The sequence below is a fragment of the Odocoileus virginianus genome, chromosome 20 (assembly GCF_023699985.2).
Source record: "Odocoileus virginianus isolate 20LAN1187 ecotype Illinois chromosome 20, Ovbor_1.2, whole genome shotgun sequence".
NCBI lineage: Eukaryota > Metazoa > Chordata > Mammalia > Artiodactyla > Cervidae > Odocoileus > Odocoileus virginianus.
The window spans coordinates 33,891,474-34,016,556 of record NC_069693.1 but is presented as its reverse complement, the minus strand read 5'-3'; the positions used below and the strand labels follow the sequence as shown (position 1 = coordinate 34,016,556).

Below are 125,083 nucleotides of genomic sequence, written 5' to 3'. Positions count from 1 at the left end.
GGGTTGCCATTAAGTCTACCAGCTCTCTAATCCTCGTCCTGAAAACAGTGTCCCAAACTAGTCCTGGCACCCTGCCCGCCTGTATTTATCCCCTTACTTTTAGTTCTGGGTCCCTTGGCCAAACCACACACTTCTGCTTCCTTTTAGGAAGAGCTTAGGGAGGTTTTGTATCTTTGCCAGTCCCGGTGCCCCGTGGGCCCTGGCTGTTTGGCTTCATTGTCCTCCTCTGTTTCCCTTCTTGCCTTCACACCCACAGACAGGGACTCTGGACTTTTAAACTCAGGATAGCAAGGGGTCATCTGTACCTCCTTGAGCGGTGGCTGGCCTGAGAGTTGTTCATATTAATAGTTATAACCCTAGGGCCTGGATTCTACAACTGAGGATCTGAGGCATTGGTGTCACTCAAACAAATATTTGTTGAATGAAGCAATCAGTGTCCAGAGCCCTGGCTTCTGTTTCTGGCTGTGTGCCACTTGGAAGTTGTCACATAACCTTTGGCATTCCAATGATCTCGTCTATATTACCTCCTCTCCATGCACCAAAGGTCCTTGCTGGTGAGCTTCTGTGTACTGCTTACCTGGTTTCCCTCAATTGTGACATTTTGCACAATTACAGTACTGTATCACAACCAGGATACTGACAGTGACTTGATCCACTGATCATGTTCCATTTACTCAGTCACATTTATAGTCATTTTTGGTGTATATTTAGTTCAATACAACTTAATCATGTGTGGGGTTTACAAATATACATACACCACATTCAAGATTCTGAATATTTCCATCACCACAGGGATCCCTCCTGTTGCCCTTATATTAACATAACCACACTCACCTCCCTCCAGCAAGGCCACCCCCTTCTGTAACTCCTCTCAATCACTCATCCATGGCAGTCAACTCCATTTCTAAAAGGTTCTCATTTCAAAAAATGTTTTATAAATAGGATCATAAAGTCTGTAAATTTTTAGGATTGACTATTTTTATCCAGCATAATTGCAGGAAGACTCATGCAAGGAGTATATGTTTTGTTACTGAGTAACAATATTCCATGGTCTGTGCACAGTCTGTGCAACTAATCACTTTTGAAGGACATCTGAGCTGTTTCAGGTTTTTTAAAACATAAATGATTTTGCTGATTTATGAATTTTACCACAGAATTCATACTTTCAGTGCCCAGTACAGTGGTTTTTAGTATATTCAAAGTTTTGCTTGTTCACTACCTAATATCAGAACATTGTTATCACTCACCCCCAAAACCCTGCAACCATTAGCAGTCATTCTCCATTCCTCCCTCTCCCAAGCCCCTGGCAACCACTAATCTACTTTGTGCCCTGCATGAACGGTCTTCAAGATTCATTCATATTGAAGCAGATTTTAGTACTTTATTCCTTTTGATTGCTGAGTATTATTATATGTATGTATGTGTATGGCTATATCAAATTTTGCTTATTCATTCGTCTGTTGATTGAACGTTTATGGTTTCCATTTTTTGGCTCTTATGAATAATGCCACAGTGAACATTCAGGTACATGTTTTTGTATACACGTTTTATTTATTTTAGGTAAACACGTAGAAGTAGAATTGCTGGGTCAAATGGTAACAACGTCTAAGCTTTTGAGGAATTGCCAGACTGTTTTCCAAAGCAATTGTCCTATTTTACATTCTGACCAGCAGATGTATAAATGTTCTGTAAGTATAACTGCACGTGTGCTCCGTCGTGTCCAACTCTCGGCAACTCCGTGAACTACAGTCAGCCAGGCTCCTCTGCCCATGGGATTTTGCAGGCAAGAATAATGGAGTGGGCTGCTATTTCCTACTCCAGGGGATCCTCCGAAACCAGGGATCGAACCACCGTCTCTTGTGTCTCCTGCATTGGCAGTGGATGCTTTACCACTGTGCTGCCCGGGAAGTCTCTAAGGGTTCTAGTTTCTCTATATCCACGAAAACTCTTGCTATTGTCTGATTATAACCATCCTAGTGGGTGTCAAGTGATTCTCATTGTGGTTTTGAATTGCATTTCCCTGATGACTCATGTTAGCATCTTTTCATGTGGTTATTAGCTATTAGAATGTCATCTCTGAAGAAGTGTCTAGTCAGACCCCTGTTCCAGTTATTGTTTTTTTATTGAGTTGTAAGATTCCTTTATATATTCTGGATACAAATCCCTTGTCAATTATGTGACTTGCAACACCATTCCCAACATGTTTATAAGGCTTTTAAAAAAAGAAAAAGTTGGTCTTTCAGTTATTAGATAGAAATAAACCATTAATTTCTATTAAAATTTTTCCAATCAACATACTCCAATAAAAATTAATAAAAAAAATTTCCACAGCATAGGAGTAAGGAAAAAATTCTCAAAAACAAAATTCTCAAGTTGGTTGAATGAGCTGGACTTTGGTTGTTTAGAGGTAAGCATGAGGCAGTTTGGCCTAATAGCACCCAATGGCTGGCCCATGGGTCGGCTGTATCTCTGCATCACCTAGAAAGTTTATTTTTATTATTTAAAAAAAAAATTCCAAGCCTTACCTCAGACATACTGAGCCAGAATGCCTGGAGGTAAGACCAGGGAATCAATATTTTAAAAATCCAGATTTGAGAACTATTCTGCCTTAAATTATAGTGAAACAAAGGCATGACTTCTCTTTCTGGGCAGGCAAACCACCTCCTTTATCAAGTAGAAGAATATTAACATCTTAGACTCCAGTAGCAAACAAGGAAAAGGTTTGTGGCAAACAGACTGAACTATCAGAAAAACATCAGGTTCACACCCTGCATGACTTTTCGGTGAGGAATAGGACTTAGTCCAGGGTGAGCTGGAAATGGATGTGTTTAAAAATAACAAGGTCGGCCACGTGGTCAGGTTCTTTTTCCAGCTGAGGTCTTGATGGCCAACTTTCAACCACTTTGGCTCCAGACAGGGCGACTTTAAGCAGTTTCTTCTATGATAGGCAGTCAGCTCCTTTACAGAGCCGCTGACTAATCTGTTGCCTGTTTCCCCACTTAAGATACCTTCCCAAAGCCATCCAGTGACTCAGTCCATTCACTTGACCTTTCATCACCTTGGGATATCCATTATCAACAGGAACACGCAGAGCCAAGAGGCGGGAATGAGCCCATCATGCACTGTGTCTCTCTCAGAGAGTGAGGAGATGCAAGGGGGAAGGACCAAGGTGAGCCTGTTTTCCCCTCCTCACTATAATCAAAACACTGTGGATGGGCTCTGGGCCTGACCCCTGCTCCATGGCCTGTCTGCCCAGAGCTGTCCTGTCATGAATGGCTCCTGGCATGAAGTATAAGGTGACAGGAAACCTTGGGATGTTTGCTGACGGAGCATGTGACTAGAGGCTGCACACTGGTGATCTAGTTTGCATCTTGCTTAGAAGTCATTAAAAAAAAAGAATTAGTTGCCAGCTTTTAAGCATCAATAGACCTCCTAAAAAAAAAAATCAGGATTTCCATTTGAAAAATTGAAGACCTGCAGCCCTGGGTTTTTGTTTTCACAGTACCTGTCAATTACTTCTCTACTATGTCTCACTCTGAGGATGTTGGCTGGTCACCAATAAGCATCTCATGTCAAGTTCACATCACTTTTTTACTCTACATGCACTATTTATTTATATTACCTACTTGAATCATGTAGATATCTGAAGTTGCCACCTCCCCATCATTTCCTCATCACTGTCTATAGCCACAGGATTTTGAGGTACTCCACTTACTTGTTCCCCCAAGGTCCAAAGGATTATACCCACATTTTCAACATTATGGGACTGGATATAAGGAATGACACCTAAGATGTGGCTTTAGTTTACATTCGCAACAGCTAAAACATCTCTTGGCTTATGGTCACCTGGACACAATTTCAGATTCTGGGGATATATACCCACTCATACCTTTTCATCCCATTAAAGAAAAAAGATAACATGGTAGACAAGTTGGATCTACAGTAACTTTATTGTAACAGAGAAACCAGGCTGCAAGAAGTCTACATGATCAGAGCAAATGGTGGTTTTCTTTCCAGAGGGTGAAGCCTGAGCCCAGCTGGCAGCACACAAAGGTTAAAACTGAAGCCCAGAATATCCTCTTTCCTGGTTCTACCCTGTACTGCCTGACTCCTGATGAGATGACTGACTGCACGACCACACTGCACAGAGGTACGAGGGCCAGCTGGGCAGAGGCGACATCCCCACATTGCAGAGGATGCCAAATAAACCATCATTGAAGAGGATGCCAAAATAAAGTGCAGTTACGAGAAAAGCGAGGGTATTGGGATGAGCAGTAAATAATGTTCTTCATTCTTCAAATAAGTAAATCCTATGGGATGGGATTGATGGTCACTCAGGGAGTAGGACAGGATGAAAATCTGGGCTAGTTACAGATCTCTGTGCCCGAGGAAAGGAACAGCAGTGATTAGGGAGAAAAGAGGAACATTAAAATCCTGCAGGTACTAGAAAGGAGAGCCTTCTTTCTCTTTTTCTTAAATAAGTTGGGAAAGAGCATCTTTTATTTTCTCCTACTACAGTGGTAGCAGACTCGCTGTAAAACATGATTTCCAAAAAAAAAAGAAAACATGATTTCCATAATACAGTTTGTTGACAAGTTGCTCAGTCACGGGAGGACAAACATGAGGCTGACTGCTAATGTTAGAACTTCATATTTTCACAAAGCCTCTAACAGGTGTGGTTTTCAGGCTGGTTCTACAGAGAAACCCGTGACACCAAAAGGTGTTTCACTTAAAGCTTCTGAAATATTGCAATGGTGTGATTGACAGGTTTTGTTTTTTTTTTTGGACTTTCTCGTACATGTAAACTCTGGTGGAAAAACTGGAAATAAAGGATGATGGTGAGTTTGGTTTACAGCCACAAAGTTCCTGACACCAGTCACAGGTGCCTCCGCCCTATTTCACTGCACGTTCTTTTCTGAGAAACACATTCAATCGCTGAGTTTTAAAGTACTGTGGTTGGAAAAAAATGATCCGCTCACCACCATCCACCCTCCCTCTTCCTCCATGTGAATCTCATAACAGCAGAGGCTGAAGACAGGAAGGTTGTCTCTGTTCCCACTGACCAGGGGAATTACTTGGTGACCTGGTGAATGGCGTGAGCAAGGTAGCCCACGTTGCCTGAGGTGACCCCTGCCACAGAGATGCGGCCATCCTTTGTCATGTAGATGGAGAACTCCTTGGTCAGCCGCTCCACCTGCAGAGAGAAGAGTGTGTGGGTACTTCCTGCTTGAGGGGGGTGGTCTCCCCAGCCCTGGCACAGCACAACTAGCCAATGGTTAGAACAGAAAAAAAAATAGTAGAAGCTGTTTTCTCACTTAAACCCATTCCTAGAGTTTGGTGTGTTAGCTCAGAACGAAAGAAGAATAAAGAATAAGATAGCTATCTTAAAGTAGGATGTTGAATTCTGAGATGGGGACAGGTGAAAAAAAATCTTAAGATTCAGCATTTCTAGAAAAACTGATCCAGAATCTAGCTACGGAATAGCTACTTCTCCTATCAATATTCAGGCTCTTGCTTGTTCTGGAATCTTTTTGAGAAACAGTGCTGGTCATAAAAGTGACCAAGACAAGCTCTGTTCTTCAGAAGTTTGTAACCTCACAGAGTAAACAGATAGGTAAAGTACTAACAAAAGGTAAACGACTAACAAAGAATAAAACGAAATGAATGCTTCATACTTCTTTTACCTAAAAAGGCTTCAAAATGATTCTTCTTAGAGTAATCCTAAATACACAGGTGACCTGAGGAATTCTGGTTTGCAAGGACTGATCAATTTCTCAGTGGGAGAGAAATGGGAGTCTACTCACCTGTTCAGGCTTTAGGCCTGTGTAACAAAACATGCCAATCTGGTCAATGATGTGCTGCCAGTTGTGGGAGGAGCCCTCCTTCTTGAGGTTGGACACCAGCTGAGTCCGCATGCTGATGATGCGGTCGGCCATGCCCTTTACTTCTTGCAACCTGTAAAAAAAAAAAAAAAAAAAAAAATTCCCCAAGATGTAGCTCCGTTCTGGCCAAGTACTGACAGATAAGCCAGCTCTCAGCACTTTTATTAATAACCTCCCTTGAGTACTCTCCCAGGGTGCCTCAATTCTCTATTCTTGACCAAGTCCTGGTCTGGGAAGAAAGCTATTTGATAGCCTTCTGCTTTATATCAGAACACTATGATCAGGCAACTAAAATAGTTGACATAATTGAGTTATTAAGGAAAATGAACAGAGTGCCTTTCTACTTAGCAGATGGATACTGCCCAGTTTATGAATTATTTAATAAAGCCAATTAGAATTTCAAGTTACAAAAAAAGAAAAATGAATAAATCATTCTAAAACTTAGGAGGGCTAAGGCTTTCCATCTTTTATGCAGGGGGCAAAACCTTCAAATTAAACAGTAAAATATTACCTTATTCTTTAACATGGATGGAGGAAACATTCCCACCTTCACAGTTAAGACAGTGTGCTGTGAAATGACTATATGCCCAGCCATATCTAAGTGCTGAGGAGAAAGACCTAGCTGAGGATAAAGACCTAGCCCTTGCCTTTAAAAGCTCACCACCCGTGGCTGGGGGCATACCTGTAAACAACCAACTATGGAACAAAGCAGGACAAGCTATGAACCAATAGATTCGTGCCGTGCTAAGAAAGCCCTGAGAAGAGAGGGTTAATTCCACCTGGGGGAGCAAAGAAAGCAGTCTTCTGGATTCAAGACACAGTCTCCCCCTTCCTCAGAGGAACTACGCTTTCATTCCATTCCTGTGGGCTCTTACCGGCTAGATGACTGTGAAGAATTTACCTCCTTGTTCTTATGTGTTCACTTTTCCAAACCATCTCTCTATGATGGTGTCATGCAGAGTTAGAACAGAGGTTACATGTTGCCAACTAAAGGTCAAGTAAGAGTCTTAGTCGGGTCTTATTTGACCCTGTTAAACATTCCTAAATTTGGTACTTGCACATAAAGATGTAGATTTGCAGCCTCTCTTAAAAAACAAGAAGCTGGCAACATTGCATCAGCAGTGAGATTACTGGCTGGAGCTGGAGCCCCTGGCCCCACTGAGGATGGCATTTGATTTTAAATTTCCTGTAGTCCTATTCATCCAGCTCCATTCACTTTGAGCCTGGGCCCTAAAGGCACTGAGCACATGAAATGGCTAGATGCAGGGCCACCTCAGCAACCAGTGCCCCCAGGGATCACATCCACGATCCCTGTTGGCCACAGAATGAAGATCTGGCTTCCTGCAATATCAAAGTACATGATCTGCTCCCAGCTTCCCAGCTTTGCTGCCCTCTGCATCCTCCTTACACTAAGTGTTTCTGCCACAAAACTCTCGATGTTCAAAGCACACCCTGCACAATGCACATCATGCGCCTGTGCTGATCCTCATGCACATCTCTCCCTCCAAGTTTCCTTTCGCCTCCCTTTCTTTGGAAAAGAGCTCCTCCTCTCTTCAAGGCACAGTCAAATGACGCTGTCTGCATCACATCCTCCCTCACTTCCCACTAATCAATAGCTCTTCCTTTACTCAGCATTTGTCCTGTCTGTCTGTCTTGTATCAATGCTATACATGTTATCTCTCTCACTAGATTACAAACTCCCCAAAGGGACCTACATCTTAGTCACCCAGCACAGTATCTCTGTCATCTCTGTACACTACAGACTTCAAATAAATATTGAAATGCACACATTAAAAAAAGAATAAACATCTTGATAACCATTAAGGACCATGGAAATTTTTTTTTTTCCCATGGAAATCTTTTTTAAAAACTACTTAAAAATTAAGGAAAAAAGGTTATTATAATTCTTTGTGACAAAAACAAACCAACCCTACACATATATATCTAATATAAGACACATATAATACATAGACATATTATTCATGTTACAATAATAACAGCAAAGGGAAAAAAAAAAGTCTGGGTTATAGTGACTTGCCCAAATTTTCTGAAATGTAATCACACAATAATTTTGTAAAAGAAAAAAATAAAAATTCTCATTTAAAAAGTAGTTGATTTTTTAGTAAGCCTAGCATATATCTGAAATATCCTGAACCAGACTCTATTTACCCTCAATGTTCATAGGATTAATTTAAGGTAGAAAAAATAGTTGTCACATGATGTCCAGGTGAGCTGAGGATGAAGTTTCCTACAGACTTAGCTTTTCTATCCCATTAGCCGCTTAGGGATCTACCCCTCAGCTAATCAGCTATACAGGATAAACTCTTACATAACAAATACATCTTCCAAGTCTCTGAATTATATTGAGCAACGGTTGGTAAGCTTTCTCTAGAGGGCTAGATCATAAATATATTAGGTTTTGTGGGCTGTATAACCCTCTGTTACAACTATTGAACTCTGCTGTTGTGACATGAGAGCATCCATACAAATTCATCAAGAAGAGAGTAGGGCTGTGGGTCAATAAAATGTTATTTACTAGAACTGGGGCAGCCTAGATTTGACCTGCAGAACAGTTTGCCAAACCCTGATCTAGAGCAATGTTTTCTAAACTGTGGCCATGACCCATTAGTAGGTCATAAACTCAGAATAGTTGGGGCAATTGGCATTTTAAAAAAAATTGGAGTATAGCTCAGGAAGACCAAATATTGAGTTTTGAAAGCTGTGTGTGTATATACACACACACACACATATATAGTATATATATATGTATATAGTTTCAGTTATATATTCATATATACATAGGTGATGATGTAAGACATAAGCTTTATGTGGATTGTGATTAAAAGAATCTTTTTTTCTGAGTAACATTAATTTAGAGCACAGGTGCCAACAGATTCAGATAGTATAGATAATATAAAATATGCAGAAATACCAATTCAGTGCTTGCTATTATTAGGATAAAAACAAAAAATATAACATTCATTAAAAAGTTTTCCTACATAAGACACTTCAGTTTAAGAGAAGGCAGGTTTTACTTAACATGGAGATGATGGACTACAGGGAACTGCTGTTTCTGAATTAGGCCTGTCTCTTACAGGGGAAAACCAATTTATTTGTTTGAAAGTGCTGACAAAATGCACACTCCTCTCTCCTTCTTCCCCTTCCATCTATGGAAGCTGAGTGAGAACTGCATGCCCCTATAAGCCAAGTGTAAGGGAGCTCTGAAGGATCAGTGGTGGGAAAGGCAGATGGCTGGGGAGGTGCAAATCGCCTTTACCATTGTTTCCGCAAATCCGGGCTGGTCAGAATAGTGGAGGCAATGCGGGCCCCATTGATCGGGGGGTTGGAATACATGGGACGGATCAGGATCTTCAACTGGGACTCAACTCTTTTGGCTTCCTCGGCATCTTTGCAGACCACAGTGAAGGCTCCCACACGCTCACCTGAAAAGACAAAATGGATCTTGTCTTCTGGTTCTCTGATTGAAAATGATAAAGGCAATCATGATTAAATTTGCTATGTCTTATATGTTTCCATTAGAAGCACTGCAAAAATAACTCTTTGTTATAAACACATCCTCATGTGCAATCCCTCCCGCCTTGACTCTACACTTTTGTGGCCCCCTCTCCCAGCACTTCTTCAATCTCAACAGAACACACATCACCCTCAGTCCTTTAGCTTACCGTATAAGCCCATGTTCTTGGCATAGGACTGGCAGAGACAAACATTAATGCCCTGTTCGATGAAGTGGCGCACAGCCCAGGCATCCTTGTTACCATCGCCACTGGCAAAGCCTTGGTAGGCCATGTCAAAGAATGCAAAGAGATTGTTTTTCTGGGAAGGAAAGAAAATATGACCAAAGCTTTAGGCAGTCCTTCTCAAGATGCCCCAGATGATTACCTGTGCTTATCGGACCATGCCTGCTTTGCTCAGAGTCAACAGTTTTGTCCCCAGGTGTCAGTTTGGAGATGTTTAACTTTCCTAGAGTTAAGAAATTAACATATGTATATATTTTATGTTGGTGGATATAAGCCTTCAAGAAGACATTAAGAAAAGATAATCCAATCTGGAAAGAATGCTGTGTGGTCAAACAGGAAAACTGTTTCCTTGTTTTTTGGCCCAGCTGTGCAGCATGGAGGATCTATCTTAGTTCCCCGACCAGAAATTGAACCTGTGCCCCCTGCGTTGGGAGCAGAGTCTTAACCACTGGACTGCCAGGGAAGTCCAAACAGGAAGCTCTTCTAAGGCCCACAGTGGTCTGGGTAATCCTTTTGTCCAGTCAACATAGGACTAGCCTCAGTCTTTCCTGGGGCTAATGCGACTCTGGCAGGCCATCTTATTCCAGGCCTCATTATAACCATCTCATCTGGAAAGTGCTCTCTGAATGCTTTTCTCTGACTCGTTCTGTTCGCAGCTTAGGTTTGACAGAATCTAAAGAAAGGGGAAACTGAAAGGAATGAGAATGGGGACGTGAGGCAACAGGAGTATCTCCCTCCTTGGGAACTTTGACGAGTCCCTTCTCTCATAGAAGAATGAGAATCACTGTGAATAATTAATGGCAGTGCTGAGGAGAGTGGCAAAGACAAGAGGGGATGTAAAACAGTAGATGAAAGGAAGACCAGGTAACCACTGACCAGGGCAAGGGGAGGCACCACCAGCAGATATCACGGGGCTGAGGATGCCAGCTGTGCAGACTAGCCAGGGACAAGTTTTATCAGAATCCCATACATCTTGGCTGAGGAACAAAAGGTGATTTTCAAACTCCTGGTGTATCATGAATTACAGAACTGCTAATTATGCAAATGAGGAATTCTTTCCTGGTGACTACACAATGTGTGGAAATTTAATGCAGCCTTGAGGTTAATTCTCACTGCTAAGACTCTGCCACCTGAAGCGTCCAAGGTCAGTTCTTAGATGCAGAACAGTCACTGGTCAGTTCACCCCCCTCACCTTCACCACTGTCGCCATCTCCTTCCACTGCTCAGGACGAGGGTCCACTCCCGTGGGGTTGTGGGCACAGGCATGCAGGAGAATGACACTCTGCGCTGGTATTTTCTAAAGAGAACAAGGACCAAGAGATTACTCTGCAGCTTTACAGGAGATCATTTACCTGAAATGCCACAGGGTCGCCATTATTTGATAAGTAACGAAGATAACATGAGGTCTGGGAATTAGCTCATCTTGTTTTTTTTTTTTTTTTGGCCACTCCACGTGTGGCATGTAGGATCTTAGTTCCCTGACCATTTGTTATGGATCAAATCCATAACACCTGGCAGTGGATGGAGAGACTTAACCACTGGACCCCCAGGAAGTCCCTCATCCCAGTAAGTTGGATATTGAGACCCAAGCGGGAGACATCAAACCTCCACAAGCAGGTTTATTCCTTTTTCCCGCCCCCTCCTGCCCTGGAGCCACACTTACTGAAATGTCCTCAATAGCGCCTGTGAAGTCAAAGCCGCATGTCTTGGGGTCATAGTACCGGTAACTCTGGAGTTGCATGCCAGCATCCCTGAAGATGGGTGTATGATTCCCCCAGGTTGGTTTGGGCAGGAAGACATCCCGGCTGAACTTAAAAAATCTTTGCTAAAAGATCAAATGAAAGTGAATGGAAAAATGAAGAAAGGAGAGGCAAAAAAAAAAAGAAGTTAGTATATTTTACTGAGAGGACGTTTTTCTCTACTGAAAGTCAGCTTCTCTGGTGACTCAGCAGTGAGACTTCCTGGGCTGGTTCAGGTTCCGACCATTATACTGGGCTCTGTAGCCAGGATCTGTCTGGGCTCCCTTTCTTCCTCTGTAAAATGGCATTAACTATGTCTCCCTCAGAAAGATTACACATGTTAAAATATAAAAGCTCCTAGTTACCCTGTGTGCTCAGTAAGTTATACTTTGTAATAATCTCTTCCTTATTGTTTCTTCTAAGTACTTCCTTGCCTCCTCAAACTTTATCAGAAAACAGGAAATCTTCCAGCTTTGTGGAAAGAGGAAATCTACTTCCAGGTCAGAAGTCAAACACATATACAGTTGGGGACCCCATCACCCCTAACTTACAGACCGTCTTACAGCTCTTTCCTGAAGGAGTTTCCAGACTCACCAGAAAACTGGCTCCGATCCTTAAGGCCCCGGTTCCGGAAATGGTCTGCACGGTGACATACTGGAGCAGAGAGGTGAGTGGTCAGTGAGGCGCGCCACTCTCCCTACGGGCCCACGACTTACCCCACGGGGCCCAAGCCCACAGAAAGGCACTGTACAGTCAGCACCCCTCCTGCTTCAGAAGCCGAGGGCATCCTTCCAAAAGAAGGTTTGGAAACAAGAGGACAGCACTGTTGTTTTCATTCCATTTTCTAAGAGACAGATGGACTCTCCCTACAGGTTCTCAGAAAAGCTGGCTCTTCACCTTCCAGCACCTTTGCTGATGTGGAAGCTAATTCCTTATGGCCTGGCCTGAAAATTGTCAGTGTCATACTGTGCTGTAGTATAAATTTTCAGGACACAACTCCCGCCTCAACCAGATATGAAAAAGGAGTGATTTATATAGAGGAAAAAAGACATGACCAACAGCCACTACATTAAAATATTATTCTAGACTTAGATGAAATTGAATGACTCTCTGAACATGAAAAAGCAAGTCATCTTAAAAAGTCAACAAGTATGTTAGAATAACATTATTACATGAATCATATCCTAAGTGTTTTCATAATCTGAAGTATCTTTAGGGTAACAGGGAAATGGCCTCAGTAAATCTTCAAATTGGTCAACTTTAGGGGATGAGGAAGAAATTACAGTAGGGTTTTTTTGTTTGTTTGCTTGAAGGCACCACAAAGTACTATGCTCTACAAAACATAAGTCTACCTTCTGGACTGGGAGGCGGTGTATTAAATGGTGGGAACCCCTACTAATGTACTCTTTTGTAAACAAAGTTTGCCTGTGCAAACTTCGGCATGATAGAAATAAAAACCTAACTGTAGATCTGATAATAAGACTGACAAAGGCAAGGCAATTTATGAAAGAGAAACTGATGTTATTTTATTTAAACTGTTATTTTAAGATAGGCCAGTCTTAGCTGTAATTTGCTCGAGGAACACAGACTAAGCAACAATTACAGAAAAATATAGACATTTTAATGAGGGGTAAACAGGTGGTTGGATCTTCCCCGGTGGCTCAGATGGTAAAGCGTCTGCCTGCAATGTGGGAGACCTGGGTTCAATTTCTGGGTCGAGAAGATCCCTTGAAGAAGGAAGTGGCAACCCACTCCAGTACTCTTGTCTGGAATATCCCATGGATGGAGGAGCCTGGTAGGCTACAGTCTATGAGGCCACAAAGAGTCAGACACGACTGAGCGACTTCACTTCACTTCAACAGTTGGTTGGTTGACAGACAGCCATCAGACCATATTTTGTCCATGACTTACAATCAATAAATACTACATGACCCTAGGGTTGAGGGTGTATGCTTCTCTTGGAGTTAATGAACTCATGGACTACTTAGATCAGTCTTGTGAATAAATCATTTTTTCTGGCCTGGGGAATGGGGAAGGGAGATGTGTTAGTTTAGCTTTGCTACTTTGTGTGTTTTTCCCCAGACTTACCCCGAAAAGTAAATATTTAAACACACAAATATATCTATTTAAAAAATATATTTGCTTCAAAGGCAAGTAAACTGTAATGCACATGAGCCCACATATCAGGCTGGCTGGCTGTATCCAGGTGCATGAAGTGGCTTCTGCTTTCTCTGTGGGTGCATACAAGAATCTGTTTGTAAAAAGCTTATGTTCAGTGACCTTTAGGGACCTCTTTCTTTCATAGAAAGAGGGCCCCCCAGGGAACTGAAGGGAGGAGACATCGAGGAGCCCCCTGTGCATCCATCCTCTCATGGCTATAGTGATGCTCTCTGCCCTGAGAAGAGGGAGACACTCAGAAGTGAATGTGGGCTGCTCTCTTTCCATGTGCAAGCTGGCTGTGAAGAGGAGGCAGAGGACTGCCAGGCTCATCCTGGCCCCAGCAGTCCCCCTGTGGCTTGTTTTCTGCCTGTTTCCTGTAACTAAGCTGGAAGCGTGGGGACATGAGGGTGAGAGGGCTAACTTCAGGCCTTAAAACTCGGCACAGTTTGGCACTCTTAAAAGCCACTAAGTGTAAAATGAACATAAGCTCACACAGACTAGTAGTAAAAGCAGTGGAAAATCTTCGGTCAGATCACAACAGTTTCATATTCCTACTCCATTTTGGGAATTAGTATTATAGGAAATCTTTTATTGAAAGAGCGCCAATTTACTATCTAGAGGAAGTCATTGTGTGGCCACTTCCAATCATCACACACAAAGTGATACATCTTTCCTTGTTTAAATTATTTCAAATTTCTTTAATCTGTTAAACTTATTTATTAATTTTTTAAATCTGTTAAATTTAAAAACAGACTGTATGATGTCAGAGTCTGTGCTACTTACCCGGCCACTTTTCAACACTTCATTGTTTTCACCCAGGGCTAGTTCTGCAGATGCCTTACAAAATTCAGCCAGACCTGCAATGGGCAGGTATTCTTTATCCAAATTTTTTGCAGCAATCTGGGCCTCCGCCTAGATAAGGAAAAAATGTTTTCTAAGTCAAATTTTGGAAGTAAAGCCTCTTTTAAAAAATTTGGAGATACTGTCCAAGAGGAAGGGTAATTAGAATGTATTTTATGAATAGCACAGAAATTTTATATTTTTAAATCATATTTTATTATTTCTTAAAGTTACATTTTATGTGAATGGGTAGGTATATGATATCTCTTGGTTTAACAAAAAATGGCACTCTCAGAATGCACAAGAGCAACACTTAAAATAGATGATAAAGTCAAACTGAATACATAAAGGAGTATTTCAAGGTATATGCTAATCTAAGAGGGCTTCCCTGGTGGCTCAGATGGTAAAGAATCTGCCTGCAATGTGGGAGACCTGGGTTCGCCCCATGGGTTGGGAAGATCCCCTGGAAGAGGGGAGGGCAACCCACTCCAGTATTCTTGCCTGGAGAATCCCTGTGGACAGAGGAGCCTGGTGGGCTACGTCCATGGGCTCGCAAGGTTGACAATTACAGTCATGTACCTTCATGCTTTGAGCCGGAGGCCTGGCTGACCCTTACTCGCGGTGTGACTCTGGTGATTTAACCTCCTTGAATCTCAGTTTGCTCAACAACTGTTTCTACACCTCACATGACTCAGGTAAAGAGTTAGGAAATAATGTACAAAAGTGCGTGGTAGTGTTTCAGCTTCTGCCAATAGCTAACACATGCTAAATACTTAATTTTTTAAATTAAATTTTATTTTTTAAAAACTTGTTCAGGAAGATAATCTTCTTTTCTTCTTCTTTTTAATCCAGGTCTTTTAGAAAAATTGATTAATTGACTTTTTATGTCGCTGGGTCTTCACTGCTGTGCATGGGCTTTTTCCAGTTGTGGTACACAGGCTTCTCCCTGCAGTGGCTTCTCTTGTTTTGGAGCATGGGCTCTAGGGCATGGGATCAGCAGTGGTGGCACAGGAGCTTGGTTGCGCCAAGGTACGTGGGATCTTCTTGACCAGGGATTGAACCCACGACCCCTGCACTGGCAGGCAGATTCTCATCCACTGGACCACCAGGGAAGCCTCACGCCAGATACTTTAAAATGACTTACTGAGAACAAAAGTAACTCCTGCATGACCTGAGACCCAAGAGCTGGCAGTTTTTGTGAGTCTTCTCATTACGGCTATTTCTTAAGTCCTTTTTTTTCTACTTAGAGAGACGACACCTCATCTGTACTCCTACACACTCAGAAATTTCTTCTTTCGGTGGTTCATTCAGCCCCTGTTCCGTTACTGCAGCGCCTCACAAGGGCCTGAGCCAGCCTGCTAAAGCTCAAAAGTGGTTCTTTACTGTCACCCAAAATTATGCTTCAGTAACTTCCACTCAGGATGCCTAGCTCTGCTGTTTGTAGGAACAACACGGCATCACCCCATGTTTGGAAGCGACACAGCAGCACACTGCTATTTCATCAGAGGAGGTGCAGATGGAAAGGAAACATTTTCTTTTTTTCAGGACAAGATGGGCCTGATAAGCTATGTGAGCCTACTTCTGCTGACTCCAGAAATCCTGAGACTGCCGTTTGATCCTCAAGACAATGCCTTCCTGTCCTGGGCTCACTCCTATGCTGCATTCCACAATTGGTCTAACTGCTGGGTCTGTGGACCACTCCCTTCTTCATCCGTGAAAGGCGTCCCATGGTGGACATCTCCACTTCAAGGAAAGGACTTTCTTCAAGTCTGCAAATACCTTCAACAATCGCATGTGATGCCTCTTCTTAAACTGATGACATCTAACAACCTTAAGATGGACTGATGTAACTATGGACATAATGTGACTTTTCATTTCGATTTTAACTTGGTTTTATGACTATTTTGCCTTACATCTGTAACTGTATAATGGGGTTTTCTAACCGTCTAAAAGCTTTTAGTTTACAAATAGTTGTCTGAGCTCCTATGAGCGCCACTGCCTCCTCCAACTATTACTTGGAGCCCCTGGATCAGACATCCTCACTATGAGGATTAGGAGAATATGCTGCCTCACCAATTTAGGGACAACGCCCCTTGTCAGCTTGGAAGCAGTTACGGAATGAGAACGACACCCCTTTTCCCTAGGCAACATAATTCTCCTAAAACAAAAGGGGGGAATGAGAGAGTCATTTCCTAGGCAGGTTGATAAGAAGTCTAGGGGTCCCCAAGGAGAGAGAGGTCTGGGATATTCAAGGAGGAAGAAAGGACAAACTTTTTTACTTTTTTTCCTCTACATTCCTTAGGATTATATAACAATAACGTATCCTGCCTGAGGACAGTCTTTGGATTAAACCCTCTGGCTAATTCTGTTATCTTAAAACATAAATTATGGGAGTAGGTCTGGTCTTTACAAGGATGTATCCTGCCTGAGGACAAGCTTTGGATTAAACCTTCCGGCCAACTCTGTTATCTTAAAATGTAAATTATGGGAGTGAGGTCTTTGCAGCCTCCAGACATTCTTTGGATTCACTGGAGAGTATATAACTCCATTGCTAATACTAGCAAAGGGGTACTCTTTTGCCCCCTTCTGATGCCTATGTCAGAAGCTTTCCCTATCTCCTTTATACTTTAATAAAACTTTATTACACACACACACAAATAAAAATTAGTTACAATATTTAGAGTTGTGATAACCAGTAAAAAGACTACTAATAAAAATATAACAAAATTATTTAATAGTTCAATAGGATGAAAGGACAGAGCATGCTTAGGTAGTTGCGTCTTATTAAGGCAATCAAAATGGGAGAAATGGGACATAACAATGGTAACCCTCATCCACAACGGGTTATTCCTATCACCAAGAGACAATGTTTACATTCTTGGACCTTTTGTGCATCCTTAGGATTAATCATTATAGTCAGTTCAGTTCAGTCATTCAGTCATGACTGACTCTTTGTGACCCCATGGACTACAGCACGCCAGTCTTCCCTGTCCATTACCAACTCCTGGAACTTGCTTAAATTCGTGTCAACCAAGTTGGTGATACCACTGAACCATCTCAACCATCATTACACTCTGCCTGTTTTACAGATAATCATAGAAGTTCAATCTTGGAAAAGATCATATAGTTCCAACCTCTCACTTTTACAGCTAAGGAGACTACCCCAGATAACACATGTGATTCAGGTAGTGAGTATCAGAACTAGAACCCAGGTCTCCTGACTCCCAATCCAGGAGTCTGTCTTCAGGAGGGCCCTTTAGTTATTTATCCCCATCAAACAGATGTCTAGCAAGCTTACCTTCCGGACACTTGGAAGCACGTAAGGCTTTCCATTATCATCCCGGTAGGCACCAACTCCAAGGTTCATCTTTTTGCTGTTGGTGTCTCTCTTAAAGGCTTCTGTTACTCCCAGGATGGGATCTGGGGGCCCCATCTCCACATGAGCCCACCAGGAGCTGAAATGGGAAAAAGAAGACATCAGTCACAGTACCTAGATTTCCATGGCCAGAGACAACTTGGATCTGCCAAAAATCCATTTCAAGAAATGTCTGCATGTCTACTATGCATACAGTATAGCAACAGACACTAATATAACACAATAATACCTAAGACTTCACAGCAGTTGCTGAAGAGTGGAGAAGGCCAACAGTATCAACACAAATGCTGTGAGAAGCAAAAGGCAGGGACACCCTACTCATCCTGGGAAGGACAGGGTGGATGTACATGCTTTCAACGCAGTCCAAACCTGACCTGGAATTCCCAGGCAAAGGATATCACAAGTAAGTTGGCAGTAAGAAGCTGAGTGGTAAATGATGAGACAAGAGAGGGAAGCAAGGCCAGTGTAAAGTGCTTATGTAATACACCCAACCAGGGGGGCTGCATTTTAGCCTGTTTCCCAACTTGACAAGGGCATCATTTGGAAAGCCTGCTAAAATACAGATTCCTGGGCTCTGCTCTGGATGTAGTGAAAATATACAGAATCATTTAAGTTTTTTTTTTGGAGGGCAGATGGCGATCAGGTAAGAACAGTGATGTGAACAGATTTTTATAGCTCGTCTGGTCACAAGATGGGGTGCTGAATGCAGAGAGGGGGAGAGGAAATACAGCAGGATCACTGAAAAATCTGGTTCCTTACCTAGCAAGAGAAAGAGATGAAGGCTTGAACCAGGTTGGGGCAGTAGTGGTGGAAAAGATGACAAAGAATTGCCAGGTAACCGGTTGTAATACAGCACTGATTTCCTTATTACTTATTGAGTTAAAATGTTTAACAATGTCCAGTATTTTATATTTGTATGAGTCATGATTTTACCTTAAAAAATATCCTTTAAATGAAATCTTGCCACTTGCGGCAATATGGATTGACTTGGGAGGGCATTATGCTAAGTGAAATTAAGTCAGACAGAGAAAGACAAATACTGTCTATTACTTACATGTGGAATCTAAAAAATACAACAAAGTTAGTGAACCTATCAAAAAAGAAGCAGACCCACAAATACAGAAAACAAACTAATGTCACCAGTGGGGAGTGTGCAGGGGGAGGGGGGGTACAAGCTATTGGGTATTAAGATAGGCTCAAGCAAGTATTGTACAACTCAGGGAATATAGTCAATATTTTGTTATAACTGCAAATGAAAAGTAACCTTTGAAAAGTTGTATAAAAATAAGAATTAAAAGAAAAACCTTATCCTTTCAGTGTTTGGGGTCATCCACCACTTCCCAGTGAATTTATCTGGTGAGGTCAGGTGAACTGCCTCGCTGGGGGAGTGCACTCCCAGGGTGAATCCCAAGAGGGAAATGCACCTAAATAGCTGTTTCTCTAGCTTGTTCCCCAGTCCCTACTAATTTGGGGGTTCTGGTTCCTTTATGGTCAGTAAGCTAGTCCCTGTTGGCAACACAGACTGTGAATGTGGCATCATGCTTTGCCCATTAGTGATTTCTGGAAATGGATAGTAGAGTTCTATTCTCCATTGGGAGAGATGACAGATACTCTGTTGTTGTTTTGCATCTTTATTTATTTACTTATTTGGCTGCGCCAGGTTGTAGCTGTGGCACATGGGATCTTCGATCTTTGTTGTGGCATGTAGGATCTTTAGTTGTGGCATGCGGGATCTAGTTCCCAGACCCGGGATTGAACCCGGCCCCGCTGCACTGGGAGTGTGGAGTCCTAGCCACTAACCACCAGGCGAGTCCCTGCATGTTTTTTTTGGTTGTGCTGAGTCTTCATTGCTGTGTGTTGGCTTTCTCTGGTTGCAGAGCACAGGCTCTAGGCTTTCGGGCTTTAACAGTTGCAGCTCCTGGACTCAGCAGTTGCAGAGTGTGGAGCGCAGGCTTGAACTCAGGCTCAGCAGTTGTGCCGCATGGGCCCAGCTGCTTTGTGGCATGCAGGATCCTCTCAGACCAGGGATCAAGCCCGTGTCCCCTGCACTGGCACGTGGATTCTTAGCCACTGGGCCACCAGGGAAGTTCCCGGCACCTTTTCTTTAAGTAAGACTTGAGACTGTGTGTTTTTACTCCTCACCTGTAACTGAAGTTTATAGTTTTTTCTTTTTGGCATGCAGGCTCTTAGTTCCCAGAGCAAGGATCGTACCCGTGCCCCCACCAGTCCACCAGGGAAGTCTGAAGTTACAGATCTTAAAAGATATAAGGTCTCCATGTATAATTCAGAAAGTCTTTTTTGTTTGTTACATCTCTGAGTGTCTGATTGTTAAATGTTTTCCATCTCGAGAGATGGAAAACACTGATTAATCTATCTCCGATAAAACAGATTACAAAAACCTCAAAGTAAAGGTGCTCTGTTCTAATTGCTACAGAAACTGAATTTTTAGTGCTTAAAATGTGCTAGACTCAATTTTTCTTTTCTTAAAGCAGCTCAGAAACATTTTAGAAACTCAAGTTCATATAAATTAAATCCTTGATAAGACTAAATTTGATTAAAAAAACTCAGCTATATATTTTATTCATGTTAATATACTATGAGCATACATTTTATTCTATGTGGGTTTGCTTTTTCTAAATTTACACTAGTTCATTTGATCAAAGAAGCTAACAGCACTCCTACGTGTGCATGCTCCGTCGTGTCCAACCCTTTGTGACCCCATGGACTGTAGCCCACCAGGCTCCTCTGTCAATGGGATTCTACAGGCAAGAATACTGGAGTGGGTTGCCATTTCCTTCTCCAGGGGATCTTCCTGCCCCAGGGGTCAGAGCCGCATCTCCCTCTCCAGCCCACCCTTCAGCCTGTCGCAGAGCCCCTGTTTGAGTACCCTGAGTATACAGCAAATTCCAACTGGCTATCTGTTTTACACATGGTACTGTAAATTTCTATGTTACTCTCTCCACACATCTCCCCTTCTCCCTCCTCTCCTTCCACTTTGTCCATAGGTCTGTTCTCTATGTCCGTTTCTCCATTGCTGCCCTGAAAGCAAATGGCTGATTCCCGTTGATGTATGACAGAAAACAACAAAATTCTGTAAAGCAAATATTTTTCAATTAAAAAAAAAAAAAAAGCCACATCTCTTACATCTCCTGCAATGGCAGGTGAATTCTTTACCAGAGTCACCTAGGAAGCCCAACACCACTCCTAAATGTTCAAAATTATGGAAAATGTAAATTTGTGTTCAACCCATTTTTATTTTGACAAATTTTAAAAGTAATAATATATTTTTTAATATTTATTTTTTATTTTACTTATTTGGCTGCACTGGGATCCTGCTGTGGCATGTGGGATCTTTGATCTTTATTGTGGCATGGGGGCTCTTAGTTGTAGCATGTGGGCTCTAGTTCCCTGACCAGGGATCGAACCCAGCACTCTGCTTTGGGAGCAGGGAGTCTTCACCACTGGACCCACCAGGGAAGTTCCATAATATACTTTTACTTTTTATTAACAGACTTTATTTTTTAGAACAGTTTATATTTAGAGAAAATTGAATAGATAGTACAGAACTCCTGTACACCCAATCTACAGGCTTCCTCTTAACATTTTATATTAGTAAGGTACACTTGTTATAATGAAAGAACCAATGGTTGCTACATTAAGTCTACAATTTATTCAGACTTCTTAGTTTTTACCCAGTGTTCTATATCTGTTCCAGGACACCACATTACATCTAGTTGTCATGTCTCCCTAGGCTCCTCTTGCTTGCGACAGTATCAGACATACCTTGTTTTGATGACATTGACTGGGGGTACTGGTTAGGGATACTCTGTAGGATGCCCCTCTTTTGGAATTTGTCTGATGTTCTTCTCATGATTAGACTAGGGTTATGGGTATTGGAGAGAATTTTTGGGAGAACTGTAAATTTTGGAGTACTCAACTTGATAATCTCTCAGATCTTTGAATAACTTAAAATCTTGGATTCATATTATAATGAGTTAACAGAGTAATTAATCATTGATACAGAGATAATTTCTAAGTATGACAAAATACTAAAATGCTGATTATGAAGCCTAATTAAATGCTTGTGTAGGATTGACATCAACTCCCTCCCCTGTTTTATCTGTGAAATATAAGTTACTTTGGTTAAGATTATAATTTTTTTTTCATTTAATTTTATTAGTTGGAGGCTAATTACTTCACAACATTTCAGTAGGTTTTGTCATACACTGACATGAATCAGCCATGGAGTTACATGTATTCCGATCCCGATCCCCCGCCCCCCCCCCCCCCCCCCAATTCCTCTGGGTCTTCCCAGTGCATCAGGCCCGAGCACTTGTCTCATGCATCCCACCTGGGCTGGTGATGTTTCACTATAGATAATATACATGCTGTGCTTTCGAAACATCCCACCCTCGCCTTCTCCCACAGAGTCCAAAAGTCTGTTCTGTACATCTGAGTCTCTTTTTCTGTTTTGCATATAGGATTGTCATTACCATCTTTCTAAATTCCATATACATGTGTTAGTATGTTGTAATGTTCTTTATCTTTCTGGCTTACTTCACTCTGTATAATGGGCTCCAGTTTCATCCATCTCATTAGAACTGATTCAAATGAATTCTTTTTAACGGCTGAGTAATATTCCATGGTGAAGATTATAATTATTGAGTGGTTGAGACTATACTGTGATCAACAGTGATATAGAAATAAATGTGTAGGTTTTTGTTTTTCAAGGGAAAAAAAGTGTTGTCCTAAAGCAGCTGCTCTCAAACATTTTGGTCTTTGTATCCCTTTATTCTCCTAAAACTTACTGAGGATCCAAGAGCCTTTGAGCTTTTATTTATATGGCATATGCCTACCAAGATTTACTGTATCAGAAATGAAACTGAGAGACTATCCTAAAGTGTCACTTTGTGAAAGAACGTGTAAGACACACCTTAGGGGAGTTGAGTTCTATGGTAGCCTCACGGGTAGGATTCATTGCAGTGGCCTGGTTCAATCCCTTGTTAGTGAATGGAGATGACCAAGTGGTGCTACATGACAAACCTTAGAAAGTGAACTTTGTTTTGATTTATAATAACTGAGTCTGAAAAGAAGCTATGAAATGTGTTGCCATTTTAACAAGGTTTTGCTCCATCAATCATTCTTGGTGACTTTACCAACAATATGAAAGGTTACTTCTTACCTTTCGTGTAACCTGTCTAGATGTTAGAGATTCTGTGTTTTAGGAAGCAGAATACTTCTCTATGCTTTATGTTGACTCTCATGTCTTTGATTATTTAAGCATAAATTAGTAGAACAAATTTAGTAGATTAATCTTAGTTTTGGCTAGCAATTCAGTGAACAAAAGAATTTAAGGTACAATGAGTTTTTTTTCCTTCTATTTTCCAACTCAAAGTTGTTTTTTTTTTTTAAATTTGATGTTCTGCACATTTGAAAGAGCCAGTTCTTTACAATCATGTTATATGTTTATATTATTTTGTTGTTGTTTTGATCAAATAGGTAAGCAATGATTATTTCTCTGGCACTCACAATCCTTCGTTAATCTTAATCAGGGGACCAAATATTAATAACATCTAACAACACTTTCATTTGACCTTCCCAAAATTGAATCCTAGCTACAGAAAACATAAAAATTTCAGGCTATCTTTCACCAAAAACTATCTTTGTGATTTGACCCTTGAAAAGCACTATCTTTCCCCCTCCCCCCCCAATAAACCTCCTGGCAGCCTGGATGCATTAGTGGATAAAACTGAGGTTTTTACCTCATGGTAAATTACTGTCCTGAGAAAAAGCTTATTCGACCTTTTCCTTCGGGGAAAATGAACAGAAAGGTGTTTTTATAGTTTCAAATTATAGAAAACAAAGTCTTTTTGACCTCTAAATCAGTTGTTGAGAACCTGTTGTGTGCTAAGAGTTGGGTATATAAAAAAAGAATAAAACACAATCCCTCACCACCAGATTAGCCCAGTGGAGTGACCAGTACGGAGTTATAAACAATGTAGGCTGGGGGTTGGAGGTGAGGGGGATAATGTACAGTGACGAAGACAGGCTCAGGGCATAGATTATTATTCATGGGGGCCCTGAAGAAAGGGCCTGATAGCGGGGAAGGGGAGTGAAGTACATGCTTAGGAAGGCTTCCAGGAGGAGGTGACCTGAGAGCTAAATGCTACAGATTAAAGGAGGAAAAAGACATTCTAAGCAGAGGCTAAGGGTAAGAAAGAGCCTAGGGTGTTGTAATAGAAACTGGAAGCTAGGGAAGCAAGGTTCCCAATGACTTAGGTGAAACAGCCCACCTTTTTCTAGTAGTCATCTATCCAATCCTAACCAATCAAATGCTTCAGCACAGCACAGCACACTATCCACACTGAAACCCTGATGAATTATTACTTCATTAGAATTTCTTCCCCAAAGATCGTTCTCTTGTTGAACTTGTGGCCAGTCTGCACTAATATACCTCTCTCCTCCACAAAGCACACGGGATGGCTGCTCAGACATGGCTGCAGAAGTAAATTTAAGCTCTCCTGACAAGTTGAAAACTGTCTCAGTCTCTGGAGCTGTAATTGGTGTGTACAGCTAATTCTCTCTTGTCAAAGGGCGGATTATTCCATTTTCAGATTTTCAAGGCGTTTACTTCTTTTACCAGCTTGCCCTGGGCAACGTCAGGACTGGCAAATCAATTAACTTCTCTAAGCCTCAACTTTCCTTACTTGTAAAGTGGGGGCACAACAGTACCTATCTCAGAGGGTTGTCATAAGGATGAAAGGAGTTATTAAATGTAAAACACTCAAAAACAGGGCCTAGTACACAGTGAGTGCTTGATGTTAGCTAGTATCACTAAGTAATTACTATTACTTTTTTTTTTTTTAATTAACCATCTTGCCACTAGTACAGAGACTCGTGAGGCAAGTATGTAAAAAATTCAAGGAGCGTAAGTTACAACTTTATGACCAAATGCAGGCCTTTCTTGCTTTTCAATGATTACTACTCAGTTTTTTTCTGGAGTCTTGGGAGATATCATCAATCTTCCTCCTGACTAGCGTTCCTGCCCGGACTCAAATTCCTTCTCATTCTTTTTCACTGTTCTAGGCTGCTAGGCTGTTTCAGTACCTAAGCAATAGTAACAAACAGGTATCCCGAAGCAATTTCTGAACTGTGCCTGGCAAAAGCTTTCATTATATCCTACTCATGACTCAGACCCTGAAAACGTAGCCATCTGCCCATCTATATCACTATCATTAAACTGAGTGCAAGGAATGCCCTGAATGTCTAAGGACATAGAACTTTTAGTAAACAATTTTCACTTTTAAAAACACAGTTCTATTTCCAAGGCCTTCCATCAACAATGACAGAGCCACTGCTCCTAAACCACAAGGAGAAGGGGCCCTTCTTAGTAAAGGGTATGAAAAGCACTTATTTGTCAAGTTCTTTAAGAACTTTATCTAGTAGAGAAATTTCTTCAGAAATCACAGCCTTGAGTCTTCTGGCAGAGAACTGACTGAGTGGTATCTTTTAAGAATTCTAAAAGAATTTCAAAATATTAAATCTTAATCTAAATAAAGGAGCAGGGATATTCCATTTGATTTAGTTTTACATCAGTGAGGAGGTTTGAGTCCTTTATGCTCTTTATTATTCTATTGCTTAAAAGGGTAAAGATTATACCTACACTGCAAGAACTCTGTTTTTAAGAGAGTACTAGTGGGAACCAAGAGTGCTCCAGGGACAAAATTGACGCTGATAACTGGTGGCCTACAAAGCACTCTTATCTATGCACTTTGGACAAAAGTGCAAAGCTTCAGCCATTGAGCAATGTTTGCCAGCCAACGCAAAGATGTTAGGTACAAAGTATGCAAATAAGCATCTCCAACTCAAAAACCCTGCAATTTTCTTCAGGCCTACCTAGTGCTTCATAGTTTTTAAAATGCTTTCCCTCACATTCTTAATTTAAAATGAGAAGTTAATTGACTTGCTTATGATCATAGAACTAAAACAGCAAAGATGATACAACTATGAGCTTCTAGGTTACTGTACCACTACTGTACACTGCCTTTTTAAAGGGTCTCCTGACACTCAGTTATTTCACTACAAATTAAATAATCAGAATTAAATGAGAACAGATATCTATAAAATACATTAGCATATTTTCCTTTCTTCACTGTCCTGTGACTTTGATTTCATGTTACTATGTTTTTACAGCACAATAAGGAAAGGTTAAATGTTTAGTGCTTTCTGTATAAAAAATGCAGCTATATGAAACACTTGAACTTAGTTAATTTAAATGACTCAAGTATGAAAATTAAGTATTTCATAGGATAAATACCCAGTTCTTCAGAATACCAATTGCCAAGGTTTCACTGTATTAGAATGAGCTGTTAAAAAAAAAAAAGAAAAAGAAACTTCAACCAGTTGAGTTTATTTTTTAGAAATGTTTTCCAACTTTACCATTTGGCTTTAGGTAAAGATCACATCCACAGTGGCAGGAAAGGAGGTTATTACTTTCTTGTTGTCTGAACAGTCATAGCCAGGCCTGGCACCTGTTTCTGTCACTCAATCATGCATCATAGTTAAACCTGAACACCTCAACTGCAGGTGCTCACATATTTTAAGACTTTTTTGGTACACATTTTGCACCACTCTGGTTCCCTTATGTTTAGGCTTTGAACTAAGATACAATGCTAAAATGTTGTATTTGTCTCTGTTGCATTAATTTAAAAATCAAAGTTTAAAGTTAAAATAATTCATTTGAAAGGCATGCCAGCCAACATTGTAAGTGCTGAGATAGAACAGCAGTAGGTATAGTCTCTGCTCTCATGGAATTTACATTCTAATGGGGAAAAGACACAAAAGAATCAGGCTGTCAAAGTGAAAGAATGACTAAAAGGACAGAACCACAGGGATTTTCATCAAGCACTTTGTAAGTAGAGCTGAGGGCACTCAGTCAAATCCAGAGAACAAGAGATTTACAATGGTGAAACAGACTGTCACTTGGTTATAATTTTAGGCACTGCTTTCTGTTCTCCAAATATGCTGCATAAATGATAGTGAAGTCGCTCAGTCGTGTCTGACCCTTCGCGATCCCATGGCCTGTGGCCTACCAGGCTCCTCCGTCCATGGGATAAGCCCTCCCTAACTCTGGCCCACTAGATAGGCTGTCTTAAAGAGCACAGCTTGACAGTGGGCCAAGAAGGAACCAAATCAGGGAGAGAAGAAAGTGAAAGCCTGGGCAAACTTGTACACGGTTTGGAAAGGACAAAGTGTCCCGCCAGCTTAGAGGCTCCCTGCCTGCATTCAAACAAAAAGGCCAAAACACGTGCAAGGGGTCAAGGCTTCGCTCTTTGGAATTAATATCTGATGGCGGTGGTTTCGGAGACTCGGTTCCCGATTAGGGAGTAATTAAGGGCACTGTCCCAAATCGGCTTCTTGAGTGAATTAAACAGCCTGGCTTAGGTCGCTCCACTAGGAAGGGTTTACTGACTCGTTTCATGCTCTGCAACCTTTTCTCTGCAACACATCACACAGTTTGAGATAACATATTTGGAATTTTTGAGTGGCACCGACCCCTCCCTCGGGCTTGTTTGTTCACTGCAGTATCTATCTAGCACAGGTCTAGTGCCTGGCTCTGTGAAACTGGGATGAAGAAATATTCACTAGATCAGAAAGCAGAGCGAGTGGGAGGGGAAGAAAGGCAACTTTCCCACAGCCAGACCTCCTGAGGGGTAAACGGCGGGAGCGGGGAGTCACTACACCCGGACTCTAACATCCAAGGGCCAAACGGCTGGGGGAGGGGTCACTGGTGACTCAGGAGGCGACTGGCGGGAGGATGCCGCGAGCCAAGGTCACAGGATGCAGAGAAGAAAGCCGGGCCCGAAAACCACAGCCCGAGAATCTTCCTTCGTTGAGCGTCCTTGCCCCGACACACAAACAGCAGTCAGCCGCAGTCCGCCTAAGTCTGCAGCGGCCCCGGGAGACCACTACCTGGGAGCCCCGCCGCCCCCCTAGAGCGGCCGGGTCAAGGGCACACGCGCCCCTGGCGCCGCAGCCAATAGGCGCGAGGCAGTGCCGGCGCCGCAGCCAATCCGCGCGAGGCCTGCTCCGCGCCGCAGCCCCGGGGCTCACCCCTCGCTCCCACCCCCCACCCAGCCGAAACTGCGAGTCTGGATCCCACCCCCGCCCCCAACCTCGAATGGAGTCCGGCTGCCGTAGAGGGACATACTTCCTAACCCAGGGGAATGCGTTGGCACGCTCTCCGACAGTCCTATGGACATGCGAGCAGTGGGATGTAGGACCCAAAGGGTCATTGTGAGATGTGGACGCTCAGTCATCAGCCCCCTGCGAATCCGAGAGGGGAGCGGAGAAAGTTGGCGTGTGAGGGTGCCCGCGTGTGCCTTCAAGGCGGGTTTAGAGGTCCTGGGGCGCCGGCAGCTCGGCTGGGCAGGCCTGTGGCCCCGGTTCCTTTTCCTCCTGCTTACCTGGCTCTGGCAGAAGCCGCGGCAGCGAGGCCTGGGTGGAAAGCCGCGGCGACTCCGAACAGGACGCGGCCAGAGTGCAGCAGGGCCATGGTGGGCGGCAGGCAGGCAGTGGGTAGCTGGAGGACTGAGCGGAGATGCCAGCGGGCGCAGACCCAGAGGCGCGAGGTCCTGCTGAAGGTAAGGGCAGCGACTTCCCCGGGAGAGGCTAGAGCGGCCTCCCGCCGGGCCCCGAGCCGCGTCACAGCGCACCCTGGCGGTCGGAGCGGAACGGCTCGATTTCTGTGCAGTCTTGGGTGGCGGGTCCCGGGTTGGCGCCACGTGGTCCCGGAAAACAGTGACAGCACAGTTTATCGCAGTTTACAGCTCTCGACACACTTCTTTCATTTAACGACGACGGACCCGACCGAAGGGGTAGCTGCTTATTATGCCACTTTAAAAGATGGGAAAAGGTAGGCTGACGTAGGTGAAGTAATTTGCCTAAGACTATAGAGCCAGTTACCTAAGTGGCCGTTCCTAAATCTTCAGCCGGATGTTTCCGTAAATGCAGATCACCTCATCTTGTTCCTGAGCGGTTTCTAATCTCTGTTATGGAGAAGATAACATGCGTTATCTCCTGGGACTCTTCTGAGGATTAGGCGAGATTAGCCGATTAGGTCTAAAAACAGGGTCTGATTTAGTAAACTAGAAACAACTGGTGGTTATTAATGATAACCTTGTTTGTCAAATCCTTGCACTTGTGTGTGGAAGGGAATTAATCATTCTTAAAGGAAAAAGCATATAAATTTGAGACTCCAGACGTGGAAAGATTCAAACAAGTCCATTCTAAACAGTGGCTGTTTCTCTTTTTTTGGGCCATGCTGCTCAGTTTATGGGATCTTGGTGGTTCCCAGTCATTGGTTCAATCCCATTAGGGATTGAACCCTGGCCCTTGGCAGTGAAATCACAGAGTCCTAACCACTGGACCGCCAGGTAATTCCCAATGGCTGTTTCTGTGACCCCCTTCTCTAAAACCCAAGTAGAACTGTGTCTCTTGCCGACTTAGTTAATCTTCTCTGGCATGACTGTGTAAATGAGTAAGTCTAGATGCCTACCTAGGGTCACATTCTAGACTCTTCCTAGGGCAGCCCCAGCTTACTGTCTCAGACTCATCTGCTCACTCTTTGACCTCAGCCCCAACAAATTACTACAAACTGGATGGTTTAAAGCAACAGAAGCGTTTTCTTTCACAGTTTTAAGTGGCTAGAATTCCAAAATCAAGACAAGGCTCATTCCTTCTGGAGTCCCTGAGATGGAATCTGTTCCATGCCTTTCTCCTAGCTTCTGGCAGTTGCCAGCATTCCTTGCTAGTTCCTTGGCTTACTGACAGATTGCTCTAACCCCTGTCTCCATCTTCATGTGGTGTTCTCTCCTTGTGTGTCTCTTCAGTTCTTACACAGATGCCAGTCATATGGGGTTAGGGACCACTGTAAGGGCTTCACATTAATGGCTTGATTACATCTGCAAAGACCTCCTTTGCATGGATTAAAGATCTAAATGTAAGACCAGAAACTATAAAACTCCTAGAGGAGAACATAGGCAAAACATTCTCCGACATAAATCACAGCAGGATCCTCTATGACCCACATCCCAGAATTTTAGAAATAAAAGCAAAAATAAACAAATGGGACCTAATGAAACTTAAAAGCTTTTGCACAACAAAGGAAACTATAAGCAAGGTGAAAAGACAGCCCTCAGATTGGGAGAAAATAATAGCAAACGAAGCAACAGACAAAGGATTAATCTCAAAAATATACAAGCAACTCCTCCAGCTCAACTCCAGAAAAATAAATGACCCAATCAAAAAATGGGCCAAAGAACTCAACAGACATTTCTCCAAGGAAGACATACAGATGGCTAACAAACACATGAAAAGATGCTCAACATCACTCATTATCAGAGAAATGCAAATCAAAACCACAATGAGGTACCATTATACGCCAGTCAGGATGGCTGCTATCCAAAAGTCTACAAGCAATAAATGCTGGAGAGGGTGTGGAGAAAAGGGAACCCTCTTACACTGTTGGTGGGAATGCAAATTAGTACAGCCACTATGGAAAACAGCGTGGAGATTTCTTAAAAAGCTGGAAATAGAACTGCCATATGACCCAGCAATCCCACTTCTGGGCATACACACCAAGGAAACCAGATCTGAAAGAGAGACGTGCACCCCAGTGTTCATCGCAGCACTGTTTATAATAGCCAGGACATGGAAGCAACCTAGATGCCCATCAGCAGACAAATGGATGAGGAAGCTGTGGTACATATACACCATGGAATATTACTCAGCCATTAAAAAGAATTCATTTGAATCAGTTCTAATGAGATGGATGAAACTGGAGCCCATGATACAGAGCGAAGTAAGCCAGAAAGATAAAGACCATTACAGTATACTAACACATATATATGGAATTTAGAAAGATGGTAACGATAACCCTATATGCAAAACAGAAAAAGAGACTCAGATGTATAGAACAGATTTGTGGACTCTGGGAGAAGGCGAGGGTGGGATGTTTCAAGAGAACAGCATTGAAACATGTATATTATCTAGGGTGAAACAGATCACCAGCCCAGGTTGGGTGCATGAGACAAGTGCTCGGGCCTGGTGCACTGGGAAGACCCAGAGGGATCAGGTGGAGAGGGAGGTGGGAGGGGGGACCAGGATGGGGAATACATGTAAATCCATGGCTAATTCATTTCAATGTATGACAAAAACTACTGTAATGATGTAAAGTAATTAGCCTCCAACTAATAAAAATAAATGGAAAAAAAAAAAAAAAAAGACCTCCTTTGCTAGTAAATCACATTCCCAGGTATGCGGGTTGGAATTTCAAGCCACCTGTTTGCAGGATACGTTTCAATGCATAACAATCATTGTCCCCGGAGCCTAGCAATTATACTTCCCGGGATAGATCCTAGAGACCTTGTGTATGTTTAAGGATGTCAATGAAATGTTATTGGCAACAACCTAGTTGCCTATCAATAGAAAATTAAACGCATGTGCTGTTATAGTCATGCAGTGAAGAATTACAGACTGCTGACCTGAATGAGCTCAGTTTATAGGTATCCACACATATGACCTCAAGAACATAAAAAAGCAAGTTACAGAACTATAAGTGTAATATGGAGCTGTTTAGATAAAATTTTATTTTATTTATTATATTTAAAGAAATGATCGTATTTACTTATTTTTTTATTGCTTTGGCTGTGCCCTGCAGCATGCAGGATCTTAGTTCCCCAACCAGGAGTCCAATCCATAGCTCCTGTGTTGGAAGACTGAGTCTTAACCCCTGACTCAGTCTTCTTAACCACTGGACTGCCAGGGAAGTCCCTAGGTAAAATTTGAAAATACACAAAACCATAGCATACATTTACTCATAAACATATGTAAATGTTTGAAAGAATGCACCACAGATACAGTTGAGTTCAGGATCAGGAGGGCACAAGAGGGTGTTTGCCCTTGTGGAGAGAATAAGACAACTTTGTCATATTTGCTGCATAAAAAATTACAGGAAATATTACCAATTATCACCATTCTGGGTGTGGAACTCTGTAATAAATACATTTTACTTTCTCATAAGAAAGCAAATTTGAGCTACTGGTATGAAAGGTGAATTGGAAAGGACAGTTGGTAGGGGTGGGGTTGTTATTTAGTCCCCGAGTCATGTCCAGCTCTTTGTGATCGCATGGACTGTAGCCCACCAGACTCCTCTGTCCATGGGATGCTCCAGGCAAGAATACTGGAGTGGGTTGCCGTTTCTTTCTCCAGGGGATCTTCCAGAGCTATGAACCTGTCTCTTCTCCACTGGCAGGTGGATTCTTTACCACTGAGCCACCAGGAAAGTCCAAGGAATAGGGAGGCAAGGTCAAAAGAAGGCTGACAATAAACCAGGCAAGAAATTGTTGATTGTCTGAGTTCAGTTAGAAGTAGCAATGATGGAGAAAAGGTTACAGATCTGGACATATCAAGGAGGAAGAATCAAAAGTGTTTGGTGATTAAAATGCAGGTAGAAGTAGAAAAGGAATCTGAAATAATTTCCAGTGTATCAGTTAAAATTAGGCTTCTCTTCATGTAATCGAGACACAAAATAATAGGCTTAATCAAGATAAAATGTATTTCTCTAACTTAAAAATCTGGAGATAGGCAGTCCAGGGCCAGTATGGCATTTCTGCCCCACACAGCCCTCAGCAACCCAGCTTGTGCCTCCACCCTCTGTAAGGTGTGGCCCTTACCCAGGGGTCCAAGGAGGCAGTCACAGCTTTAGCCACCACGTTTCCATTCCAAGCAGGAGTCTAAAGGAAGAGACACACACACACAAATCAAGTACAAAGGATACACAGTATTATCTTTTTTTTTTTTTTTTGGCAGGTGGTTTTCATGATCTTAGTTCCCTGACCCCAGCTCTTGGCAGTGAAAGCATGGAGTCCTAACCACTGGAATGCCAGGGAATTCTCAACCAGTTGCCTTTTAAGGAAGCTATAATAGGACGAGGCAGAATGTGGCAAAGATGAGTTGGAGGAGAGAGAGCCGGGGAGGGCCCGGGAGGGAGGACTCAGTGCCAGCTGTGGAAATCAGGGAAGCCTTCATGGAGGAGATGGCATTTGTTCTGAACTTTGTAGGATGTATGATGGTTCGCATGTTGGGGAGGAAGGAAGGAGAAAACATGGCCAGTGCCCCACCTCACTGTCTAACTTATCCCTGCTGCCCCCACTGGTTCCTGTCTTTCTTCTCAACATCATCAGGATGGCTCTCCTCCTTCTGCCTCTTATCTTCAGAAGACAGTGGCTAGTTGGCTTCCCTCTTTTGACTGATCACCTCTTCCGGCCATTTCCTGGTTTGTTGTTTTTTTTTTCACCCTCTTACCTCCCACTCCAAACCCTACTATTAATGACCTGGACTCCCGAATCCTGCATTTCAGATTTTGGTCCTCATCTGCTAATTAGCTGGGAAAGATCGAAGGCAGGAGGAGAAGGGGATGACAGAGGATGAGTTGGTTGAATGGCATACTAACTCAATGGACATGAGTTTGAACAAGCTCTGGGAGTTGGTGATGACAGGGAAGCCTGGTGTGCTGCAGTTCATGGGGGTTGCAAGGATTTGGACACGACTGACTGAGTGACTGAACTGAACTGACTGAATTCTTTTATCCATCTATCTGCCATTGCAATCAGAGAGCCTCTGGCAGCTTCCTCTGCCTTCAAGTCAACCATGTATCTGTACTTTATTTATATTCTCTTTATTTTACATATAAACTTCCAAGTAAGCACTTATATATATATATATATATATATATATATATATATATATATGTCAAGTTAATCAGTTTTTTTTTTTTTTTTTTTGGCTATGCTGTGTGGCTTTGGGATCTTAGTTCCCTGACCAGGGATTGAACCTGGGCCCTTGGCAGTAAAAACATGGAGTCCTAACCATTGGACTGCCAGGGAGTTACCATTCCCTTTAAATCAGTTTTAACAAACCACATGTAAGCCCTTGGTCCAGGCAGTCTGGGTGATGTTTGGATTCAGGCATTCACAGGCTCTGGATTCCAGCAGTTGGAAATGACTATTGATAATATCATGCCCTGTTACATGACGTCTGGAGCCTTTCTCCCATTTTCTGGTCACCCTCAGGCAGGCTCAGAGGAAGTGTTTCCATGAACTTTTCTGAGCTCAGAAAAGTCAGCCCCTTGGGCTTTAGGTAGATCCAAATGTTTATTGGATTCTCCTGGGTGAAAGGGGGCAGGAATGTCTAATAGTGAGGAGATCCTGAGTCAAAGAAATTCTTCACCATACTCAACCCTCATCATTGTTTGTATTATTATTTAAAAAATTACTCTTATCACACAGCCAGGAATTCTGTTGGAGTTCCAGCTGCCTGGAACTGAGCTGTCTATAGTCATGAGAGAGCAACAAAGACAAAACTTTGCTGGCAAATCAATAACTCCTCTCAACCCAAAGGCCCACACTCTCCATCCCAATGCAGGTGAAGTTGTAGATCATAGATATCTAGAAACTGAAAGGGCTTTCAGAGCTTCTTCAGGACAGTGCTTCTCATTCTGTGATGTGCATTGGAACCACCCAGGGATCTTGTGACAATGCAGGTTCTGATTCAGCAGGTCTTAGTGGGGCCTGTAATTCTGCTTTTCTTATAAGCTCCCTGGCTAGGCCAGTGCTGCTGGCCAGTGGACCGCGTGTGGAGCAGCATAAATCTAGACCATGCCATGCAGCCCTTTATAGATGTCAATGGAAGCCTGTGTCCTAAACTCCAGACTTCCCACTGTATATATGGAGAATCTGAGGTCACAGGAACGAAGTTTTGCCTAAGGTCACCTGGCCAACTGGGGCTTGGGACTGGGAACAAAAGCCCAGATGAAGGATAGATTCCTTTTACCAATTTCAGCACCAGCTGCAGATGACTGTGAGGATCCCCTGATCTCTTCCTGACCTGGAGTCAACTCCTTGGTGGCCTGTCCAGGGACCATCTCCAGGCTTCTGCTCCAGGCCTAGGCTGTGGATTGGTGCTGCGGGTCAGCCTCAGGCTGCAGGAAGAAAGGGTATAGTCTCCTCCAGGCCAGAGGACTGAAGATCCTTAAGGAAAGAGAGACCTTTGCACAGACTTGTACTTTAAGGGGAGTGCTTTCACCATCACCACCTGGGGGAATGATGGAAGCAGGACTGTTCAGCAAGAACAAAGGCTCTGAAGCTATAATGGCCCTGAAGAGTGATCCTGAACTGGGGTGAGGGGTCTGCCCTTTATACCTGTGCGTGGTCTCCCCCCATCCCTTGTCCTGCTGCATGACCTTGCCTGGCAAGTGAGTCCTGCTTCAGTGGAAAGGGAGCAGGGGATCTGAGCAGCCGCTCCCAGTGGCTGCCACGTGGATGTTTATATAAATTGTGTAAGGAGAGAGTACTTATGGGGGGCCCACTTGTATGTGGGGGATGTGTGTGTGTGCGCATGCGCACATGTGTATATGGTGGCTGTATAGGAATGTGTCCTCTTTGGAATCTTCGGAGAGTGTTCATGTGCACTGAGGATGACTGCATTTGAGTGTGACCTGTCATTAATTTGTGTGTACGCGTGGAAGTCAGCGAGCAGTGTGTGGTTCTGTGCCGACGTCTGGGTGTGCCCCATTTGTGTGTGGGTGTGGGAGTGGTGACAGGTGGACATGTACTGGCTTCCAGACCTATTCGACGAGAAGCCCTGTGGCCTCCTGTTCCGAGGAGAACAGAGGAGGCCCCTGAGCCAGGGCAGGGGGTGCTGGGCTGTCTTTGTGGCCGTGGGTGGGGAGGGGATGGTACTGCTGAAGGCTACCTCATCTGAAGAAGCAGCCCTTTCTCTGGATGGACCGGGGCCTTCTGTATCCCCTCCACCCTTGTCCTCCACACCAGCCTGCTCCAGGAAAAGGTGCAGCCCTGGAAGAAGAGCTTGGGGGGAGGCCTGGCTGCAGGCACTCTTGCCAGAAGGAGGCTGGAGGAGGAGTTTTGGTGACTCTGCCCCTCCTCAGGGTTGGGGGGCACCTCCAGAGCCCCCACAGAATGTACTGGGGCATTTGGCTGGTGGACCATCTGGAAACCTCTCCCCCTGGCTCACAAAATGTCTCCAAATACTTTTCTGTGCATGTGAAGTCACTCTGGAGAAGCACACGTCCCGTTTTTACCTGATAACTATAAGGATTTCAATAAATGATTTGTGAAAACCCTTCATTAAAGGTGTCCAACTGTGGCTTCCTGTGTGCGGCCTTGGGTGGGTCTTGGTTTCCCTTTGCTCTGCTTTACACTCAAGATGCTTCACCTAAAGGACCCCAGCTCCCCTGTCAGCTGGAATCGTGACTAGCTCTGGGTTCTGGACCAGCCCTGGGCTCATGCTGGTCACTTATGACCAGAGGGAGCAGCACATGTGGTGTTGCGTGTCCTGTGTGTGCCCGTCTGTGCTGGGGCTGTGGGGTGGCTGTACCTGCCTGTCATGTGGTGGTTCTAGGAGCCCAGAGTCGGGGGGCTGCTTCTGAATGGGGAACCAGGAGGGGTGACATGGAGAAGGTGACTCACCCAGGGCCACACAGAGCACCTTTAATAGGGCCTAGCCTGTCACATAGCTGGCCTGTTGTTTTTCCCAAACAGTTCTGTCCCTCTGACTGCCTCTGCTGGATCCACCCTGCCCTGCCCCTGGGGGTGAGGACCAGGATTCAGGTTGAGACGTGAAGGCCTGAATCTATTCCATCCACAGATCCCAAATACACCCTCCCATCAAGACCTGACATGCTCAATGTGGAGTCATTTCTGATTTCACCCATTTCCAGAAATCCAAGTCATCCTTGATCCAGCTCTCTATCACCTCCCACACTCCCCAGTTGACCCCCAGAATATACTAATGAACAGCTACTAAAATGTTTATTCCCTCATTTATTCCTCACAATAAGTTGGGAGGAAGTTGGAGCCCAAAGCTTATAGCAAGGGAGGGGCTGAGTTGGGAATCAGGCCCAGCTCTCATTATCGCAGGAAGTAGAAGGCACCTCCCTCTCATCCACGTGGTCACATCATAGCCCTCTCTTGGGTCACCCCAGAAGTCCCTCACTAGACTGTTGGACTCCGGTCTTGCCCGTTAGAGCATTCTCCTTATGACAGCCAGCAGTATCTTTCTAAAACATATCATCACCCTAGGGGGACAATGCAAAAAAGGGAAATTATAAAGGAAGATGCAGCATCTGCCATAAGACTGAGCATTTTGAAGGGTAGAATTGATTTGGGGTTCCCTACATGTGGTGATAAATGTAAATACAGATCCTGCTGCCAGAGAGGTGCAGAACAGAGACATCCAACCTGTGATGTCAAGTAAAACCACCTGGATTTTCCAAGAAGATATACAGATGGCCAATAGGCACATGAGAAAGGACCTAACATCACTAGTCATCAGTTCAGTTCAGTCCCTCAATCATGTCCAACTCTTTGTGACCCCATGGACTGCAGCACACCAGGCCTCCCTGTCCATCACCAACTCCCAGAGATTGCTCAAACTCATGTCCATCAAGCTGGTGATGCCACCCAACCATCTCATCCTCTGTTGTCCCCTTCTCCTCCTGCCCTCAATCTTTCCCAGCATCAGGGTCTTTTCTAATGAGTCAGTTCTTTGCATCAAGTGGCCAGTGTATTGGAGCTTCAAATCATCAGAGAAATGCAAACCAAAACCACGATGAGATATCACCTCACACCTGTCAGGATGACTATTATTAAAAAATCTACAAATAACAAGTGTTGGTGAAGATGTGGAGAAAAGGAAACCCTAGAACACTATTGGTGGGGTTGCAAATTGGTGCAGCCATTATGGAAAGCAGAATAGAGGTTCCTCAAAAAACTAAAACTTTAATATATGATCCACCAATTCCACTGTTGGTATATATCTGAAGAAAACAAAAGCACTAATCTGAAAAGAGATGCACCCCAATGTTCATAGCAACATTATTGACAGTAGCTCAGATATGGAAGGATCCTAAGTGCCCATCAACTGATGAATGAATAAAGAAGATATAATGAATATATATATATATATATATAGAGAGAGAGAGAGAGAGAGAGAGACTTGGACATGACTGAGCACACACACACACATATGTATATAATAGAATATTACTTAGTCATAAAAAGATGACATTCTGCCATTTGCAGCAATGTGGATGGACCTAGAGGGTATTATGCTTAAATAAATCAGAGAAAGACAAATACTCTATGTTATCACTTATATGTAGAATCTAAAACAAGCAAATGTGTATAACAAAACAGACACAGACTCACAGATATAGAGAACAAACTAGTGTTTACCAGTGAGGAGAGTGAAGGGAGAGGGGAATAGAGGCGAAAGGTAGATTAAGAGATACAAACTATCATGTATAAAATAAATAACAAGGCTATATTGTACAGCATGGGGAATAAAGCTATTGTTTTGTACTAACTTTAAGTGGAGTATAACATATAAAAATACTGAATCACTATGCTGTACGCCTGAGTGAGTGAGTAATAGTTGTTCAGTCATGTCCAACTCTTTGCGACCCCATGGACTGTAGCCTGCCAGGTTTGTCAATGGACTTCTCCAGGCAAGAACACTGGAGTGGTTTGCATTTCCTTATCCATGTACACCTGAAACTAATATTAATGTTGTAAATACTTCAATAAAAAATATGGGGAAAAAACATCTGGAGGAGGAAACACTGGCTTGAATCTGAAGAATGAGTACAAGTTTCCTAAGCAGAAAACGAAGGATGTTACCAGGATGAAAGAACAGCACTTGTCAAGGCTGGAAGACATCAGAGAACAAGATGCAGACAGTCAAAGTCAAGGTGCTCTGAGATCGAGCGCGTGTCTCCTGCTTGCCAGGTGGATTCTCTACCACTGAGCCACCTGAGAAGCCACTATTAAGACACAGTGACTGATACATAATAGCTAGTGTTTGCGTGCATTATTTCATATGGTCTTGATGAAAATCCTAGAGGGTTCACTATTATTATTCATTTTATAAAATCTTAAGTCAGAAATTGAGAAAAGTCTGAGATTTTTACCTTATTTGTAAGCTTATGAGTTAGCCTGTTAGAGTTTTTATATACCTAGAGCAGACATGAGACCTCTGGCTCAGAGACAAGGAGGGTTTAGTACTCACCTGCCAGGGCACTTTTCCGCATGCTTCACGCTCCGTGGGGAAAGGTGATGAGGGCTAGAGGTTACCTGTTCATGCAGAGGGGTGCCCCATACAACAGGAACCCTCAGACTAGGAAACTGGTGATCCTTTCCAATGGTGAGAGAGATCAGTTATTCCCCTGGAATGTAAGCAGGATTCCACTAGGGAGAGAGGAGGAAAAGGCTTATCTTTACTACCTTGCCATATCTCCAGAGGGATAATCTCCAAACATCTCATGAAATATGTGTCTCTAGCTTCCAAGGCTGTTTTCCATTCAAACATACCTTACATAGAAGACCCAGATCTTGCATCTAGTGAGAAATCTGGTCAGACTTGTCTCCTAACAAGGATAAGGAAATTGAAGCTTAATATATTGCAAATTATTTGAACTTGGGTTAGTGAAAGCACTAGGAAAATGAATGAATGAATGAATGAGCTAGGCGAAGGTCAAGATGCAAATGGCCACCTTTATATGCTCTCCTGAAAAGAGGTATTGGGCCTTCCTTGGTAGCTCAGTTGGTAAAGAATCCGCCTGCAATGCAGGAGACCCTGGTTCGATTCCTGGGTCGGGAAGATTCCCTGGAGAAGGGATAGGCTACCCACCCCAGTATTCTTGCCTTGAGAATTCCCATGGACAGAGGGGCCTGGTGGGTTTCACGGTGTCGCAGAGTCAGACACGACTGAGTAGCTAAGCATAGCGCAGCGTGGTATGCGAGTGCCTTGTGATCACAGCAGAAAACTCTTTCTCTAAATTAAGTTGAACAGGGACGTCCTTGTGGGTCCAGTGTTTAAGACTCTGTGCTTCCACTGTAGGGGGCATGGGTTTGATCCCTGTTCAGGAAAGTCTATTCATTTTTGACTGTTGGATCCTTGCTGCTTTGAGGGCTGTCTCCAGTTGTCACAAGCAGGGGCTATTCTCTAGTTGCACTGGCTGCTCTTGTAGCTGTCGTGTCTAGGCACAAGGGCTCAGGAGTCGTGGCTCACAGGCTTAGTTGCCCCATGGCATGTGGGATCGTCCTAGACCAGGGATAGAACCCATGTCCCCTGAATCACCACTGCCATTAGTGAAGTCCACTACTGTCCCCAACTTTATAAGAAAATGTGGCTCAGAGAAGCCAAGCTTCCTACATGATTGGGCTTTGGCAGATGGCAGGCCTGGCATTTGAACCCAAGTAGTCAGACTCCAGAGGCCAGTTTAATAACCATTTGCTAAACTCATTTGAAGTACCAGGCATTCTATCTGTGTGTATGTCTCTCTCTCTCTGTGTGTGTGTATGTGTATGTGTGCGCGCATGTTTGTGTGGATAAATTCTCCTCTAGTTCTCACAAGCCTATGAGAGAGGCATTATTATCATCCCTAATAAAGATAAGCGACTAAAATTCAGGTGTAAAAACTTGCCAAAAATCTTTGGGTTAATAAGTTGTATTTAAGAAATTTGAACAAAGCCCTGTATGTCTACTAAAGCTAAGCCCTGATGTTTGATGATGATGATTCTGATGTTTCTGAACCTCAGTTTCCTATATGCAAATAAATGTAAATAAAATTATACCTGAAAGTGAGGACATGGAAGCAACCTAAATATCTATCAACAGAGGATGAATAAAGAGGATATGGTGCATATATACAATGGAATATTACTCAGCCATAGAAAGGAATGAAATTGGGTCATTCATAGAGATGTGGATGGACCTAGGGACTGTCAAACAGAATGAAGTCAGTCAGAAAGAGAAAAACACCCCTCATATAGAGGGGTGGGGTGGGGAGGGAGATGGGAGGGAGGTTCAAGAGTGACGGGATATATGTATACCTATGGCTGATTCATGTTGAGGTTTGACAGAAAACAAAATTCTGTAAAGCAATTATCCTTCCATTAAAAAAGAAATAAAAAAAACCCAAAAAACCCATATATTAGCACATATGTATGGTATCTAGAAAAATGGTATAGATGATCTTATTTCCAAATGAGAAATAGAGACACAGACCCAGAGAACAAGCATATGGACACCAATGGGGGAAAAGCGTTTGGTGGGATGAATTGGGAGTTTGGGGTCAACATGTACGCACTATTGATATTATACATAAAACAGATAACTAATGAGAACCAACTGTATAACTTAAGGAACTTACTCAGTCCTCTGTGGTGACCTCAAAAGGAAGGAAATCCAAAAAAGAGGGGATATATGTGTAGGTACAACAAGCTTCCCAGCTGGTGTTAGTGGTAAAGAACCCACCTACCAATGCAGAAGACTTAAGAGATGCAAGTTCGGTCCCTGGGTCTGGAAGATGCCCTGGAAGAGGGCATGGAAACCCACCCCAGTATTCTTGCCTGGAGAATCCAGTGGACAGAGGAGCCTGGAAGACTACAGTCCATGGGGTTGCAAAGAGTCAGACATGACTGAAGCGACTTAGCACGCATGCATGCTCACACAACCGATTCACTTTGCTCTTCAGTAGAAACACAACATTGTAAAGCAACTAGACACCAGATGTATAGAACAGACTTGTGGACTCTGGGAGAAGGCGAGGGTGGGATGTTTCAAGAGAACAGCATTGAAACATGTATATTATCTAGGGTGAAACAGATCACCAGCCCAGGTTGGGTGCATGAGACAAGTGCTCGGGCCTGGTGCACTGGGAAGACCCAGAGGGATCAGGTGGAGAGGGAGGTGGGAGGGGGGACTGGGATGGGGAATACATGTAAATCCATGGCTAATTCATTTCAATGTATGACAAAAACTACTGTAATGATGTAAAGTAATTAGCCTCCAACTAATAAAAATAAATGGAAAAAAAATCATATATAGGACAAAGAAAAAAAAAAACTTAAGGAAAATAACTACATTAAACTTACTTGTCAGTGAAAAAAAAAAGCTATTCCAGGCAATGATTGAGGAGAGTATCACTAAGACCGTTGTGTGTGGGAGCCCTTTGCTCCCTTTGGATTAAAACCCAAAGGGAACAATTAGAAAGCAGAAGACATTTTTATTATACTTGTTTTTGCTTTGAGAATATGTCTCCCCTTGATTTCAAAAAGACTTTCTGAGCACAAAGGTTAGATTGGAGGCTGGTTGCCAGCCAGCATCCAAATGACAGGATTTGCATGTAAAGAGAGTTTATACTTTAACTTAGTTTTATTTGGAACAGCTTTATTGATATGTCATTCATGTGCCATATATTTACCTATTTAAAGTGTACAATTCAGTGAATTTTTTTTGGTTTGGTCAATGTGTTCTCTCTTTTATTTTTTTCCCATTTATTTTGATCAATTCAGTGATTTTTAATGTATTCAGTTTTATAACCATCACCACAACTGTTATTGAACCAAACTCAATCTGCTCACCTACTTGCAGAAAAGTCTATTTAATGAAGCAGATTGTGGTGAAGAAAAGTGCAATGTTTATAGCAGGAACAAGCAAGGGGTTTAGGCAGCTAATTCTCAAAAGGCCCAAACTCCCCATGGCTTTCAGGCAAAGGTTTATAAAGATAGCGAGAGGGAGAGGGAAGGGGTTGTACCGTGTGTGTGATCAGCTCGAGGACCTTCTCCTGATTGGCCGGTGGTGAGGTGGATCGGGAGTCAGCATCGTCAACCTTCTGGTTCCAGCTGGTCTGGGGGCTCCCTGCATGTGGGCAGCACGCAGTTAACTTCTCCCACCTGGTGGGGGGTGTCAGTCGCTGCAAAACAGCCCAAAGGATTTGGCTCAGAATATTATCTGCAGCCCTTGAGGAGGAACTGAAGGTCTTTGACTTTGTGTATTGGGCAAACTATCATTACCTGTGCTCAACTGCTTTCCTCTGACCCTGTATTTTCTCACCTCTTTGATTAAATATATTCTTGGGAAGCTGGGGAAGGCCTTAGGAGGCTAGGTTTTCTACAAACAAGAGGCAGGCAGAGCACATGGGGAAGGAGTTTGTCCTGGGAAGGGCCTCTGCTCAGTTACACAGTCAAATTCTGAACATTTTATCATCCCCCAAAGAAAGTGTGGCTCAGTGGTGACGAATCTGCCTGTAATGCGGGAGATGCAAGTTCGATCCCTGGATCGGGAAGATCCCTTGGAGAAAGAAATGGCAACCCACTCCAGTATTCTTGCCTGGGAAATCCCCCGGACAGAGGAGCCTTCTGGGCTATAGCCCATGGGGTTGCAAAAGAATCGGACACGGCTTAGAGACTAAACAACTAAGAAACGCTGTGTCCTTTAGCAACCACCCTCTGTTTTTCCTCATGGTGCTAGGCAACCACTGATTTACTTCCTGTCTTTATAGACTTGCCTCTTCGGGACCTTTCATGTAAATGGAACCATACAATAACAATGCGTGGTCTTTTATGACTGCACTTTCATCGTGAGTCATGTTGGTTCCTGCTCATAGAGCAACCACAGATGTGGGAAATGTTTATGCTCTGTTCTTAGTGGCTTAAATCATTTGGTCCATGTGCTCCTGGGCAATCTACCACCATAGTGGCAAATAACCACTATCTTGGTTTTGCCAAAGTTGATTAGTTCCAGAATTTCACTCTCAGTTCTTTCTAGAAAATAAAACATCTTTCCACCGATTGAGGGCAAAGAGAAGAAAAAAATCTTGTGTAAATACAACTGGAAGGAGATAATGTGTGTTGGCTTAGATGTTAGCTGCCATATGTTTTCATATCTGCTTTCATAATGGTCCTCTGGCTTCAGTGTCCATTTTTATGTCAGATGGAAATGTAACTTGCTGAGGACATTATTTCTCTACTCTGAGTGAATTGATGTGATCAGAGCAAGGAGCCAGAAATCACACAGATATTCATGTCAGCCTCCACAGCAAGTACAGATAATTAAAGGTTGTGACCAGATCCACAGAAACAAAATAGTTTGGATGCTATAATACTTTATGCAGTGTCTATGAATTGACATTCAGACACATTAGGAAAAGTCTCATTGCCTGACTTGACTAAACATTTTCTCTTGGCAAACTCCTACATTTACCGTATAACCTTCATCATTTTGGCCTTGATTGGACACAGTCAGTATTTATTTTACATTATTTTATTTATTTTTTAATTAAAAACTGGCTGCAGTGGGTCTTTGTTTTGGTGCCTGGTCTTAGATGCCTTGCAGTATGTGGGATCTTAGGTTCCCCCACCAGGGTTTGAACTCACATCCCCACCATTGGAAGGTGAATTCTTAACTGATGTACCACCAGGGAAGTGAGTCAGCATTTATTAATCATATCATGAACAGCCAGCTGCCTGTGTGACAGGACTAGGTGCATTGATGTTATTCTCCCAATAGGTCTTTCCCCACAATTCTGCCCCTGAGCTGGATGCCAATCCCTGTATTCTTCCTCAAACAGGTCACCTATCCTCTCTGACAGCTCCGTGTCATTACGGTGCTATGTTCTTCTAAAAAAAATCTGACCCATCCTTTAAGATTGAACTCAAGCGCCATCTCTTCCCTGGAGTCTCCCCTAATTCCTTCTACTTTGGGTTTTCTTAGAATACGTATGGTAGAAAGAAAAAGAGAGCTACAGTATTTTGAAGCTCCTCCTATCAAAAGGAAGAGTCTGTTTCCCCTTTGCTTGAATCCAAACTGGTCTTATGAGCTGCTCTGACCAATAGAAAGTGGCAGAAATGATGCTATATGAATTCCAGAACCTGGGTCTCCAGGTGCCTTAAGATGTCTCACTTTGTCCTCTTGGAATGCAGCCCTGAGGCCACCAAGCAAGGGAACTCTCCAGCCTGCCAGAGGGTGAGAGGCTGTGGGGGAGAACCAAGGTGCCCTGGCTGAGGTCATCTGATCAGCCCCTTCCAGTGGAGCCATTGGATGATTCTAGCCACAGGAATGAGCCCAGATGAGCCAGATGTTCCTGTGTGTAAGCCTGGCCAAGAGCAGAATCATAAGCATATGAATGGCTGCGTTTTTAAAAAATATTACTTTTTTTTTTTTTTCCACATGACATATGGGATCTTAGTTCCCCAACCAGGGATCAAACCTGTGCCCTGTGCAGTGGAAGCTTGGAGTCTTAACCACTGGACCACCAGGGAAGTTCCCTAAATGGTTATGGTTTTAAGTCACAAGATATTGAGGTGGCTTGTTATGTGGCAATAGATAACTGATAACAATGGGCTATTTTTCTTGATGTTTTTAAAGGTCACATATGTAAAGGAGGTTAGACAACTGTGTTTGGGAAGGAGCTTTCTTCTCAGGGGAAAATCTTCTCTTTCTCCTATTTTCTTTATTCAAAGAATTCTCCTTCACTATTTAAGTGTCATATTGGGTATCCATTCTTGGAATCCTTCTCTGCACTCAGAGACAGGGTCAGGAGCCCCTTGGATGGGCTGTTTTGCACTCTTGTTCTTACCATAGTGCATTTTATACTTTATAGTTAAAGCTATATTTTTCTCTGGTCTGCGTTCTCTGTGAAGGTCCCGGGAGGGCAAAGACAAAGCTTACCTCACCTGCGCATCTAGAATTTGGCACAGCAGAGGCCATACATGGAAGGGTTTTCTGCTTATGGATCTCACTGGTTCATCAAATACTGATGCTCTCCCCAGGTCACCTGTTCCATTGGGGGACGCCACTCAGCCTGACAATGCTTTCCCCTATCACAATATAATCCCTATCTGTGTACCTTCTATTCAAAGATCTGCATCTGGCCACTAGAGCCAGAAAATTAATGCCCTGCATATTTGAGTGCAGGTGCTGTGCCCTCCTCATTAAATCATTTCTTGGGATGTCCCTGGTGGTCCAGTGGCTAAGACTTTGTGCTCCCAATGTAGGGGGGCTGGGCTCAATCCCTGGCCAGGGAACTAGATCCACCATGCTGCAACTAAAAGATCCCAAGTGCTGAGACTGAGACCTGTTGCAACCAAATAAATAACATAAGAGACCATTTCTTCTTCCGTTCACGGCAGGAGAAGCAGCTGAGGATCCTGGGGACGTCTGGCATAGAGCTCCTGACCATCCTGAGCTCTCTTCTCTTTATTAACAAAATTCACCCTAACTTTTGGCATCAAAACCCATTCTTTAGGTTAACAAACCCATCATAAAATGTCATAACAAGAACTTGGCACTATTGGGAGAGATCTGATCCAGTCAGAGAAGAGTGTGATAATCACTTTTAATTCAATTCAGTCAGTCATGTCTGACTCTTTGCGACCCCAGGGACTGCAGCATGCCAGGCTTCCCTGTCCATCACCAACTCCTGGAGCTTGCTCAAACTCATGTCCATCCAGTTGGTGATGCCATCCAACCATCTCATCCTCTGTTATCCCCTTCTCCTCCTGTCTTCAATCCTTCCCAGCATCAGGGTCTTTTCTAATGAGTCAGCTCTTCGCATCAGGTGGCCAAAGTGTTGGAGTTTCAGCTTCAGCATCAGTACTTCCAATGAATACTCAGGATTGATTTTCTTTAGGGTTGACTGGTTTGATCTCCTTGCAGTCCAAGGGACTCTCAAGAGTCTTCTCCAACACCACAGTTCAAAAGCATCAATTCTTCAGCGCTCAGCTTTCTTTATAGTCCAACTCTCACATGACTACTGGAAAAACCATAGTTTTGACTTTTGTTGGCAAAGTAATGTCTCTGCTTTTTAATATGCTCTCTAGGTTGGTATTAGCTTTTCTTCTAAGGAGCAAGCGTCTTTTAATTTTATGGCTGCAGTCATCATCTGCAGTGATTTTGGAGTCCAAGAAAATAAAGCCTGTCACTGTTTCCATTGTTTCACCTTCTATTTGCCATGAAGTGATGCGAGAAATATCAATAACCTCAGATATGCAGATGACACCAACCTTACGGCAGAAAGTGAAGAAGAACTAAAGAGCCCCTTGATGAAAGTGAAAGAGGAGAGTGAAAAAGTTGGTTTAAAGCTCAACATTCAGAAAACTAAGATCATGGCATTCAGTCCCATCACTTCATGGCAGATAGATGGGGAAATGGTGGAAACAGTGGCTGACTTTATTTTTCTGGGTGGGCAGATGGTGATTGCAACCATGAAATTAAAAGACACTTAATCCTTGGAAGGAAAGTTATGACCAATCTAGATAGCATATTAAAAAGCAGAGACATTACTTTGCCAACAAATGTCCATCTAGTCAAGGCTATGGTTTTTCCAGTGGTCATGTATGGATGTGAGAGTTGGACTGTAAAGAAAGCTGAGTGCTGAAGAATTGATGCCTTTGAACTGTGGTGTTGGAGAAGACTCTTGAGAGTCCCTTGGACTGCAAGGAGATCAAACCAGTTTATCCTAAAGGAAATCAGTCCTGAATATTCATTGGAAGGACTGGTCCTGAAGCTGAAACTCCAATACTTGGGCCACCTGATGCGAAGAACTGACTCATTGGAAAAGACCATGATGCTGGGAAAGATTGAAGGCAGGAGGAGAAGGGGACGACAGAGGATGAGATGGTTGGATGGCATCATCGACTTGATGGACATGGGTTTGGGTGAACTCCGGGGGTTGGTGATGGACAAGGAGGCCTGGCGTGCTGCGATTCATGGGGTTGCAAGGAGTCGGACATGACTGAGCAACTGAACTGAACTGAACTGATGGACTGGATGGCATGATCATAGTGTTTTGAATGTTGAGTTTTAACCCAGCTTTTTCACTCTCCTCTTTCACCTTCATCAAAAGGCTCCTCAGTTCCTCTCCACTTTCTGCCATAAGGGTGGTGTCATCTGCACATTGGAGGTTATTGATATTTTTCCTGGCAATATTGATTGCAGTTTGTGCTTCATCCAGCCCAGCGTTTTGCATGATGGACTCTGCATAGAAGTTAAATAAGCAGGGTAACAATATATAGCCTTGATGTACTCTTTTCCCAATTTGGAACCAGTCCATTATTCCATGTTCGGTTCTATTGCTTCTTGACCTGCAAACAGGTTTCTCAGGAGGCAGGTAAAGTGGTCTGGTATTCCCATCTCTAAGAATTTCCCACAGTTTGTTGTGATCCACACCATTTGTATGTGATCCACATAGACTAAGCTAAAAGGCTTTAGTGTAGTCAATGAAGCAGAAGTAGGTGTTTTTATGGAATTCTCTTGCATTTTCTAAGATCCAACGAATGTTGGCAATTTGATCTCAGGTTCCTCTGCCTTTTCTAAATCCAGCTAGAACATCTGGAAGTTCTCGGTTTAAACCACTAACTTGGTGGCATTTTGTTACCTAGGAACAGATGATCAATACATCATCAGCCTGTGCTGCGCCGTGCCTAGTTGCTCAGTTGGGTCTGACTCTTTGCGACCCCTGGACTGTAGCCCACAGGCTCCTCTGTCCATGGGATTCTCCAGGCAAGGATGCTTGAGTGGGTTTCCATTCCCGTCCCCAGGGGATCTTCCCAACCTAGGAATCGAACTCAGGTCTCCTGCATAGCAGGCAGATTCTTTACCATCTGAGCCCCCAGGGAAGCCTGATAATCACTTCATTCTTTTATTAGTGCAGCCTAAGGCCATATTGATTTCCTGGTTACAATGGCCCTGTGGCTAACAGTAGCATAGCAAAAACTCTTCTGAGTCAGAGTTACCTAACATCTAACCTCAAACGAAGAATGCATAGTTTATTTTACTAACGTTTTTGGGCAAGTGTGTCAATCTTCATAGAACTTAAATTTTATATGGTGATGAGGCATTTCAGGTGCTAATTTCTTTTTCTGTTATACCTGTGAGAATTCTTGTTGACCAGAATTTCATATCCATTTCATTTAACTATGCTAGGTCTTTAATAGGAAAGCTTCTGTTTAGCATTTGGCAAAATTCTTTGTTTAATTCCATTGGATTCTATTTGTAAAAAGAAAAAAAAATACCCAAGGGACACTAAATCTTTTCAGAGAACTGGATATTCTTGTCCCCCAGCCTCCAGTATTGCAGGAAAAATTCCAATAAAGTAGATAAACACTGCAATAAAGTGATAGTAGAAAGAAGGGAGTTTGTAATCAGACAATTTGAGTTTGAATCTCTCTTCAACCCCTAGGTGGTCTATGAAAATAGAGATGTGACTAAATCACACTGACGATCAGTTATTGGAGTGAAAAAAGGGAATGAATTACTTCATGGTACCAGGGTGTGGTCATCCGATGTCTGGGATTCCTTAGTTTGTGGTTTCCTGTAGGTCCTGGCTGTGCAGAGTACCACCCCCACTGAGGTGACCTGGCTGACGCTGGGGCTGGTAAATCCTGATACTGAAGCTGTATTGCTGTGTATCATTTGTAAATAATACAAAGCATGTATTATTTAACATGCTTCATCTCTAGTGACTTCTGTATTTAAAATAGGGATGAACGAATGGATGCAATAGCCCTCTGAACTTTATGATTTGGTGTCTCAGGGGCTTTTTCTGGGCTTGGACAACTTGGGTGGGGTGTGTGTGTATGTGTGTTTAAAAGAGCCACAGCTGCATGTAAATCCATGGCTAATTCATTTCAATGTATGACAAAACCCACTGCAATGATGTAAAGTAATTAGCCTCCAACTAATAAAAAAAAAGTTACTAATAGAAAAAATAAATAAATAAATAAAATGGAAAAACAAAACAAAAAAAAATAAAATAAAAGAGCCACAGCTGTATAAAAAGTGACAGGACCTTCTCAGTGGGTGAGGGGAGGGCTATGTGTGTACCTGTGGAGGCGAGGAGAAGGTGGCCTCTCACAGGGTTAAAACACAGGGTTACCATGTTTTCTGAACCCGCACTGAATCGGCATCTCCGCCTCCCACTAAAGAGATGAGGAGGACTCAGGTTTCCTCCCATCCCCTTGCTGCAGACACGGGCTAGGCTGATTGTAGCGTCTGTGGGTGGATGCTGCCACCTCGGGGTAGCTTCTCAGAATGCGCCACGCAGGACCCTGCAAAGGCTGAGCTGTCCCCATTCTGCTTTTGGAAGAGGATTAAGCGATTTTGCCAGAAAGTAATTAAAAAAAATTATAAACTGAGCCAAGATAGATGTATTGTGGAGTAGAATGTATGTCATATTTACTTTATTTAATACTGTTTCAGAGTAGTTTTAGATTCACAGCGACACTGAGTAGAAGGTCCATTTTCCCTTATCGCCCCTGTATCCCTTCTTAGACACCTAACTTCCCTCATTATCAACATCTCCCACATGAGTGTTACATTTGTTACAACCTATGAACCTACATGCTAATCATCCAAGGTCCACAGTTTACATGAGGGCTCATTCTTAGGGCTGTACCTTCTACAGACTTGGACAAAGTTATAATGACGTGTATCCATCATTATGTATGGTCCAGAATATCTTCTCTGCCCTAAAAAATCATCTGTGCTCTGCCTGTTCACCCAAAACTTTACAGAATGCCAAGCAATGTAAGGACATCTACCCAAACCCTTACTAACCCTTTCACTCGACTTTGGACATGTAAGGAAAAAAAAATAATACAGGCATAACTCAGAGAGATCGCACATTGTGTTCCAGACCATTGCAGTAAAGTGAATGTCAGGAGGACCAGAAGTGTTGATGTCTGAGGAGAGGAGAAGATAAGTTCAAGCAAAAAAGCAAATTTGCCCTTCCTTTACCTTTTTGTTCAATTCAGGCTCTTTTAAAAAAATTATTTATTTGGGTGTACCAGGTGTTAGTTGCGACACGAGGGAGCTTTCAGTTGTGGCAGACAAACTCTTAGTTGTGGCATGTGAGATCTAGTTCTCTGACTAGGGATCGAGCCTGGGCACCCTGCACTGAATGCAGAGTCTTAGCCATTGGACCACCAGGGAAGTCCCAATTCAGGCTCTTAATGGATAGGATGCTGCCCACCCACACTGGGGAGGGCAATCTTCTTTACTCAACTGCTGATTCATATGCCAATCTTTCCTGGAAACACTGTTGCAGACACACCCAGAAATAATGTCTTACCAGCTGTTTGGTCTCATCCCTTCAGTTCAGTTCAGTTCAATTGCTCAGTCGTGTCTGACTCTTTGCGACCCCATGAATCGCAGCACGCCAGACCTCCCTGTCCATCACCAACTCCCGGAGTTTACTCAAACTCATGTCCATCGAGTTGGTGATGCCATCCAGCCATCTCATCCTCTGTCGTCCCCTTCTCCTCCTGCCCCCAATCCCTCCCAGCATCAGGGTCTTTTCCAATGAGTTAACTCTTCGCATGAGGTGGCCAAAGTACTGGAGTTTCAGCTTCAGGACCAGTCCTTCCAATGAACACCCAGGACTGATCTCCTTTAGGATGGACTGGTTGGATCTCCTTGCACTCCAAGGGACCCTCAAGAGTCTTCTCCAGCACCACAGTTCAAAAGCATCACTTCTTCGGCACTCAGCTTTCTTTACAGTCCAACTCTCACATCCATACATGACTACTGGAAAAACCATAGCCTTGACTAGACGGACCTTTGTTGGCAAAGTAATGTCTCTGCTTTTTAATATGCTATCTAGGTTTATCATAACTTTCCTTCCAAGGATTAAGCGTCTTTTAATTTCATGGTTGCAATCACCATCTGCAGTGATTTTGGAGCCCCCCAAAATAAAGTCTGACACTGTTTCCACTATTTCCCCATCTATTTCCCATGAAGTGATGGGACCAGATGCCATGATCTTAGTTTTCTGAACGTTGAGTTTTAAGCCAACTTTTTCACTTTCCTCTTTCACTTTCATCAGGAGGCTTTTTAGTTCCTCTTCACTTTCTGCCGTAAGGGTGGTGTCATCTGCATATCTCAGGTTATTGATATTTCTCCCGGCAATCTTGATTCCAGCTTGTGCTTCTTCCAGCCCAGCATTTCTCATGATGTACTCTGCATATAAGTTAAATAAGCAAGGTGACAACATACAGCCTGACACACTCCTTTTCCTATTTGGAACCAGTCTGTTGTTCCATGTCCAGTTCTAACTGTTGCTTCCTGACCTGCATATAGGTTTCTCAAGAGTCAGGTCAGGCGGTCTGGTATGCCCATCTCTTTCAGATTTTCCACAGTTTATTGTGATCCACACAGTTGAAGGCTTTGGTGTAGTCAATAAAGCAGAAATAGATTTTTTTTCTGGAACTCTCTTGCTTTTTCGATGATCCAGCGGACGTTGGTAATTTGATCTCTGGTTCCTCTGCCTTTTCTAAAACCAGCTTGAACATCTGGCAGTTCACAGTTCATGTATTGCTGAAGCCTGGCTTGGAGAATTTTGAGCATTACTTTACTAGCGTGTTAGATGAGTACAATTGTGTGGTAGTTTGAACATTCTTTGGGATTGCCTTTCTTTGGGATTGGAATGAAAACGGACCTTTTCCAGTCCTGTGGCCACTGCTGAGTTTTCCAAATTTGCTGGCATATTGAGTGCAGCACTTTCACAGCATCATCTTTCAGGATTTGAAATAGCTCAACTGGAATCCCATCACCTCCACTAGCTTTGTTCATAGTGATGCTTTCTAAGGCCCACTTGACTTCACATTCCAGGATGTCTGGCTCTAGGTGAGTGATCACACCGTCGTGATTATCTGGGTCATGAAGATCTTTTTTGTACAGTTCTTCTGTGTATTCTTGCCACCTCTTCTTAATAGCTTCTGCTTTTGTTAGGTCCATACCATTTCTGTCCTTTATCGGACCCATCTTTGCCTGAAATGTTCCCTTGGTATCTCTAATTTTCTTGAAGAGATCTCTAGTCTTTCCCATTCTGTTGTTTTCCTCTATTTCTTTGCATTGATCGCTGAGGAAGGCTTTCTTATCTCTCCTTGCTATTCTTTGGAACTCTGTGTTCAAATAGGAATATCTCTCCTTTTCTCCTTTGCTTTTCGCTTCTCTTTGTTTCACAGCTATTTGTAAGGCCTCCTCAGACAACGATTTTGCCTTTTTGCATTTCTTTTCCATGGGGATGATCTTGATCCCTGTCTCCTGTACAATGTCACGAACCTCCATCCATAGTTCATCAGGCATTCTGTCTATCAGATCCAGTCCCTTAAATTTCTCACTTCCACTGTAGAGTCATAAGGGGTTTGATTTAGGTCATACCTGAATGGTCTAGTGGGTTTCCCTACTTTCTTCAATTTAAGTCTGAATTTGGCAATAAGGAGTTCATGATCTGAGCCACAATCAGCTCCTAGTCTTGCTTTTTCTGACTGTATAGAGCTTCTCCATCGTTGGCTGCAAAGAATATAATCAATATGATTTCGGTGTTGACCATCTGGTGATGTCCATGTGTTGTTGGAAGAGGGTGTTTGCTATGACCAGTGCATTCTCCTGGCAAAACTCTATTAGCCTTTGCCCTGCTTCATTTCATACTCCAAGGCCAAATTTGCCTGTTACTCCAGGTGTTTCTTGACTTCCTACTTTTGCATTCCAGTCCCCTATAATAAAAAGGACACCTTTTTTGGGTGTTAGTTCTAAAAGGTGTTGTAGGTCTTCATAGAACCGTGCAACCTCAGCTTCTTCAGTGTTACTGGTTGAGGCATAGGCTTGGATCACTGTGATACTGAATGGTTTGCCTTGGAAACGGACATTCTGTCATTTTTGAGATTGCATCCAAGTACTGCATTTCGGACTCTTTTGTTGACCACGATGGCTACTCCATTTCTTCTAAGGGATTCCTGCCCACAGCAGAAGATAAAATGGTCATCTAAGTTAAATTCACCCATTCCTGTCCCATTTTAGTTCGCTGATTCCTAGAATGTCAACATTCACTCTTGCCATCTCCTGTTTGACCACTTCCAATTTGCCTTGATTCATGGACCTAACATTCCAGGTTCCTATGCAATATTGCTCTTTACAGCATCGGATGTCAAATTGACACATAAAATTACCCATTACAAGCCCTAAGGTGTCCATACCTCTTAATCCTCTTCTTCCTGAGGGTTAACATTCAGATAAAAATTCTGTCTGATTTAAACTTAGCCTTGTTTTTCTCCTGAGGCAATGGTAACATGACCAATTATTTGTTCATCTCCTAGGACATGGAATTGGGAAACATACAATAGAGATTAAATATTTCAACATATTACCTTGCTATGTTTCTCCTTCTGGTAAATATTTGTGACAGTGATGGTGACCTGAATGTCTCCCTTGACTTCTGATCAAAATTTCAAAAAACTAATACCATTACTTTTCTGAGTAGAGTAGCTGACGGGTCAGAAAAGCAGGTGAACATTGGAAGGGGTGTGTGTGTGTCCAGTAGGGAAGAGCGGTTGGGTTCTGTCACCGATAGATGGAGAGTTCGGGCACATGATTTGGTTCCTCTTGGATTTATGAGACTGGGGACCAGTGGCAGAGAGCCCTGGAGATGAGGATCCTGGGATCTTATTGCTGTGGCTGCGGATCACAGAGAGCCTGTGGAAGGAAATTCTCATTACCTACCCCCCCTCCATCTGGCTTCCAAAAAGACTGTAAAGTGACATCCAAGACTTATTTATTGATACTTGTGGTGTTCAGTTCCCATCTGCCTGCTGGAATCACCCTTCGCTGTCCAAAGAACAGGTTCAGTTCCTTTAGAAATCCTGGGCAGGAGACAGGGACTTATAAAAATCACTTTAGAAACTCCCCACCCCCACCCAGGTATTCTTCTAAGAATTTTAGAGAATTGAATCTTCTCCATCATATTCTAGCAAGGGTTCATTTGTTCTCGCTTCTTTTTTGCTGACAACCCCAATGTGGCCCAGAGGATTTAAACCACTGGGTAGAAATGCAGCTGGTTTTTGAGTATGATTTTACATCCTGCATCTTTACTGAATTTGTATATTACTACTAGCATTTTTTTTTCTGGCAGACTCTTTAGGGTTTCCTTTATATAATATCATGTCCTCTGTAAACAGAGGCATTTTTACTTCTTCCTTTACAATTTGGATGCCTTTATTTCTTTTCCCTGCCTAAATGCTCTGAGTAGGAGTTCCATAACTGTATTGGGTAAAAGTGGTCCGAATGGGCACCCTTGTCTTGTTCCTGATCTTAGAGAAAAAGCTTTCAGTTTTTTACCACTTAGTATAATGTTAGCTGTCATACGTGGCCTTTATGTTATTATGTTCCCTCCATACTCATTTTGTTGAGAGTTCTTATAATGAATGGGTATTGGATTTTGTCAAATGCCTTTTCTGCATCTACTGAAATGATCCTATGATTTTTGTCCTTTATTTTGTTAATGTGCTATACCATACTTACTGATTTGTGTATATTGAACAATCCTTGCATTCAGGGATAAATTTCACTTGGTCATGGTATATGACCCTTTTAATGTGTTGTTGGATTTAATTTGCTAGTATTTTAAGGATTTTTGCATGTATATTCATCAGAGATCTTGACCTGTAATTTTCTTTTCTTGTAATGTCTTTGGCTTTGGTATCAGAGTAATGCTGTTCTTTTAAAATGAGTTTGGAAGTGTTCCCTCTTCTTAAATTTTTGGAAGAGTTTGAGAAGGCTTGACATTAATTCTTCTTTAAATATTTGGTAGAATTAATTGGTGGATTCATCAGGGCCTGTTCTTCTCTGTGTTGCAAGATTTTTGATTAGTGATTCAATCTCCGTACTCATTAATGGTCTGTCCAGATTCTCCATTTCTTCATTATTCATTCTTGGTAGGTTGTGTGTTTCCAGGAATTTGTCTGCTTCTCCTAGGTTGTCCAATTTGTGGCCGTATAAATAAATGTTTGTGGTAGTCTTCTATGATCCTTTGCATTTCTATAATATTAGTTGTAATGTCTCTTCTTTCATTTATAATTGAGTCTTTTTTCCTAGTCTACCTAGAGATTTGTCAAACTTTCTTCATCATTTAAAAAAACCAAAACCCAGATCTGAGTTTCATGAATATTTTCTATTGTTTTTCTATTATCTATTTCATTTATTCCCACCCTCATCTTTATTCCTTCTCCTAACTTTAGTTTATTCTCTTTTTCCATTTCCTTGAGGTGTACAATTAGCTTGTTTGTTTGAGATCCCTTCCTTCCTCTCTGTCTTTGATAAGATGACCTAATTTTATTTTTCAAATTTCACTTTGTTGCACAGAAACTAACACAACATTGTGGAATAATTTTACTCTAAAAAACAAGAAAACCAACCCAAAGTGAATTTCAAAGGAGATCTGTGCAGCGGGTAGTGATTAGTTAATTTACAGAAGCTCGGAGTCACAGGCCTCCCCAGACCCTCTTCAGTCTGCGCTCAGCCCCACGCCCCACCCGACACCCTGGACGCTGTGTTGTGTTGGGTCGCCCGTCCCTGCAGTTGGCCGATGGGTTTTCTCGGGGGCACGCGGGTCTCCGACCGGGCACCAGTCAGGTGTGTGCTGGCTGCAGAACCCTCGGCCGTCAAGCCTGCCGTGTGGTCTGGGAGGCGGTCACCACGGTGCTGGGAGGATCCGGGCAGGAGTAGCTGCTTCTCCAGGCTGCCATTTCCAGGGCGTCGGACTCCCGGGCCCGCCTCCTTCCGGGGACGCACGCCGCGAGCACGTGGCCTGTGGGGGCCGGTCCTTCCCTGCAGCTGCCAGGCAGAGGCGGCGGAGGGCGGACGCGCACGGGCGACGGTTGTTTCCTGGGGAGAAGGGCAGGGGACACGGAGCGGCGCCTGGACGCCGGGCCTGCGGCCGCTAAGAAGGCATGCACACCCCTGAGCCTGCTCTGGGCGCCCCGGGGGTCGGGGGACCCTGCTGCATGAGGCCGGTGACTCTGCGTGCGTGCGGGAGGCAGGCGGAGGTGGGGTCCAGTGGGCGAAGAGGCCGCCTGTGCCCGGGGTGTGGGCTCCGGCCTGGGCCCCGGTTCCGGGGATGACCCAGGCTGCGGTCCGTCTTCGTGGCTCCCGCGGTTGGAGCAGGTGACACAGGGCGTGCAAAGCAGGCCGAGGTTTGGGCCCGGAGAGAAAGGAGGGCGTCAAGGGGGCCCTCCGAGGTGGCTTCAGCAGGAGCCGTGCTGGCATCTCAGCTCCGCGGCATGTGTCCTGCCCGAGCTGGTCGTGAGAACGGGAGAGTCAGGCACGCGAGGCCCCGAGCACAGCGCTGGCCCGGCCCACCGCCGACCTGGCCCCGTGTAGCTGGCTGCAAGGTGACACCATTTCCGCGGTGGTGGGACCCACAGGGTGGAGGGGTTAGGGCCGCGGGGCTCCGGGACCTCCCTCCCAGCCCACACCTTCCGCCCTCCAGCCGCATCCTCCCGGGCCCTTTCTGCTCATGGGCCCAGAAGGGGACCACCCCAGTCCTTTCCGATGTGCTTTCCTAATTGACTTTCAGGGTGGGGAAGCTGTGGTCAAGGTGTCTTTCCTTCCAGAAGCTTCTGGGCTCCAGGCCTTTGATAAAACTACAGGGCCTGGATGGGGCGGGTCTTCTGGGAAAATGGAGGGGGAACGTGGAAGACGTTTGCAGATTTCAGCTTTCTGCGGAAGAGCAGCTCACGTGGAAGCGATGCACAAGCTAAGTGGTCTCCGAAGGGGTTCCTTGTGTTTTCAGTGGGCTGATATCATCAGATGAACCTTCTGAAAGAGCCAAGACTCAAAACAGAGGTGGAAACGCATGTGTGGGGTGCAGAGGACCCTGGGGAAACGAGCTGGGCCACCACAGATATTTTGAGGGTGGCCAGAAAAGTGCTTAGCTGGGGGCATGGGCTGATAGGGTGGCCTTTGTGGAGAAGGGTGGCAAGTCTCCACTCTAACCGCTTGCCATTTCTCTCCCCAGGTTCAGAGGGCTTATCTTGAGCAAGACCGTCCGTCACCTAGCAGAAGTGCAAAGGCATGGCCGTGTTTGCTCTCATCATATGTGGTAGGTTTTGCCAGTCTCATCACTTTTTCTTCCAGGTGGCGGGGCTGAGACAATAGCTACTTCAGGAGTCTGGCCCTGGCCGGGGAAGGCAGCTGGGAAGTTGAGCTAGGGCTGGGCTGCTGTCCCCAGATGGAAGCAAAAAGCCCTGCCTGGGGCTCCTCCAGCTCACACCTGCCCTCGCAGACACCCAGGACCAGAGCTGATCCCACGCCTGCAAGGGTTTAACCTGGGATCTGCTGGCATCTGAGGCTGAATGTGGCTTCAGACTGGGGTGTTGGCCTCTTGTGGCTTTTCTTTTACTTTAGATTCACTGACGACACTTAGAACTCAGACAGTTACACGTGAAAATCTGGATTCCCATCTTCTCCTTAAAAAGCCAGGCTGTGACAGTACCGGTTCGTGTCAGGGGAGGCAGGAGTCAGCTGCCACCGGGATGGGTTCTGTGTAGTTTGCCTCTATCCCCTCCAGCCTCTGTTGTCTTCTCCTTGACCCTCCACTGGTTCAACTTCCAGGCCTAGGCCCTGTGGGCATTTGTGGTAAGGACCCATTTTTTAACCAGAGCTTGACTCGTGTCCAATTTCTGGGAAGGCTCTGTAAGTAGGACCTGGGGCTCGGAGAGGAGCCGGGGTGATAGCTCACTGCCCAGGCCCTGGCTGTCCGGCCCTGCATGTCAGTGGGTCTCGCTTCAGATCTGCACCCCGGCAGGATCCAGAAATTCTCTCCTGGTCACTGCAGGGGGGATGGCAGCAGTTATGGCAGGCCCAGGGGGCCACAGATCTGGAGAGAGTCCCTGGGGGTGCCCTCCTCAGCTGTCTGTAGGGGCTGAGTGAGCAACTGGAATGAATGATTTACGCAGGGGAGGCAAGCTGGGTGGTGGTCAGCAGTGGGGAGCAGGGCAGAATGCAGAGTGGGTTCCTGGCTGACTGGCAGGGTGCCCAGTAAGTTGCTAGCTGATGGAAACCAAGGTCGAGAGTTGCCAGAGAGTATATTTATGTTCAGTTGTTACAGCACTGTTTGTTGTTAAGACTATCCTTTCTGCATTGTCTGTGTGCCTTTGTAAAAATCCAGCTGTTCATATATGTGTAGGTTTTTTTTTCTGGACTCACTATTCTGTTTGTCTGTTTTTATAGAAAGCCATGCTTATTTGATCACTCTAGTTTAAAAGAAAAAAAACTCTTAAAATGAATTATGTTAGTTCTTCAAATTTGTTCTTTTTCTAAGTTGTTTTTGGTTATTCTAGGCTCTTTATCTTTTCGTATGAATTCTAGAGTTACCTTATCAATGTCCACAAAAATGTCTGCTAGGATTTTGATTGAGATTGCTTTGAATCTGCAGATGAGTTTGGAGGAGAATTGATGTCTTAACAATACTGAGTCTTCTGACCCATGGTCAAAGTATAGCTCTCCATTTGTTTAATTCATCCATAATTTCTCTCAGCAACGTTTGTTTTCACTGTTTGGGTCTTTCCCATCTTTTTCTGGTTTATCCCTAATTAATATTTTACCTGTTTTAAGTGATATTTTTAAAAATTCAGATTCCAACTGTAGATAGCATATACAAATATAATTGATTTTTTTGTATTGGTCTTGAATCCTACACCTTTCCTATACTCATCTATTTATTCTAGTAGGTTTTTGGTTGATTTTGTCTTTTTCCAAATAGGTTATCATACTATCTGTGAATAAAGATTCACATCTCCCTTCTTCCTTTACAATCTGGATGCTGTTTATTTCTTTTTCTTGCTTGATTACACTGTCTAGAACTTCCAGTACAGTGTTTGGTAGAAGTGATGACAGTGGAAATCCTTGACTTGTTCTTGATCTTAGGGGGAAAACATTCAAGTTTTTCACCATTCAGTATGGTGTTAACTGTTTTTGTATGTGTTTGTGTCTGTGTATGTGGATGACTTTTCTCAGATTGAAGAAGTTTTTCTCTTCTGTTTCTTGTTTCCAGAGGTTTTTTTTTTTTTTTAAATCAGGATTGGATGTTGGATTTTGGCAAATGCTTTTTCTGTGGCTATTAAGATTATCATGTGTTTTTTTGTCTTCAGTTAGTTTACTATGTAACATAGTAAATTACATTGATTGAATTTTGAATGTTAAAATAACCCTGCCTTCCTTGGAAAAATCCCACATAGTCCTGATATATTATCGATTTAATATATTGTTGGTTTTGATTTGCTAAAGTTTTGTTTAGAATTTTTGCATCTATGTTCAAGAGGAATATTGGTCTGTTTCTTTTCTTGTAATGTTTTTTTCTGATTTTGTTGTTAGGGTACTGCTGGCCTCAGAATAAGTTAGCAAGTAGTCCTTTCTCAATTTTTGGAAGAGTTTGTATTGAATTGACATTATTTCTTCTTTAAATATTTGATAGAACACACTGGGAAGTCATCTGGCCTGGAGTTTTCTTTTTTAATGGTGCAGCTACTATTTAAGAAAATTTTTACTTTATATTGGATAGTTAACAATGTTTTATTAGTTTTATATGTACAGCAAAGTGATTCAGTTAAACATATACATATATCTATCTTTTTCAAATTCTTTTCCCAGTTAGGTTATTATAGAATATTGAGCAGAGTTCCCTGTGCTAAACAGTAGGTCCTTGTTGCTTATCTGTTTTAAATATAGCAGCGTGTACATATCAGTCCTAAATTCCCAATCTATCCCTCCTTCAACGCTTCCCCCTGTCTACCCCCTGCACCCGTCTGTTACTATCAGTTCTTTCTCTAAGCCTGTGAGTCTGTTTCTGTTTTGTAAATAAGTTCGTTTGTACCACTTCTAAAAATTTCACATATAAGTGATATCGTATGCTACTTTTCTTTCTCTCACTTCACTTAGTATGATGATCTCCAGATCCATCCATGTTCCTGCAGATGGCATTATTTCATTCTCTTTGATCATTGAGTGATAGTCCATTGTATCTTCCATTGCACCACATCTTTATCCACTGTCGAGGGACACTTAGATTGCTTCCATGTCTTGGCTATTGTAAACAGTGCTGCAATGAACATTGGGATGTATGTATACTTTTTTTCCCCCCTGTGTATACAATACCTTATTTATTTATTTATTTATTTATTTATTTATTTTTTTACCTTATTTATTTTTAAAAAATTTTTATTTCATATTGGGGTATAGCTGATTAACAATGCTGTGATAGTTTCAGGTGAAAAGTGAAGAGACTCAGCCATACGTATACAATGTCCATTCTCCTTTGATGGGGTGTTTTAAGTTATGGTTTAGGTTCCTTTCATTGATAGACATTTTTAGGTTGCCATATGTTTTCTTTAATGAGCTTTGGTCATTTGTGTCGTCTAAGGAATTTGTCCATTTCATCTAAGTTTTTGTATTTATTGTCATAAGGTTGTTCATTATATTTACTTTTATTTTTAAAATTTTATTTATTTATTTCTTGAGTGAGTGGCATGTGGGATCTTAGTTCCCCAGCTAGGGATCAAACCCATGCCTCTTGATTGGAAGTGCAGTGTCTTAACCACGGGACCATCAGGGAAGTCCCCTGTATTTGCTTTTTTCCTTTAATATCTGTAGAAATTTACTTTTTTATTTTTGACTGTACCATATGGCTTGCAGGATCTTAGTTCCCAGACCAGGGATGGAACCTGGGTCCCCCCAGTGAAAATAACAAGTTCTACCACTGGACTGCCAGAGAATTCCCTGTAGAAATTTAAATGTTGTAGCTCTTTTTATTAATTATGTTGACAATTTGTGTCTTTTCTCTTTTTCTCTTAATCATTATGCCTTGAGTTTTATTAATTTTACTGATCTCAGAGAAGCAACTTTGGCTTCATTTTTTTTTTTCTATTGCCTTTTTGTTTTCTGTTTCATTTATTTCCAGTTTGGTCTTTAGTATATCCTTTCTTCTGCTTAATGTGGGTTTAATTTTATCTTCTACTTCTAATTTTTAATGTGGAAAGTGAAATTGATTTTTCTTTTCTAATATAAGCATTTTGTCTTATAAATTTCTCTGCTTTGGTGACATTCCATAAATTCTCATATTTTCATTTTCCTCCTGTTCAAAGTATTTTCTAATTTCCCTTTTGATTTGTTTTTGACCTGTGGATTCCTTATATATGTATTTAGTTTTAAAAACTTTGGGGATTTTTTTCAGAAATCTTTCTGTTATTGATTTCTAATTTAATTTTTTTTGTGGTCAGAGAAAAATACTTTTTGGAGTTGAGTCCTTTAGAAATAACTGAGATTTGGGGTATGACCCAGTATAGGGCTTTTGTTGGTGTCTGTTCTGTATGCATTTGAGCAGAATGTGTATCCTGACATTGTTGGGTTGAGTGTTTTGTAAGTGTCCCTCAGGTCAAGCTGGTTGATAGCTGTTCAAATCTACCACCTCTTTGCTGATTTCCTGTCCATTTGTTGCATCAATTATTGAGACATACTGAAATGTCTAGCTGTAACTTGGGATTGGTCTGTTTTAATGGCTCATACTTTGAGTGTAAGTATCTCCTCCTTTTTGTTTCCCTGGGAATCTTGTTCTGTTCTCCCAACTCACCTCCAGGATGAGGTGCTGCTCTGCAAAGCACATTTGACTTTTCCTGGAGGAGTGTTCAATGCTGTGTTTGTCTACTGTTTTGTTTTTTTTCTTTCTGTCCTTTCACTGGGTTATTATGTCCTAGACCACAGTGACTGGGTTTTGTTGCACTCACATATGAACGACTCAAGAAGCATTTTATGATGTAAGAAAGGTATTTGAGGCTCAGTACATGTACATGTGGCATTATTAGAACTAGGAACAAGAATTCATTAGATTCAGGGAACTGCAGCCTGGAGTGACAGTGAGAGTATAAGAACCTTGAGAATTAGCAAAAATTATTGTGGAGGACATGACTTTTCACTTGATGACAAGTTAAGAGTGAAAACTATCAAGTGCATCTGGCATGGGGTTTCATTCACATCTACTCAAGTTAACAGGATCATATCCTTGATCCTTTTGTTTCTCTTCATAACCCATTTCCAAAGGATTCGTGTAAAATGTTTTCCAGCGATGGAATGTGGGCTTCATTTGAGATCTCATGTGTAATGCCCAGAAATTATAGAGATCACAAGGGTTTACTCTGGATGCTTTGGCCAGAAGGTGGTATGACTGAGGTGGTATGGTTTCACTTTGTTCATATAACCGGAAGTTGGAAAGTTCATGGGAAAATAAATCATTGTGGTTGGCAAAGAGCTTGGGATCAGAACCTCTGGTGCCTAGTAAGAGTCTGAGGATATAGGCAAGATTTTTAAGACAAAAGAGATGTAAAAACAGGAGGGTTATGGTTTAGGACAAAATTTGAGAAAGAGAAAAAGCTGGATGTGATAACTTCTTTTTAGGTCTTTTGATCTGGGGATGGGCTGTCAGGCTTAAAGGGACAGAGCTAGACTCTGTTAGATGAGATATAATCTTAAGAGGTGATACATTTGATATCATTCTGCAGAAGTGACAGAAGGAAGCTCTTTCAATACTCAAAGACCCAACTCTCTGGAGCCAGGACAGATGGTGAGCAGCAATCACTGCTTGAATGGGTGGAAAAATGTCAACATCACGGAGCATTTTATCTCCCGTCTGTTTCCCTCTGCAGTTTCAATTTGGTGCAATAAATCCAAGTTTCCCATTTCCTTTCCTCAGGCTGCCCAGGTTGCCAGTGTCTTAAAGTTGACATGGATCCAGGTTGTTTTGAAAGGGAAGTGTTTAACCAAGATGCTGAGCCTGGAGCTTTCGAAAATGGGGTCCTCTTGCTTAGGCTGTCAGATTGTATTAATGTTTTTGTACCCTGGGCTTTGATTCTGTATGTCCAGTATCCTCATAAAGAGATAGGAAATAATTCATTCAGTAGCTTTCCGTTCAAACAACTCTGCCTTAGCCACTCACATACTCCACTAGTGTATTAATATATGAATTAATTCAAGCTTCTGTCTGTTTAGGAGCTGATGATACAAATGTAAATTTGATATGACCCTTACCCATAAGGAGCTCATGGTCTAGTAGAGGGGAAAGTGGATAGATGTTGTTTTAGTTATCTATATAGTAATTTATGATTTCCCGTAAATCCAGGGCTGACTTTAAGGTTTCTGAGGCTCAAATGGGCAGTTTTTCTGCTTGTCTTGCTTGGGGAGTCTCTCATGCACATGCATTCAGCTGGCTATTGAGCTTGGCTGGAAGATCCAATATGGCATCACTTACATGTCTGGCATCTCAGTGCTCTTCCATATGGCCTTTCTCTTTCTTGTGGTCTCATCATCCAATAGTCTAGTTCAAGTTTCTTTACAGCGAGGTGCCTGGTTTTACCAGGGAGAGGGCAGAAGCTGCCTGACTTTTTAAAGGAGAAGACCAGAAGTGATATCACTTCTGTTGCATTTTATTTATTTACTTTTAAGGATAAAAAAAGCCAAATTTATTAGATTTGTCCACAGTCAACGGTGGTGATCTTCTTGCTGGTATTGCTGTTTCTGGACCCAAAGCTTTCTATGGCTTCCACAATATTCATGACCTCCTTCACCTTGCCAAAGACCACATGCTTGCTATCCCACCACTTAGTCTTAGCCGTGCAGATGAAAAATGGCAAACCGTTTGTGTTGGGGCCTGTGTTTGCCACGGACAAGAGGCCAGGACCTGTGTATTTCAGGGTGAAATTCTATCATCAAATTTCTCCCCAGAGATGGACTTGCCACCCGTGCCATTATGGCATGGCACCTAGATCCTAGAATTATTCTGTTAGAGCAGGATTTATCCTTCTCCCCCAGTGCTCAGATCATGAAAGTTTTCCACTGTCTTGGAACTTTGTCTGCAAACAGCTCAAAGGAGACGTGGTCCAAAGACTCGCTGTTGTCAGCAGTGTTGAAGAACACAGTGGGACTGACCATAGCTGGGCAACATAGAAGGCTCTGGGGTGGTGGCATCTGCAAGGCCTGTTGCATTTTATTGACCAAGGAAGGTCTTGACTCAAGAGGAGGGGTAGTAGAAGTGGTAATGGGTGAAGGTAGCACACACTTACAGAGAGGGAACTCTCTTTGGAGAGTAACTGCCGCAGAAACAAATAAACAAGAACCAAAGCTAAAATTTAGTGAGCTCTTCTGTGTCAGCCAGCCAGCTAAGTACTGGTCACATGTTATCTCACGACATCCACATACTAACCTAAATGAAGTAGGAATCATTCTCACCCCCATTTTATTTATCTATTAATTTATTTTATTTTATTTGGCTGCATTGGGTCTTAGTTGCAACACATGGGATCTTTAGTTGCTGCATGTGGGATTTAGTTCCCCGACCAGTGCAGGCCCCCTGCATTGGAAGCACAGAGTCATAGCCACTTGACCACCAGGGAAGTCTTACCCCATTTTGCAAGTAAGTGAATGAAGCAAGAGGTTAAATAAACAACCCCAGGTCTAATAAATGGACAGGATCCAAACTCCTCAGAGATTAATTTGTTGCACTAAGAAAAGTTTGAGTGAAATGGTGAAGAACTCCGTCTATGGAGTCATCACATTGTAATTAATGCTAGAGAGAGGGCAGTGAGGTTCAGCGAAGGGAAAGATCCCTTCTGTGTGGGAGTTTAGGGAGGTCTTCAGAAAAGGTGACATTTGATGCTGAAGGATGGTTTAGACATGAACAGATGGTGGATGAAGGTCTCCTTGCAGGTGGGAAACATCGTGCACACATGTTGAGGAGAGGATCCAGGCGTGCACTCTGGGACCAGCAGCCAGTTTATCTTAAGTGGACTCCAGAATTCAAGGAGGGAGACACAGAGTGTGATGCAGGACATTTGGGGTCGGTTTGTGAAAATACTCAAAAACCAGGCTGAGATATTTGGACCTTTACTTCATGGGGAGACATTTAGTGTTTGGGAATAAGAACTTTATTTTAAAAAGGTTAAAACCACAGAGGTAGCTTTGATACATGAAAATGCAGATACTTAAGACAGGATGAACAGAGAATGAATTCTATGTAGGCTAATGGAGAGGAGATTTATGTCCGAAGCTTTTAATTGACCCCTGGGATGGATTAGAGGTAAAGAAGAATATAGATATTGAAGGGTTGATAGCTGAAGATGGAATCAAAGATGAGTGTCAAATAACCAGCTGCAGTAACTAAAATAATAGGGATGGGATAGACTTGGGAAATATACAGCTGTTTAAATTTTAAGCTACAGAGTTGACTTCAAACAGTGCTGTTGCCTTGAGGGTGGGGTGTGGGGGGCAAGGTGGGTTTGCAGGAGTTGATCCAAAGGTAAGAGTCAATGTGACACTTTTCCTTAAAATTTATTTGGCAAGATATTGTAGGCTATTAACACGATTTTCTCCTTTTCTCTTTGTTACTTTCAAATGCAAATGGAGCCCAGTTACTTTTAAGGCCTGATGCATTAGCTGTATATATCTCCTAACTGTATCCCTCCCCCTGACATCCTCACATTAACCTCAGAAGGGGTACTGCCCTGTGTCAGGGCATTGAGAGCTCGGTGGGATACTATGCCTTGACCTACTGCTTTACACGTAAGAAAATGAGAGAGGTAAAGTTAAATAACCAGTATAACATAAGAGTCAGAATCTGTGTGCTGACCTGAGCCTAGGCAGATAGAAGGACATTTACGACCTTTATACCCAGGGCATGGGGAGGTGGAAGGCCAGGTCATAGATAAACTTAAGCACACTGGGGAAAGATAAATACTGCCCTGTGGCCTCTCAGCATCAGGAATGAGCCTGGGATAGATAGAACTGTGAGCCAGTGACTCAGTTTCCTTTGCAAGATATTTACTTTTGACAAGAGTCGTCATAGGTTCAGGATATAAGATCCTGTAATAGTGCTGTGGTTAAAGATTTTCCTTCTGGATAGAGTCACACGCTGGCAAATGGGTGGGAATCACCAGAACTTACGTAGCTGCTCATCAGAACGAATGCAGTCATTTCTGAAGTGGGTGGTTAACTTTTTACTTGCTCTCTTGTTTTTCATTTGTTTCAGATCTGAGTATGTGAGTTCTGGGGCTTTGGGAATGGCAACTGGGATTTAAATATTTAATGGAGACTGCTTCTTACCATTATGCCTCATTACCGACTCTCACTCTCATCATTCATCAGATCGGTAGCCCCTCAAGGAATGGGAAGATTGCACTGTCTCCTCACATATGCTTTGTCAAACCCCTGATTATTTGTCTGAGTTGGACTGTACATGGTCCCATGTTGAAGGGAAAGGATTCCTGTCGGAACTGGTTTCCAAGAGCCCATACAGTTCGTTGAGGACTTCCCAGGCCAGTGTCTTGTTACTTGTGGTCATGTGCTGAAACAGTAACTACTACTAATATTTACAATAGCAGCAGCGTTCAACTTATCTTACAGTGGGCTGGGCAAGTTATACTTATTATTTTGAATCCTCGTAACAACCCCTTTTACACATAAGAAAATTGATATGTCTCAGTTCCACAACTTGAAATCCTGGTTCCGATGTCAGAGGTTATGCCTTTTGTCTTCTGTGATGGGAACTCTGTTGTTCCTCTTACGTGGTGGAGAATAGGGTTGTTAGGAGAGACCTTTGAATATGATCTTCCATTGTTTCCATACCCTCTTTTGGTTATTCCAGCAAATATGGGCAGCGTGTATACATAGTTCCCAATATTGTATTTCTTCCTTACTGCCTGGGGCAGCCAGAATAGAATGCTCGTGACAGTAAATTGGTCTTGGGCATCAAGGAACAAAACAGACCAGAATCATGGAGTATATGGATTTCTTGGATCATCTTTTCCCCTGCAGCTAGGCTGGCCTCTGCCAATAGGATGTGAGCATTTTGAAGCTACACGTAAATCAATACTTAGCAGGTATAGCTTAAGGTAATAGGTAGTATTGATCAGGAGAGAAATCTATTTTATGTGTGGGGGGCGGTACAGCAGGCTAGGTGGGGAGCCCACAATAATGAAAAGGACATAGACTTTCCAATTTAGTGGACTCTGGCTTGAATATTGTCTCCACAACAAACCCTGTGACTTTGAGCCACTCTTTTAATCATTCTGAGCCTCAGTTTCCTTGTCTGCAGAATCCTCCCACCTACTGGTTTGTTCTGAGGAAGTTAGAGCTACTTGTTGCCAAGGCTTATTACTCCTAAGGCACTATGGTTGCTGCTTTAAGTACACTCTGTATGTGTTTGCGCTTTTATTGTTGTTTGGATGCTCACCAATGTTTGACTGTTAATTTCTGTTATTATATTTTCCTTTACTTACATTTTCACCTTTTGGTGGTTATTGACATTGTTTTTGAACATACCAACCTATCCTTGCTCTACTTAAGACAAAGAGGACATTTTTAGCGGCCACTGTGGATTCCAAGAAATGAACAGGAAGGACTTCCCTGGCGGTCCAGTGGTTAAGACGCCATGCTCCCAGTGTGGGGGCCACAGGTTTGATCCTTGGTCAGGGAACTAAGGGCTTGCATGCCACATGGAGGGGCCCAAAAGAAAGAAAAAAACCAAAAAAACAGCAGGATACTCCTGGATGCTATGGTGGAATGAAAGGAAAGAATACAAGTAGAAGACAAAACATAGAGCCCTGTTCATACAGCCAGCCTTCTGTCTGGGAGAATCCCCGTTACGCCCTGAACCATCAAGGGTCCAATTTCACAGGTCTTGATTTACTTTATTTAACAAAGAACTCATTCCTTTGCTAATCCCTTAAATTCCTTTATCTGTATCTTATTTTTGTACTTAATCAAATGTTACCTCATACTGTTATTATTTTCTAAGAACCTTATCAATGTTTTTGGGGTTTCCCTGATAGCTCAGTTGGTAGAGAGTCTGCCTGCAATGCAGGAGACCCTGGTTCGATTCCTGGGTTGGGAGGATCTGCTGGAGAAGGGATAGGCTACCCACTCCAGTATTCTTGGGCTTCCCTTGTGGCTCAGCTGGTAAAGAATCCTACTGCAATGCGGGAGACGTGGGTTTGATCCCTGGATTGGCACGATCCCCTGGAGAAGGGAAAGGCTACCCACTCTAGTATTCTGGCCTGGAGAGTTCCATAGATTGTACAATCCATGGGGTCACAAAGAGTCAGACACGACTGAGCGACTTTCACTTTATCACTGTTTTTATATTATGATGTCATCACCATTTCCACTGTACCTGGCTCAGAGTTGGCACATAGTAGGTGGTTAGGTAAGTCTGTGTGTGTGTGATGTTTTCTGTTGTTTCTTTTGATTTAAACAGTAAACTAAAAGAGGATTGCCATTTCAGTTAATCCCACAAACCACCTTTGTTGTTTCTGTTTCATTGCTAAGTTGTGATTGTCTCTCTGCGACCCCATGGGTTGTAGCCTGCCTGGCTCCTCTGTCTATGGAATTCTCCAGGCAAGAACATGGGAGTGGGATGTCATTTCCTACTCCAGGGGATCTTCCCAACTCAGGGATAGAACCTGCATCTCCTGGGTCTCCTGCATTGGCAAGTGGATCCTATACCACTGAGCCACCTGGAAAGCAAATCCTTATAAGGTAATTACATAAATATACTCAGTTATACACATACTTGAGTGTGTGTGCAGAGCTAGAATCTGAGCATACAAAGAAATCAACATAGTCCTTGCCCTTGAGATTCCCATAGTTTGGTGTGCAAAATAGCCACACAAGAACACTTCGTAGTAAAACACTGATATTATGTAAAAAAAGAAGGGGAGTCATATTATCTGGGGTTTCAGGGAAAGCTTTCTGGTCATGTATCTATGTTGAAACTGATTGAATGGGTAAAAACCATCCAAGGGAGAAAAGAAGGGTGATACAATCCAAGCAAAGAAAATAGCACAAGCAAAGTCAGAAGGTATATGTGGGAAATGATATGGTGTTTCACCAGAGTTTGTGGAAAGCAGTTTGGAGTTATCACACTCCAAAGTACAAAGTAACTTATTTTGGAAGTGAGGAAAGGAGAATGGATAGAGGGGCCAGACCAGAACTAGTCACTATAGCCCACTAAGATAAAGATGTCTGTAAATAAGGTGACATAGTTACAGTTGTCTTTAGATTGATCAGTCTGGTTACTGATGGGATGATGAATTTATGATGTGCTAGAAATAGGGGGAGGAATTAGAAGGTTGTTGAGATAGTCCAGTGAGAAATTAAGCGCCTAGCTTAGGTTGAAGAAGGACAGGATGATGATGATGAAGTTGCTTGTACTACTGTTACTCCCCGTAGCAACATTTAAATACAGTTGATCCTGGAACAACTCAGGGCCTCCCCAACTGCCCCCACTCCATGCAGTTGAAAATCCCCATCTAACTGATAGTTGGCCCTCCTACCCACAGTTCCACATCTGCAGATTCAACCAACCTTGGACCAGGTGGTACCATAGTATATACTATCGAAAAACATCTGCATGGAAGTGGACCTGTGCAGTTCAAACCCACCTTGTTCAAGAGTCAGCAGTACATCCTGATATATTACAGGTTCCGTTTAAAGGGTTTAATAGGAATTAATTTAGTTGTCCTATCGACCGTAATATTTTCCCCATTTTATAGATGAGGAAGCTAAGAGGTTAAGTAGTTCACCTAGTGTATCATGAGGCAAAGTGGCCGAGCTCGAGTTCAGGCCAGGCTCTCCGGCTGAGTCTGTGTCCTTCCTAATCACTGCTCCTTGCTGCTTCTTTCAGTCTTGAAGCAACAATAGGGTTTGTTTTTCTGATATTTTAGCAAAGGAATCTATTCCTCAGTTAATTCTCATAATTAAAACTGTAACTTTATTCTTTGATTAATAGTATGATAGAAAATTTATATAGTACTGATAAACAAAAAGAGAAAAATAAGCAACCACTCCATTTCCAATATCCTTTAGGTAACTAGTGAAAGTAATTTGTAATTTCTTTTTGTATCTTCTTCCCTCCCTTTCTGTCTCTCTCTTTTTTATTTTTAATTTTTTAATTTTTTTTTTTTTTACCTTTCTGTCTCTTATCTGATCCTCTGTGTGTATGTACACATGCTTTTGGGACATCTTTCTAAGATACTAGATGTTTCTCCATCTCTCCCTCTTTTTTATTTTGACTGTGCCATGCAGCATGTGGGATCTTAGTTCCCTGCCTTGGAAATGTGGTCTTAACTACTTCCAGGGAAGTCCCTCAATCTTATTTTTAATGACTGCCCAATACTCCTTTTTAGAGTGGAGGACTTTGGTGACTAGATCAATGTGGGTGGGTAAGGAAGAAGTAATGTACTTAGTATGACTCAGATTTATGGCTATGTGTGTGTTGATGCAATGAGAACAGAGAACTCTGGAAGGTTATATAGGTTCATGTTGAGTTTGAGGGATTTAGGTATCATTTGAGTAAGGATGCTTTCAACTAGCTCAGTATATGAATCTGAAGATCAACAGAAATTTGTTTTTCTTTCCATGCACTTGATGAGTTTGAAACTCAGAGCTTAAGTCACTTTCCCAAAGTTCAAAGTTTGGTCTGGTCACAGCTCATGTGTTCTTCACACATTATTATTATTATTATTATTTTACACACATTACCCATTACATGGGTAAATAAATTAATGAAGAAACTTATAAAATAGTCTTTTTTAAAAATAATGTTCAGTGTTCAGCCCACTTTTCATTCTGCTGATTCTCACCTCTCACTTTCTTCCTCAAAGAAGATACAAGGGTAGGCTTGCCCTAAGGAAGTTTAGAAGCTGCATTTGTTTAATATTACTTCAAAGATCCAGTACCCTTAGGCTGTTTAAGATTGTTTAGCCTGCTTTGCTGCTATTTGAATAGACAGGATGCTTTGAAATGAGTGCAAAACAAACAAGAAAACAGACAAAAATAAGAACACTGAAACCCTAGTGAGACTGATAGGTCATGAAATGGAAAGACTGGGATGTAAGAAATCGGCCACCTCAAGTTCTGAACTTTATCTGGCTCTGTTTGGGAACTCTACTTCTTGGCTGTTTGTGGGACCCTGTGGTCCTACTTTGCCACTGTGTCCAGTAATGGTTGCTGCTGATTTAAAGCTTCAATCCTGTGAAGCCATGTGTAGCTCATTTGTTTCATGGGCAGAGTAGTAGAGGATGAGGCAGTGTCCTAGTGAAAGGAGGCAAGAGGAAGAATGATTTTCCTGCACTTAAGGAGCAGCCAGTGTGAACAAGTCTGCCCCGGCCCAGAGGGGAAGAGACCTTGGATTGCATCCAGCTTATTTTTCTTCTTACATCTGCCTCTTTCTCCAACATAGCTGGCTCACTGTTGCCCAGCTTGCTGTACGCAGGAGCAAACACACAGAGAAAAGGCAACACTCCATCCTGGACAGCCAGACCCCCGGCATTTGCCCTTTTGGACTTCCTCCCAGGGGACCTAGTTCTTCTTCCTAGAGCCGCGCAGAGTATGTTCCTTACCTTGTCCCTGTGATGTCACTTTAAAGAAATTCAGGCATTACGAGAAAACTTCCCCATGCTTCATTAGCTTCCTCCTTGAATCTCCTCCACTCCTTCGCATCTGACAGTTCCCACTTTGGTCCCTTTTCTTTCAGGGTGTGGCATTCAAAACATGGCTGCATTTAGTGTTTAAAAAGCTTACTGTGGAGTCTTTATATAGATATTAGGTAGGATGTATTGGAAGTTAAGAAGCCTTAGTCCCTGAATTGGCCATACCAGTTACTGTGTGCGGCTTGGGCAGACTAGTTCTCTAGTCTGAGCATCAGTTTTTCCATCTGTAAAATGAAGCGCTCAGATTAAGAGATCTCTATTCCTGGTTCTGAATGGACCCAGTGACAATGGAGGATGAACTTTATTAAAAATCACCTTTTAAAAGGATCTTAAATCTGATACCAGGATATCCACTGGTGACTTTAAAGAGTTATATGTGTCGAGTAGAAAATTCAAAAAAATATCATAAAATGTGAAGTAAAAACTAAAAGTCCTTCTTTCGGTCTCTGATCCTGGCTCCTTTTCCCAGAGGATTTCAGTATAACTAATTACTTGTTTTTTCTTCCATCTCTTCCCAAAATAAGAGTACCAACTTTTAAAACAAGAATATAGAGTTTCAAACTGTCTGTTTCTTCTCTGTGGTCTTGGGTGAGGGGAGCCTGTACTTTCTTGTCAGTTTCTCTTGTGGCAAGTGCGATTAAATACAGACTGTCCTCAACTTGTAATGGTTCGACTGATGGTTTTTATTTTATTTTTAAAAAATGCACAACCTCCTTTTTTATTAATTGGTTAATTTATTTTTGGTAGTGCTGTGTCTTTGTTGCTACATGCGGGCTTTCTCTAGTTGTGGTGAGCAGGGGCTGCTCTTCGGTGCGGTGCATGGGCTTCTTATTGCGGTGACTTCTCTCGTTGCACGGCACAGGCCTTAGGCACATGGGCTTCAGCAGGGGGCTTAGTTGCTCCCAGGCATGTGGGCTCTTCCAGGACCAGGGATCGGGCCCATGTCCCCTGCATTGTCATGTGAATTCTTATCCACCGTACCACCAGGGAGGTCCTGACTGATGACTTTTAGACTTAACAGTGATGTGAAAGTGATATGTGTCCAAAAAATTATTGGAATTTATTTATTTATTTAATTAATTTATTTTATTAGTTGGAGTCTAATTACTTTACAATATTGTAGTGGTTTTTGCCATACATTGACATGAATCAGCCATGGATTTACATGTATTCCCCATCCTGATACCCCCTCCTGCCTCCCTCCCCATCCCATCCCTCTGGGTCTTCCCAGTGCACCAGCCCTGAGCACTTGTCTCCTGCATCCAACCTGGGCTGGTGATCTGTTTCACCCTTGTTAGTATACTTGTTTCAATGCTATTCTCTCAGAACATCCCACCCTCGCCTTCTCCCACAGAGTCCAAAAGTCTGTTCTGTACATCTGTGTCTCTTTTTCTGTTTTGCATATAGGGTTATCATTACCATCTTTTAAAATTCCATATATATGCGTTAGTATACTGTATTGGTCTTTATCTTTCTGGCTTACTTCACTCTGTATAATGGGCTCCAGTTTCATCCATCTCATTAGAACTGATTCAAATGAATTCTTTTTAATGGCTGAGTAGTATTCCATTGTGTATGTGTACGTACTTGGAATTTAAAATTTTGCTCTTTTCCTGGGCACACACACTTATAATACTCTCCTGTGATGCTGGACGTTAGCAGTGAGCCGAAGCTCCCAGTCAGCCACGTGACCACCAGGGTAAAAACTGATACACTTTTAATCATCCTGTTCTTCACTTTCAGTACAGTATTCAGTATCTTCAGAGACATTCAACACTTTATGATAAAATAGGCTTTGCATTGGATGACTCTGTCCAATGGTAGGCTAACGTAAGTGCTCTGAGCAAGTTTAAGGTGGTTGTTTAGTTGCTAAGTCATGTCCGACTCTTTTGTGACCCTATTGGCTGTAGCCTGCCAGGCTTCTCTATACATCGGATTTCCCAGGCAAGAATACTGGAGTCGGTTGCCATTTCCTTCTCCAGGGGATCTTCCTGACCCAGGGATTGAACCTGTGTCTCCTCACTGGCACGCAGATTCTTTACCACTGAGCCTTCTGGGATGCCCCTGCCACCAATGTAAGTGTTCTGAGCAAGTTTAAAGTAGGTTAGGTTAAACTGTGATGTTTGGTAAGTTAGGTATGTTACATTCATTTTCTGTTTATTGTATTTTCAACTTATGTTTATCGGGAGGTACACTTTGTTAGTCGAGGAAGATCAGTAGTTAAACAGAGAGGTGCTTCGGTAGTGGAATCTTTGGTAATTATTGTGGCTTGGCTTAAAAATCTGAGTGCTAAAAAGACAATCTTGAAGTCCTCAAAGAGGAGTGAAATTGATAGCTAGAGGTTTCACTGGATGGCGGCTTTTAAGTAGACAGCAACACCTCGTGAAATGATTTGTGGGAGTCCTTATGACTGTGATGGACCTTCACTTGGTGATTGAAAAGAAACATTAGCATGGAGCATTATCTACTGAAATAAGTTTTTTTTTTTCCATCCTAGATTTATGAGTCAGTGTTGAAGGCGCCCCATTTAATGGTCTCACGAGGAAAAGAGTCCTTGTATGAATGGTTGAAATAAATCTCTTGAAATTCTGTAGATTTTTATTTTAGATTTTACTTCTGTTAGTACTTACAAGACAAATAGGGAGTTATCACCAGCTATGGTCTGGCCCATGCCATGCTGGACTTTCAGATTGATATCTCATAGGAACTGAAGATTCCATTTCCCCTAAAATGTTTTCCCTTATTATAGCAAATGAAATTCCCACTAGTTTAGATATCTCTTTGGATTTTTTAAGATATGCTTTAATGCTTTGATTCTAAAATAGTGCCCATTTTTGTTGAGGCATGATTGATATTCAATAAATGGCACATATTATAGTTCATAATTTGATACATTTTGACTTATGTATGCACCTGTCACAATCAAGGTAGTAAACATATCATTCATGACCCGTATTTTCCTTGCTTTCCTTTAAAATTCTTCCTTCTTGTCTCTCGTTATCCTGGCTGCTCCCGCTTCCCTCCAACCGGTGATCTGCTTTCTGTCACTGTTCAGTCACTAAATTGTATCCGAGTCTTTGTGACCCCATGGACTGCAGCATACCAGGCCTCCCTGTCCCTTACCATTTCCTGAAGTTTGCCTAAGTTCTTGTCTGTTGAGTCAGTGATGCTATCCAACTACTATATCAGTTTGCATTTTCTAGAATTTATATAAAAAGAATGACAAAATATGTTTTTTATTAAAAATTTTTTAGTCTGGCTTTAACTCAGCATGATTATTTTGAAAGTCATTCATATTGTGTATATCAATAGTTCATTCCTTTTTGTTGCTGAATATATCCTATTGTATGGATATACCACAATGTAGTATCCTTTTACCTGTTGATGGACATCTGGCTTATTCCCAGTTTTGGCTATCACAAATAAAATTGCTGTAACATTCTTAAACAAATCTTTGTAGGGACATAGCTCTTCTTTTCTCTTGCATAAATATCTAGGGATGGAATGCCTGGATCCACATGGTAGATGTAAGGCTTCATCCATGGCTCAGTGATAAAGAATCCGCCTGCAATGCAGGAGTCGGAGGAGACATAGGTTCCATCCCTGGGTCGGGAAGATCCTTGGAGGAGGGCATGGCAACCCACTCCAATACTCTTGCCTGGAGAATCCCACTGGGTTGCAAAGATGGACATGACTGAACCACCTTAACTCGCACATGTTAGATGTATTATTAATTTTTTAAGAAGGTGCCAAACTGTTTTCCAAAGCAGTTGTACCATTTTATATTCCTACCAGCAGTGTCTGAGGGGTCCAGCTCTTCTGCATTTTCACTAGCACTTGGAATGATCAGTCTGTTAAATTTAAGCCATCGAATTAAAGTGTGTGGTGCTGTATCATTGTGGTTTTAATTTGCATTTTCTTAATGAATAATGATATTGAGCATCTTTTTATACTTCTTTGCCATTTGTATGTCTTTATTTTCTGAATAATTGGTTTAACTCTTTTGCCCATTAAAAAAAAATCAGGTTGTTTTCTTATTTTTGAGATTTGAGAGGTAAAATATTCTGGAAAGAAGTCTTTTATCAGATACAGGATTTGCAAAAATTTCCCCCTGCTTTGTGACTTGTCTTTTAACTCTTTTAATAGTCTTTTGAAGGATAAAGATTTTCAATTATCATGAAGTTCAATTTATTAATTTGGTCTTTTATGGATTGTGCTTTTTGTATTGTAGCTAGGAAACCTTTGTCTAATTCAATGTATTCTCTCTGTTGTATTATTCTAGAAGCTTAAGGTTTATATTTGAGTTCAAATGAGTTAATTTTTGTATATAGTATGAGATATGGATCAAAATTATTTTTGCTATGTTTATATATAGATTATACTAATACAATAGTTCATCTCCATTTGTTGAAAGACTGTTTTCTTCAATGAATTGTTTTAGTGTCACTGAAAAAGATCAACTGAATTTTCATACATCTATGGGTCTATTTCTGTTCTATTCCATGGATTTATTTGTCTATCTTTAGTTGGGTCTTACATTTTGTAAACCTGGCAATTTCTGCCTTTAATTGGAATATTTGGATCATTTTCATTGATTGTAATTCTGCTTTGATTAGGTTTAAGCCTATCATCTTTCAGGTTGTTTTCTATTTGTCTCATTTGTTCTTTGTTTTATTTTTCTTTTTCTGCCTTTTTTTTTAGATTATTTTTTATGGTTCTATTTTTATCACCCTTGTTAGCTTTATTAACTGTGACTCTTTGTTTTGTTATTGTAGTTTAGTAATCACCTTCTTTTGCCCCCACCTCCCAGCTCTAAGCAACCACTAACTTACTTTCTCTCTGTATAGCTTTTCCTGTTTTAGACATTTCATATAAATAAAATAGTATCTATAGACTTTTGTCACTGCTTTCACTTTTCATAATGTTTTCAAGGTTCATCCCTCTTGAATTGCTTTTATTTAGAAAGACATTTTTGCTAGGCTTAGAATTCTTTTATGACTGTTTTGTCTTTCAGTACTTTAGATGTGTTACTCTTCTGTTTTCTTCCTTGTTTTGTTTCTGATGAGAAACCTGCTATCATCCTATCTTTGTTCCTCTCTACATGTCTTTTTTATCCAGCTGAAATTAAGATTTTTTTTTACCACTCTGTAATTTAATTATGATACATCTTGGTATAGTTTTAAAAAAATTTTTCTTGTGCTTGGGGTACATTTGAGCTTAAATGTGTGGTTTATAGTTTTCATCCTGTTTGACAGTTTTTGACTGTAATTTGTTCAAGTATTTTTTTCTCCTTCTCCCCCTCTTTTTTAGGGCTGTAAGTACCCATATATTAGATTTCTTTGAATTTGTCCCACATCTCACTGATTCTAATTTTATTGGGTTCTCTTTTCTCTCAAGGATACGTTTTTCCCCCAGTGGTACATTTTGAATATTTTTTACTGCTGTGCTTTTAAGTTCACTTATTTTTTGCTTTGTAATGTCTAATCTGCTGTTACTCTCATCAAGTCAGTTTTTTATCTTATAATTGTATTTTTCATCTCTAGAAGCTTGATTTGGATCTTATCTTTCATGTCTGTACTTCAAAGTGTGAACATATGGAATGCATGAATACCAATAGTTTTAATTATCCTCCTCATTCTGGCTGTATCTTTTTACTTTTTCATATATGTTAATTTTTTAATAGCTGCCAGACATTGTGAATTTTACCTTACTGAGTGCTGGACATTTTTGTATCCCTCTAAATCTTTTTTTGAAGTTTATTCTGGGACATATTTAAGTTACTTGGGGGAAATCTGATCCTTTTGTGTATAGCTTTTAAGAAATATTAGGTAGAATTTGAGCAGAGCTGTCTAGCGATGATTGCCTCCCATGACTGAGGCAAGATTCTACTGTGTACTCAGCGACTTGTGAATCACGTGGTTTTCTAGTCTGGATGGGTAGCTTTTTCACACATATGCACCGCACTGATCAGTCCTCGTTAAATACTTGAAGGGCACCCTCTGCGGTGTCTGGAGTTCTCTGTGCCCCTCCCTCCTCACTGGTTCTCTGTGCTGTGGATTGTAGCCACTTTGGTCTCAGATTTGCCTCTTCAACTCAGGGCGTCTGCTCAGTTTTGCCTGGTTTCCCCTTCTGTGCAGAGGTGCACTTTTTTTTTTTCCTTTATTTTTATTAGTTGGAGGCTAATTACTTTACAACATTGCAGTGGTTTTTGTCATACATTGAAATGAATTAGCCGTGGAGTTACATGTATTCCCCATCCCGGTCCCCCCTCCCACCTCCCTCTCCACCCCATCCCTCTGGGTCTTCCCAGTGAACCAGGCCCGAGCACTTGTCTCATGCATCCAACCTGGGCTGGTGATCTGTTTCACCCTAGATATACATGTTTCGATGCTGTTCTCTTGAAACATCCCACCCTCGCCTTCTCCCACAGAGTCCACAAGTCTGTTCTATACATCTGAGTCTCTTCTTCTTTTTTTGCATATAAGGTTATCGTTACCATCTTTCTAAATTCCATATATATGTGTTAGTATACTGTAATGGTCTTTATCTTTCTGGCTTACTTCGCTCTGTATAATGGGCTCCAGTTTCATCCATCTCATTAGAACTGATTCAAATGAATTCTTTTTAATGGCTGAGTAATATTCCATGGTGTATATGTACCACAGCTTCCTTATCCATTCGTCTGCTGATGGGCATCTAGGTTGCTTCCATGTCCTGGCTATTATAAACAGTGCTGCGATGAACATTGGGGTGCACGTGTCTCTTTCAGATCTGGTTTCCTTGGTGTGTATGCCCAGGAGTGGGATTGCTGGGTCATATGGCAGATCTATTTCCAGCTTTTTAAGGAATCTCCACACTGTTTTCCATAGTGGCTGTACTAATTTGCATTCCCACCAACAGTGTAAGAGGGTTCCCTTTTCTCCACACCCTCTCCAGCATTTATTGCTTGTAGACTTTTGGATAGCAGCCATCCTGACTGGCGTGTAATGGTACCTCATTGAGGTTTTGATTTGCATTTCTCTGATAATGAGTGATGTTGAGCATCTTTTCAGGTGTTTTTTTGCCATCCGTATGTCTTCCTTGGAGAAATGTCTGTTGAGTTCTTTGGCCCATTTTTTGATTGGGTCATTTATTTTTCTGGAATTGAGCTGCAGGAGTTGCTTGTATATTTTTGAGATTAATCCTTTGTCTGTTGCTTCATTTGCTATTATTTTCTCCCAATCTGAGGGCTGTCTTTTCACCTTGCTTATAGTTGATAAAGTATCCTGAGGTAATCATAGGGCTCACCTCATTTGTTTCCCATCTCTCAGGGATCACTGCCTTTGTTGCTTGATGTCCAGAGTCTTGAAAACTTTTGTTTCATAAGTTTCATCTTTTAAAAAAAATTTTATTTGTTTGGCCATGCCAGGTCTTCCTTGTGGCATTCAGGATTTTTAGTTGCAGCATGTGAACATTGTGGCTTGTGGGATCTAGTTTCCTGACCAGGGATCGAACCTGGGCCCTCTGCATTGGGAGCAGGGAGTCTTGGCCACTGAGCCACCGGGAAAATTTTTATTGTCATGGCCTGGGCATGGGTTGGAAAAGAATTTCCAGACATGAGACAGAATGAGAGGGAAATAAAGTTTATTAGAGTGTGAGATGCTGTTGGAACATTAGACCAGCTCAAGGGAAAACTGACGTTGAACAGGGGTCCTCAGTTCACTTTTACAGCAGGGTACAAGGAGTGGGATAGGGGTCTTGCAGGTCATTCGCTGACTGGATGAGGCACGTGTACTGTGTGGGGGAAGAGTACGGCAAATACCTTCTCCCTGTTGTTCCATTAATAGTTACAACATGGGGGTTCTATTTCCAGTTTTTTAAGGAATCTCCACGCTGTTCTCCATAGCGACTGTACTAGTTTGCATTCCACTAACAGTGTAAGAGGGTTCCCTTTTCTCCACACCCTCTCCAGCATTTATTGCTTGTAGACTTTTGGATAGCAGCCATTCTGATTGGTGTGAAATGGTACCTCATTGTGGTTTTGATTTGCATTTCTCTGATGATGAGTGATGTTGAACATCTTTTCATATATTTGTTAGCCATCTGTATGTCTTCTTTGGAGAATGTCTGTTTAGTTCTTTGGCCCATTTTTTGATTGGGTCATACGACCCAGCAGTCCCACTGCTGGGTATACACACTGAGGAAACCAGACCTGAAAGAGACATGTGTACCCCAGTGTTCATCGCAGCACTGTTTATAATAGCCAGGACATGGAAGCAACCTAGATGCCCATCAGCAGACGAATGGATAAGGAAGCTGTGGTGCATATACACAATGGAATGCTGCTGCTGCTGCTAAGTCACGTCAGTCATGTCCAACTCCGTGTGATCCCATAGACGGCAGCCCCCAGGCTCCCCCATCCCTGGGATTCTCCAGGCAAGAACACTGGAGTGGGTTGCCATTTCCTTCTCCAGTGTGTGAAAGTGAAAAGTGAAAGTGAAGTTGCTCAGTCGTGTCTAACTCTTAGCAACCCCTTGGACCACAGCCTACCAGGCTCCTCCATCCATGGGATTTTCCAGGCAAGAGTACCGGAGTGGGGTGCCATTGCCTTCTCCGATAATGGTATTACTCAGCTGTTAAAAAGAATGCATTTGAATCAGTTCTAATGAGGTGGATGAAACTGGAGCCTATTATACAGAGTAAAGTAAGTCAGAAAGAAAACACCAATACAGTATATTAACACATATATATGGAATTTAGAAAGATAGTAACGATGACCCTATATGTGAGACAGCAAAAGAGACACAGCTGTATAAAACAGTCTTTTGGACTCTGGGAGAAGGCGAGGGGGGGATGATCTGAGAGAATAGTATTGAAACATGTACATTATCATATGTGAAACAGATCGCCAGTCCAGGTTCGATGCATGAGACAGGGTGCTCAGGGCTGGTGCACTGGGATGACACTGAGGGATGGGATAGGGAGGGAGGTCGGTGGGGGGTTCAGGATGGGGAACACATGTACACCCATGGCGGATTCATGTCAATGTATGGCAAAAACCACTACAATATTGTAAAGTAATTAGCCTCCAATTAAAATAAGTAAATTAATTTTAAAAAATAGTTACAACCTGGTGGAGGGAAGGACGATAAGGGTCTGGTTTTTCTGTTCCTGCATTCCAAGACCATCCTTCGTTATTTGCTCTTTTGTCCTTGGGTCACCACACTTATTTCACCTGTTTTTTGTTGTTTTTGATGTAAGGGTGAATTCCTTCTCTGTTACTCAATCGTGTATACCCAATTTTAAATATTGAGAAATACAGGCAATAATTAAGATAGACATAAAATTGGTCATCATCTTATATTTTAGCAATACTTAGTAGTAACAGATTGTAGAAGTTTTATCCATAAATCTTGTATGCTGTGTAGTAAAAATGCTTATGGGGTCCAGATATACTTAGGACTAAATTTGCCAGTTATTTTTTATGGGTTACTAAAACTCTAATCTTAGCTTTCTTATCTGTAGGATAGAGGTAATAATACTTATCTCATGGGTTGGTGCAAGGACTAAATAAAACTGTATTTTTAAAAGCTGTAGTTTTTATACAGTGCTGAGTATTTAATGAGAATGTGTAGTTAATGTTGATAGTCAGGAATCAGGGAGATGATAAGGCAGAAAGAAGCAGACTTGAGTGTGAAGATAGCAGTTTGTAAGTCTTGGGGAAAAGCCACAAATGCTGTGGTGTATCCTTGCTATGGCAGTTTTGGATTAGATCCTCAGTGCTTAGATTTGGTGGCTGTTCTGAAAGCGTCATAGTTGGATTGCATGGGAAGTGCAGATGAGGTGGAGGAACACAGGAACTCATATTGAAGATGTGGATGAATAGGTGTTAGTGTGACATGATAGTAACCATCATAGAAAAGGGAAAAGAGAGCATTAAGGCTGGGGGGAGTGATGTAGGGGTTCACCCGTGCAGCTCTAGGCAGATAAATAATAAACCCATTAGCACAGTCTAAGCTCCAGTGGACCAGTTATTTGGCTGTGGAATTGCTTGTTCTCTGGATAGGAGGGGAACGTGGAATGGTTGATTTTTAGCATGAAAGGGCTTAGCTGAAGGCAAATCGAGGCTCTTTTTTAAACTCTGAGAGCTCTATGAATAATACGATCTAGTCATTTATTCTCCCTTGATGGATTTCTTTATATCATCAAATTACATCGTTTGCTGTTGCTCTGGTTAAAGCTTTTAACTCCGTATCTTGGTTGGGCTAGACATGGTGTGGAAGGTGACTCAAGGTCAGTAATTTGGTGTCTGGCTCCTGGGTCTTCACTCTGTTGTCTTTCTTTAGTAGATAAAAGGGGCCCGTGAGCACTGCAGTCTTCTGAGTGACTTTCATTTATAACTTTAAAAGGGGTTGTCTGAAGACAAAAAATTTCCCAAGGTGAGAGTTTTAATATTCAGAGATACAGCCTGCTTTTGGGAGCCGAATTCTTTTGTTGCTGACAAAAATCAGAAAAGCTCTGGAGTTTGGGGGAAAGATCCTTGTTTTTTAAATTGCTTCTGAAATCACTGTGTTATTATTAAGAAAATGTTCACTTTGTGGATAATGGGGACAAAATTCCCATCCCCTGCCCACCCTGCGCTGGGGGCTCAGTGCTTCCTGATGCTGTAGTCAGGGGCTCTGGGTATTGTCTTTTTGAATGGGGGTCAGACTTTCCAAAATCTCTCTTTCAATTCAACGCAGTCATCCTGTGGTGTATTTTTATTTTATTAAAAAGTGTTTATTTATTTGGCTGCACCATGTCTTAGCTGTGGCACTTGAGTTCTTCAGTCTTTTTTTTTTTTTCTTTTATATTTATTTATTTGGCTACACTGGGTCTTAGTTGCCGGATGCAGGATCTTTGTTGCAACACGCAAATTCTTAGTTGTGGCGTGTGAGATCTAGTTCCCTGACCAGGGATCGAACCTGGACCCCCTGCCTTAGGGGGACAGCACAGAGTCTTAACCATGGACCACCAGGAAAGTCCCCCCGCCTTTTTTTTTAACTTCGTAAAATTCTTTATTTTAGCATTCTTTGAGGTTTCACACTTTTCTGTGGGAATGAGTCATTTAATTCTGTACAAGTTTGCAAGAACATATTGTTGGTCTAAAGTAAGATACTGCTTCCCTTAGCTCATCAGTTGGGAAGGAATTCCACCCAGATGAGCCCTCCTTCCTGGGATCTCTAGGGTTATTGCTCATCTTCTGCTGACTCTGCTCCCCTCCTACTGGAGTTGCTCCTTCCTGGGCTTCTCTCCTTCCACCTTCGCCTGCTCAGTCCTATTTGTCATCATGCCAGGGCATGGCTTTCACCTCCCTGAGTGTTAGCTCACCTATACTCTCTCCCTTGTGGATTCCTGGGAATTTCAATCTTTATTGTAGCATGCGAACTCTTAGTTGTGGCATGTGGGGTCTAGTTCCCTGACCAGGGATCGAACCCAGGCCCCCTGCATTGGGAGCTCAGAGTCTTAGCTGGACCACCAGGAAGTCCCTTGTGGTATATTTTAAAAGTTGCCTCTGTACCACCCACGCCAACCTTCTCTTTTCCCAAAGGGCAGAAATCAGACACTCTCTGACCCCAGGCTTATGTGTGTAATATTGGGAAAGGCATGCCACCAGGACCAAGATTATGGACCATGAAGCAAAATCCTGTCTCACCTTGAAACTTTTCAATATCTCCTGTGGCATAATGCAGAGTTACTTAAGTTTGGCACTACTGACATTTGTGCTGGATAATTCTCTGCTATGGGAGACTGTCCTGCCTGCTGTGGGATGTTTGGCTGCATCTGTGACCTCCACCTCCTGGATGCTTGTAGCCTCTCCTCTGCCCCCAGCTGTGACAACTCAAAGTATCTTTAGACACTGCTAAGTGTTCCCTGGGTCCGGGGTTGGGGCAGAATCACCCTCAGCTGAGAACTCTTTGCATACTAGTTAAAGGCCTGGGCTTGGGAATGAGGCAGGCCTGATAACATGTGACTGTCATTTGTCAGCTGTGTGGCTTTGGGATAGTTAATGGATCTTTTAGGGCTCAGTAACTCCATCTGTAAAACAGGGATAGGATTACCTACTTTATATGTTCGTTCTAAGGGTTGAGAAAAACAGTACCATCATTGACTGTAAGTTCATGAGTCCGATGCACAGCGAGGCCAAGCAGACTGAAAGAACAGAGTTTGGAGCCAAAAAACATTTACCGATGGAGAGGGGACTGACCGAGAAGATGGGAGGTGTAAGTTTGTCTCAGATCCATCTTACTGGCAGGAGGCTTTTAAAGGCAACATTTGGGGTGAGGGTTATGGGGGGTGGGCACATGACTTTCTTCTGATTGGTTGGTGGTGAGGTAGCAGGTGATGTTTCAGGAATGTTCATCATCAGCCTTCTGGTTCCAGCAAGTCCGGGGTCTCCTTGTGTGTGCTTAGCATATAGTCACCATGGTCTACCTGGTGGGGATCTTCATTCCTGCAGAATAGCTCAAAGTCAGGTTGTTCTGTGTAGCTCCCGGAGGAGGAACTGGAACTCTCTTTTATTGCTCAACTATTGTTTCTTGACTGCTTTTCCTTTATTTACGTATTCCGTCACTTCCCTGTTAGTAACTGCTTGAGTTACTTTGAAACTCAGGGAAGGTTTTTTTTTTTTAATAGATGATATGTAGAAGATATTTTTCTACAGATGATAAATGAGGGACAAGAAAAGACTTTTGTGCCCAGGAGAGCCCAGAAGGGTCCTACTTGGTTTCACTATGTGTAATAGCACAGTGCCTGCTAAGGCTCTGCCTTTTTTTTTTTTTTTTTTGCCATTTTGTGCGGCTTGCGAGATCTTAGTTCCCTGACCGGGGGTTGAACCTGCTCCCCCTTGAGCGGAAGCATGAAATCTTAGTCACTGGACCACCAGGGAAGTCCCAAAGCTCTGGCTTTCTTGCCTGTCTTTCCTCCCTAGGTTCCTAGTGTCTTCTTCCTCACCAACTTCTGCTGGCCCTGCTTTTAGATTGCATATATATATGTATTAATATATATGATATAAAAATACTTGGAGAGATATACACTAAAACAGTAACTACAGTCATATCTGGAGGGATGGATTACTGGGGAGACAAAGAAACTCTTACTGTATACATCTGTAATTTGAGAAATGATGTTATAAATGAATATATGCATATGTGCTTGCTAAGTCACTTTAGTCCTGTCTGACTCTTCAGCGCTATAGACTGTAACCTGGCCAGGCTTCTCTGTCCATAGGTTTCTCCTGACAAGAACCCTGGAGTGGGTTCCCATGCCCTCCTCCAGGGGATCTTCCCAACCCAGGGATCAAACCCGCGTCTCTTATGTCTCCTGCTTCCCAGGTGTCTCTAGTGGTAAAAAATCCTCCTGCCTGTCAAATGAATATATGTATTGACTCAGAAACATTTTGAAGTGAAAAATATAGTTTGCAAAATAATATGAAACCTTTTTAATAAAGAAATTCATGTATGCAGAGAAAATAATCTAAACTGTAGAAGAAGGTAAATGCAAGAGTCAATAACAATTACTTTTAGGCAGTAAGATTGTGGATGTTTTCAAATGTTCTTTTAGCTTACCTGTATGCTTCAATTTTGCTGCGACAAACATAGATTGCCTTGAATAAGAAAACGAAAACACACACACATTAGGAAATAAAGTTAGAAGTTAGCTACAGAGCAAATCATCCTTGTTTAGGAAGCAAACTCAGCTTTTTCCTTCAGTGTAGGAAAAAAAACCCCAGTTCTTCCCTACTAGGTCTTTCTTCTCTATGTGTCTCCCTTACCTTCACAGAGAACGCTTCACTTTTGACTCTTCTGGTTACCAAATGCATGGAGATTTTCCCCTACACCAAGCAATTCTCTGTGACACCAACTGGTTGTCCTGCAAGTCAACTCCATTCTGACACTGTCTACTTGGAGATAGCTTCAGATCCCACTGGGTAAGGGTTCAGTCCTGCAGGACTGCTTCCTCCCTTTCCCCACCACTTCAGATGCCATTTGCAAAAGCCCAGGTTGTTATCTGTGTTATGCCCGATGTCTGAATCCCCGAGCGGGAAGAGAGAAGGCTTCCAAGACAATGCAACTCGCATAAGAGGGAAGTTTATTGCTGACTTGAGTCAGGGCTCCTGCTGCACGTCCAGCGCAGTGGTACGGGGTCAGAGAGCGCTGAGCCCAAGCTGTTAGCCAATTTATAAGGTGTGCATAAGCAGTTGGTAGCTGGCTTAAGCAGATTGGTTACATGTTTGCAAAGTAATCTTATTGGCCCAAAACCTTCGCAGGCTTTTTTCAAACTTGCGCGTTCACAGGGCTTTTCAACTTTCCCCTGATAGATTCCCTTTTTCTTACTAGGCGCATGTTGATTGGCTGGCTCCAGGTGGCCTGATAATCATGTTACCCTGGAAAACCAGGCCTACTCCTAATCTAGGCTGCCTGTCATGGCACAGCCTCACAATCTGTACTTCTGACCAAATAGCTATAAATTAGAGGTTCCCATGACTGCCCCCTTTGGGTTTAATTAGTTTGCTAGAGTGAAGCATAGATCCTAGGAAACCGGTTTCCTCACTAGATTTGTTGTTGTTGTTCAGTCGCTAAGTCATGTCTGACTCTTTTGTGACCCCATGGACCATAGCCCACCAGCCTCCTCTGCCCATGGGATTCTCCAGGCTAGAATATTAAAGTGGGTTGCCATTTCCTTTTCCGGGTGATCTTCTTGGACCAGGGATCAAACCCGTGTCTCCCACATTGGCAGGCAGATTCTTTACTACTGAGCCACCAGGGAAGCCCTACTCACTAGATTACTGGTTTATTATAAAAAGATTTATCAGGAACCGCTAGATGGAAGAGATGCGGCGGGCAAGGTATGGATAAGAGAGTCCCCATGCTTTCTGTCAGCCCACCCGCTCTTTCCAAGTCTTCCTGTTCGCCAGCCTGGAAGCTCTCCAAACCTTGTCCTTTCAGTTTTTATGGAGGCTTCATTACATAGGCACTGCTGATTAAATCATGGCCATTGGCAGTTGAATTCAATCTCCATCCCCTCTCCTCTCCCTGAAGTTGAGTGGGGGGGGGGCACTGAAAATTCCTACCCTTTCATTGCTTCATTGGTCTTCCTGGTGACCAGCCCCCACCTCCCCCCAATCATTAAGTTACCTACTGAAAATTGCAAGTGTTAGTCGCTCGTTCGCATCTGACACTTTGTGACCCCATGGACCCTAGCCTGCCAGGCTCCTCTGTCCACGGGATTCTCCAGGCAAGAATACTGGAGTGGGGGAGCCATGACCTCCTCCAGGGGCTCTTCCCAACCCAGGTCTCCTGCATTGCAGGTGGATTCTTTGCTATTCTGAGCCACCAAGGAAGTTACCTAAGGGCATTCCAAAAGTTGCCTCATTAATATAACAAAAGACACCTTAAGTGCTCCAATCAGAGGTAATGCCAAAAGTTTTAGGAGTGTAAGGTGATCTCTCATTGTAGTTTTGATTTGTGTTTATCTAATAACTAACAATGTTAAACATGTTTTCATGTGCCTGTTGGCCATCTGTATTCTTTGGAGAAATGTCTATTCAGGTCTTCTGCCTATTTTTTTTGAGTGGGCTGTTTGTTTTGATGCTGTTAAGAGTCATAAGTTATTTATAAATTTTGGAGACTACTCCCTTATCAGTCACATCATTTGCAAATATTTTCTCCTAATCTTTGGGTAGTCTTTTCAGTTTGTTTATCGTTTCCTTTGCTGTGCAAAAGCTTTTGAATTTAATAGGTCTCATTTGTTTTTGTTTCCATTTAGGTTTTTTATATTGATTTTTGTATAGATTTTGTATTGTGTTTTGTATTGAATCACTTTTTCCAGCACCATTTGGTTGACAGGCTATGATTTCTTCATTGACTTGCCCTTACACCATTGTCTTTTGGACTGTACTTTTGGACTGTGGTGTTGGAGAAGATCTTGAGAGTCTCTTTGACTGCAAGGAGATCCAACCAGTCCATCCTAAAGGAGATCAGTCCTGGTGTTCATTGGAAGAACTGATGTTGAAGCTGAAACTCCAATACTTTGGCCACCTGATGTGAAGAACTGGCTCATTGGAAAAGACCCTGATGCTGGGAAAGATTGAGGGCAGGAGGAGAAGGGGATGAAAGAGGATGAGATGGTTGGATGGCATCACTGACTCAATGGACTTGGGTTTGGTTGGACTCCGGGAGTTGGTGATGGACAGGGAGGCCTGGCGTGCTGCAATCCATGAGGTTGCAAAGAGTCAGACACGACTGAGCGACTGAACTGACTCACTACTCTTGCACTTTTGTCTAAAATCAGCTGACTTATGTAAGCAAGTCTGTTTCTGGATTTTCTATTCTTTTCCATTGAGTTAAATATCTACTTTTTCCCTTCAATATCATTCGCCTTGACTTTTATCTTTAAAATAGTAGATCTTGAATTCAGATAGTTATCAGTCCTACTGTCCCTTTTCTTTGTAAGGTATAGTTCGGGCCGAGGCAGAAAAGGCAGAAAAGGAAAGACGACCTCAGCAGAAGTAGGTTACCTTTATTCAGGCAAGGAGGGGTGACAGTCGGCCTAAGGACCACGCTGATCACCGAGAGGGATCAGGGAGGCTCCATACTTACAGGGAGGTTTGTGGAAGTGATAAGGGAAACTTTAATCAGGCGGGATGTTTTGGGTATTCTTTAGTTGAGATGGCATTTGTAGTTGGGCAGGGGGTGATAAGTCTTCTGGGCAGGTGTAGGGGGTGGAAGGTTTCTGGACAGGGGGTGATAAGTCTCAGATAGATGCAATGGCCTGGAGCATCAGGGCAGGACCTAAAGTTCTGTTTTGTTTTCTCCGAAGTTAGATGATTCAGCAAGGGCCTTTGAGACTGTTGTTTTCTTTTCTAGGCCCAAAGACTCCTTCAAGATTGACTTTACTTTTCTGAACCACTTTTCCGAGTCAGACCCATCTGGGCCGTCCTCCTAGGAGCTGAGTGACGGTGCATCTCTGAGCGTTTGTTGTTGGCGCCGTTCAGTCGTTCAGTCGTCTCTGACTGTGATCCCATGGGCTATAGCCCGCCAGCCCCCTCTCTCCATGGGATTTCCCAGGCCTGAACACTGGAGTGCTACTTTGTTCTTATTTTTCAATATTATTTTGGCTATTCTAATGCTGTTGTAATTGCATGTGATTTTAAAAATCAGCTTATCTGCTTGTACAAAACTTTCTGATGATTTTTTTATTGGATTGTGTTGAATCTATATATCAGTTTGGGAAAGACTTGACATCTTAACAATACTGAATCTTCCAATCTATTTACCTGGTATGTTAAAAAAATATATATATCTATTTATTCAGGTACTTTAAAATTTCTTTTATCATTATTATATATTTAATATTTTCAGCATATAACATATCCTTAATAAGATTTATCTCTGAGTATTGCATGTTTTTTCTGCTATTGTGAGTGACTTTTTACACAATTAAAATTTTAATAGTTCACTGTGAATATATAAAAATATAATAGATATTTTTACATTGACTTTGTATCATGCAGCCTTGCTAAATTCACTTATTAGTTCTATTAGGTTTTTTTCAGTATGTATGTGACAAATTCTTGGGGTTATTTATGTATACAACAACTTTGTCATCTGTGAAAAAAGAATTTTATTTCTTCCTTTCCAACTGTATTCCTGTTATTTATTTTTCTTATTATATCTCCTAGGGTCTTCTGTAAAATGTTAAATAGGATTGGTAAGAGTGGAATTCTTGCCTTGTTCCCTATCTAAAGCACTCTGCCTTTCTCCACTAAGAACATTAACGGTCAGGTTAAAAAAGTTCCTTTATATTTCCAGTTTGCTGAGAGTTTCTATCATGAGAGGTTTTTGAATTTTATTAAAGGCTTTTTCTGCTTCTGTTGAATCAGAAGTATAGTTTTTCTTGAGCCTGTTGATGTGGTGAATTATATTGATTTTCATGTGTTTAATCAGCTTTGCATCAAGAGATAAATTCCAATTGGTCATGATGTATTTTCCTTTTGATTTATTGTTGATTTTATTTACTAAGATCTTAGTGAATGAGGATTTACTTAGGAATGAGGATTTTTTTTCGTCAGTGCTCAAGAGGGATATTGCTCTGTAGCTTTCTTTTCTCCCAATGTCTTTGTCAGGGTATCAGTGTAGTGTTGTACTCATAGAGTGATTTGAGAAATGTTCCTTCCTCTTCATTTTCTGGAAAGCTTTATGTAGAATGATATTATTTTTTCTTTAAATGTTTACTAGAATTCACCTTGGAAGCTGTCTAATTTTCTTTGGGGGAAAGTTTTAAGCTGCCAATTGATTTCTTTAATAGGAATAGTGCCATCCAGGATATCTCCCAGGCTTGCTTAGTTTCTGACAGGAAGTTTGCTATAATTCTCATTTTCTCTATGTAATGTGTGATTTCCCTCTAGCTCCCTTTATTTATTTATTTTTAAATTTGGCTACTATGATACAATTAAAATTGAAATATAATTGATTTATAATATTGTCTTAATTTCAGGTATATAGCATAGTGATTTAGTTTTTTTTTTGTTTTTTTGCTGATTATATTTCATTAAGAGAGTTCCAGAAAAACATCTACTTCTGCTTTATTGACTATGCCAAAGCCTTTGACTGTGTGGATCACAACAAACTGTGGAAAATTCTTAAAGAGATGGGAATACCAGACCACCTTACCTGCCTCCTGAGAAATGTATATGCCTCCTGAGAAATCTGTATGCAAGGAGATCAAACTGTTCAGTCCTAAAGGAAATCAGTCCTGAATATTCATTGGAAGGACTGATGCTGAAGTTGAAACTCTAATACTTTAGCCACTTGACTAAAGAACTGATTCATTGAAAAAGACCCTGATGCTGGGAAAGATTGAAGGCAGGAGGAGAAGGGGACAACAGAGGATGAGATGGTTGGATGGTATCACTGACTCGATGGACATGAGTTTGAGCAAGCTCTGGGAGTTGGTGATGGACAGGGAGGCCTGGCGTGCTGTAGTCCATGGGGTCACAAAGAGTCAGACATGAACTGAGTGACTGAACTGAACTGATATTCCATTGTAGGTTATTACAGGGTATTGAGTATAATTTCCTCTGCTGTACAGTAAATCCTTGTTGCTTATCTATTTTATGTTTAGTAGTTTGAATCTGTTAATCCCATACACCTCATTTGTCTATCCCATTGCCCCCTCCTTGGTAACTATAAATTTGTTTTCTCTGAGTCTGTTGCTGTTTTGTATATAGATTCATTCACTTTTCAGATTCTACATGTAAGTGATATCATATAGTATTTTTTTCTCTGATATATTTCACTAAACACAATATTCTCTAGGTCTATCCACATTACTGCAAATGGCAATATTCCAGTTTTTTAAGTGTCTGAGTAATATTTCATTGTATATTAGCTGCCTTTTAATATTTTCTTTGTATCTTTCATTTCAGGAAGGTTGGACATGGTATACATAGGTATGCTTTGTTTAGTACTTATCCTGCTAAACCACAGGTGTTGGTCATTGGAATATTTATCACTATTATTTCTTTGAACATTTTTCCTCCTCATTTCTTTCTGTCTTCTGGAAAAGAAATGGAATCTGTTTCTGGGATTCATGTGTATGAGACCATTTGACATAGTCCCACAGCTCTTGGATTCCCTGGTCTTATTTTTTTCTTTGTGTTTCAGTTTGAGTAATTTCTGTTGACCTATTGATTCATTCAAATTCACTGACTTTTTCCTTCAGTTATGTCAATTTAGTGATTAGTTGGTTGAAAGCACTCTTTATCTCTGTTACAGTGATATTCATTTCTAGCATTTCCTTTTTTTTTTTCTGCTGAAATCATTCATCTGATCTTGCATGCTATTCACCTTTTCATGATGCACCCCGCCCCTTTCATTGGTTGTGGTCTGAAGCTTGTGAGGTCTTAGTTCCCTGACCAGGGATTGAACCTGGGCTCCCAGCAGTGGAAGTATGGAGTCCTAACTACTGGACTACCAGGGAATTCCCTCTGTGATAGCCTTTAACATAATAATCATAATTATTTAGAATTCCCTGTTAGTTTCCACACCTGTGCCATATATAAGTCTGATTCTGTTGCTTACTTTGTCTTGACAGTTTAAAAATTATTTTTGGTTTGTCGTTTTTTGTATGCCTGGTAGTTTTTGATTGAAACCCAGACCTTTCTTTTTTAAGACTGTAGAATTTTAAGTCAATAGTTTTTATCTTTGGAAATTGGCATGCCTTTCTTTTTGCTAGACCTTTTTAGTGTAGTGGTTGATTCAGTTGAGTCAGGAGTTAAGTGAGGTTTGGGATTTATTTTTTCTGTGGTTACTCTCTGTCTTAGTTTGCTAGGGCTGCCATAAAAAAAAGTACCACAAACTGAATGACTTGAAAAACAGAAATTTTTTATCTCATAGTTGTGGAGGTTAGAAACCCTAAATCAAAATGTCTTCAGAGTTGGTTTCTTCAGAGATGGCTGTCTTCTCTATATTTCTCTTCACATCATCTTCTATGTGTGCCTGTCTCTATAGCCATCCTTCCCCTTTTATAAGGAAATCAACCCTATTGATTTAGGGCTCACCTAAAGGACCTCATTTTAACTTGACTGTGTGAAGAACTTATCTCCAAATAGGGTAATATTCTGAGGTACTAGGGCTCAGGATCCTAACATAGCTTTTTTGTCAGGAAGCGGTTTAACCTATAGCATCGTCTTTGTACCACAGACTTCAGATTCTTCTAGATTTTCTTTGTGTTTAAGGTAAAAGGAACTAACTTGCCAGAGGGTTTTTCTTCATATGTGCTCCACCATAGGCATTAGGTCTTCACTGTCTCCCCCTGTCTGGCAATAGACTGCTAATTATTACTATTTTTAAGTTGGAGTATGAGTGCTTTACAATGTTGTATTAGTTTTGTTACAGTGCATTGAGTCGACTCTATGTATACATATATCCCCTCCCTCTTTTTAAAAAATTTATTTATTTTTTAATTGAAGGATAATTGCTTTACAGAATTTTGTTGTTTTCTACCAAATAGTAACACTGAATCCGCCATAGGTATACATATCTCCTCCCTCTTAAGCCTCCCTCCCACCCCTCTAGGTCATCAGAGCATCCAGCCGAGCTCCCAGCCCTAGACAGCAGCTTCCCACCAGCTATCTGTTTTACACATGGCAGTGTACCTATCTTAGTGCTTCTCTCCCAATTAGCCTCACCTTTCCTTTCCCCCTCTGTGTCCACATGTCTGTTCTGTACCTCTGCACCTCTGTTCCTGCCCTGGAAATAGATGCATCTGTATCATTTTTCTAGATTCCACATACATGTGTTAATACACAATATTTGTTTTTCTTTCTGACTTCAGTTCGTCAGGGCAGAGGAGGGGTCATATCTTCTGTTTTGATTAAGCCTTAGAATCAGATAGGCACTGTGTCCTATCTGGGTGTTGAGGATGAAGTCTTCTATGGATTCTGCTTCCTTCCCACTTAGCTAGAGGAGGTGTCAATGGCCCATGTCTGCTCTTTTCCCCAGGGATAGACATTGTTTTCTGTTCCTTTCCTCAGCTGTGATGGATTTGCACTTGTGCCCTAAACATGATAAGCCCTAACTCCATTCCCACCCCCCACCCCCTTAAAAAAAATTCAAACTCTTTTTTTTCTTTCAGGAGATGTAAAGGTCCTGCTTGAATCTCCAGATAGCACAGCTGTTGGTAGGGCAGGTTGTTGGTCAGTTGTACTAAATAGCCTCTCTCGAATATTCCAAGTACTCCTCAATGCAAGAAAACCGAACTCCTCAGCTACCGAACTCACACCTTCCAATGCACACTGGCATGCAAACACTTGTAGAAGAAGGCATCACAGTTCACCCACTTGTCCAAGGTAGAAACAGGAGATATTCTCAATTTATGCCTTATTTCCACATTCAGTTGATCTTATTCAGTTAGTCCTTTTAAGAATTTTACTAATATATCATCTCTTACATCTTTTCAAAAAATGTTTGGCTTGCGCAGGGCACTCAGGGATCTTAAGTTCCCCAACCAGGGATCGAACAGCTCCCCCTGCAGTGGGAGTGTGAAGTCTTAACCACTGGATCCCCAGTGAAACCCTCTCCTTCCTCTTCTTTACCCCTTCTGGTATCATCTTCAGACATTCAGTCTCTCACCTAAATCCCTGCCATGGTCACCTAACTGACCCTCAATTTCCAATCCATACCCCGTTCATCCATTTTCAAAGAGCAGCGTCTGACAAATAGTGAAAAAAAAAGCGCTGCTTGCTTAGTTGTGTCTGACTCTTTTCAACCGCCTGGACTGTTGTCCACTAGGTTCCTCTGTCTGTGGAATTCTCCAGGCAAGAATACTGGAGTGGGTAGCCTTTCCCTTCTCCAAGGGATCTTCCTGACCCAGGGATGGAGCCTGGGTCTCCTGCATTGCAGGCAAATTCTTTACCATCAGAGCACCAGGGAAGTCCCCTGAAAAACAGTGGTTATTGTTAAAAGTTGAAAAAAAGAAAAGGAACTTTGATGTATTGGTTCGATTGCCTCAAGTTACCCTGATCTTAGTGTCCGAGATGACTGTGTTTTCCATTTGGCCTCCTCTAGATCTTTTCAGTGCTAGGATGGTAGTAGTATCTATATTCTCTACTGAGTAAGAAAAATTATTTAACACTGTTAAATGAATTGTTTTGGTAATTAAAATTTCATATAGAGCTTAAAATTGTGTGCAAGATATTATTCATTCAATCTGTAGACTTCATTTCATGAATAGAAATTCACATACTATGTGTAATGTCAAGATAGCTGTCTCCATGAGCTTGTGGTCTAAATGATAGAAATCACTGTCCCCTCTATGATAAAGTTAAATACAGCCTTCCACTGGTAAATTCTGAAGTGTAAATAAATCTTCCTTCTACAGTGCCCTGGTAATTGCACTCAATGTTAAGCAGATCCCCATCCATATGAGTTAATTACTTAATTGGTCTAAAGCTTTCTTTCTAGCATATTCTTCCAATCAATATTCTAAATTTAGGGACTCCCCTGGTGGTCCAATGGTTAAGAATCCAACTTCCAATGCAGGGGATGCAAATTTGATCCCTGGTCAGGAGCCTAAGATCCCACGTGCTGCGGGGCAACTAAGACCCAAAGCAGGCACATAAATATTAAAAAATACTGTGAAATCTCATCCTACTGCGTACTCTCATTTTAGGATGTATGTGTCTTGCCTGACAAGGTGCTTTTGCTGGTGCTGTTTCTGCTGCTAGTCAGGCATTCTTTCTTTCACGTTTTTGTCTATTGAAATTGTACCCACCTTTCAGTTCAACTTCATCCATAAAATTCTCCCAAGATCCTTTTGAAGAGGCATTTAATATTAACTTCCCTGTTAGACCATAGCGATCTCCAGATCATAAATCATATTTTAATTACCTTCGTGTCCTTTTTCAGTTCTTAACACATCAATTAGCTTATAGTAGGTGCTTAGAATATTTGATCAATGGATGAAAATCGTGGCTAACACTTAGAGTTAACTTACAAAATGAAGGTTACTAGGGAGGCATGGAGTCGGGGTGGCCAAAGATGAGTTGAGATGTGGTCTCTAGTGTTATGTACTCCTCTGTGTTGTTGCATATTCCTACAAATCAAGCAAAAATAATTTTTGTTTTGAAATACATTATAAATAATGTCAACCCTGTATCATTCCCTGAGTGCATGCATGGGATGAAGGAGGGAGACAGGTAGATTGTGAAATTTTGCAAGGTGACTAAGAGGAACAATGCTTATTTATTTATTTAATTTAATATTGACTTTTATTTTTTTGATGAAAACTTTTTCGTTGTTTTGACCGTTGTTTTTTCAATGAAAACTTTTTTATATGTTTTCATATAAAGTATACTCTTTCAGCTATAATGAACTGTACAGTTGATGGGCACTAAGTACCTTCACATTATCGTTCAACTCGTACTGTTATCCATCTCCTGAATTTACCTTCCTAAACTGAATTCTCTCCTCATTAAATAAATCCCCCCCCCCCGCCCCCCCCACTGATTCTATGAATTAGACTATTCTAGGTACCTTGTATAAGTGGAATCAATCAGGATAACAGTGCTCATTTAGATGTAAGTTTTGGTCTGTTTGTTGCATTTCCGGGGTGACCTGGCAAGACTTTAAATATTTGCATGCTGTGTTATGTGGTTGTGGGCAGTATTTACATATACAGTGAATTTCTAGTACTTCAGATAAGAATGCTTGAATATGGTCTCAGGACAAAGCAGAGTTAAGCTGAGTACTGTGTCTGAAGCACAGTTAAGGCTCAATAAATATTTATTAGGGAGGAAGAAGGAAGACAGAAAACAAGCCAAGCCAACCAGCATACTTCTGAATAAACAGAAGCTAGCTACTACGTAAGAACAAGACCCGAATGGAGTCAACAGATATGAAACCATGAGGCAAATGAGATAGTACTCTTATAATTATTATTTTATTAACAATACTGTTGCAACTTAATTTCTTTTTCTCCTTGCACCAGGCACCTCTCATATGTTAACACATTTGTTATTTAGAAGAGCCCTTAATTATAGTTACTGTTAATAATTACTTTGTGGATGAAGAAGTTAAGATTCAGAGAGAGCAGTTTGCCGAATCACACACAGCTAGGAACTGTGGTACCCTGTGCCCTACAGAACATTCAGGGTGTTCTCTAAACCATTCAGGGTGAGACTCTGCCTAGGTGACCTAGATGCCCGACATCCCCAGGCCACACCCCCTCAACTCATCTTTTTCAGCTCTGCTGAGGTGGAAAGTTCCTTGTCCCATCCCCATCCTTCCTCAGGCATGTGTGCCCTTATCTCTTTCTGGTTTTCTGTCCCAGGAGGTTTTCTAAAACCGTGGAAGGACAGTCAGGTTCTTATCTGCTCAGCCCCAAGACGCAAGGGAGCAGTCCTTCGCCAATGGGAAGTGAGAGTTGGTTGACAAATGCACCCTATTCCTGTCCTTCTGAAGGACAACCCTGAAGTGCTTTCCACATGGGTTCTTGGAGCGTGGTATCACGGAGCTCTATTTGACCCACCAGCAAATAGCTTAGTAACCCATTTTTCATGCTTCTCCTTCCCTGTTTTATTTCCACTCTTCCACACTCCTGCTTCCTGCCATCATCTGTACTCAAAACATCATCTGCACTTGTTTCAGGCAAATCCAGTCTAGATACGAGTTAATCAGGCCCGTATGTCACATCGAGGTCCTACTCCTTAGGGTGCCTTAAAGGAACACCAGGGAACTGAATCAGTGAAGCCACCAGTGTCTTTGCTTGAGAATCATACCTTGTATGACAGACAGAGAAAGATGTGTTTTTATTACATTTTTTTTTTTTTTTAGCCACAGCATGCAGGATCGTAGTTCCCTGACCAGGAATGAAACCCAGGCCCCCTGCAATGGAAGCACGGAATCTTAACCAGGGAAGATTTTGCTAAAACACCAGGGAAGTCCCAGAAAGATGTGTTTTTAAAAAGCCCACCTTTTGATGTTCGGGTAGTTAATGTCACATGGAGCTTTCTCATTTCCTATCTATGTTCCTGTGATGGGGATGCATGATATTGATCTCAAGGAAGTGGTTCTTATTTCTAGGAAGTGGGGCTTACATTCTCAAGGGGAGACAGACTGCGCAACAGTTATAAGAAGGCATGGCAAAGACTGAGATGAGAGAAATAAGTCAGGGGAGCTCCCACCCTTGAGGCCCAGAGCAGGTTTCCCAGAATGAGATTGGGTATTTCCAGGCAGAGGTCTGAAAGCCGGGAAGGGTTTGAGGAGGATCTGGGGAGGCCGGGCCAGCTCATGGAGCTCCAGGGCAGGAGGGTGCGCTGAGATGTGAGCAGGGGTAGGTGGCGTGTAGAGCTAAAGATAAGCTGGTGTCCTGGCTGCAGGGACCTTGACTTGCTACAGGGCTTCGTTCCGAGGGTAGTCGGGCATTCGGTATTTGGGTTTGTTTCCTTTATAATGACCACTGCAGTATGTGATATCACTTATATGTGGAATCTAAAAAATACAGCAGATGAGTGAATGTAACATAAAGGAACCAGACTCCCAGATATGGAGAAGAAACTAGTAGGTTACCAGTGGGGAGAGGGGAAGGCTGATAAAGGGGTAGGGGATGGAGAGGTGCAAACTATTAGGTATAAAATAAGATGCAAGGATATATTGTACAACATGGGGAATATAGCCAATATTTTGTAATAACTATAAATGGAGTAAATTGGAGTATATAAATGGATTATATTTAAAAATTGCTAATTATTATATTGTATACCTATGACATATCACATTGTATAGCAACTATAATTCAACTAACTAACTAAATAAAAGCTTAACAAAAGAAAACAAAAAATTTAAGAGGAAATAAGGGCGGCTTCGTGTCCTGCAACCGGGATTTAAATTGATTTTGGATCGCTTCGCTGGTCATACCCACCAGGGAACACAAGGGGGCAGCCTCACACCGGGTTCTCAGGAAAGGCTGCCTGTGTTCGTGGCGGCTGTTCGCGTTCCCCCGCTTTCTGTGCACACTAAGTAAAATTCCAGAGTTTGGTGTGGAAGCGGATTGATGTTTTTCTGTTTCTTTACGAAGGACTCAAGTTAGGGACCAGGGTTCGCTCGGCGGCACATCACAGGAAGTGCACCGTCTTCGCATCTTACTTCCGAGGGTCTTTTGATTGCCGGGAAGAGGCACCCACTCCAAACACAATGCTTCCAAGGACGCTGAGTCGCCGCCCTCTTGATTGCGGGGAAGAGGCACTCACTCCAAACACAATGCGTCCAAGGGTGCTGAGAGTCGCCGCCCTCCCTCTGTTGTCTTCAAGTGTCGTCACAGAACTGCTGTGCGCAAGAAAAAAAAGCCCAGAGCTCTCCTGGAAAGGAGTGGAGTGGATTGCTCCTTTGGGGAAAATTCTCCCTTTGCTTGCGTGACCTCATCCAGGCCCAAGACTTTAAGTGATATCTTTTCCTTAGTAGCTCAGTTGATGAAGAATCCGCCTGCAGTGCTGGAGACTCAGGTTCGATCCTTGGATTGTGAAGATCCCCTGTAGAAGGAGATGGCAACCTGCTCCAGGATTCTTGCCTGGGAAATCCCAATGGACAGAGGAGCCTGGCAGGCTACAGTCACATGGGGTCTCAAGGAGTCCCGCTCGGCTTAGCGCCGAAACCACAACCAAGGAAGGGAACTGTCCGTTGGATGGCTCAGTTCTCAACATCCTCCCAGAATCCCTGATTTGTATATTTCTATTCTGAATTATCTAGCTGGTATCACATAATGGTATCTAGTAGGCATCTCAACTTTGACCAAGAACAGCTATTGCTAACCCTCACGCTTGATTCTTTCCCGTGGCATTTTTTCCTCTTCTCAATGTCAGCCATCACAACTTATCTGATTGCTCAAACCTCAGACCCACCAGTGATTCTTCCCTCCTCTCTTTTCTCACCTCCTCCCACATCCAATCAGTTGATATATGAGTTCTGTTGACTCTCCATCTCCATGGACACCTTCACTCTCCTCTCTCACCTGGTTGCCTGTTACAACTTTCTTACTAGGCTTTCTTGCTGGACTCTGGACTCTACATATATGCCAGGATGATCTTTTAAGGAGAATTGAGATCACTCTTCTGCTTATATTTCCCAGGACTCCTAGGTGTCTCAGCGGCAAAGAATCCGCCTGCCAGTGCAGGAGATGCAGGAGGTGTGGGTTTGATCCCTGGGTCAGGAAGATCCTCTGGAGAAGGAAAAGGCAGCCCACTCCAGTATTCATGCCTGGAGAATCCTATGGACAGAGGAGCCTGGTGGGCAACAGTCCAGGGGGTCACAAAGAGTCAGACACTACTGAGCACATGCACAGAGTCTCTGCTTAAAACCCTCCAGTGGATTCTGTTGCACTTGTAATAAAATCGATATACCCTGTCATGGATGTGCAAAGTCCTGTGTTATCTGCTCATGGCCTGCTACCCACCCCTGCCTCATTGTATACTCCTCTCTTTCTCTTGGTTCTGGATGCCCTGGTCTTCTTGGTGTTGTTAAGCAGCCTTGGGCCTTGGCATGAGCTTTTCATTCCTGCTTGTATGCGTTCCTGTCTGGTCTCTACATAGGTGTCTCTTTGTGTCCTTCAGGTCTCAGCTGGAATGTGACTTCTCAGGGAGAGCGTCTCTGGTTCTTCTACATATAATGGTCACCCAGTCATTCTCCCGTCCCTCTGTTTTCATTCTCTGTAAGCACTGATACTAGATGCATTTCTTTCCTTCCTTCCTTACTGCGTGGTTTATGGGATCTTAGTTTCCCTACTAGGGGTTGAAGCTAGGCCTTGGCAGTGGGTTGAACCCAGCCGAATCCTAACAACTGGACTTCCAGGGAATTCCCTAGATGCATTTTCTTGCTTATTTATTTGTCACTTTATTGTCTATCTTCCTTCACTAGAATGCTAGCTCCATGAGGGGTCGAATATATCTGCTTTGGACATTCAACCTCATCCCGGTGACTCAATAGGGCCTGACACGTGAAAGATGCTCAACAGATGTTTGTTGAATAAAGAAATGATTCAGTGGGTAGAACTTCCACACCTGACCCTGCTGACGGTGGATTGCAGGGTTCTTTACTATTTATTACCTATGTGTTTGGTCTGAGGTGAGACATTTCCTCTCTCTGAGCATCAGTTCCCTCTTCCAGATAAATACTGTTTTGAAAGTGAAAGTGTTAGTCACTCAGTTGTATCTGGCTCTCTGTGACCACATGGACTGTAGCCCTCCAGACTCCTCTGTCCATGGGATTCTCCAGGCAAGAATACTGGAGTGGGTTGCCGTTCCGTTTTCCAGGGGATCTTCCCGACCCAGGATCGAACCTGGGTCTCTTGCGTTGCAGGCGGATTCTTTACCGTCTGAGCCACCAGGGCCTGTGATATGTTTATTCTAATCCACAAGTGTGCTTTTCACCTAGGAACTCCTGAATGGAAAACCCACTTGCTGTCTAAAAGTTTTGAACACCTTGAAGCTAGTGAGAAGCACCGAGACTTCATGATTCCTGTCCGTTCATTTTCATATAAAGAATCAACATTGAAGTTGCCAGGGTTTTTGAAGTCTCCTGTGATGCTGGTTCTGAGTCATGAGCCAGACCAAGCTTTTACCTTCTCAAGACGGTGGTTCTCTGAGTAGATGAGCTGGAGGTCAGACTGCCTTTTCTAGAAGGCTTTTGGTTAGTGATACTTGGTTTGAAATTCCGGACCTGCTATTTTAGAAACAATTTAGGAGCAGGGTGTCCATTCTGTCTTAGTGTATCTTAGATTTTATCCAAGTGAGGCAACAATTACAGACCCAGACTTTTTAGGATGCTAAAGTGCTATTCACAGCTAGCCAGGAAAGGTCACCAGATAAATACTTTGACATCTGCTAAGAAGGGAGATTAGTGAAAGCCTTGACTCTGTGTTCACCTAGATCGTGGGATGTGGGAGCATCTTTATTCCCTTTCAATTCCTTTGTTGCTCTGGGATTCTGATATGCTACTAAGCTTTAATTTCTTGAAAAGGCGTTTCATCAACCCTGTTGACTGTGTGCTGAGATTCCCTCCTCCCTCCCTCTCCTACATTTGGGTCAGCCGGTACCAAAGGAGAAGGTTATCTGGGCTGTTAAACCTTTGACTTGGTGTCTTTTGAAGAGCGCATTTTGCATTTTGTTATGTCAGGATTGTAATTAGATCCGTTAATTAAGGAAAGAATGAACTTTTCCCAAACTCTGCACCTCTTTGAATTTTTGATAAGTTTGCTTAGGTTGCCACTGACCTTTGCTAAGGGGTATGCTACTGCTCATTAATTGGCAAATTTTAATGAGGAGAGTTGATGAATGTGCTGGCCTTGACAATAAATAAAGCTGGCTTCCACTCCAGGCCTTACCACCTCGTGCTGCTTCAAAGTGTGTGGTGTTTCTTGACTAGTGACCATTAAACTTGGGACATTTGGCCGACATTCTGTCTTATGAGTAAGCAAGGGAGGCCTCTTTACCCAGGCACTGATCTGAACGGCTCCTCATCCACCTTCCTATTTCATTTTGGTTGTATTGTGGGCAGCGTGCTCAGTTTTGTTTGAATCTTCTGGACGCCATAGACTATAGCCTGCAAGGCTCCTCTGAACATGGGATTTCCCGGGCAAGAATACTGGAGTGGGTTGCCATTTCCTACTCCAGGGGATCTTCCCGACCCAGAGATTGAACCAGGGTCTCCTGCATTGCAGGCAGATTCACTGCACTCCCTGGAATTCCCTTTAATCTGATAATACTCTTATTATACCTGTTTTAGACAAGGGGAAACTGAGGCATAGGGAAAGTACTACATCACATAGGGATATGTAACCAGTTAATGGTAATCACTAATATTTGAGTTCTCATTGTGTGCTAAGCACACTCCCAACCTCTTAATGTGCGTTGTGTCACTTCATACTCATAACAGCTGTGTGAAATAGGTAGTATTTTTACCCCTACTGTAAAATGGGACTTGATTGCCAAAAGGGTTGATCTCCTGTAGGATGGACTGGTTGGATCTCCTTGCAGTCCAAAGGACTCTCAAGAGTCTACTCCAACACCACAGTCCAAAAGCATCAATTCTTTGGTGCTCAGCCTTACTTATGGTCCGGCTCTCACGTCTGTATGTGACAGCTGGAAAAGCTGTAGCTTTGATTATACAGACCTTTGTTGGCAAAGTGATGTCTCTGCTTTTTAATATGTTGTCTAGGTTTGTCATAGCTTTCCTTCCCAAGGAGAAGCATCTTTTAATTTCATGGCTACAGTCATCATTTAGAGTACAAAGAAGAATAAAATTCAGATTCACACACACACGTATGAAGATTTCTTTCCTTTTCAAATATGTTTCTGCTGCCATTCAAAAAACCGAGTGAGCTGTGACCCTGCAGAACATAATGAGGGCTGCAATATTTAACTTATAGAACTGATCGACGAGGGGACTTCCCTGGTGTTCCAGTGGTTAAGACTCCGTACTTCCACTGCAGAGGGCCCAGGTTCAAACCTTGGCTGGGGAACTAAGATTACACATGCCATAAGGCATAGCCAAAAAAGAAAAAGGACCCGAGTGATGAGAAATGTACTTAGTTATCCAAGTCCCAGACATGAATTTTGGCTTTATAGCTGTACTCACTATGACTCCTTAGATTACAGTGAGCAAGAGGGTATCTTCTGTTTGGAAGTATTGATAGGAAAATGAAACAAGCCTGGCAGAAGTCGTAAGTAACTCTTCAGAGCCTCTTTTAAAGATTCTGCACAATACTAGTACTTTTAGTAATTATAAAATGTGGCGCTGACATCTCTGTGCCCCTTACTGAAACACTTACAATCCTTCTACTAATCTACAATGATAATAACCCTAAAAAACGATTACTAAATACTCAACAGTTTAAAATACTCATCAGCACTCACAGTTGCCACAAACATTCCCCACTTTTTTTTTTGCTGAAAATATCCTCTCTAGCAAAATGTCACTACATTTAGAATTTCTGTTTCTAAACATTGCCCTAAGTGACTTCTGAGAAATTTTTTACAGACCGTTGATGACGATAATTTGACGTCATTGAGTAGTTGGTTCATTTGGGGAAATGCTATTCACATTTCATCCTCATCATGTTCTTATTATTCCTGTTTTCTAGAGGAGAAACACTGAGGCAGAGAGAATGTTGGTGTCTTGTGCTGGGTATTACGTAGCGAACACTTTGTTAAGGATGTTTAATGATGAATCTCACAATATACTTGTGTATTTGAATATATGCCCCCTGTAATCTACTAATATGGTGAAAGCCTGTTTAACCCCTAGAACCTTGGACATGGACTAGAATATCTAGACAGGGATTTTAATGTGTCTGGATAGAGGAGGAAAAGTCATACCTTAAGTCAATATTGGAGGCCAATCTGGAACTCAGGGGTCCGAGGTTTTCCTTAAAAATATCTCCTGAACTCAAGGCAACAGGTATTATAAACTGGGATTGTAGGACCCAGTGAAATCAAAACCTTCTTCTACCAGGCATGGCCTTGATCTTTTTTTTGGTGGGTTAAGAGCAAATGAGTTGGTTATGAAAGTGAAAAAAAGAGTGATGAGATTGTCAAGGGGAGATCTAAGAAGGTTTTATAGTGAGGGCAGTAACTGTGTGAAGCCTTGGAAAATGGACCAGATTTCTATTTCTAGATCCGTGTTTCCTACTCCCATCAAAGCCCTTTACCCCCTCTTGTTAGAATGTGAATGAAAAGAGGGTAACACATCCTCAGGAATCCAGGGTGTTAAGACTTTCGTGGTGTTCTGTTTTCTTCTGAGCTCCTACTGAAGAGTGAAGAAAGAAGGGCATTGCATTTTCTATGAATCCTGAAAGGAGCAAAGCCATACATGTGTTAGAAATGAAATAAAATAAAAACAGAATCCAGAAAATCCACAAGTTCTGGATACTGAATAAATAAGCAGAATGGTGTATGAGGCTCCACAATGTTTGCAAGGAGGTGGACTGTTTTCCCAGGGAGTTTTCAGGTTTAAATGCAGGAGGGTCATAAAGCCACACCCTTATTACAACTGGAGCGTGGCAGCTCTGTCTTCCAAGACAGGAACCAAAACTTTTTATAAGTGCTCAATCAAGAGGTAAGGGCCAATTTCAAGTACTGAAATGATGCCTATTAAAGTTTACTAAAAACAGAATAGGAAGTGCAGACCTCCCTGTTCATGCTTTCTCTTTCAAATTCCTCTCCAGAAATATCATGTAGACTTATGAACCTTATTTTTTTTGTCCCAGTAGGCATTTTGACTGAACTAATAGAGGTGACACATACAGCATTGTCTCTTGGAAATATGGGTTGTTTCTTGGAACTGAGCCTGTCATTTGCAGGGGCCACATCTTAGTTCAAATTCTCCCAACAGAGGTTCAGACGTGAACTTGGTGTGCAGTTTATTTGGGAAGTGACATCAGGAAGCAGGAACAAGGGGGTAGGAGGAAAGAGATAGGAAACAAGGAAAATCCAGTACCAGTGTTTATCAAGATTACTGTTCTGGAAGATGGAGATTTGGTTCTTCCAGGAACCCCTGAAAAAAACTACAAAATGCCTCTCAGGATTTTTCATCTGAAAGGATAAGTCATCCACAGGTTTCAACCCACTGGTTGAAGGTTGCTCCCAGGATCTACCATGAGTCCTGCAGGAAGTAGTAACTCAATATTAAAAATTAATTAATTGATGGATGTGTGTGTGTGCACGCACGCATGCATGTGTGCTTGGTCATGTCTGATTCTTTGCCACCCCGTGGACTGTAGCCTGCCAGTCTCTTCTGTCCATAGGATTTTACAGGTAAGAATACTGGAGTGGGTTGCCATTTCCTACTCCAGAGGATCTTCTCAACCCAGGGATTGAACCTGTGTCTCCTGCATTGGCAGGTGGATTCTTTACCACTAGCACCACCTGGGAAGCCCATATTTGATGGGTATTAGATTGTTTCTAAATTTTTGGCTATTAAAAAGAGAGCTGCTATAAACATTCATGTACAAATCTTTATGTGGTTATATGTTCTCGTTTCTCCAGGGTAATTGCTTTAGAAGCGGAATGTTTGGGTCATGTGATCAGTGAATGTTTAACATTTTAAAATACTGTCAAAGTGTTTTCTAAAGCAGTTGTGCCATTTTACACGTCCACCAGCAGTGTATGAGAGTTCCAGTTGTTCCATATTTCATTGCCACTTGACTTGGTCAGTTGGTGTGTAGTATAATCTCCCTGTGGTTTTATTGGTAGCTCTCTAAGAAACTAATAATGCTGAACATCTTTTCATGTGCGTATTTGTCACCTGTTTATTTTCTTTGGTGAAACCTTTGATAAAATATCTTGACCATTGTTTTTTCTTTTTACCCCAGTGTGTTTGTTTTCTTCTTACGGAGTTCTTTGTATATCCTGGTTCAAAATTCTTTGCCTAATATATGTCTTGTGAATATTTTATCACAGTCTGTGTGGCTTGCCTTTTCATTTTCTTAACAGTGTGTTTGGAAGAGTGAAAGTTTTAATTTTGATGAAGTTCAATTTACTGATTTTTTTTTAATAGTTCATGCTTTTGTTGTTCTATATTAGATATTTTATCCCAACTCAAGATCGTTATGATTTTTTCTTATTTTCTTTTAGAATATTTGGAGGTTGACATTTACATCTATGGCCCATTTCAACTTAGTTTTTCTACATTATTACCATAAACTCAGTAAAAGGGACAGAGTATTGATATATGCAACAACATGGATGGATCTCAAAAGCATTTATGTTGAATTACATAAGTCAGACCAAAAAAGAGTACATACTATATGACCTCATTTCTAGAACATTCTAAAAAATACAAACAAATGAAAAATAACAAAAAGCAGCTTTCTTTGTTTATCTCAAAGGAGGCCAGGCTACAACTTTCTTCAGTCTTCTTGCATCTAAGTTTGTTCAATACCAGCTGCCTCTAACATATTGCTTATTCAACCCCAGCAATAGTGAAGTTGTGTTTATCTGAGTTGTCTTAGTGGGGAAATTGATGCCACATCTGCCCTGGTCACGAAGATCTGTCCCCTGAGTCTGTCTCCAAAAAAGCTTGGTAGTGACATCACCAAGGCAACCAGTGATATGAAGGGCCTGATATAGTGGACCTGCACATTTAGCACAGGCCTGATTAAGGTGGTACCTTCTACCTCTGCCTTGTCCATCAGAGCCCTCAAAGAACCACCACGAGACAGAAAGAAGCAGAACAACATGAAGCACATAGAAAATATTACTGCTGAAGAGACTGTCAACTTTGCATGGCAAATGTGGCACAGATTTTTAGCCAGTGAGCTCTCTGGGACCATTCAAGACATCCTGAGGACTGCCCAGTGTATAGTTGCAGTGTTGATGGTCGCCACTGTCGTGACGTGACGGAGATGACATCAACTGGTGCAATTGAAAGCCCAGCTAGTTGGGAACTATTAATACTAAGGAAACTGTTTCAATAAAAGATCACTTGGAAACCAGTAAAAAATACTCCCCAAACCACAAAAAAAACCCACCCCCCCAAAAAAAAAGGACAAATGAAAAAGAAACAGATGAATGGTTGGAGGGTAGGTTGCAGACAGGCCTAGAAACTATTGGGCATCATGGAATTGTTTGTAATGTTGATTGTAATGCTGGTTACATGAGTATGTAAATTTCAACACTGGTTAAGTTGTCCTCTTTGAACATGCGCATTTTATTGTATCATTCATACTTTAGTAATACCATAAAAATAAAAATTTTCTTCCTCTGAGGAGCCTTGTAATTTAGCTGCCACAAAAAACTTCTAAATCAGAACCAGGTGTTAATTTTTTCTTAAGTCACGTTTAAATTAGAAGTAACATTAAATTTTATCAATCTGCTTTTTCTAGTGTGGTCAGTTGTCCTTAGGTAGGGAAGGAGCCCAGTGAGAATATTTCATGGTCTCATTGCAGTGTGCTCTTCTTTTTGAAACTGGTGTATTATTTTTACACCTGCAATTAGCCGAAGATGGCACCTTCAAGAATAAATCCTGTACTCAAACATGTTGGCACTTAACCCTGCACCATCCTAGGGCAGCAGCTAAAATCTACACCTTTCCCTTAGAGCAGACACTTCATTTGGAATTGTCAGAAACACGGACACTCTGAGGTCAGATGCAGTCTACACCTCTTCAAAAAGAGGGCCAATCTCTGAAAACTATGATTTGCCCATCTTAAAAGAAAGGAGTCCTATTTTCTGCTTCTCAGAATGAGCCTAATATCCAGCTAAAAGGAATGCCAGATTAAAATCTAGCTGGATGACTTCAACCATGCCATCTGATGTCTTGGGCCTCTGTTATTTGTAATCTAAAATATTGGTTTATTGGGTTAGTTTTTAATAGTGTTTCCTATAATGCACTTCTTCTAGAATTGGTTATTAGAAGCCATTTTATGGCTCACCCTTAACCTAGCGAATGCAGCTGTATTTTTGCTCCGAATGTTAAATATTTAATCAACTCTAGGTGAAACCCAAATGTAATTCATTAAGCAACTTGGTGTTGAGTCAAATGCAGCGGACATGAAAAATGCCTTTTCATTAGTGTCCATTGGCTTCTTTGGTTCAAGAATTCCGGCTGATGGAATGAATAGCAAAACTGTCCTCCGTTTGAACAAACTGAATGTATGTGAGTAAAAATAAAATAAAATAAAAGCCAGGAGGCTTTCCAGTTGCCTTCTACTAATTGTGATGTATTGATTTTCTATGCTGCATTAATGTCTACAAGGCTCTCCTTTGGCTAATCCAAAAGATGAATGAAGTTAATGAGAATTTTTATTTCAAAGTGTGCATAAATGTGAAGACTAGAGAAAGGCACATGTATTTGTGTGCATGTGTGTGTGCAGAACATGGAGAGAAAGACACACACGATGCAACTTTTTTATAGGGGAAGTAGTGGAGACCACCACCAAACTATGTTTTGTATATGATCTTTATTTGTCCTTTATCTACAGGTCTTAAACAATTTAACCTCTCAAAAAATAACAATACTGAACTTAATAATAAGGGCTTCCCTGGTGGCTCAGCAGTAAAGAATCTGCCTGCAATGCAGGAAACGCAGGTTCAGTTCCTGGGTTGGGAAGATCCCTTGGAGAAGGAACTGGCACTCCAGTATTCTTGTCTGGAAAATTCCATGGACAGAGGAGCCTGGTGGGCTAAAGTCCATGGGGTCACAAAAGAGTCAGTCAGGCACGACTTAGCGATAAAACAACAACAGCAACAAATGTAATGATAGCTGTTTGTTTTAAGTAATAAAGATTTGGCTTTCCTGTATTTTTATGAGTCAGAATTAGAAAAACAACAATTTAGATATGAAGTAAGCGTATATTCACACCAAGTTTATGAAGCGAAATCAGCAAAAGGAAGGAAGGAGCGAGGGAGTCAGGTGTTGTCAAAGCATGTTCTGGGTACCAGGCACATCTCTGGTAATTCCTGTCTATAATCAGTATCTAGTCATTTAGAGGACAGTGCTGCCCTTATATAGACATCCTAAAATTAGCAACCATGAGCTTAGTAAAGTGGGTGGAAGTTCAACATAGAGTGTGACTGTCTTCGGTGGTGACTGTGGCATTAGTTTCCAGCCTCGAGTTCTCAGACAAGGGCACATTTCTTCTCTTTTATTTCTGGGAGGACAGTCCCTCTTCTTTAATTTCCTGGAGCACGGGGTAAATTCTAACTCTTGGTTCAGATCTGGTGTGCTGCCTGTTTTTGTATGGATTGTGAGCTAAGAATGACTTTTACATTTTTATTATTAAGAAAATTTTTTTGGTGTGTGGACTGCTTTTAAAGTCTTAATTTAATTTGTTACAATATTGCTCCTGTTGTATGTTTTGGTCTTTTGACCCAAGGCATGTAGAATCTCAGCTTCCCCACCGGTAACTGAACCTGCACCCCTTGCATTGGAAGGTGGAACTTAACCCCTGGACCGCCAGGGAAGTCCCTACATTTTTATTTTTTTAAAAAATAATTATTTCCATAGTGGCTGTACTAATTTGCATTCCCACCAACAGTGTAAGAGGGTTCCCTTTTCTCCACACCCTCTCCAGCATTTATTGCTTGTAGACTTTTGGATAGCAGCCATCCTGACTGGCGTATAATGGTACCTCATTGTGGTTTTGATTTGCATTTCTCTGATAATGAGTGATGTTGAGCATCTTTTCATGTGTTTGTTAGCCATCTGTATGTCTTCCTTGGAGAAATGTCTGTTTAGTTCTTTGGCCCATTTTTTGATTGGGTCATTTATTTTTCTGGAGTTGAGCTGGAGGAGTTGCTTGTATATTTTTGAGATTAATCCTTTGTCTGTTGCTTCATTTGCTATTATTTTCTCCCAATCTGAGGGCTGTCTTTTCACCTTGCTTATAGTTTCCTTTGTTGTGCAAAAGCTTTTAAGTTTCATTAGGTCCCATTTGTTTATTTTTGCTTTTATTTCTGAAATTCTGGGATGTGGGTCATAGAGGATCCTGCTGTGAATTATGTCGGAGAGTGTTTTGCCTATGTTCTCCTCTAGGAGTTTGATAGTTTCTGGTCTTACATTTAGATCTTTAATCCATTTTGAGTTTATTTTTGTGTATGGTGTTAGAAAGTGTTCTAGTTTCATTCTTTTACAGGTGGTTGACCAGTTTTCCCAGCACCACTTGTTAAAGAGGTTATCTTTTTTCCATTGTATATCCTTGCCTCCTTTGTCGAAGATAAGGTGACCATAGGTTCGTGGGCTTATCTCTGGGCTTTCTATTCTGTTCCATTGATCTATATTTCTGAGTGTGGAGATTTCTTAAAAAGCTGGAAATAGAACTGCCATATGACCCAGCAATCCCACTTCTGGGCATACACACCAAGGAAACCAGATCTGAAAGAGACACGTGCACCCCAATGTTCATCGCAGCACTGTTTATAATAGCCAGGACATGGAAGCAACCCAGATGCCCATCAGCAGACGAATGGATGAGGAAGCTGTGGTACATATACACCATGGAATATTACTCAGCCATTAAAAAGAATTCATTTGAATCACTTCTAATGAGATGGATGAAACTGGAGCCCATTATACAGAGCGAAGTAAGCCAGAAAGATAAAGACCATTACAGTATACTAACACATATATATGGACTTTAGAAAGATGGTAACGATAACCCTATATGCAAAACAGAAAAAGAGACTCAGATGTATGGAACAGACTTGTGGACTCTGGGAGAAGGCGAGGGTGGGATGTTTCAGGAGAACAGCATTGAAACATGTGTATTATCTAGGGTGAAACGGATAACCAGCTCATGTTGGGTACATGAGACTAGTGCTCGGGCCTGGTGCACTGGGAAGACCCAGAGGGATCAGGTGGAGAGGGAGGTGGGAGGGGGGACTGGGATGGGGAATACATGTAAATCCATGGCTAATTCATATCAATGTATAACAAAAACTACTGTAATGATGTAAAGTAATTAGCCTCCAACTAATAAAAATTTAAAAAAAAAAAAAAAAAATAATTATTTATTTAATTTATTTGGCTGTGCTGAGTCTTAGTTGTGGCACTAAGTCCCACTAAATGTGGGATCTTCTGTCTTTGTTGCAGCATGCAAACTCTTAGCTGTGGCATGTAGGGTCCTAGGATCCAGTTCCCTGACCAGGGATTGAACCTGGGCCCCTGCACTGGAAGCCCAGAGTCTTAGCCACTGGACCACCAGAGAAGTCCCCAGGACCTTCTTGATAAGTAAATGTTTGATTCCTACTGGACTTTTGGAAAATTTGCTGAGTTAATAGATTTCCATATCATGGCACAATAATTGGGGACCGAGGAGGGTGCTTACAAGCTCACTCTCTGGAATCATAGAGAACTGTGTTTGAATTGCCATTTTACCACTTACCAAATAAGGAATGTTTCTTAAACATGCTTCTTGACATCTCTGAAGGCCTCACCTATAAAATGGGAATAATAAAGGTGCTTAAAGGAACTTTGTATTAGTAAATGAGATAGCAAATGTAAAACAGATAACTTAAAAAGTATGCTGTAACTATAAGCCATGATTTTCTCTTAATTGGATAAAAGTGGAATTCCCACATAGCAATAGCTCACTTTTTCCACTGAAACACCCATGTCTAATATTTCAGATTTAATTTTTTAAAAGTTCAGGTATGCACTCTTGAACTCCCCTTGCATTTTGCTGCCTGTTTCCCAAAGCCTTCAAATGCATTTGATGGTTGCGCTGAGGAAGGGACAGTCAGGGGATATCATCATGACAGCCATTGGTGTTTTTTGACAAGGTGTTGAGAGTTGATGATAATCAGGGAAAAGGTGACTTCAAAACGCTCTTCCTAATTCATTAGGCACAGATCATTAGCATAGCTCAGAAGTACAGTGGAACATTTGTTGGAGTCTGTACTATTAGCAGTCCACAGTGAGCCCATTCTTGACACCAAAGACTTTTAACATCTCAGTTCTAAGAAGCTGCAGAGATGGTTGACACTTTTCAATTCAAAGAAAATACTCTGAACATACTTCTTTCCATTAAGACATTAACAGATATACTTTCAGAGTTTTAAAATGTTTCCACGTGGGACAGTTATGTTAAAAAAGCAGTGTGGGACTTCCCTCGTGGTCCAGTGGTTAAGATTCTCCACTCCCGATACCGCAGGCATGGGTTCAATCCCTGGTTGGGGAACTAAGATCCTGCATGATGCACAGAATAGCCTAAAAAAAAAAAAAAAAAAAAAAGACAATTAAAAAAGAGAAAAAAAAAGCACTGTGTGCATTTACTGTGTGAGATTATTAAGAAGTGAGATATGTTTTATTCATTTCATAATGGGTGTATTTTTGCAAAGCTCTGCCCTAATTTCTACACATATTGATATAGCCACATACGTAAGTATCTAATTTATCAATAAGGTTTATTCATACCACACTACACTGGACGAAGAACACACGCAGAAGTCATGTAAGTGTATCCTTGTATTATTTTCAACCATTTCTCTCTAATGCTCATTTTCATGTAACTCTGTCCCTGTTGAAATTTTTCCATGATAAACTCTAGGTGGGATTATCATCCCATCTCAGAAAGGGAAAAATAAAAGGGAATTTAACTCTCTTTCTTTCTCAAACTTTTCTTTGTAGAATAAAATGAGGTCTGAGTATTGAACAATACATATACAAGTTCATACAGTTAACTTGATGAGAAGTGCTGAGGATGAGGTGGAAAACTCATTTACTTTCTATAACTAATGGTTTTGGTCACTCAGTCAGATTATTGGTTGAGGTTTTAAAAACAGAGTCAGCTCCAAAAGCGAACTATTTGTATCTTGTCTGTCAAACTGTCAAGAAGAAAGTAAATGAATAGTATACGAAGACTTCCTTTATCTGAATCTTTTTCTCTATTTAGTGGAGACAAATCTCATCCATGATACAGTCTGTTTGCATTTTATGAGCAATACTACTATACCTTATTTCAAATCTCAGTGTTTAATTAGTTTCAGTCCTACAAGTCATCCCTTGACCCAAGCTCTTTAGGTTCTGTCCTGGATAAGCAACATGTCCTCTTCATTTGTATTTGGACCATGAAGTAAGCCATTTCTGAAAATAGAACATTTTAGTCCCACAAGCCATGCTAATAACACCAGTCTTTTTATTTCCAGATTCAGATTATTGTGATACAAGGGCTGAGGCTAGGTATGAGGGTAAATGTTCATTTCAGATTTAAAAGGGTCAACTTTACATTGCCCCTTTCCCTCCCTCACTCCATCTGATCTGACTTGCTCCCCCCCAAATTGTTGTTTTTGGGAAATAGCATATCCATCCTTCTTCCCCATCCCCATTTCGTGCAGTAAACAAGTCATCTGACATCTCACATTTGTTCACTCCTTACTTACACCCAGTGACAAATCCTGTCATTTCTTGTTCCAAAGTATTGCTCTGTCTTCATGATCAACACACGAGTCAAAGGCACCCTTATGCCTCCTCTCCTTCAGTGGCCTGTGGTACTAGTTCTCCCTTTTGTATCAAACTCACACCTCACAGCTGGATAGAGTGTTGCTGTTGTTTTTTTATATTTATATTAATATTTGGCTGCACCGGATCTTAGTTGTGGTGCGTGGGATCTTCGATCTTCATTGTGGCATGCGAACTCTTACTTACTGGATGTGGGATCTAGTTTCCTGATCAGGGATTGAATCTGGGTCCCTGCATTGGGAGTGCAGAGGCTTAGCCACTGGACCACCAAGGAAGTCCTAGACAGTGTGTTTTAATAGTCAGTTTCAATCATGTCACCGTACTGCTGAAAAGCCTGTGAAGGCTTCTTCATGTCATTAAAAAAAGACCCCATATCCTTAACGTGACTCAGAGGATCCCACATGATGATCCCCATCTATTTCTGGAGACTCATTTTCTGCCCTTGCAGATGGATTCCTTTTCTGTCCCCTTGCTCACCATATTCTATCCGTGCTGGCCTTCTCCAGTCTCTTTAGCTTGGCAAACCCGCCTACTCGTCCGTCAGCGCTGTTCCTTGCCCACTCAGACTCTAGGTCTCTATTGGAGAGGCCTTCTCTCACCTGACTACACTCCTAGGTAAAGCAGATTCCCCTTTGCTCTTTCATGGCGCCTGTTAGTTTTCTCTACTGCACCTTTCCCCTGTGGCTGTCCATTCGTGAAACTATCACTGGACGCCTTTTTCCTACTCGTTCAGGCTCCCGGAGGAAGACACCACTCCGCTTTGTTCATGCCATATATCCAGTACCTGGTAGGAGTTTGGCAAAATGTAAGACCTCAGTTAGTCATGAATGCATGAATTTTCAGACAATTAAGCACAAAATAGATTAATGTTTCATCATGACTAATTCAAGCAAATCATATCCTTTTATACAGTCAGAAAAGCTCTCTATTTTTGGCCTTAATTAACCCTTTGTAAAAATCAGATGCTATCACCATCATCATCGTCACCATGAGCTCAGTGAACTTCCTGGATCCTATTGGATAATCAAGTCAGCAAAGAGGTAGGGTGGTCAGCTAAAAGACAGGATGCTCAGTAAAATTTGAATTTTGGATAAACCACAAGTAATTGTTTTAGTGCTGTATTTAGGATGTACTAAAAAGTTATTTGTTACTTGCCTGAAATTAAATTTTAAGCCAGTATCTTGCACTTTTATTTGCTAAATCTGACAGGCCTACCACAAGGAAAAGGTCATTTGAATTTTTTAGAAAGTTAGTTTCACTGAAGTTTATAGACATATCACAAGGAGAGGTACAGAAAATGAACCTTGGGAGTCTTTGTGATGAAAGTGTTTTTTCTTCCAGTTTTAGAGATATAATTGACAGACAGCACTGTATAAGTTTAAAGTGTGCAGCGTATTGATTTGACTTACATACATCAGGAAGTGATTACAGCAATAATCTGCTACAGATACAAAATAAAAGAAAGAGAATTTTTTTCCCTGTGATGAGAACTCTTAGGATTTACTCTCTTCAGTTCAGTTCAGTTGCTCAGTCGTGTCTGACTCTGCGACCCCATGGACTGCAGCACACCAGGCCTCCCTGTCCATCACCAACTCCTGGAACTTGCTCAAACTCATGTCCATCGAGTCAGTGATGCCATCCAACCATCTCATCCTCTGTCGTCCCCTTCTCCTCCTGCCTTCCGTCTTTCCCAGCATCAGGGTCTTTTCTAGTGAGTCAGTTCTTTGCATCAGGTGGCCAAAGTATTGGAGTTTCAGCTTCACATCCTGAACAATGAATGTTCAGGACTGATTTTCTTTAGGATTGACTGATTTGATCTCCTTGCAGTCCAAGGGACTCTCAAGAGTCTTCTCCAACACCACAGTTCAAAAGCATCAATTCTTTGGTGTTCAGCTTTCTTTATGGTCCAACTCTCACATCCATACACGACTACTGGGAAAACCATAGCTCTGACTAGACGGACCTTTGTTGGCAAAGTAATGTCTCTGCTTTTTGATATGCTGTCTAGGTTGGTCATAGCTTTTCTTCCGAGGAGCAAGCATCTTTTAATCTCACAGCTGCAGTCACCATCTGCAGTGATTTTGGAGCCCAAGAAATTAAATAAATAAACAAATAAAGTCTGCTGGTGTTTCCATTGTTCCCTCGTCTGTTAGTCTTATATGATCAGCTGCGTCTGACCCTCTGCAGCCCCATGGTGTAGCCTGCCAGGCTCCCTCTGTCCATGGGATTTTTCAGGCAAGAATATTGGAGTGGGTTGCCATTTCCTACTCTAGGGGATCTTCCCAATCTAGGCATTGAACCCACATCTCCTACGTTGGGAAGCCAAATAAATGGCAGGGTTAATTAATCATGTTGTACATTATATCCCTAGCACTTATTTTTCTTATAACTAGCAGTTATACCTCTTGACCGCCTTCACTCATTCCTCTGCCCTTGATCCCTTCCCCTGTGCCTCTGGTTACCACAAATCTGATCTCTCTATGAATTTGTTTGTTTTTTGAAGTATAAATGGCCCACAACACTATGACAGTTACTGCTACACAGCATAGTGATTTGATATTTCTGTGTGTTACCGAATGATCACCACCATGATGGGAATATTGAGCAAGTTTTAAATTCATTGGTACTGTATGAGATGTTAGGACAATTGCTTAGATAAAATGTCAATGCTTTGTTGATTGTTACAGGGGCAGATGAAGGGACTTGGAAATTTGGTTAGTCAAGAGATGTTCATCATCTTCATTATTATACAGTTCTCATAGTTGAAGTCCATTTAAGTGATCGAGTCAGCCATGGTAATGCTTATCTTATCATTGGGCTTACTGGAACCAAGATTCATTTCAAATAACTAAAAATGCATGACTCAACATATAATTGGGCTTTCCTGGTGGCTCAGATGGTAAAGAATCTGCCAGCGGTGCAGGAGACCTAGGTTCAGTTCCTGGGTCAGGAAGATCCCTTGGAGAAGGGAACGGCTACCCACTCCGGTATTCCTGGCTGGAGAATTCCATGGACAGAGGATCCTGGTGGCTGCAGTCCATGGAGTCACAAAGAGTCAGACATGATTGAGCAACTCATACTTTTACATATGATTGTGCCATTTAAAAAACATAAATATTCATATTCTTTTTTTTTAAACCCGTGAACTTGTCATTGCAGGATAAATTAATAACTTTCCATAAAAACTAATTAAATGGTAAAAATAACATTTAGCACTGTTTTTTTTAAAGATTATAGTTTATTTTAAGAGTTTTGCCAAAAAATATATTTGTGTATCCGCTAAGACTCTGGAGTGTTTATTTAGAGTCTTGGTTTAGTGTTTATTTAGTGTCATGGGAGTGGAGTTGGGGAGGGATGGACTGGGAGTTTGGGGTTAGTAGATGCAAACTATTACATATAGAATAGATGGACAACAAGGTCCTACTGATTAGCACAGGGGACTATATTCAGTGTCTTGGGATAAACCATAGTGGAAAAGAATATAAGAAAATGTATGTACATATATAGCTGAGTCACTTTGCTGTACAGTAGAAATTAGCACAACATTGTAAATCAGCTCTACTTCAATAAAAATATAATGTCTTGATATAATTCTCTATGGCAGTACACAGATACAATCACTCAAAAGTTAGTTTATTAGAATATTTAACATTTATCTCAAAGATTAAGTATTAAGTATAGTCAGGAAGGTAGTATAATGTCACCTTTTAAAAATTAACTGATTAATTGATTTTTGGTTGTGCTAGGTCTTTGTTGCGGTGCGTGGGCTTCTCATTGTGGTGACTTACTGCAGAGCAATAGCTCTAGGTCCTCGGGCTTCAGTAATTGTGACACTCAGGCTTAGTTGCTCTGAGGCATCTGGAATCTTCCCAGACCAGCAATCGAACCTGTGCCCCCTGCACTGGCAGACCAGCGATTCTATTTTTTTTTTAAATTTTCGCTTATTGGAGGATAATTGCTTTACCATATTGTGTTGGCCTCTACCATACATCAACATGAATCAACCACAGGTAATCACCTATCCTCTCCCTCCTGAACCTCCCCCCTCGTTTCCTACCTCATCCCATCCTAGGCTGTCACAGAGCAGAGGGTGGTCTGGCTATAAATATAAATACTTCCAAGCCGTGCTTAGGGCAGGCAGGGGGCAGTTATGTCTAAATGGAGTGATTCATATGTTCACAGAATTTTAGAGCTGAGAAGAATTAGATTGTTAAACTCAAGGGCTTCATTTTACAGATTGGGAATATCTGCACTGAAAAGTTAGGCCATATGTGTGGCATGCAGCCAGTGAATGCTTCACTCTGGAGCAGATTCAGCTTCTTTGCACCATGTTTTTTCCTACCACAATTTACTTGTTGCATTTCTGGTTGTGGAATATTTTGAGTCAATCCAAATCTAAGACTATTTGTTGTAGGTGTGCCCTGGAGCCCTTTTCATGCCATCTATTCAGTGCATGTGTGTGTTCGTATTAAATATAAACTCATGTGATAATTGGTTTCAGAATATCATTTTGGAAGATCCGTGATGATTACTTTTGTAAGGAAGAAACAGCCAAATAACACTCCCTCTGAGGTGCTGGATTAACCCCATGATGAAACTGTCATCCTGTCTTAGAGATTAAGAAGCTAAGGGTCAGAAAGGTTAATTTAATTATTTAAGGCACATAGCCTAGAGTGGCAGGTTTTGGATAGAAAACCAGGTTATCCAAATGATTGCATCTATACCTTTTTCTCCTCAATTTTTCAACACCTGTCCTTTCTCCTTTCTTAGCTTGTGACCTTTTTTTTTTTTTTTTTTAATTTCACTGAAGCAAATGGAAGCAATCAGAAGAAAATTGTTACAGCCTCCCCATGACAAATCTGCCTAATGCCAGCACCTTCTGCTCATCTCCCTTTCACAGAGGAGGAAGTTTCAAGCTCTAATCTAACTTCCCCTCCCTACACACCTTGTAAATGAGATCCTGTACCTGTAAACTGCTCAGAATCTTCCGGCTCGAATTCAGTCCTTTCTCTTCCAAATCACCAACCCTCTTTTTGTTAGATTTTCTCATCAGCATAAACATGTGGCTTAATCTGTCTCATCTTCAAAGAGTCCTGCTCCAGATACTATAAACTTTGAGCACTTCTCTTTATAGACACAGGGATTGAACCTGTGTCTCCTGCGGCTCCTGCATTACAGGCAGATTCTTTACCGCTGAGCCACGAGGAAGCCCCTTCTTTAGCCTCGATGATATTAATTCAGTTCCAAGGCTTTTTAATCCCCGTCTGTATTCGGAGGCCTCCTAGTTGTACATAACCTTGGATTTTCTAAGTTCCAGGATGTGTGTATGAATGAATGAAAGGTATCATGACTCTCTTTGCACAGAAAAGAAACAGCAAGCCCAAATAAGAGTGCCCAAAGGAGTCTCACTCTTATTCTAATCATCTTTTACCACTGTCATCACTTTTCTTCGTTCTGGTTAGAAGATTCCTGTTTTAGCACTCAAAGTCCGCTGACTGTTTGGTTGGTGCGCAGAGTCTATTTTACATATAAATGTCCCTCTCCAAAGAGCCCCTTATAGGTTACATTGGAATACCACTGCTTGTGCCAAGACTTCAAACAGTTTTATGAAGATTTGAATTAAGAGTAGAAAATGAAAGCTGTTCACTGCAAATTGGCTTCTCTGCCTTCCCAGGAGTCAATTTCTACTTTCAAACAGTTAGGAAAATCATGAGTATTACTTTTTTGGTTATTAACTATATGAGTGAGACTAGAATTTCAGACTGTGTTTTACTGAAGTTTGTGATTTAAAACCTCAGATACTTACTATGAAATGCATGGTTGTTTAAAATGGATAAACTATCTGAAGAATTATTTATCTCCTGGGAAAAGTAGAGCAAATCAATTAGTATATATCAAAACACAATATGGCCAGGTTTTTGTGGATCATCTGCAAGATTGATAGAGGTGCCTCATGTCCTTTTATTATGTGGTACACTTTTACAGGTTGTTTAGATTTGTCCTTTTTAAACTTCAGTGGCGATGTCTACAGTGGTTTACTCTATTAGTGGTTTACAGGAGTGCTAAATTCAAGTGTTAAACAGGGCTCACTGTCCTGGAGTGTCTGTTTTAACTGACAGTTGTGAAGGGAAATGTTTTGATATTAAAAAAGGCATGATCATTTTATTAAGCATAACTTTACTGATGCACAACACAGACTTTCCTGAGAGCCCGCAGCCCTAGGGTCATTTTATGCTTGCCTGAAGTTAGAATTGCATTGGTGAGGAATTTGAGCAGTGCATACACTTCTGGTGGCAGTGGACAGGTGTATATATAATATCATCTCTCTTTCCAGGCCTTCCCTGATGGCTTGGTGCTAGAGAACCCTCCTGCCAATGCAGGAAGGATAAGAGATATGGGCTTAATCCTTGAATTAGGAAGGTCCCCTGGAGAAGGAGATAGCAACCCACTCCAGTATTCTTGCCTGGAGAATCCCATGGACAGAGGAGCCTGGCGGGCTACAGTCCAGGGGGTCACAGAGTCGAACATGACTGAAGTGACTTAGCACTCTTTTCCGTAGGCTCTAAGCTCCCCCTAGTTAGGGACTATATGTTATGTTTCTTTTTTTTTTTTGGCCCCATTATGCGGTTTCTGGGATATTAGTGCTCTGAGCAGGGATCGAAACCGTGCCCCACCTTCAGTGGAGGCGCGGAGTCCTAACTACTGGACCGCCAGGGCATTCCCTGTGGCACTTTATTTTGTAATTCTGTAAGGGTCACTGTGCTTGGCACATAGATGAGACTCTAATAAAAGTTGTTGAGTGGAACTCAGGCAGATAGAACACAGTGTTTAAAAAATAATTTCTAAGGCAATAGCAGAGTATCCACAAATACAGAAAGGTTGCATTGGTCTCAAGGAAGAAAATGAGTTTCTTGATTTTTCACATAGAGCAGTGGCTGATTAAGCCTTAGAGATGACATTTGGGAATGATTGACTTGGACAGAGAGTGACAAGGTAGCTCTGTGGTTATGTCCAGAGGATTATTAGAGCATGGCTAGAAATATAAGATACAGTGATTTGAGGTGTGCATTCATAGACCCCATACGAGGAGTGAATTGCACATAGGTGGGAAGCTGTGCCAACGGTAAAGTGGGCCAAGAAGTCATGTTACATACATTTGCTTTACACGGTGATGGGAGGGAGCCGGGTACATCTACATAAAACAGTATAGATGAACCTAATGAGCCACAGATCCCTCCATATGATTATATGTATACAAAGTCCTATCCCCTCCAAAAGAGGCAAAATTAATGTATGATGTTAAAAGTCAGCATACTGGGTATAGTAGTTAATCCTTGGCAGGATAACTTGAATGTAATAAAAGTGAGTGTTATGTAGAAATGTTCACTTAGTGAAAATGCATCAATTTATACAATCATGATTTGTGCATATGTGTATGCATATCAATTTGTGCATATATATATATATATATATATATATGCAATCAATATATGTATTACATCACTAAAGACTTGAAACAGCTGCCTAATGTGAATTGTGGTCATGAGTTGGAAAACACCTAGGACTGCTAGAATCCATCGAGGAGTACAAACACAGCATCAGAGGGTACACTGGTTTGGAGAAGCACAGGGATCTGGGGATAAATGGATGGGGTTATTTCAGCTCACTTACACTCAAGACTACTGAGTTTTATCCTTTTTCATCAAGCTCTAAGCGTTCTGGATATCAGGCCAGTAATCAGGGTTAGGCTGTTAGAGAGATACATTAATGAGGAGGCTTTAAAAGTAATTTGGAATTTCTAACCTGAGAAAGCAGCAGTGCAGACGTATACTTTTTACTGATTTTTTGCCGTGGATTCAGCAGGAAGGGAACCAGGGTGGAGCTGGCTTTGGGAACTGCTTTCAGGGCTGGTCTAAGTTTTCAAGTATAGGCAGGAATTGTTGGTAGCTCTTTGTTGAGAAATCGTTTTAATAATCACACAGAAGTCTGATAATAATTGGAGGGAGTTTACTCTTTTTTTTTTTTAAATTTAGGATGGGCCCTTTATCCTGTCTTTTAAAAAAAATTAGGTCCTTTTTTGTGTTTTGGTTGTGCTGGGTCTTTGTTGCTGGACCCTGGCTTTCTCTAGTTGCAGCGAGCGGGGGCTGCTGTCCTTTGGGGAGCGTGGGCTCCTCACCGTGGTGGCTTCTTACAGAGCGCAGGCTGTGGGTACACGGGCTTCAGCAGTGTGGCGCATGTGCTTGGTTTCTCTGAGGCACGTGGCATCTTCCTGGACCAGGGATCGAACCTGGTCTCTTGCATTGGCTGGTGGATTCTTATCCATGGTACCACCAGAGAAGCCCTGATCCTTTTACTCTTTTTGTTTCTAGTCAAATAAGTTAGCATCAGTTCCTCTTCTTAGGTGTTAGGTGGCATTCAGAGGGATTAAAAAATGTACTTTTCATCTTTCCTCAACATGGAATCAAAATAATATGGACTTTGTGAAGCCACTTAGTAAAATCGTAGGTTATTAGACAAAGATCACTCTTTATACACGAGCTCACTGTGTGTGTCTGTGTGTATGTGGCCTATGGAGATGCAGGAAGAAGTTGCATTTAAGGGGTAGTGAATTTCATCTCATAAAAGCTTTTTAAAATTAAATTTTAAAAATTGTGGTAAAAATACCCATAATATTACCAAAATATAACCATTCTTAAGTATACAGCTCAGTGGTATTAAGTATATTCACCCTGTTACGCAGCCAATCTCCAGAACTTTTTCAGTAGAATCGCCACTTGGTACCTGTCAAACAACTCTCCTCCCCAGCCTCTGGCAACCATCATTCCATTTTCTATTATTATGAGTTTTTCTATTTTAAGTATTGGAATCATACATTAAAGCTCTATTTTAATTTTTCATTCCGAGCCTGGTTTAGACAAGTCTATGAGCTGAAATAATTTTACTGATTGCTTAATGTTGGTTTACAGGATCACCCTGTAAATTATTATTATCAGATGGTCCATAATAACATCTTAGAATGGACTATTTACATGTTCTAGAATCCTTTGCTGACTACATTTTCAATAGGAAAAAGAGGAACAAGACAGAGGCCCCAGCCCAATTAGAGGGCTTGATGGCATCACCAACATCCATGATCCTGCCCCAAATGGAAGAAGCTGGTAGAGGCAGTGGTCTTCGAGTGTGCAGAGTTAAGCATTTATTGAGTTCCTGTGATACAGTAACTGCTTTTGCATGCAAGTCATCTGACTTTGTGTGTGTGTTTAGTTGCTCAGTTGTGTCCAACTCTTCATGACCCTTGGGACTGTAGCCTGCCAGGCTCCCCTGGCAGGGAGAGCTCCCCTGTCCCTGTCTGTCTCCCCAGGGAGCAGGGACAGGCTCCCCTGTCCATAGGGTTTTTCAGGCAAGAATACTGGAGTGGGTTGTCATTTCCTCCTCCAGGGAATCTTCCTGAGCCAGGGATCAATCCCGAGTCTCCTGTGTCTCCTGCATTGCAGGCAGATTCGTTACCTGCTGAGTCACTGGGGAAGCTTCCCTGGTGGGTCAGATGGTAAAGAATCTGCCTGCAATGCAGGAGACCTGGATTCAATCCCTGAGTTGTGAAGATCCCCTGGAGAAGGGAATGGCTTCCGATTCCAGTATTCTTGCCTGAAAAATCCCATTGACAGTGGAGCCTGGCGGGCTACAGTCCATGGGGTCCCAAAGAGTTGGACACGACCGAGCGACTAACACTTTGACTTTAATCCTTATCTCAATATTATGAAATTGGTTTTTTCTACCTGCTTTGCAAGTGAGGAAACTGGAGTTAAGAGAGTCGAGTGGTTTCTCCAGGTTTCCAAGGCTAGTGGTAGAGATGGTATTTGACCTGGTTTCTTCTGACCCTTCTTTATCTTCCGTCATGCGGAGCTGTAGTAATATGCATGATGTACATTATCCTTGTGTTAGGGATGATCAAACTGAGTTAAGTTGGGCTAAGTAATTTTCCTCAAATTACATATCTAGCAAGTAATAGAAATAGGAGTTGAAATCAGGAGATGTTAGAAATAAACTGTAAGCCCTTCCGGGTTTGGAGCTATCTTTACACAAAAGTTTATAAAATTTTTGCTGTTAAAAGTGTTGGTAGGTGGAAAGTCTGTCTGTGCAGAAATAATACAAGTGTTGTGACATCAGGCAGTGCCTTCTTCACAAGAGATGAAGGTTGGTCTGGTCATATGGGAGACCTTGAATGACCCACCTATGGGTTTGGACTTAATTTGGTCGACAGTCAGGGGCTTTTGAAGAACCCTGATGAAGGTGATCAGAGCTGTGCTTTTAGAAAAATCAATGCGTTCATTAGAAGGTGAAGCTACTGAATGTCAGCTCTCTCAACAGTACTAAAATTGGAATGACTTTATTGCCTCTCTGCATTCCCTTGACCTCTTCCCAGTATCAGTTAGGAAACCTCCTGTTATTTTACATTTAATACAAGATATTATTTCTTTTCTCCAAAGGCATTTGAATGGTGAGGCTAACATCTCAAACTTTTGCATATATACAAATGAAGACATTTTAATGCTAAGTCAGTAAGTCCAAACAGTCAGTATTTTAGTGATAAACTGATATGTGGAGTACTACATGTTTCTTGGGTGACTTTTTGAACCAGTGGAAATGATTGTGCATGTGCGCATGTTAAGTCCCTTCAGTCATGTTCGACTCTTTGTGACCCTATGGGCTGTAGCCCACCAGGCTCCTCTGTCCATGGGATTCTCCAGGCAAGAATACTGGAGTGGGTTGCCATGCCCTCCTCCAGGGGATCTTCCCGACCCAGGGATCGAACCTGCATCTTTTATGTCTCCTGCATTGGCAGGCAGGTTTCTTTACACTGTGTTGCAATAAGTATACATACATCTGTGTATATGTGTATGTGTATAGTTATGCACATATATATAGTTATATATATTTAGGATTCTGCACTGTATGCTAGTTTCTGTTTCTCATACTTTGCTCATATTCCTCTTAACAACACTAGAGGTCACTCAGACCCTGTCTGTAATTTAGTTTTGCCATTGTTCATCTTCATTTAAGTTACATCTGCATTCCTGTTGTGGACTTGCTGTTTTTCTTTATGAATTATACAGCTTGCCTCTCTTAACCTGCTAATGTTAGTTTGCAGCAGTCCCTATTACAGCGATAGTTTAATTGACAAATTAACTTGTATTAGTTTGCCAGATACTGGCACAAATGAGATTTTTCTTCATCTCCTCAATGGTTGATGTCAGCTATAGAGAGCCAGGTTGATTAGATGCAGAATGGTTCTAATTTCAGAAAAATCAATGCTATAATCATAGTGTTCAAACTACACTTTTTCAAGTATTATATTTTCAATCATAGAAAATAGGCTCTAATTTTTGTTTTCGGTCAACTTAAAATTTTTTTTATTATCTGCACACATAAAAACATGACATTAGTTTTCTGTTCTGTAGGCATAAAAACATTAGTTTACTGTTCTGAATTAATCAGATTAGTCATTTAGTTAACAATCTTTTATTAAACACATACTATGATGCAAGAAACTAAATCAGGCACAGAGAGCATGAAGACTAATTAAACTGAAAATGGATCAATAGACTTTATTCATGTTCCCCTAAACTCTAAAA

General features: G+C 41.9%; 1 protein-coding gene, 1 long non-coding RNA gene, 1 other non-coding gene and 1 pseudogene across 3 annotated transcripts; all 4 read right to left on the bottom strand.

Annotated features, from left to right (window-relative positions):
- Positions 1-3,931: 3,931 nt before the first annotated feature.
- Positions 3,932-28,423, bottom strand: GOT2 (glutamic-oxaloacetic transaminase 2). Its single transcript, XM_070451208.1, has 10 exons — positions 28,222-28,423; positions 17,678-17,834; positions 14,323-14,451; positions 11,974-12,033; positions 11,304-11,465; positions 10,833-10,937; positions 9,566-9,716; positions 9,160-9,325; positions 5,805-5,955; positions 3,932-5,194 (listed from the first exon to the last, which is right to left on the bottom strand). Exons 1-10 carry the CDS (start codon positions 28,308-28,310, stop codon positions 5,072-5,074), a joined length of 1,293 nt encoding a protein of 430 aa, XP_070307309.1. The 5' UTR covers positions 28,311-28,423; the 3' UTR covers positions 3,932-5,071.
- A 35,540-nt stretch (positions 28,424-63,963) lies between these two features.
- On the bottom strand, positions 63,964-64,429 carry LOC110122757 (peptidyl-prolyl cis-trans isomerase A pseudogene; annotated as a pseudogene).
- Positions 64,430-84,191: 19,762 nt separating this feature from the next.
- On the bottom strand, positions 84,192-98,767 carry LOC110122761 (uncharacterized). The gene is made up of 4 exons (XR_002309329.2): positions 98,425-98,767; positions 95,500-95,598; positions 85,569-85,606; positions 84,192-84,454 (listed from the first exon to the last, which is right to left on the bottom strand). It is a non-coding gene; the product is annotated as an uncharacterized lncRNA (long non-coding RNA).
- TRNAG-UCC (transfer RNA glycine (anticodon UCC)) lies at positions 91,911-91,983 on the bottom strand. The gene has a single exon. It is a non-coding gene; the product is annotated as a tRNA-Gly (tRNA).
- Positions 98,768-125,083: the final 26,316 nt, after the last annotated feature.

Bases quoted from the DNA above. Each gene is read 5' to 3' on its own strand.
- GOT2 (XM_070451208.1), bottom strand. From the start codon at position 28,310: ATGGCCCTGCTGCACTCTGGCCGCGTCCTGTTCGGAGTCGCCGCGGCT. The intron at 11,466-11,973 runs GTGAGTCTGGAA...TTGATCTTTTAG, and splicing joins GGATCGGAGCCAGTTTTCTG to CAAAGATTTTTTAAGTTCAG. The intron at 9,717-10,832 runs GTGAGGGGGGTG...TTTCCTTCCCAG, and splicing joins AGATGGCGACAGTGGTGAAG to AAAAACAATCTCTTTGCATT.